Source organism: Prionailurus viverrinus, chromosome D1 (assembly GCF_022837055.1).
Source record: "Prionailurus viverrinus isolate Anna chromosome D1, UM_Priviv_1.0, whole genome shotgun sequence".
In the NCBI taxonomy this organism is placed as follows: domain Eukaryota; kingdom Metazoa; phylum Chordata; class Mammalia; order Carnivora; family Felidae; genus Prionailurus; species Prionailurus viverrinus.
Window position 1 is genome coordinate 109431198 of NC_062570.1, and position 142582 is coordinate 109573779.

The 142582-nt window shown below is 45.8% G+C and overlaps 3 protein-coding genes and 2 non-coding genes across 8 annotated transcripts; 1 reads left to right on the forward strand and 4 right to left on the reverse strand.

Annotated features, from left to right (window-relative positions):
* Positions 1-406: 406 nt before the first annotated feature.
* Positions 407-12268, reverse strand: LGALS12 (galectin 12). 4 transcript variants are annotated; one of them, XM_047876703.1, is made up of 9 exons: positions 12139-12268; positions 9936-10024; positions 9639-9852; positions 8643-8762; positions 8075-8113; positions 7468-7494; positions 6778-6866; positions 1928-2078; positions 407-1060 (listed from the first exon to the last, which is right to left on the reverse strand). In XM_047876703.1, the coding sequence occupies exons 2-9, from the start codon at positions 9974-9976 to the stop codon at positions 914-916; spliced, it is 828 nt and encodes a 275-aa protein (XP_047732659.1). In that variant the 5' UTR covers positions 9977-10024; positions 12139-12268; the 3' UTR covers positions 407-913. The 4 variants fall into 4 exon arrangements, with proteins under 4 accessions (XP_047732659.1, XP_047732657.1, XP_047732656.1 ...); XM_047876701.1 differs by having other exon boundaries at positions 11942-12265; XM_047876700.1 differs by lacking the exon at positions 12139-12268 and adding an exon at positions 10574-11371 and having other exon boundaries at positions 9936-9981.
* A 3795-nt stretch (positions 12269-16063) lies between these two features.
* On the reverse strand, positions 16064-16173 carry LOC125147241 (U6 spliceosomal RNA). The gene has a single exon (XR_007145079.1). It is a non-coding gene; the product is annotated as a U6 spliceosomal RNA (small nuclear RNA).
* A 6215-nt stretch (positions 16174-22388) lies between these two features.
* PLAAT5 (phospholipase A and acyltransferase 5) lies at positions 22389-47494 on the forward strand. The gene is made up of 6 exons (XM_047823472.1): positions 22389-22561; positions 23209-23293; positions 25179-25287; positions 36977-37085; positions 39129-39391; positions 47208-47494. Exons 1-6 carry the CDS (start codon positions 22471-22473, stop codon positions 47298-47300), a joined length of 750 nt encoding a protein of 249 aa, XP_047679428.1. The 5' UTR covers positions 22389-22470; the 3' UTR covers positions 47301-47494.
* Positions 47495-66169: 18675 nt separating this feature from the next.
* Positions 66170-66254, reverse strand: TRNAQ-UUG (transfer RNA glutamine (anticodon UUG)). Its single transcript has one exon. It is a non-coding gene; the product is annotated as a tRNA-Gln (tRNA).
* A 17792-nt stretch (positions 66255-84046) lies between these two features.
* LOC125146645 (solute carrier family 22 member 9-like) lies at positions 84047-119938 on the reverse strand. Its single transcript, XM_047823349.1, has 10 exons — positions 119537-119938; positions 118522-118625; positions 104517-104671; positions 104239-104407; positions 103363-103486; positions 89307-89422; positions 88196-88410; positions 86016-86124; positions 85124-85327; positions 84047-84107 (listed from the first exon to the last, which is right to left on the reverse strand). The coding sequence occupies exons 1-10, from the start codon at positions 119936-119938 to the stop codon at positions 84047-84049; spliced, it is 1659 nt and encodes a 552-aa protein (XP_047679305.1).
* Positions 119939-142582: the final 22644 nt, after the last annotated feature.

Sequence of the window (142582 nt, forward strand, 5' to 3'; positions counted from 1 at the left end):
AGGAGTGGAAAACAGATCCTCGGGTTGCTGGGGTCAGGGGAGGGATGAAGGAGGTATGATTACAAAGCAGTGACACGAGAGAGGGTTTTGGAGTGATGGGGTCTTCGCATGTCCTGATTGTGGCGGTCGTGGTTACACAAACCTCCGTACGGGTGAAAACTCAGAATTTTACCCATTCCCCAAGTCGATCTTACTACTACTAAAATAATAAAAAATGGGGCACCTGCGTGGCTCAGTCGGCTGAGCGTCTGGCTCTTGATTTCAGGCGAGGTCATGATCTCACGGTTTGTGAGTTCGAGCTCCGTGTCGGGCTCTGTCCTGATACAGTGTGGAGGCCTGCCTGGGATTCTCTCTCTCCCTCTCTCGCTGCCCCTCCCCCACTTGCTTTCTCTCTCTCTCTCTCTCTCTCAAAATAAATAAACGGTAAAGCAAAAGAAAAAGTAAGGAAAACCACTAGAAGTGTAAATGCAGTTATAACTTCCAACCCAGTAGAAGACAAGAAAGGTAGGGAGGCTGATAAAGATTTCACCAACCCGACAGCAAGCAGGCAAGCTGAAAATACAAGGAAAAATAGCACCGGAAGTGGAGGCCACAGAATCAGACGGTATAAACAGACATACCAGGGACGCCCCAGATATACCAGGAATCACAGCGGTAGCACCGTGGCCGGGCACACGGCCATCCCGCTGGAGAGTCATTTTTAGCCTTCCTTGCACACAGCGTGGCCCCGGGACCGAGTGCTTGTGGATGAGCTGCGAGTGCGCGCAGGGGGTGCCAATCCCAGGCTGGGGCCTCGGAAAGCAGGGGGGTGACAGGCGCACAGTGTATCGAAGGGAGGAGAGCGGAGCCGCATGGAGGGGTGCGGGGCGTGGGCGGGTCCTTCTCCTCCCTGGCGGGGCCCCTGGCTCACTCCTCAGCAGTGGACACAGTAGAGCTGGACGCTGCCACTGATCCGGAGCTCCCGCAGCTGCTCCAGGACCTGCCGGTGCACGCCGGTGGCCCCCAGGCCCTGCCCGTTGAGCGCCAGCTTCAGCCCTCCCTCCTGGCACAGGAGCAGCACCTGGAAAAGGACAGGCGGGCCCTGCAGCCTCCCAGACGGACAGACAGACAGGCGGTGCACTGCCTGCCCGATGCCCCGCCCAGCAAGCCCTCCGCCCAGAGGTCACAAAGACGGGAACCGCAGGGCGCCCGGTGGTGGGAAAGGGCAGGACTGGGTGCCCCGCTTGTCACCAGATCACTGTGACCTTTCCACAAGGATCGTCTCAGCCCTGGGCCTCGGTTTCACCCTCTGTGCCGGCTGCGTGCCCTCGAGCAGTGGGCTCAACCCTGGCTGCACTTTGGAGTCATTAGGGGGGGCTTTTTCTTTTTTTTAAATAACAGCAATGAGGGGTGCCTGGGTGGCTTGGTCGGTTAAGCATCCGACTTCGGCTCAGGTCATGATCTCGCAGTTGGTGAGTTCGAGCCCCGCGTCGGGCTCTGTGCTGACCGCTCAGAGCCTGGAGCCTGTTTCGGATTCTGTGTCTCCCTCTCTCTATGCCCCTCCCCTGTTCATTCTCTGTCTCTCTCTGTCTCAAAAATAAATAAACGTTAAAAAAAAAAATTAAAAAAAAAATAACACCAATGAGGGTGATGGGCATGGAGGAGGGTGCCTGTCGCGATGAGCACTGGGGGTCGCATGGAAACCAGTTTGACAATAAATTTCATCTAAAAAAAAAAAAATAACACTAATGCCAGGGGCAGCCCCGATTAATTAAATCCGCGTCTGGGGAGTAGGGGGTTGAGAGCCGTGGCACAGATGTTTTCTCTGGCAGGCTCTGGCCCCAGCCCCGCATCCTCCACCCCTCCCCAGGACGCACCCCTGGCTCCCCACGGGAATGCAGCTTTCGGCTCCCGCCAGACGGGATGAGGCCGCTCGGCTCGGACTGACCTCAAAAAATCGCCGGGGGTAGAACAGGAAGGGGGCCGAGATCAGCTTCTTGCACCCCCAGGGCGCGATCCAGGCCAGAGTTCTGTCTGCGAAGGAAGCCCTGAGCGTCACAGGAACGTGAGCCGCCTCGTCCCGCAGGCTCAGCGTGAGGCTGCAAGAGGGGGGTCGGAGAAGGGGCCGCCCCTGAGCTGTGGCTGCCGGATCCTGAGGGGAGGGGCGGGTGTGGGAGAGCAGCTGGAAGGTTCGGAGGCTCGGAGGGGTGGGGACACCTGAGCACAGCTGCAGCCACGGGCCGGGGACCACGGGGGAGCACGTGACCTTGTCGGAGCCTCATTCCCCCTTCGGCAAGATGGGGATCGTTGTATCAGCAGTCGCCAGTATTTACCAGTATTTACCATACGGCAGGTGTTGCCTTAAGTGTTTTGAAAATAGCTATAGGGGTTAGAGCCAGGCTACCCGGCGTCAGCTCTGCTCTGGTACTTTCTAGTCCTGCGAGCTTGGGCAAGGCACTGTCTCTGTGCCTCAGTCTCCTCATCTGTCAAGTGGGGAGAAGAGTACCGTACCTGCCTCATGAGTTGTGAGAACTGAGTTAACATAGGTAAAGTGTGAGAACAGGACCTGGCCCGTAATAAGCACGCGAATCACATCTATTGTTTAGAAAATACTACTATGGGGGCGCCGGGGGGGCTCAGTCGGTTGAGTGTCTGACTTCAGCTCAGCTCATGACCTCACAGTCCGTGGGTTCGAGCCCCGCGTCGGGCACCGTGCTGACAGAGCCTGGAGCCTGCTTCGGATTCCGGGTCTCCCTCTCTCTCTCTGCCCCTTCCCTGCTCCCGTTCTGTCTCTCTCTCTCAAAAATAAATAAGCATTACAAAAATAAGAATAAAAATAAAATGAAAAATACTGCTATGTAATACAATACCTATCTCATAGGGCCACTGATAGGAACAAAGGAGATAACGGAGGGGAGATCTAGCAAGTACCTGGCACACAGGAGGTGTCTTACCGCCTACTGTTAGCTTCTCCGGAGTCCTCTCAGAAATCCTGTGCCTGGAGGCTCATCGGCCCATCTAACCGACGGGGACAAGAAGTTCCGAGCCTGACTCTGGTACTAGTAAGAACTGTGGGGCTTTGCGCTGCGATGCGAACAATGTAGGACGCCACATCTGGGGGGCTTCCTGCTGCCTGGCGTCTGCCCCTCACAGGGGAGCCAGATTCTGTCTCATGTCTTGGGAGCTTCCAAAGTCACCTTTGAAACAAAACCCCTGAAGCTGCTGGTGACTGACCCCTTAGCAGGAGGCGGTTGACAGTTGGGAGGCCAGGATGCCCGTGGGAGGGCAACGTGTGGAAAAGGGATCCTGCTGGACCTGGGCCAGGAGGACGCCCCGTACATTTCCAGCCTTGGGTGGGGGCCGGCAAGGGCTCACCACTGGGAAGAAGCTTGGAAGGCAGGGACCCTGCCTCCAGCCCCAAACCCTTGCCCCCGTGCTTCCCCAGAAAAGTCTTTGTCTTCCCATTGGCCTAAGAATTCAGCATTCCCACCCCAGCTTGGCCCTATCCAGCACAGCCCCAGGCCGGGTAACAGGCTCCCCCCCAGAGACACCTAGAGAAGTTCTGTGGAACCTCTTAGCAGCTGTAGCCACACCCCCACAGCCTCAGGGATTGGGGGGAGGGCTGGAGAGGAAAGGACAGATGTTTAATGCAGGCGAGTTCCATGCCCTCTAACTCCTACTCTCTCTGTCCAATTCAAGCCACGGTCGCTTCCAGAAAACAACAGTGACAGCCAACATTTGTTGCAGGCTTGCTAAATGCCAGGCACCGTGCTATGTCTTGATGTGGGCGGCCCATGGCTGAAGTGGCCTGGAGAAATGTCCAGGCTGTTCCATCGTGTTCTTCGACTTCTACTGTGGTCAAAAGTCGAGAAGGTTTGTACAAAAGTGGCTTCCAGCTTCTCTTTTAAAATAATCAGAAGAGTTGGGGCGCCTGGGTGGCGCAGTCGGTTAAGCGTCCGACTTCAGCCAGGTCACGATCTCGCGGTCCGTGAGTTCGAGCCCCGCGTCAGGCTCTGGGCTGATGGCTCGGAGCCTGGAGCCTGTTTCCGATTCTGTGTCTCCCTCTCTCTCTGCCCCTCCCCTGTTCATGCTCTGTCTCTCTCTGTCCCCAAAATAAATAAAACGTTGAAAAAAAAATTTTAAATAATCAGAAGATCTGGCATGAGCGGGTCTATGGAAATGTTCTTTCCACTTTGCCTTCCCAGCCCGGCGCTTCGCTATTTCTGTGACCTGTCGGGCCTCTGAAGGCATGTGAATTCGATGTCCTTGAGAAAGAGCAGTTAAATGACTTGCCGTGTCACTAATAATAACCATTTGACTTTTCATTGGTTGCATTTCTCTACACCAATAATGAAGCGGCAGAAAGAGAAATCAAGGAATCGATCCCATTCACAATTATAGTAAAAACCAGAAAACACCCAGGAATAAACCCAACCAAAGCGGTGGAAAATCTGTAAAACTGAAAACTATAGGACTATAGAAAGCTTGTGAAAGAAATTGAAGACGATACAAAGAAATGGAAAAACATTCCATGCTTATGGATTGAAAGAACAAATATTGTTCAAATACTGATACTACCCAAAGCAATCTACATATTCAATGCAATTCCTATCAAAATAACACCATCATTCTTCACAGAGCTAGAACAAACAATCCTAAAATTGGGATGGAACCAGAAAAACCCCGAATAGCCAAAGCAATCCTGAAAAAGAAAACCAAAGCTGGAGACATCACAACCCCGGACTTCAAACTGTATTACAAAGCTGTAATCATCAAGACAGTATGGTACTGACACAAGAACAGACACTCAGATCCATGGAACAGAATAGAGAACCCAGAAATGGACCCACAAACGTATGGCCAACTAATCTTTGACAAAGCAGGAAAGAATATCCAGTGGAAAAAAGACAGTCTCTTCAGCAAATGGTGTTGGGAGAGCTGGACAGCGACAAGCAGAGAAATGAACCTGGACCCCTTTCTTACACCAGACACAAAAATAAACTCAAAATGGATGAAAGACCTAAACATAAGACAGGAAGCCATCAAAATCCTAGACAAGAAAACAGGCAACAACTTCTTTGACCTCGGCTGCAGAAACTTCTTGACATGTCTCCAGAGGCAGGGGAAACAAAAGCAAAAATGAACTATTGGGACCACATCAAGATAAAAAGCTGCTGCACAGCAAAGGAAATAGTCAACAAAACTAAAAGGCGATGGAATATTACTCGACAATGAAAAAGAATGAAATCTTGCCATTCGCGACGACGTGGATGGAACTAAAGTGCATTATGCGAAGTGAAATAAGTCAGTCAGAGAAAGGCAAATATCATATGATTTCATTCATGTGTGGAATCTAAGATACAAAACAGATGAACGTAAGAGAAGTGAAGCAAAAATAATATAAAACCAGAGAGGGAGACAAACCACAAGAGACTCCTAAATACGGAACAAACTGAGGGTTGCTGGTGGGGCGTTGGGTGGGGGGATGGGCTAAGGGGGTGAGGGGGTGAGGGGCATTAGGGAGGGCCCTGGTTGGGATGATCACTGGGTGTTATACGTAAGGGAGATGTAAGTGACGAATCACTAAATTCTACTCCTGAAAAAAATACATATTTGGATTCAAAAAAGATAAAAAATTACAATAGATCATTAAATCTCAAAAAAAAAAAATATAAATGACCATTCGACTTTGAGCTAGGATGTAAAGCTGGTGTCATGTCTCCAAGTTTTGTTGGGGAGGGTGTTCCTCCTATCGCTGGGAACTCTTTCATTTTCCCTTTATGACGGAGACGATCTTCCTTTTACTTCTGATGGGGAAACTCGGGACTCCAGCCTCAGAGAGGTGTAGTGACTTCCCCAAGAGCACATAGTTTATAGGAGGCAAAACCAGGATTCCAACCCAGTTGTGCCAGGCTGTGGAGGTCGGTGCCCTCCAGGGCTGTGTCGCCAGCCTGTCCCAGAGCTCGCAGGCCTGATCAAGAGCGCGCAGGGCAACAGTCTAGTGAGGTCAGTGCTTTAAAAACCAAAACCAAAACAGAAAGGGAGAATACGGGGCACGCTCCCTCCTCTCCTGCCCCTCCGCGGAGACAACTGTGCCCCCACCACATTTGTGGAGCCCTTACTATGTGCTTGGCACAATTCTAAGCCTGCACCCACCCCTGAAGCTGGCAGTATTATGACCACTTTTTACAGACAAGGAAATTGAAGCCCAGAAGGGAAAAGAAACTGCCTTGAGGGTGCACAGGGAGGAAGCGTCCTCAGCAGAAGTCACACCCGGGGGATCTGGCCCGGAAAAGTCATGAAATCCAGCGTGATTCCAGCAAGAAGGAAAGGAGACAGGAAAGGAGGAAGGAGGGGAGAAAGGAAAAAAAGACTAGTCTCGTTCGGAAGACCTGGGGTTTAGGGAATGGAGCAGGAGCGCCCCCTGTGGGAGAGGTCAGGCAGCGCCCGTGTAGTTCGTGTGTCGCTCCAAGCTCCCAATGCCTCCTCTCTGGGGCGCCCTGGGAGGTGGAGTTTGCCCTCTGGGTCTCAGCCTGAGCCTTTAAAGGACCTTTCCCGAAGTCCCAGCTGGGACCTGCGACGACGACGACGAGAGGCTGGTTGGCCCGCCCAGATGTACCGGCGGCGGGGAAGATACTCCCAGCACTGGGGCTGTCGGGGCCATGGAGGCAGCCTGAGCCCCTGTCCCAACCACAGACTCGCGATTGAGCGGTAGTGTTGGAGACGAAAGAGGAAATTCTTGCAAAGCTCGTGCGTGGCTCAGAGCTGCTTCTCTCTCCCTCCCATCTGCATACTTACTCCTTTGGCTCTGGCAAGACCAGCCCCCGCAGTACGATCACCTGTCCCGGCCAGAGACCCTTGGGAAGGGCCCGAGAGCAGGGCACCTCCTGTAGGGGGACGGAGATAAATGAGAAGGGACACATAGAGGGGCTTGGGGATGGCTGGCGCCCCCCAGGGGCCGTGGAGCCCTGGAGCGGGGGAAGTCTGACCTTGGGCCTGCAGCCAGGAGAAGACTCAGCTTTGCTCATTTATTAAACACCTATTGCATGCGTGGTCTCCTGCCCTCGACTCTCCCTGGCCCTTCAGGGTAGAGCTCTGTGGCCACCCCCTCTCCTGGGGTCTGAGCACCAGGTATGTCCCCCAGCGCTGCACCCTGAATTGTGATGGCCTGTTCACTGCTCTGTCTCCCCCACCAGCCTGCGATCCATTGGAGGGCTGAGACTGGCTAGTCCCTCTATCCTAGAGCCTGGCACCGGGCCTGGCACAGAAGAGTATCAAATAATTGTGTGCAGAATCAATGGAGAAATGACAAGAAGCGGGAGCTTCAGCGGGAAACAGCCTGGCCCACCCGCAGCCCACAGGTTTCTTCTATAAAGGAAGGGGAGACTTTGGTGCTGAGGCCATTTCCCACCAGGGCAGGGGTGGGGGGGGTGGGGGGTGCCCTCCCAGGACGACACCTCCGCCAGACCCAGGCGGGAGGTCACTCACCAGGCTGGGGCTCTTCAGCAGGAAGGGCTGTCAAGGGAAGAGAGGGGGCATGGAGATCATGTGGTGTTTGCTCGGTGGGAGAGAGCCTCTTAATATTGTTATTAAGAATTGAGGGCATTTGGGGTTTATCTCTCTAAAGACAATGCAGGTGAATGATCGGGGCCCCAGGGGGGGCCCTCTTGGATTCACACATCAGCTCTGGGAAAATAGGGAGGAACCGGAGAGAGGGTCTGTCATTCACTTATTGTGTGGCCTTGGGCCTCATCTCCCCTTCTGTCCTGCAGGCCAACCCCAGCTTCCTCCCCGGGTTGGGAACAGAAAGCAGCACCCCCCCGCCCCGCCCCCCAGAAGGATCTTCTGATGGCCCTACTGGGCAGCCAGCCTACCCCACCCATCTTCCCAAGCCACCCCAGCTTGGGCTGGGAGAGGAAAGGCCAGGCCGCCTTGGGATTGGAGTGGGGCCAGCGGTATCCATGGCAACCGTGCAGGGCCGGAAGGGGCAGCTGGCTCTTATCAACCAGGTCAGGCCAGGGGGGAGGAGGGAGCTCAGTGGCTCAGCGAGGGTGGCTGGAACCGCAAGGGCCGACCTCGCTCCCCAGAGACTCACATATCCGACCGGATACTCAATGCCGCCCTCTGCAAATGGCTGTCAGGAAAGAGAAAAAGCAACACGCGGGATTTTAATTTATTTTTTTAATGTTTACTTATGTTTTTAGAGAGAAGGACAGAGCGCGGGCAGGGGAGGGGGCAGCGAGAGAGGGAGACACAGAACGGGAAGCGGGCTCCGGGCTCCGAGCTGTGAGCACAGAGCCCGACCCGGGGCTCGAACTCACAAACTGCGAGATCGTGACCTGAGCCGGCGTCGGACGTTTAACCGACTGAACCGCCCAGGTGCCCCTCGGAATCTGCATTTTTAACAAGCTCCTCGGGTGCGAATGGCATAGCTAGCTGCTGTTGGGGCCCCATGGTGCCAAGTGTCCAAGTGATTCATTTCCTGGCCATTGCTCTTGGGTCCCCTTCTGTGGTCCCCTTCTCATCCCGCTCGCATCCCACACCTTGATGGCCCCCTTCCACCTTGGTTCTAACTGGTGTGACAGGGCCTGTCTGGGGCGGCAGAGGGACCTGGGCCTGTCTAGGCATCCACTCGGACGTACGTTGGCCCCAAGGGAACTCACGTTGATGTTCAGGAACCCGACGGCCTCCACCAAGATGTCACCAAATATGCCCAGGGTGTCCACACGGGACAGCGGGAGCCGGTAGCGGTAGTGGAGAAAGTGCTGTCCGTTCACGCTCACCTGGAGGGACGGACAGACAGCACAGCAGCCCTGGATGCACGCTGAATTGATACGTGCCAGGCCACGGTGGGCATCCTCACCTGGAATGTCCCTCATTTAACTTGACATCAGCTCTAAGAGGCACGATTTACAGACGAGGTGCCCAAGGGTTTGGGGAACTTATGCGACCTTCCCGAGGCTGCACGGCTGGCGGGCGGCAGACCTGGCCTTGGAACCAATGCGCCTCTCACTGTCCCTCTGTGTCCCTCTGCCTGGGACACAGCACTTTCCCCACGCTGTTCCTCGTTTGCCCTAGCGGCCCCAGCAGCCCCATCCACAGGCGAGGAAGTAGAGGTCCAGGAGGCCGCGTGACCCCTACACCCCAGGGCCCTCCGTCCACTGCTGGCTCCCCCCAGCTCCCCTTTCCCCCGGGGAGGTCAAGGTCCTGGCATCTTTCTGGCAGGAGTTCACATCAGCGGTGAAAGCCTCGAGGTGAAGCTCTCTCTCCCTGCCCCCTGCCCGCTCTGCCCCTGCTCCGCTCCCCTCCCTGGTGGGGACCCATCTCATCAGAGACGTGGTGAGGATTCAGTGAGCTGATATTGAAGGGCTGGAGCAGAGTCCTGCACAGCGCAGGCTCTCTCCAGGTACTTGCTATGACCATGGAGGTAGCGCCCCCTGAGGGCCAGGCACGACAGGGCCTTCTTGCTGCCCCGTGTCCCAGGCCGTGTGGGCCCAGGGGCAGCTTGGAACTGGGCTTGGCGGCTGCTTGGGCCTCTTGGTTCTCAAGCCCTCCCTGCAATGCCCCTCAAAGCAGTGACCCGGGGCATCCAGCTGAAGGAAGGAGGAGCGGAAGGGCATCGCCGTGTCTAGCAGGTTCTAGGCCCCCTCCCCCCTCACCTTCATTTCTTCATTTCCGAAGAGAAAGAGGATGAGGAAGCTGGCTCCTCTCTGCAGGCCCAGGCGGGGCCACCGGGCCTCGGCCTGCCAGCGCTCGAGGTACAGGGTGTTGCAGATGACGTGGGGCTTGGTGGTGTGGAAGCGAGGGTTGAAGTGGATGGCGATGTCCGGCCGGGGATGCACGCTGCAGCCGCACTGGAAGTCTACCTGGAACCTGGTGGGCACCCCTGGTCAGAGACCCCCGGGGACCCCGAAGGCAGAGAGGGGCCGCCAGCTCCCCACGGAGCACGCCCTTACCTGCGTGCGTCGAGAGGGACCACTCCCTGGAGCGTGACCATCTTGCCTGCACGCAGGCCACCGAAAATTGTCGTCACGTAAGGAACCACCTGAACAAGGGGGAGAGACCTATCCGTACGGGGTTGGAGAGAGGGCTTTACTAGGACCAGGTGAGTGGGGGAGAAGAGGAACGAGACGACTCGACTCTCCAGCCCCAAACGGAAACCGCCCTCATGGGGAAAAATCAGTTTTCTCTGAAAGGTCTGTTCTCTTCCACCTTCTCCCCTTTCCTGGACCTTCACATGTCAAAGCCACGTTGCCCTGGGGAGGCCGAGTTCAGTTCCATCGCCCCCTTGGAGCACCAGCCCTGCCCCTCTCCCCAGCTCCTTGGGCACAACCAAGCGAGGCTTGCTGTCCATTGGATGCCATCTTGGCCTCTAGAAGCCTGGTACTGAGGTTTCTCGAGGACCATTTACTGGCCAGAGCCCAGAAAATGGGGGTGGTTGGGCGGGCAGAGGGATGGACAAGTTGGGACCTTGATATAGACGCCTGGAGAGATACCCAATGGTGGCCCAGCCTTCCTTCCCAGGCTCACCTTTCCCCACACAGAAGCTGTGCGGAATTCCTAAAACATACCACACACGTTTACCGGTCCCTACCTTTTCGGGGCTGCTTCCTGTGCTCTCCCTCCACGCTGTGAAATCCAACTTGACTTTCAAGGTTCTCCGACACCTTCTCCAAGCATTGTCCACTATGGCGCCCGAGTTTTCCCTTCCCTTCCCTGCTGTTCCCAGCACACTTCACTCGCATGGCTGGGCTTGGTGGTTGGCTGGCTTAAAGGGAGACCAGGGGCCCGGGAGGCCCAGGCCGCTCAAAACTGAAGCCCTGTCTTCCCCTTCTGTGCTCAGCACCTGGCGGGGCACAGCATGGGCTCTGAATAGGTGTCTGCAGAACGAATGTGAACATGTAGCAGCTACGCGTGGGCACACGTGCGTTCTCCAGCTCGCAGGAGCCTTTAGAAGCCCGAACCATCTAGAAGGAGCTGAGCCCCAACAGTGCTGCCCTCCAGGCAGGAGCTGGCAGGGTGCAAAGAGAGGAGTGGTCGTGACCTGGGCAGCGGCTGCACCCCGTTACTCAGGCAACTGGGGAGATGCTGGAGCCCCACAGGCTCCAGAGGGCCCACAGCTGACCGGGCTCAGCACCTCAGTCCCTCCCACTTCCCGGGCTCTGGGCCTGGCCTATAACTAGGGACCTGATGCTGCTCTCCTGGGGGGAGAGGGCCAAGTAAAGAGAAAGTGATAATTAGTGCTCAGTGAGGGGAGGGCGGAGTGTGCTGGGCGGTCAGCCTTCCGTAAAGCAGGGCCAGACTTCAGAAAATCTGCATGGGGGCGCCTGGGTGGCTCAGCTGGTTAAGCGCCCCACTCTTGGTTTCCACTTGCGTCACGATCTCACGGTTCGTGAGATCGAGCCCTGTGTTGGGTTCCGTGCTAACAGCATGGAGCCTGCTTGGGATTCTCTCTCTCCCTCGGTCTCTGCCCCTCCCCACCTCAAGATAAGCAAACATTTAAAAGGAAAACAAAAAACAGAAAATCTGTGAGGGCACTGAGCAAGAGGACGAAGTGAGGGGACCCCCACGGCCATCCCTGAGTTGGATAACCTGACTCTCTTCCGGGCTGGAGAGGAGAGTACCCTAGGTACTCAGTGGCTCCCCCCAGGGGTACTACCCCGGAGCCCAGAGCCTCCCAGCCCCCTGTCTTGCAGCAGGAACACAGCACTGACTCCGGTAGGCTCTACTGCTTTTAAAATGTGAGGACCCTGTGAGCTCAACGATCGTTCCCACCCAAATGGGAATTAGCTGGTCAGCTACTTTGCTAAGCTCAGGAGGGCCTTCCAGAGTCCGTGGGCAGGTGCAGGGGGAGAAGGGCCCAAGATTAAAGGCCACTCCACCCACCGCCGGGGAGTCTGGGCCCCGCTGGGGTGGGGGGAGCCCCGAAACCTGGAGATTCCAGACCACAGTGGCTGCTCACCGGGTGGAAAACTGGTGGCTGCAGGATGAAGGTGTCAGGAAGTGGGTCCGGTTTTTCTCCGGGTGACATGGGGGTGGAGGGCCTCCAGCTCGACCTGCTGATCCGGATTCCAGGAGCCCTGCCCCCACTGACTCGCCTGCCCCGCCCCCCGGCAGGATCCTTGGTGCCAGGACAGCTCTTCCAGCTGTTAGCCTCACCTGGCCCAGCCGGGCCCCAGGGCCTCCTGGAGCTGGCCTGGGAGGGCAGGTCCGGGCAGCGGTCTACCCCTGGTCCACACCCCAGCTCCAGTCCCACCGGCTGGCTGGCTTGGGGCTGGCAGCAGAAATCCGAGTCCAGGAGCAGGAAGCTTGAACTAACTAAGCAGCTGGCCAACCAGCTCCCCGCCCCCACCGTGTACACCCGGGTCTGGAGCACAGAGCTGTCGCAGAGGGAGGGCAGAGGCAGGCTCTTCTAAGGCCTCGGAGGGTTTGTGGTTTCTGGGGCTCCCATGGGAGCTCTCCCCAGTCAAAGGCAGGGGTGGTGGTGCCCGTGGCCAGGTCCCCGGAGAAGCCCCGCCCCCGCTTCTTGGCCACCATCCGTGGCTTCCCATTCCCTGCTCCCTGCCTGCCGGGAGGTTTTCATCTCTTCCCCTCCTTTCCCTGCCCCTTCCTCCACTTTTCTCCCTTTTGCAAGATTACAGTCCCTTGAGGCTCCATTTCGGCTTCGGCTAAAAATGCCAGGGCCCAGCTGCGGTCACCAGAAAGGAGGCAGGGGATGGGGAGAAAGGGGCAGAAAGAGAGGGGCACCCCCTGAAGCTCAGAAAAAGCAGCGAGGTGCAGAGGGCGGGACCCACCCGGTGCTGAAGGGAGCCTGGGTTCTCACCCAGCCGCTGCTGTAATGTGCTGTGTGCCCTAGGACAAGTCACTTGCCCTCTCTGTGACTCCCTTTGCTCATCTGTATATTGAGCGACTCCAGAAGAGTGTTTCCACGGGAGGTCTGTGTCTGGGGGGCGCGTGGGGGGGGGGGGTGTCGGATCTTTATCAAGATCCCCCAGGATTCTTTGGACTAGAGTCGCTCCAGTTCTGGTTCAGATTCCAATAAAGCCTTCCCTCTACAAGGCAGCGCAATCTCTCAACTTAATCTTGAGTTGGGAGGTCCCAGGATCCGACCACGCCGGCAGCAGGGAATTCTCTGCAGGACCAGGCTGGGCCGAGGCTCCGGGGCGCCGTGCGGAGGGAGGAGTCAGCCGCTGCTCTAATCGAGGGGCAAGTGCAGGGGCGCCTCTGGGGAAAGGCATCTCGGTCAGAGCCTCTCAAGGGCGGCAGCAGTGTGGCTTGTTAGCAGGCTTGGTAGAAATGCAAACTTTCAGGCCCCACCCCAGACCTACTGGAGAAGACTCTGGGGGCAGGGCTAGGGCGCAGGAATCTGCATTTGCACAGACTCTCCAGGTGACGTTGATGCGTGAGAGGCACTCACCGTCTTAGGGCTTAACTGGCGGGGCTTGGGGTGCAGAGCCAGGAGCCTTGTTCAGACCTTGCCGGGTAGGAGGTAGGAGGAGCTTGGCTGCTAAAGGCGCTTTGCCTTGGGAAACTCGATCAGAGGGTCACCCTCCCCCCTCCCCCCTGTGGAGGAGAAGCCGCGGTGGAGAATCCTGTGGGGCAGGGGCAGGGGGCCCATCCCAGCCTCCCAGCCTGCACAGATCTTGGGGCCAGGGGCGAATGTGTCCTCCCCTACTCCCCAACCCAGCCTCGGTCCCCCGTCCTCGTCTGAACGCAGAAGGAGGGTGTCTGAGTGCGCAAGTCGGCCTGTTGTGCCTGCTTGCACAACAGATGTTTATTTTCTCGCAGTTCTGGAGGCTAGAGGCCCAAGATCAAGGTGTCGGAAAGGATTTTTTTTTTTTCCTGAGACCCCTCTCCTTGGCTTGCAGAGGGGTCGCTCCTTGGCTTGCAGAGGGGTCGCTCCTTGGCTTGCAGAGGGGTCGCTCCTTGGTCTGTGTGTTTGTGACCTAACCTCTTCTTGTAAGTGGTCCAGTCATCTTGGATGCTACTCATAGGAACCCATTTTACCCTAATGACCCTTTTAAAGGCCTTTTGTCCAAATATAGTCTCATTCTACAGTTACCGGGGTTGGGACTTCAACATAATGATTTTTGGGAGCGGAGCACAATTCAGCCTGGAATTCCTACAACCGGTGTCACCCTGGACCCCCAAGACTGAATATGAGACCCCGTTGGTCTGTCCTGGGGTGGGAGAGGGAAAATCCCTCTTCCTGAGCCAGAGTGAGGGGAACTTGTGGGGGAGGGGGAAAGGGCTGCTGCTGACCCTGACATTGAACCCAGAGGGGCTTCCCCTGCCCCAGGCTGGTGGCCCCCCACCCCCACCCCAGCTCCCTACCCCTGGACTTTTCCCTCAGAGCACTTACCAGACGCATCATTCTATATTGGAGAATCGTTTAATGTTTGTCTCTCCCCCGCCCCCCCCCCCCCCCCCGCCTCCTTCCTGACTATACGTTCCATGAGGGCAAATTTATTCTTACACCCTCTGTACCAAGCAATGCCCGGCACCGAGCAAGTGCTCAAAATGTATTTAAAGAATGAATAACTGTAACAAGCTGTGGTTTATGGCTCCTGTCCAGCTGCCACCTCCTTCTCTGTCGCTTCCCCAGCAGTCCTGGCCCAAGCAGACACTAGGCACATTTTCTTCTAACTGGCTGCGGATTGTAACCGAGGCAAGTTTACCTAATTATCTATGAATAACCAATTCGTAGCCTGGGAAACTTAATCCACGGTCAGGGACCTCAGGGTTCCTCACTCTCCCCTGTTCTCTGATCCAGCAGCTTCTTTCCCAATCCCTGCCGCTGAATGGGTGTAACTCTGGGCCTAGGGAGGGACCAATGCCCAGGTGAACCTATTTTGCTCCACATCTTAGCCCTTTCTTCTATCTGATTCCCTTTCTAGGTCACTGGGAACTCTCATGGATCCGGTTTCTCTCGGGACCAGCGTGGACCCATCCTGGAACGGAATGGGGGGATAATGAGCAGAAATCTGGGAGGAAGAATCCACAGAATGAGACAGGTGGCTGGATAAGGAAGATGAGGAAAAGGAGCTGGAAAACAAACGCACAAACAGACAGAAGACTCCAGCCTCTTGAACCAATGGATTGGGAAGAGTCTGGTGCATTAATGGAAAAACAGGGAAGCTGTGGGTAATCTGGAGTGGGGGGGTGTGTGTGAGCTGGCTGGTTCCAGTGGAGACCAGTATGGAGGACGTGGGGGTGCAAGAGTTGGCCTGGATAGAGCCTGGGCAGGGCCTCTATCAATGTTCGATCAGCATTTATTGAAGGAATAAAGATGCTGTTGTCTGGAAGCAGGTTAATACACTCTGGAGAAAACAGTTGCCATTGATTCTGATTCTCTTTTGCCCCGTGCGTTTTCATGGTCGCGGCCATTTTGCATGACCAGGTGTGGTGGCTGTTAAAGGGAGCAGCAATCACTCTGGCTCTCAGGGAGCTTCCAGTCTAATTGGAGAGACAACACACCCTTGGAGGGGAGAGCCAATAGGACAGAGCCTACTTCTTTTTCTCCCAAAGAGATCAAACCATCTGGACAGAAATACTGTAAAACGGAGGGAAAGAGCAAGCATCACCGGTAACCTCCGTAGGCTAACACGACACTTCTCATTACTTTGACGTATAGCCTACGACCCTTCTTCCCTCCCCCATGGAACGTAAGTTTATTGCAGAATCTCAACCTAAAAACTTGATGTAGCTTGATTTTTATTCCCAACCATGGCTCTGGACCAGGTATGTTGACTCCCTCTTTCCCGCGGGGTTGCAGACCTCATCATATCCCAGACAGTTCCTGTCACTCACCAGTCACTTTTGGCTACTGGAACTCAAAATAGTTTAGCACTGCTCGTCAACGGTCGGTGACATCACAGAAAGATACAGAAGGAGACATATTTACTTCCTGATGGAAGAACACATGGACGCTAGTGGAATCCTCTGGAAGAAAAAGTCACCGAAGCTGAATTTGATTGAGTCTCTATACTTAGTTACCAGTGTCTAGGAATACAGGGCATGAATGATTGTATTGTACAAGACAAATAACTCTGGTTCTCTGGGGTTTGTTTGTTTGTTTTTCCCTCTAAATATGGAACGCTTCACAAATGTGTGTGTCATCCTGGCACAGAGGCCATGGTCATCATCTCAGTATTGTTCCAATTTGAGCATGTAGGGTGCCCACACCAGCATCCCGTTACTTCAATGAGAAAGTTTCAAGGGAGAAAAGAGGTGGAGGAGAAGCCGGTAAGATTGGAGGTTGGCAAACGTTTTCTGTAAAGGGCCAGCGAGTAAATATTTACACTTTGAAGGCCATGAAGTCTCAGATGCCACAGCAACTACACATCCCTGCCCTTGTCGTGCGAGAGTTGCCAAACACGGTCTGAAAATAAAGGGTTTTTAAAGGTGAAATAAAGGGGACTTAAAGGTGATGTTTAAATCAAACATGGATGGGGCGCCTGGGTGGCGCAGTCGGTTAAGCGTCCGACTTCAGCCAGGTCACGATCTCGCGGTCCGTGAGTTCGAGCCCCGCGTCGGGCTCTGGGCTGATGGCTCGGAGCCTGGAGCCTGTTTCCGATTCTGTGTCTCCCTCTCTCTCTGCCCCTCCCCCATTCATGCTCTGTCTCTCTCTGTCCCAAAAATAAATAAATGTTGAAAAAAAAATTAAAAAAAAAAATAAAAAAATAAATCAAACATGGATGCTGAAAGTTGGATTTCATATAATTCTCGCATGACACAAATGCTCTTATTTTCTAAGTGGTTTAACAATAAGGGCGCCTGGGTGGCTCAGTCGGTTAAGTATCTGACTCTTGATTTCAGCTCAGGTCATGATCTCTTGGTTCATGGGATCGAGCCCCACGTCAGGCTCTGTGCTGACAGTGCAGAGCCTGCTGGGGATTCTCTCTCTCCCTGTCTCTCTCTCTCAAAATAAATAAATAAACTTTACAAAAATCTCTAAATGGTATTTTTGTGTTTAAAAAAAATTTTTTTTTAATGTTTACTTATTTTTGAGAGACAGAGAGAGACAGAGCACAAGTGGGGCAGGGACAGAGAGAGAGACACACACAGAATCCAAAGCAGGCTCCAGACTCTGAGCTGTCAGCACAGAGCCCCATGTGGGGCTCGAACCCATGATCTATGAGATCATGACCTGAGCCAACCAGACATCCCTATAAACGATTCAACAGTATATAAAGCCAGTTTTAGCTCTGAGGCCATACAAAAACAGGCAATGGCTGGATGACAGTTAGAGGGTAGTTGCTGACTCCCACTTTCACAAAAGGAAATTAAGAGGCACATCCCCTGGTTGTAATTTATGGATCCACGTGGCTTTGGGCTCAAACAAAAACCACGTAAAAAAACATATAAGCAAAATCAGGGAGAGGGAGACTTTGGCTATTTGATGACATTACGGAACTGCTAACATGTCTTTAAATGTGCTAACAGTGCCGTGGTCATCTTCATTTTTAAAAGATTTCCTTATCTTTTAGACACATGTACTGAAATACTTACAGATGAAATGATACGGCATCTGGCATGAGCTCCAAAAAAATCTGGTTGTTGAGAGGAAGTTGGCAGGGGGGTGGGGGGTGGGGTGGGATATAGATGAAGCAAGACTGGCCATGCACTGTAAGCTGGAGAGGCTGGGTGAAAGGTTAGTGGAGATCCATTATTCGGTTTCCTCTGACTTTTATTTTTATGTGCACGTTTCCATAATAAAAAGTAACAAAAGCGAGCAAAGCCCTAAAATAAATAAAGAAAACACCCGACCAAGAAAATCAACCAAACCAAAAACCACAGCTCAGTGTACAGATTTGATCGCGTGTCCTAATTCACCTGGGGTGAGGTGCATGGCCTGAGGGCCTGGAAGCAGAGGAGAGTGTAGACATCACTGCATGTGGGGGCAAGGAGGAAGGTCAGAGTTGACAGGCCCCGGGAAGCCGGGGGTGGTCCGTGGACTGTCCCCAGCTCTGTGCCATTTCAGTCCTAGTGCTGAGGCCTCTGCTTATGTGGTCTCGGTAGACAGAGTGCAGGCAAAGTTCCTTTACTCCAATACTCTGTCATCTCTGAGGACCTCTTCAGAGAGGCACCCGGGTCTCCCTTGGGACCCTTCTAAATTTTTTTTTTAATGTTTTTATTTTATTTTTGAGAGAGAGACAGAGTGCAAGCAGGGGAGGGGCAGAGAGAGAGGGAGACGGAATCTGAAGCAGGCTCCAGGGTCTGAGCCATCAGCACAGAGCCCGATGCAGGGTTTGAACTCATGGACTGCAAGATCATGACCTGAGCCGAACAAAGTCAGACGCCCAACCGACTGAGCCACCCAGGCGCCCCTGGACCCTTCTAGAAGTAGGAGTCCTTCCTCTCCCAGCCGTCCAGTCCAGTTCTTGCTGCTCCACCCTTGCATTGTTTCAGAGGGGTGCTTAAGATACTACTTTTAGACTTTGAGCATGCATGTTAAAATTTCAAGGGCAATAAATAAAAGAGTAGAGTGTAAACTTCCAAATGAGTAGAGGGAAACATGTAATATACCTAAGATCAAATCTTTACGAAGAGTAATATAAAGTTTGTTTCTTTATTTTGAGAGAGAGAGAGATGGAGACTCCCAAGTAGGTGCCATGCTGACAGCGCAAATGAAACTCATGAACCATGAGATCATGACCTGAGCAGAAATCAAGAGTCGAATGCTTTCCCGACGGAGCCACTCAGGCGCCCCCTGCAAAGAACAATATGAAACTTCATCGAAAGAGGTTAAAGGAGACCTAACAGATAGAGATCATATGTAATCGTCTGGAAAACTCAATTTTGTAAAGATGTCAAAATCGCCAAGCTGATTTATTGACTCAATGTGATTTCTTTCTTTTTTCTTTTTTTTTTTTTTTTTAATGTTTATTTTTGAGAGAGACAGAGTGTGAGCAGGGGCGGGCAGAGAGAAAGGGAGACAGAATCCGGAACAGGCTCTAGGCTCTGAGATGTCAGCACAGAGCCCGACATGGGGCTCGAACTCACAAACTGTGAGATCATGACCTGAGCCGAACTCGGACGCCTAACTGAGTGAGCCACCCAGTCAATGTAATTTCAGTCAAGATGTCGACAGAGTATTTTGAGCAATTTAACAAGCTAATATTTATGGAAGAGCGAAAGCCCAAGAAGAGTCAAGAAGCTTCTATGGAAGGATAAGGGGGGGAGGGAAGGATCTCAAGATAACCACGTATCTAGATTTATCATAGGGGCGCCTGGGTGGCTCAGTCCGTTCAGCATCCGACTTCAGCTCAGGTCACGATCTCATGGCTTGTGGGCTCGAGCCCCGCGTCAGGCTCTGTGCTGATGGCTCGGACCCTGGAGCCTGCTTCAGATTCTGTCTCCCTCTCTCTCTGCCCCTCCCCCATGCACGCTGTCTCTCAAAAAATAGACATTAAATAAAATTCTTTTTTAATTTAAGATTTATCATAAAGATATAATGGTTAAAATCCCTTGATAGTAGCACAAAGAGAGACACATTGACCAGTGGAATAGAATACAGTCAACAATATTCTTGCTCATTCACCAAAGCCTGAGGTGTGACAGAGGTGGTCTTGCTCGTTACTGGGGGAAGAAGAAACTATCAGTAAGTCAGGCTGAGGTAAATCATATGGGGATTATTCACATGGGGAAAATCAGTTCCAGACAGATTAAGTGAAAAGGACAAAATTTTGCAACTTTCACAAGAAAATAGAGAATAGTTTTCAGACCTCAGGGCGAGGAAGGACTTCCTGGAAAGACCCAGAGTGCTAACCACAAAAGAAAGGACTGATACAGTCTACTTCATTAAAGTTAATAATATCTCCTTATCAGGAGACTTCAGAAAGAAAGTGGAAAGATAGGCCATTAACTGGAAGAAAATATGAAAAAAAACCCAAACAAATACAACTCACAAAGATGAGCATCAAAGACACAAAAACGGCTTCTACATATTAATAAGAAGACAACTCCAAAGAAAATGGGAGAAAGACACAAACAGGCACTTTTTAAGAGCGGAAATCTAAGTGGTTATACCTATATATAAAGGTTTCAATCTTAGTGATCAGTGAAATGTAAATTAAAACTTCTAGTTTAAAAAAAAGGTACTTTTTATAGGAATAGAATCAAGCCTCTCCTTTTTTTATTTCAAAAAAAAATTTTTTTATCATTTATTTATTTTTGAGAGACAGAGACAGAGCATGAGCGGGGAAGGGGCAGAGAGGGAGAGGGAGACACAGAATCGGAAGCAGGCTCCAGGCTCTGAGCTGTCAGCACAGAGCGCGACAAGAGGCTCGAACTCATGGACCATGAGATCATGACCTGAGCCGAAGCTGGATGCTTAACCGACTAAACCCACCCAGGTGCCCCAAACCTCTCTTTTTTTAAAATTAATTTTTAAATATTTACTTTTTTTTTTTTTTTTTTTGAGAGAGAGAGCGTGCGAGCAGGGGAGGGGCACAGAGAGGGAGACAGAGGATCTGAAGCAGGCTCTGTGCTGACAGCGGAGAGCCTGATGCGGGGCTCGAACTCATGAGCCATGAGATCATGACCTGAGCCGAAGTCAGATACTTAACTGTCTGAGCCACTCAGGCACCCCCACCCCCCCCAAAACACAACTTCTAGTAAAACTCCTTCGTAAAATACCATTTTACAGCCACTCACCTGGAAAAAGTAAGTATGACAGCACTAAGTGTTGGTGAAGATGTAAACCCACAAGAACTCTTACACACACTGGTAGAAGTGACATTGGTACACTCAGTGGGGAACACGTTTTAGTATTCTGTTGTAAAGTTGAATATGTGCATACCTTCCCAGGCGCTACGTTCTGTAGAATCTCTTGCGTGTGCACACCAGGGCACAGTTTGGGCGCTTTTCCATAGTTTCGAATTCCAAATGAGAAAAAAGGACCAAGTGGCGTTATCACTGGGTCAGTAAACTGTGGTGTCTTCACAGAATGGAATGTTTTTCTGCAGGGAAAATGAATTACAGATCTGCACGGTAATAGGTATGTACTGTAGAAACAGCTTTGAAAGAAGCAAGTTGCAGAAGAAGAAGCTTGTTAACACAGCTGACCATTTTTATAAGGCTTCAAGTATGCCAAACCAAACAATGTATTAAGGATGCAAAGAAAGGATTTTAAAAAGCTGTTTTTTAGAGGCTTATTTTACTTATTTATTTTTAAAAGTTTATTAAGGTGTGCCTGGGTGGCTCAGTCGGGTAAGCGTCCGACTTTGGCTCAGGTCATGATCTCACGGTTTGTGAGTTCGAGCCCGGCGTTGGGCTCTGTGCTGACAGCTTTGAGCCTGGAGTCTGCTTCGGATTCTGTGTCTCCCTCTCTCTCTGGCCCTTCCCCTCTCGAGCTCTGCCTCTCTCTCTCTCAAGAATAAAATAAAAACGTTAAAAAAATAAAAAAAAAAAGTTTATTAAGAGGGGGGAGGGGGAGGGCCAGAGAGAGAGGGAGAGAGAGAATCCCAAGCAGGTTAGGCAGAGTCAGCCCCCAAGCAGGGCTCAATCTCACCAACGGGGAGATCATGACCTGAGCCAAAGTCAAGAGTCCAAGGCTTAACCGACTCAGCCACCCAGGTGCCCCTTTAAAAAGCAAGGGTATAGGGGCACCCGGGTGGCTCAGTCGGTGAAGTGTGCGACTTCGGCTCAGGTCATGATCTCACGGCTTGTGGGTTCAAGCCGGGAGTCCGGCTCTGTGCTGACAGCTCAGAGCCTGGAGCCTGCTTCCGATTCTGTGTCTCCCTCTTTCTCTGCCCCTCCCTCGGTCGCGCTCTCTCTCTCTCGGAAATAAATAAACATTAAAAGATTAAAAAAAAAAAAAAGAAAGAAAAAAAAAAAGAAAAAAAGCAAGGGCATGATAGACACAAGAGTGAGCAGAGGATACCTCTGGCGGAGGGCGGCAGGGAGATGGGATAAGGGAGGAACACACAGGACCTAGCCTCGGTGTGCTAGGCGTGTTCCCCTTCTTGAGTAGGCAGGTGTATTCACGGGGAGTGATTTTATTATCACGTTTTCACAATTACGTGCATTCCATACGTTTTGTGTATATTACATATTATATGTAATTAATCACAAAATATATAATTTAAGTCATGCAAATAATTTAAAAACCTTGGATCCCTCAAGATCTTAACTCCTGAGCGTGCCTCTCCCAGGCCCTCCTAATCTGGCCTCAATGCATTTGTAGCTCCTTAACGTCTGGCTTCTGCAGCGAGGTCGGATGGCACACCCCCGCCTCCGTGCCTACTGGCCCGCGTGGCCTTCCGCCCCACGGATGACCTCCGCCGCCGCCCTCCCCCGCCTTTCCCGGGCCTCCAAGCGCCCCCGTTCGCGCCCTCTCTGTTCCCTCGGCGGTGCGCGCGGCGCCCCGCGCGCCCCCGCCGTTGGCCGCGCGCCCCGCGTTCCGGGATTCGCGCCCCTCCGTCCGCGGCTCCGCCGACCTGGGGCAGAGCCGCCTGGGCCGCGCCGGCGCCGAGCCGCAGCCGCGGGATGGGCCTGAGCCCGGCCGCCCCCGGGAAGAGCAGGCTCCGCCTCTCCCGCTCCCCCGGGCCCCGCCCCAAACCCGCGTCCGGAGCCGCAAGTACGCGGCCCAGCCGTGACCCCGTCGGCCCGGGCGCCGCCGCTGCAACCGGGCCCCTCCCCACCGAGCCGCCGCGCCCCGGCCTGGAGGCCCTACTGGGAGGTTCTCGGACCCCCGCCCCGAGAAGTCACCGGAGTTGTCTTCCAGGCCCCTTCTCGTAGCTACGTGTTGATGGCGCGAAATGCCGGTTAACCGGAACGAGTGCACGCTCGGGAGGGAGCGTTTGATGTTCATTTCATCAGAGCGAGCCCTGCGACTCTGTTTGGGGGCGGAAGGGCTAGCGGGGTGGCAGTCCCGGGCAGGCGGAGTTGAGAACGGCTCTAGGGTTCTAGCTCCTCAGAAGCTTCTGCTGCCGGGTTTAGTCCCGGGATTTCTGGGCTCTCCCTCCACCTTTTTCCCCATTCTATCCCGGAGAGTTCCAAAGTCTTTCCTAACCGGAGGAGCCGAGACCTCTCCAGCACCTAGTCCCACAGCCCCCTTCGTGTACCCCCCAAATTGACTGAGGGCTGACCAGGCCAGGCTGGAGCTCGGAGCCACCTTCACAGAGATGTCCGAGGCGCTCCCTCCAATTCTCCCTTCACAGATTTCACGGTCTGTAGGAGGCAGTTGTGGTTTAAATAGCATCTTCCCTCCCCTCTCCCCCTTAGAAATATCCTCTCAAGCGTTGGTCCAGCTCTCTCCCAAGCACCTGCAGCAGGGAACCTCAGAACTGGACAGAAGCGTCCAGGAGGGGTAAGAGTCACCCTATGGAGGGACTGGCTTTTAGGGTGGGGGGAGTCTTTTGAAGAACCGACTTTGATGGCAGCTCTTATAATTCCGGAGGTGGTTTTCAGAGGCACCAGCCTACCATTAACCAGTAAACGGAAGGCTCGAAGGCTCGCGTGCTCCTAATAATAACCAGATTGTGACCAGGGCTTGGGGCCACTGACAGGACCTGCCTTGTGGCAGTTCTAGTCACAATGTCTTGCCCAGAGCCCTGAGGACGGAATCGCTTTAGAAGAACGCTTACAATGTGGCCAGTTGGTCTCACTAATGAATGATGAGATCTTCTTGCAAATTTCCTTAATTCACTTTAACTGAAACCGCGGTTTGCTTCTTTTGAAGATTTTAAAGGTCTAAAAGTTCCCCAAAGAGCTATGTTGAAAAGGAGGGGTTCTGTCCACTCCCATACACTATACTTTGGAGAAGAGGTGAAGCATAGGGAAAGGTCAAGAAAATGCCATTTTTTTGGTTGGTAATGTACCAGACGTGTACATATGGTCTCTCATTTAACTGTCTTGGGAATTCTGAGAAAAATACTTTCATCTCTGTTTTATAGATAATCAAACTGATGTTCAGACAGATTTATTTACTAGCTCAAGGTTGGACAGCAAATATCAGAGTCAGGATTCAAACCCACGTCTTTTTTTTTTTTTTTTTTTTTTAATTTTATTTTGGGGGGGGGCACCTGGGTGGTTCAGTTGGTTGAGTGTCCCAACTTTGGCTCAGGTCATGATCTCACTGTTCGTGAGTTCGAGCTCCCTATCAGGCTTTGTGCTGACAGCTCAGAGCCTGCTTCAGATTCTGTCTCCTTCTCTCTCTGCCCCTCCCCGACTCACACTCTGTCTCCAAAATAAATACTAAAAATTTTTTGTAAAGATTTTATTTTATTTTTATTTAAAAAATTTTTAAAGTTTATTTATTTATTTATTTATTTATTTATTTATTTGACAGAGACAGAGACAGCGTGAGTGGGGGAGGAGCGGGGGTGGGGGGTGGGGGGCGGAAAGAGAGAATCCTAAACAGGCTCCATACTGTCAGCACATAATCGGATGCGGGGCTCGAACTCACGAGATGGTGAGATCATGACCTGAGCTGAAAACGAGAGTTGGATGCTCAACTGACTGAGCCATCCAGGCTTCTCATAGATTTTTTTTTTTTTGAAGTGATCTCCAAACCCAATGTAGGGATTGAACTCACAACCCTGAGATTAGGAGTCACGTGCTCCTAAGGCTCTACCGACTGAGCCAGCCATGTGTCTTTTTGACCCCAATATATTTCACCACACTATCCCAAAGCCTATTCCTGCCTTTGGTTTCAGCCCTCTCCTGCAACATTTTGTTTAAGGGACAAAATCTACTGATTTCTTTCATGACACTTGCAGTTACACTGTTGTGGCCTAATGAGATTTCTCAGAAATGTGGAGCAAGTTGTTGGAAGAAACAGCTCAAGAGTTCAAGGGGCTTGCCTCTCACAGCTGGACCAGAAGAGAGAAGGGAGGGAGCAGAGTTCTACTGCATTTCATTAGAAGCCATTATGTACTATTACCAGTTTTTTAAAGCTACGTGCAAGTGTCCCTTTGATAAGTAAGATTATCAGCAATTTAAAAAAAAATCCTGAGAGCTACTCATTGCTATCATTAGCATTTTAAACAATCGTCTGAAAAGCAGTAAATGGCAGTGATTTTGTACGACAGCTAAATGCGTGATCGATCGCAGAAACAAGCCTTGGGGAAAATGTTTCCTAGAATCTGAAAATTGAAAGGTATCTTAAAATCCCACATCTGAAGTGATGTAGAATTTCCAGTATTTGTGAAATAGTGTGATTTGTTAACTACGTGATCCCAACATTCATTTAGGGAGGAGCCCGGAGTTAACTTGGAGACCACACCCAACCAGAAAAGAGCAGAGTCACATTCAACCCCGAAGCCTGAGAGCGCAAGCAAGTTAGCAAAGCAAGCCGCCAAGGTGGGCATCACAAGAATTCTTAAAAAAAAAAAAAATTTTTTTTAACGTTTATTTGTGAGACAGAGAGAGACAGAGCATGAACGGGGGAGGGTCAGAGAGAGAGGGAGACACAGAATCTGAAACAGGCTCCAAGCAGTCAGCACAGAGCCCGACGCAGGGCTTGAACTCATGGACTGAGAGATCATGACCTGAGCTGAAGTCGGACGCGTAACCAACTAAGCCACCCAGGCGCCCCAAGAGTTCTTAGCGCGTATCTTTAACGTGCCTGTGGCTTCTCTGCAGACTGTGTTTTACTTTGTTTAGACTGTGTGGCAGGTTGAACTGCCTAGCGACTTGGGATGTTGGATATGCCTTCAAAAATTCTTTAAACACAAGAACTCTTCATTGTTGAAGTCTTCATTGAACTTTATTGAGGTATAAATGACATTCAATAAATTGCACATATTTAGAATATATAGAGTTGGATGTGTTGTGACATATGGGTGCACCCACGAGACCATCACCGTAATCAAGATAATGAACATCTCCATAACTTACGAAACTTTGTTTCCCTTTGTAAATCCCCCCCCCTTCTCACCTGCATCCCCAGGAATCACCTGATCTGTTTTATGTCACTGTATATTAATTTGCATTTTCTAGACATTTATGTAAAAGAAATCATATCGTACATGCCCTTTTTGTCCATCTCCTTTCACATGATTTCATGTAATTATTTAAAGTTGTATCCAGGGGCGCCTGGGTGGCTCAGTCAGTTAAGTGTCTGACTTTGGCTCACGTCATGATCTCGCGGCTCGTGAGTTCGAGCCCCGCGTCGGGCTTTGTGCCGACAACTCTTCAGATTCTGTCTCCGTCTCTCTCTGCCCCTTCCCCCGCTCACTCACTGTCTCTCTCTCAAATATAAATAGACATTAAAAACAAGTAAGTTGTATCCATATTGTTGGGTGTTATTAATAGTGGATTCCTTTTTACTACTGAGTAGTATTCCATTTTTTTTTCATTCACCTCTTGATGGGCATTTGAGCTGTTCCCAGTCTCTGGCTCTTACAAATAAAGCTTCTGCGGACATTTGTGCACGAGTCATTGTACAGACATATGCTGTCTTTTCTCTTGGGTGAATATGTAGGAATGAAATGGCTAGATCGTACGGTAGATGTATGTTTAACCCACTGTTTTCCAAACTGTGCCATTTTACATTCCCACCAGAAGTGTGTGAACGTTCAAGTTCCTCCGTGTCCTCGTCAGCATTTGGTATAGTTAGTGTCTAATGTTAGCTATCCTAATAAGTATGTAGGGATCTCATTGTGGTTTTTTTTTAAATTTTTTTTTCAATGTTTATTTATTTTGGGGACAGAGAGAGACAGAGCATGAACGGGGGAGGGGCAGAGAGAGAGGGAGACACAGAATCGGAAACAGGCTCCAGGCTCTGAGCCATCAGCCCAGAGCCTGACGCGGGGCTCGAACTCACGGACCACGAGATCGTGACCGGGCTGAAGTCGGACGCTTAACCGACTGCGCCACCCAGGCGCCCCCTCATTGTGGTTTTAATTTGTATTTCCCTAGTGACTAATGATATTGCACATCTTTTCATGTGTTTATTTGCCATTCACATATATCCTACTTGGTGAAGTGTCCAAATCTTTTGCCCATTGTTTGCCTTGGGTTTGTGTGTTTGGGAGTTCTTCAGACATTCTGTGTGCAAGCCCTTCATCAGATACGTGCTTTGCAGTATTCTCTCTCGAGCAGGGGAGTGGGGCAGAGGGAGAAAGAGAGAATATCAGGGCCTGATCCCACCACTCCAGGATCACAACCTGAGCTGAAATCAAGAGTTGGACACTCAGCCGACTGAGCTACTCAGCTACCCCTAGATATTTTAAAGTTTTAGTTTTTTTTTTTTACATTTACATTTACATCTTCGATACATATTGAGCTATATGGTGTGAGGTACAGATTGAAGTTTTGTTTTGTTTTGTTTTCCTTATGAATATCCCGTTGTGTTGGCACCATTTGTTGAAAAGACCATTCTTTCTCCATTGAGTTGTCTTTGTACCTGCGTAAAACCCAGTTATCTGTGTACTGTAAGTCTCTTCCGGAGCTCTCTGTTTTGTTCTGTTGATCCTACTTGTCTTTTGTGGGGCTAGTACCATACTATTTTGATTACTATAGCTTTATAATAACTCCTAAAATCAAGTAATGTTAGTCCTCCAACTACAGAGGACTCTACAGAAAGCCTTCCGGGATTTTGATGGGAATCACATCAAACCTTTAAGAGAATTGATGTCTTAACAATATTGAGTCTCCTGTCCCATGAGCAAGATGTGCTGTTTATTTCTGTCATTTCCCTCAGCAATGGTTTATAAATTTCAGCATACAGATCTAGCACCTCTTTTGAAAGATTTTCAGATCTTTGGTCAGTATTTAATATTTTTTGATACCCCTGAAATAGCTTAAATTTTTTTTTCAGATTTCAATTTTGAAAATTTAAACTGAAAAAAATGTTAATTTCTGACCGTTTGTTGCTAGTAATCGGAAATACTTTTTAAGTTTATTTATTCATTTTGAGACTGCACGCGTGTGAGACAGGGCATGAGCAGGGGAGGGGCAGAGAGAGAGGGAGAGAAAGAATCCCAAGCAGGCTCCGTGCTGTCAGCATGGAGCCCAGGATGGGGCTCGATCCTATGAACCATGAGATCATGGCCTGAGCGGAAATCAAGAGTCAGACGCTTACCCAGCCGAGCCCCCCACAATTGACTTTTGTAGATTTACCTTGAACCTTACTTACTTACTTCAGTATTCTTTGGGGGGTAGATTCCAATAGACCTTTTACATAGGTGATCACATCATCTGCAAATAAAGACGGTTTGGCATTTTCTTTTCTAATCTGGATGCCTTTATTTATTTTTTATCTTCAATTGCACTAGCTGGGAATTTCAGTACAATGCTTAATAGCAGGGTGCCAGCAGATGTTTGTCTCATTCTTCAACTTAAAGGGCAAACATCCAGTCTTTACCATTTAACATGATGTAAGCTGTAGGTTTTTCATAGAGCCATTTTATCAGATCTTTTTATCCCTTTTAAAATTTGTTGAGAGCTTTTTTTTTTTTTTTTTAAATCAGGAATAGACATTGAACTTTAACAAGTGCTTTTTCTGTACCTATTGAGATCACAGTTTTCCTTTTTTAGTTTGAATTACACTGAGTGGTGCTCAAATGTTCTAACAACCCTGAAATACTGGGTTGGGGGGGGGAACCCACGCATGGCCATGATGTATCCTTTTTATACATTGTTTGATTCGATTTATAGGATTTGGCTTAGAATTTTTGTATTTATATTCATAAAGGATATTGATCTGTAATTTTATTTTCTTATAATTGGCTGGTTCTGTATTAGGGTAATGCTCGCCTTATGGATTGAGTTTGGAAGTATTCTCACTTCACAATATTCTGTGTAGGATTCATATCATTTCTTCCTTTCATGGTTGGTAGAATTTACCAGTGAAGTCATTTGGGCTTAGAGTTTTCTTTGTGGGAAGAATTTTTTTAAAAAAAAAATTTTTTTTTCAACGTTTATTTATTTTTGGGACAGAGAGAGACAGAGCATGAACGGGGGAGGGGCAGAGAGAGAGGGAGACACAGAATCAGAAACAGGCTCCAGGCTCTGAGCCATCAGCCCAGAGCCTGACGCGGGGCTCGAACTCACGGACCGCGAGATCGTGACCTGGCTGAAGTCGGACGCTTAACCGACTGTGCCACCCAGGTGCCCCTGTGGGAAGAATTTTAATTACAAGGCTACAAGAATTTTAACTACAAACCCTTGGTAGATATGGGGTGGTCACATGATCTGTTTCTTCGTGAGTGAGCTTTAATGGCTTGTGTCTTCAAAGAATCTCCGCCATTCTTACAATTTGTCAAATTTATGGGCATGAAGTTGTTTGTAATATTCCTTACTGCCCATTTACTATCTGCAGAATGTGTAATAATGTCATCTCTCTCATCCCTGATATTGGTAACTTTTGTCTTTTTATTTTTCTAATCAGTTTGGTTAGAGTTTTATCAATTTTATTGGTTTTCTCGAAGACCTCGCTTATGATTTCATTGATTTTCTTTTATTGTTTTCTATTTTCTGTATCTCTGCTGCTGTTCCATTTGTTATCATTTCCTTTCTTCTCCTTACTTTGGTGTTATTTCACAATTCTTATTTATTTATTTATTTTTTTGAGACAGACAGAGAGAGAGAGAGAGAGAGAGAGAGAGTGTGTGTGTGTGTGTGTGTGTGTGTGTGTGTGTGTGTGAGTAGGGGAGCGGTAGAGGGAGAGAGAGAGAATCTTAAGCAGGTTCCGTGCCCAGTGCAGACCCTGACATGGGGTTCAAACTCTCGACCATGAGGTCATGACCTGGGTTGAAATCAGGAGTCAGTGGCTTAACTGAGCCACCCAGGCACCCCTCACATTTCTTTGTTAATGTCTTAAGGTGGAAGTGGAGGTCATCGATTTCAGACCTTTCTTCCTTTCTATTATAGGCATTTATGACTATAAACTTCCCCGTTTAACACACTTCATATGGTTTGAATCCATTTGAAATTTATTGAGACTTGCTTTATGGCCCGAAATATGGTCCATCTTGGTAAATGTTCTGTTAGCTCTTGAGAAGACTGTGTATTTTGCTATTATTGGTTGGGGTATGCTATAAATATCAGTTAGGTCAAGTTGGTTCATAGTGTTATTCAGGTCTTATGTTGATATTTTTCTATTAATTATATAGAGGAGTATGAAATTTCTGAATATGATTATGGATCTGTTTCTTTCTTTGCAGTTTTATCAGTTCATTCTTGATGAATCATGGGGCCTGTTATTAGACATGTAGACAGTTAGGGTTATTATTTATTCTTGATAAACTGATTCCCTTATTATGAAATTACTTTCTTTATCACTAGTAATATTCTTTGCTTTGAAATCTACTTTGATAGTATAGCCACTCTAGCTTCCTTTTTTTATTTATGTTTATTTTTTATTTATTTTTTATGTTTTTATTTATTTCTGAGAGAGAGAGAGAGAGAGAGAGACTGAGCACGAGTGGGGGAGGAGCAGAGAGAGAGGGAGACACAGAATTCGAAGCAGGCTCCAGGCTCTGAGCTGACAGCAGAGAGCCCGATGCGGGGCTCGAACCCATGAACCATGAGATCATGACCTGAGCCAAAGTCGGACTCTCAACCAACTGAGCCACCCAGGCGCCCCAGTATAACTTCCTTTCAATTAGTGCTAGCATGGCATAACATTTTCTTGCTTTTGCTTGTAACCTATTTATGCATTTATATTTCAAATATGTTTCTTGTACACAGCATAGAGTTGGGTTTTGCTTTTTAATCCAATCTAACAGTCTCTACCTTGTTTTTTTTTTTTTTGATGTTTATTTATTTTTGAGAAAGAGAACACGAGCAGGGGAGGGGCAGAGAGAGAGGGGGACAGAGGATCTGAAGCGGGCTCTGCACTGACAGCAAAGAGCCCGATGTGGGGCTAGAACTCACAAACCCTGAGATTATGACCTGAGCCAAAGTCGGACACTTAACTGACTGAGCCACCCAGGTGCCCCAAACTTTACCCCTTTAAAGTGTATAATTATAATGCACGGGTTTTTAGTACATTCAGAGTTGTGCAGCCATTGTCGCTAAAAAATCTTAGAACGTTCTCAATATTCTCAAAAACTTCTCTACCCGTTATCAGTCACTTCCCGGTTTCCCTCTGTCCTAGTACCTGGGAACCCTACTTTTTGTCTCTATGGATTGACCTATTCTGGACATTTCATGTTAATGAAATTCAGTATGTGTTTTTTTGTGTCTGGCTTCTTTGACTTAACATAATGTTTATGAGGCTTGTCCATGTTGTAACACGTAGCAGCCCTTCATTCATGTTTATTGGTGAATAATATTCCATTGTTTGTATAGACCACGTTTTGTTTAGCCATCCATCAGTTGATGGACGTTTAGGTTGTTTCCATCTTTTGGCCATTGTGAATATCGCTGCTACGAACATTCATGTGCAAGTGTGGACATAGGTTTTCAATTCTCTTGGATGTAAGTTACCTTTTATTTTAAATTACAGGCTTTTTTAACGTTTATTTATTTTTGAAGGAGAGAGAGAGAGAGAGAGAGAGAGAGAGAGAGAGTGTGCAAGGGGGGGCAGGGGCATAGAGAGAGGGTGACACAGACCCAGAAACAGGCTCCAGGCTCTGAGCTGTCAGCACAGAGTCCGATGGGGGGCTCGAACCCACAAACTGCGAGATCATGACCTGAGTCAAAGTCGGATGCTCAACCAACTGAGCCACCCGGGCGCCCCCAGTCAGTTGGCTTTGAAAAGAACTGAAGTTATAAGAAAAAAATGAAGAGATTGGACCCAGTGTTTTTGAAGGTATCTTCTAGAGGTGGTTTTAGTGTGATATGATTCTAGGTGCTGAGAGTCGGCTGCAGAAGTTGACTATCCCAGTTACTGTGGGTTCATTAAGACCCTCTGCATTGTACTCGCTTAAAGGAGGTGAGGCTTTTGACCTCTTTAGTCAAATAATGATCCTGACAGTCAAAGGTTTTTATTTCTCATTATGTGATTGAAAGAAGAGGAAAGTGCCAATCGAGTTGGTCTTAGTTATATTGTTCAGGAATGTAGCATTGTCGATGATTAGAACATTATTACCAGGCCAATGGATGATCAAGTCCAGCCACCAATAAGAATTTCCATCTCTGGGGCGCCTGGGTGGCTCAGTCAGTTAAGCGGCCGACTTCGGCTCAGGTCACGATCTCGTGGTCTGTGAGTTCGAGCCCCGCGTTGGGCTCTGTGCTGACAGCTCGGAGCCCGGAGCCTGTTTCGGATTCTGTGTCTCCCTCTCTCTGACCCTCGCCCGTTCATGCTCTGTCTCTCTCTGTCTCAAAAATAAATAAACGTTAAAAAAAAAAAATTTTATTAAAAAAAAAAAAAAGAATTTCCGTTTTCTCCTTGAAGGGTATTTTGACGAGACGCTATGCCAACTTCCAGAATGTGTCAAGACCATTTTGTTCAAATGGTACTCTAAGGACTGACTTAGCTTAACAGAGAGCAGAGCAAGTGGGTAGCAGTCATAAATGTTCACGAAGCCCCCATATTGCACAATATATAACAAGGTTGATACTTTTGTAAGTGTTTTCAGTTTAGTACTTTACCAAGTCGGACTCTTTAGCTTTTATGATGCGGGAAGTTGCTGTTGGCCCTTCTAGCTGCGGGGAGGACATCACCTTCGACATTGTAGAAGATTGTTTTTATTTTTATTATTTACTTATGTATTTATTTAATTTTTTATTTTTTAAAAATTTTTTAATTTATTTTTGAGACAGAGAGAGACAGAGCATGAGCAGGGGAGGGGCAGAGAGAGAGAGAGAGAGAGAGAGAGAGGGAGACACAGAATCGGAAGCAGGCTCCAGGCTCTGAGCTGTCAGCACGGAGCCCGACGCAGGGCTCGAACTCATGAACTGTGAGATCATGACCTGAGCCGAAGCCGGACGCCCAACCGACTGAGCCACCCAGGCGCCCCTAGAAGATTGCTTTTAAACAATCTTGCATTTTTTGGGGCGCCTGGGTGGCGCAGTCGGTTGAGCGTCCGACTTCAGCCAGGTCACGATCTCGCGGTCCGGGAGTTCTAGCTCCGCGTCGGGCTCTGGGCTGATGGCTCAGAGCCTGGAGCCTGTTTCCGATTCTGTGTCTCCCTCTCTCTCTGCCCCTCCCCCGTTCATGCTCTGTCTCTCTCTGTCCCAAAAATAAAATAAATGTTGGGAAAAAAAAAATTTTTAAACAATCTTGCATTTTTAAGGGTAGGCTCTGGAATCTCATTTGATAACACTATAAGCAAAAAGCAGGTCTGTAGGACTCAATGTTACTGGCAAAAATGTAGTAAGAGATGAATAGGATTTTACTTAATAGCAGTGAAATAAGGACTATCGAAGTTTCCTTGGCTACATTTAAAAAAAAATTTTTTTTAACGTTTATTTATTTTTGAGACAGAGAGACAGAGCATGAACGGGGGAGGGTCAGAGAGAGAGGGAGACACAGAATCTGAAACAGGCTCCAGGCTCTGAGCCATCAGCACAGAGCCCGACGCGGGGCTCGAACTCACGGACTGTGAGATCATGACCTGAGCCAAAGTCAGACGCTTAACTGACTAAGCCACCCAGGCCCCCCCCCCCTTTTTTTTTATTTAGCAAAGATCTGGAAGGATCCTTGCCCTCAAGGCCCTCACAGACTGTGTGGGGAAACAGGAAGTAGATAAGACTTACCTTACAATGTGATAAGCAACATTATCAGGGGTCCTTGTAGGAGACTTTGTATATCATTGATACATGGTTTCATTCACTTCCCCCGTTTTAGAGAGTCCGGCTCTGGGTTTTATTTCTGAGATGTTGTCAGGGTCAGGGTCAGAGCCTAAAGTGGAATTCCTAATATTTGTGTCTTGAGGATTTTCTTACACCGCTGGCTTTCCTCATCCGCTCTAATACCTGGTCAGGGGTTGACCTGAGAGTCCATGCATTCTAGAAAAGGTCCCAGGGCTTCACCTTTTTACTCCTAGGAGTTCAAATTCTTGCTCTTACCTTGTGATTTTGCTCTTGCAGGCAGGAACAAACCCACGACCCACTTCCCTACCACATCTGTCAGATTGATAAAACTTTCAGAAACATTATCCCGGGGCCTTACAAAATACCGGTTTTTCTCAGCAGGTGACTAATTCTGGGAGGAGGGTCAGAGCTGGGTTGCCCGTCTCTGCAAAGGGAATAAAAGGCAGGTGGATGGAACGTTTTGAAGTAACATCTGACTCCAAAGAGAGAGAGAGGGCACAGAGACCCTAATCTGGAATTGGAGATTGGAACATCACTTGGGACTGGAGGTTTGTCCCGGAGGCTATAGACGGTTCTATGAGGTCCATGAAATGCTGGGGAGGATAAAGTACAGGGAGAAGGAAGGACAAGACTTTGGAAAAGCCTCCAATGTAGCTATAACACTGGCTGCGATTAGAGTCACCTGGGGAGCGCTTAAAACTCTAGTCCCCAGGCCATACTCCAGATCAGTCTTACTTTTTATTTTTTTAATGTTTATTTATTTTTGAGAGAGAGAGAGAGAGAGTGTGTGTACATGGGGAAGGAGCAGACAGAGAGGGAGACACAGAATCCGAAGCAGGCTCCAGGCTCTGAGCTGTCAGCAGAGAGCCCGATGCGGGGCTTGAACCCACGAACCACGAGATCATGACCTGAGCCGAAGCTGGACGCTTAACCGCCTGAGCCACCCGGGCGCCCCAGAGTCTTAATTTTTAAAAGTTCCCCAGGTCATTTTCATGTGCAACCAAGGTGGAGACCCAGAGCTCAATAAAATCAATTTAGTGATTTCTTAGAGAAAATCTAGCAAGGGGGTGGTAATTCTTGTTGACTATTGAGTCTGCTGTGAATCACATTCAAGTTTTTACCTTACTACCCCTATCCAGTGGTAATACTGCAGGTGAAGAGTATTAAGGAACAAAAGAAAACTCCTGAAAATTCTAAAATCCCCTCCTCCTCCCCAAAGAAAAGAACCGCCGACTAATACCTCTTGTGAATATAGATGTCAAAATCCTCAACAGAATCCCAGCAGACTGAATTCGTCAACACAGAAAGAGGATACACACCGTAACTGAGATTTCTCCCAGGTGTGCAAGTTGGGTATAACACCCTCAAATAAATTAATGTCATACACCATATTAATGAAGGACAGAAATAATGTGATCGTATCCTTGTACCCAGAAAAGGCAGTTAGCAAAATCAAGGTGAATGGCGGGCTGGTGGACCCAGGGTTGCCTGGGGCTGGGGTTAGGAGATGGGAAGGTCGACACAGGCACGAGAAGTCTCTTCGGATGTTTAGGACAATCCACGTTCTCACTTGGATGGTGGCGATGGTTAAGCAAACTTTGTGAGTTTGCAACTTGGAAAAGAAACAGGTGAACCCCCTCCCACCCCCCTTTTATTTCCAGGAGGTTTGGCCCAGGCGAATGGCTGTCCTTTGCCAGGGAAATAGAGCTGGGAACGGGGAGGTGAGCTATAGCCTTGAGGAAGTTAGGCTATGTGGGCAAATCGTTGCAAAGTTGGCGTAAGTGACAAGCCACTGTAAAGTTGACGGCTCGGTGGGGTGGTTTGATCGTCTAAACTGGCTCTGACCTTCCTTTCTCGGGGAGGAATCAGGGAACAGATCTTCTTCCCAGGACGAACAGGGATAGTTTAGGAGGGACGCACATTACAGAAGGAGGGATATGGGATAGGAAGGATATGAGAGTTTCTTTCTTTTTCTTTCTTTCTCTTTCTTTCTTTCTTCCTTCCTTCCTTCCTTCCTTCCTTCCTTCCTTCCTTCCTTCCTCTTTTTCTCTCTTTCTTTCTTTCTTTCTCTTTCTTTTTTAGTTCGGGTTTGCAATGGCAAAAAAGCATTTATTTTCTTTTTCTTTTTTTCCCTTGATTTTATTGTGGTCAGAGCACTTAGCATGAGATCTACCCTCTTAGTAAATCTACCAACTGAGCCACACACAGGCGCACACACATACACCGTCTCCTCCTAGGCCTCTTTGAAGAGACAGAATATCAACATTCTGGGTCCAATCAAGAGATGGAAACACACAGTAGGTTAAACAGGGGGAGGTTTACTATAAAGAATTATTAAACTACGTAAGAGTAACTACAGGATATGAAGAAACTTGGGGCGCCTGGGTGGCTCAGTCGGTTAAGCATCTGACTTCGGCTCAGGTCACGATCTCATGGTTGGTGAGTCAGAGCCCTCCATCAGGCTCTCTGCCATCAGCATGGAGCCTGCTTTGGATCCCCCCCCCCGCCCCTCCCCCACTCGTTCTCTCTCTTTCTTTCTCTCTCAAAAATAAATAGACATTAAAAAAAAAAGATATGAAGAAACTCAGTATGGTCTCCCAGGGCTGAGGGAGAAAACTCAAGGAAGGACAGACTTGGAAGGGATTGAGACTCGGTTAGAGAGGTGAGCAGAGAAGTTTGGTTTGGCCAGGCTGGGACGGCACCGTGACTGCTGGGCAAATGCAACCCTTTGGAGTGTGTGTGGGGAGCTGGCATGCAGGGGAGGGGAGGACCCTTTGGACCACAGGTGGTCCACGTGGTGACCTGTAGAGGAAATCGGGACATCAGCAGGTGCAGGAAGTGTCTGGGCACTGATGTCTCCATCACAAGGGCCCCAGAAGGGTTATTGCCAGGCCAAGGCTGCAAGGTGATGGGGTCGGAGGGATCCGGCTCAGGCAGAGCTCCACTAGAAGTCCTCACACCCACACTACTGACCATCACCCTCCTCACCACCCCCCCACCCCCGGCCCTGCAGGAGAACCCCTTCCACAGTGCTCATTTTCAGGGAGAAAAGCTGAAAAGAGTTCCAGCACATATCGCAGAACTCATCTGGAGGGCGCATTTGGAACCAAGGGGCAATACGTTGATAGCTGGCACAGTTAGCCTCTGTGGCTTTCATAACGCGGGTGACAGCAGGAGGGGGGGTGGGTCCTTTGGTCCCGTGTGTGTGGAGAGAGCTTCTTGCCGCCGGGATTTCTGTAAAGCGATGGAATCCGGTGGCTTTAGGCTGAGCGGTAGCTGCTCTCCAAACCGGGTCCTTGGGCACGTGCAGTTTCTTTCTTCGATCTTATTTCTTCCGTCACAGAGCAAACCGAGACCCAGACCTGGCGACCTGATTGAGATTTTTCGCATCGGCTATGAGCACTGGGCCATCTACGTGGAAGACGACTGTGTGGTCCATCTGGCTCCCCCGAGTAAGACTGGATACTCTACTGAAATGTTGATGTTGACATTGAAGTTAGCGGAGTGAAGAGAAATACAGTTCGTTATCATGTTCCTCAGCTGCTGCCTTTCGTTAGCCGTAGAGTTCTCGAAGCATTACCGGGCCTTAATTGAACTGGGTGATGGAGCCTGATCTCTTGTCTACCAAAACCCACTGAGTGTCCAGCCCTAAGGGAGATGGAAAGTCAGAAAGTGTCCCCCTGTTCCCTGAACCTCAGTCCCCCTTCCTCATATTTCTGAGGGTTCCCCGGGAGGAGTGCAGATGCTTACAGGTTCCGATCGTCCCCAAATGCTGCTTCCGGCTCCCTGATCGCTTGGGCCCCTCCGCCCGCCCTTGTCTCCCTGCGCTTTCCACCTGTCCGGGGCTTCTGGGCCTCATTGTGGACCCGGCTGTTCTTTCATTTGTCGACATTGCCTCCCACAAAGGCTGAGATGAAACTGGCAGCTGATTAAAACTTGAGTGGAGACCTGATGGGAGGAAGCCGGGAAACTGACAGAATAGAACAGAACAGGAAACGGACTCAGTTAACTGGTCGCCTGGGGCGAAGGGCCCTGGAGGAGCTGGAGAATATGCATATTCTTTGATGCCTTTGGAATTTTGCATCCTGTGCCAGGACTGCCCGTTCAGGATGGAATTACAGAAGGGCACTGGGACGGCTCACGGCTCTCACTGCCTGGGGCTCCGTCCTCCTCCTGGGGCCCAGACTCTCACCTGCTGGGACCTTCCAGCAGGGCAGAGCCCCTCTCCCATGCCCCGCCTACACCCGGACAAGGTAAAAAAAATGCTCCCCGTTATAGTTTCCTCCACCTCTCCTTCCCAGACTGAGTCCGGGAGCCTCTGTCTTGTATAACCAGAGAGGTCGCTAACAGTCACGTCCCCACCCTCCCCGTCAGATCTTCCTCTGAAAATGAATTCTGCTCCTCAGAGCTGAATTCCCTGCTGCCAGCTCTTGTAAAATCAACAGAGAGTCTTCTAATACGGAAGGACAGAACAAGGGACACTTCTTGTTCTCAGACAACTTTCAGAGGAGGAGGGTACCCACCTTGGCGTATCCATATGGGCTCGGCAGAAACACAGTCTTGGTTTTAGATTGCGACCCTCCTGGTTCTGGGCAGGTGCTTGACCCTCTCTGAGCATCTGTGTCCTCTAAGGACTGAATATGATAACATAACCCCTTTCAAATGTTTCTCTTTTCGAATCCGTGGAATGCTGTCTCCAAATCCCAGTGTTTGAGTGGAGAGAAAGGCATCGTGGTTCTGGCTGGAAGCTGAGTGGGGTAGCAGCGAGAGGCCTGTCTGCTTGGGCTCCCCTGTGCCCAGCGGTGGCTGCAGAGGGAGGCAGGTCACGGAGCCCCACACCCGGGAGCTGACACTTAACCTGTAAGGGTGCTTAGCGCACGTTTGCAAAGATGCTGAAGTCTAGTTAGGAAAGCCAGACTCAAAACTCTTAGGACTCTGTCAGGTCAGTGCAACACAGGATGGAGTCCGGGGCTGTGACATAAGGTTCTTCTGGAGTTTTACAAGAGAGAGAGATTGCTGCGGGGGTTGACCGTGGGGAGTGCGGTGCAGGGTAAAAGTCTTCATGGGCAAGTTGGTCCCGGGCAACTCCTTTCGTCTGACTCCCATCCTCTTCCGTGCCTTTTGATTTTTGTTTAAGCGTATTTCTTTATTTTGAGAGACAGAACATGAGCGAGGGAGGGGCAGAGAGAGAGAGAGAGAGAGAGAGAGAGAATCCCAAGCAGGCTCTGCACGGATCAGTACAGAGCCCCAGGCGGGGCTCGAACTCACGAACTGTAAGATCCAAGAGTCGGATGCTTAACCGACGGAGCCACCAGGCGCCCCCTGCCATGCTTTTTATAGATGGTGAAGCTGAGGCCTCGGAGGGAAGCAGGTTGACCAACATCTTGGCCGGAGCCAGTGCTCTGCACACCCCCGCCCCCGCGCCCCCTCCCCCCCCCCCCCCCCAGCTGTCCCTTGCAGGTTTCCAGCTTGTGTTCATCTGGGTCTCTCTCTAGGTGAGGAATTTGAGGCCGGCAGTATCAGTTCCATCTTCAGCAACCGGGCCGTGGTGAAATACAGTCGCCTGGAGGACGTGCTGCACGGCTGCTCTTGGAAGATCAACAACAAGCTGGATGGGACGTACCTGCCCCTGCCCGTGGACAAGATCGTCCGGCGCACGAAGAAGATGATCAACAAGATGGTGCAGTACAGCCTGATTGATGGGAACTGTGAGCACTTCGTCAACAACCTCAGATACGGTGTGCCCAGGAGCCAGCAGGTAGGGTGCCTTTGGCTCCGCCGGTGGCTGCTTGCCCGGCTCTCCTGGGACTTTGTCGTCCCGGTCACTGGTCGGAACGGTGCGCGGTGGTTTCGTATTCTTTGTTGCACTACTGGGCTTCTGCTTCTATGGGGCTTTACGGTTCAGGAGGTATTTTCACCGCTAGGAACCCACGGAGGACTATAGAGCAAGGGCCCTGGGCCGAGTCCCAGCTTGGCCGTGTGTCTCCTTGGTCAAACCAGTTTTCTTTCTTTCTTTCTTTTTTTTTTTTAATTTAAGGAAATCAGTTTATTTATTTATTTATTTTTTATGAAATTTATTGACAAATTGGTTTCCATACAACACCCAGTGCTCAGCCCAAAAGGTGCCCTCCTCAATACCCATCACCCACCCTCTCCTCCCTCCCACCCCCCATCAACCCTCAGTTTGTTCTCAGTTCTTAACAGTCTCTTACGCTTTGGCTCTCTCCCACTCTAACCTCTTTTTTTTTTTTTCCTTCCCCTCCCCCATGGGTTCCTGTTAAGTTTCTCAGGATCCACATAAGAGTGAAACCATATGGTATCTGTCTTTCTCTGTATGGCTTATTTCACTTAGCATCACACTCTCCAGTTCCACCCACGTTGCTACAAAAGGCCATATTTCATTTTTTCTCATTGCCACGTAATATTCCATTGTGTATATAAACCACAATTTCTTTATCCATTCATCAGTTGATGGACATTTAGGCTCTTTCCATAATTTGGCTATTGTTGAGAGTGCTGCTATGAACATTGGGGTACAAGTGCCCCTATGCATCAGTACTCCTGTATCCCTTGGGTAAATTCCTAGCAGTGCTATTGCTGGGTCATAGGGTAGGTCTATTTTTAATTTTCTGAGGAACCTCCACACTGCTTTCCAGAGCGGCTGCACCAATTTGCATTCCCACCAACAGTGCAAGAGGGTTCCCGTTTCTCCACATCCTCTCCAGCATCTATAGTCTCCTGATTTGTTCATTTTGGCCACTCTGACTGGCATGAGGTGATACCTGAGTGTGGTTTTGATTTGTATTTCCCTGATGAGGAGCGACGCTGAACATCTTTTCATGTGCCTGTTGGCCATCCGGATGTCTTCTTTAGAGAAGTGTCTATTCATGTTTTCTGCCCATTTCTTCACTGGGTTATTTGTTTTTCGGGTGTGGAGTTTGGTGAGCTCTTTATAGATTTTGGATACTAGCCATTTGTCCGATATGTCATTTGCGAATATCTTTTCCCATTCCGTTGGTTGCCTTTTAGTTTTGTTGGTTGTTTCCTTGGCTGTGCAGAAGCTTTTTATCTTCATAAGGTCCCAGTAACTCACTTTTGCTTTTAATTCCCTTGCCTTTGGGGATGTGTCGAGTAAGAGATTGCTACGGCTGAGGTCAGAGAGGTCTTTTCCTGCTTTCTCCTCTAAGGTTTTGATGGTTTCCTGTCTCACATTTAGGTCCTTTATCCATTTTGAGTTTATTTTTGTGAATGGTGTGAGAAAGTGGTCTAGTTTCAACCTTCTGCATGTTGCTGTCCAGTTCTCCCAGCACCATTTGTTAAAGAGGCTGTCTTTTTTCCATTGGATGTTCTTTCCTGCTTTGTCAAAGATGAGTTGGCCATACGTTTGTGGGTCTAGTTCTGGGGTTTCTATTCTATTCCATTGGTCTATGTGTCTGTTTTTGTGCCAATAGCATGCTGTCTTGATGATGACAGCTTTGTAGTAGAGGCTAAAGTCTGGGATTGTGATGCCTCCTGCTTTGGTCTTCTTCTTCAAAATTCCTTTGGCTATTCGGGGCCTTTTGTGGTTCCATATGAATTTTAGGATTGCTTGTTCTAGTTTCGAGAAGAATGCTGGTGCAATTTTGATTGGGATTGCATTGAATGTGTAGATAGCTTTGGGTAGTATTGACATTTTGACAATATTTATTTTTCCAATCCATGAGCAGGGAATGTCTTTCCATTTCTTTAAATCTTCTTCAATTTCCTTCATAAGCTTTCTATAGTTTTCAGCATACAGATCCTTTACATCTTTGGTTAGATTTATTCCTAGGTATTTTATGCTTCTTGGTGCAATTGTGAATGGGATCAGTTTCTTTATTTGTCTTTCTGTTGCTTCATTGTTAGTGTATAAGAATGCAACTGATTTCTGTACATTGATTTTGTATCCTGCAACTTTGCTGAATTCATGTATCAGTTCTAGCAGACTTTTGGTGGAGTCTATCGGATTTTCCGTGTATAATATCATGTCATCTGCAAAAAGCGAAAGCTTGACTTCATCTTTGCCAATTTTGATGCCTTTGATTTCCTTTTGTTGTCTGATTGCTGATGCTAGAACTTCCAGCACTATGTTAAACAGCAGCGGTGAGAGTGGGCATCCTTGTCGTGTTCCTGATCTCAGGGAAAAAGCTCTCAGTTTTTCCCCGTTGAGGATGATGTTAGCTGTGGGCTTTTCGTAAATGGCTTTTATGATCTTTAAGTATGTTCCTTCTATCCCGACTTTCTCAAGGGTTTTTATTAAGAAAGGGTGCTGGATTTTGTCAAAGGCCTTTTCTGCATCGATTGACAGGATCATATGGTTCTTCTCTTTTTTTTTGTTAATGTGATGTATCACGTTGATTGATTTGCAAATGTTAAACCAGCCCTGCATCCCAGGAATGAATCCCACTTGATCATGGTGAATAATTCTTTTTATATGTCGTTGAATTCGATTTGCTAGTATCTTATTGAGAATTTTTGCATCCATATTCATCAGGGATATTGGCCTGTAGTTCTCTTTTTTTACTGGGTCTCTGTCTGGTTTAGGAATCAAAGTAATACTGGCTTCATAGAATGAGTCTGAAAGTTTTCCTTCCCTTTCTATTTCTTGGAATAGCTTGAGAAGGATAGGTATTATCTCTGCTTTAAACGTCTGGTAGAACTCCCCTGGGAAGCCATCTGGTCCTGGACTCTTATTTGTTGGGAGATTTTTGATAACCGATTCAATTTCTTCGCTGGTTATGGGTCTGTTCAAGCTTTCTATCTCCTCCTGATTGAGTTTTGGAAGCGTGTCGTGTTCAGGAATTTGTCCATTTCTTCCAGGTTGTCCAGTTTGTTGGCATATAATTTTTCATAGTATTCCCTGCTAATTGTTTGTATCTCTGAGGGATTGGTTGTAATCATTCCATTTTCATTCATGATTTTATCTATTTGGGTCATCTCCCTTTTCTTTTTGAGAAGCCTGGCTAGAGGTTTGTCAATTTTGTTTATTTTTTCAAAAAACCAACTCTTGGTTTCGCTGATCTGCTCTACAGTTTTTTTAGATTCTATATTGTTTATTTCTGCTCTGATCTTTATTATTTCTCTTCTTCTGCTGGGTTTAGGCTGCCTTTGCTGTTCTGCTTCTAGTTCCTTTAGGTGTGCTGTTAGATTTTGTATTTGGGATTTTTCTTGTTTCTTGAGATAGGCCTGGATTGCAATGTATTTTCCTCTCAGGACTGCCTTTGCTGCATCCCAAAGTGTTTGGATTGTTGTATTTTCATTTTCGTTTGTTTCCATATATTTTTAAATTTCTTCTCTAATTGCCTGGTTGACCCACTCATTCGTTAGTAGGGTGTTCTTTAACCTCCATGCTTTTGGAGGTTTTCCAGACTTTTTTCTGTGGTTGATTTCAAGCTTCATAGCATTGTGGTCTGAAAGTAAGCATGGTATAATTTCAATTCTTGTAAACTTATGAAGGGCTGTTTTGTGACCCAGTATATGATCTATCTTGGAGAATGTTCCATGTGCACTCGAGAAGAAAGTATATTCTGTTGCTTTGGGATGCAGAGTTCTAAATATATCTGTCAAGTCCATCTGATCCAATGTCTCATTCAGGGCCCTTGTTTCTTTATTGACCGTGTGTCTAGATGATCTATCCATTTCTGTAGTGGGGTGTTAAAGTCCCCTGCAATTACCACATTCTTCTCAATACGGTTGCTTATGTTTATGAGTAATTGTTTTATATATTTGGGGGCTCCGGTATTCGGCACATAGACATTTATAATTGTTAGCTCTTCCTGATGGATAGACCCTGTAACTATTATATAATGTCCTTCTTCATCTCTTGTTACAGCCTTTAATTTAAAGTCTAGTTTGTCTGATATAAGTATGGCTACTCCAGCTTTCTTTTGGCTTCCAGTCGCATGATAAATAGTTCTCCATCCCCTCACTCTCAATCTAAAGGTGTCCTCAGGTCTAAAATGAGTCTCTTGTAGACAGCAAATAGATGGGTCTTGTTTTTTTATCCATTCTGATACCCTATGTCTTTTGGTTGGCGCATTTAATCCATTTACATTCAGTGTTATTATAGAAAGATACGGGTTTAGAGTCATTGTGATGTCTGTATGTTTTATGCTTGTAGTGATGTCTCTGGGACTTTGTCTCACAGGGTCCCCCTTAGGATCTCTTGTAGGGCTGGTTTAGTGGTGACAAATTCCTTCAGTTTTTGTTTGTTTGGGAAGACCTTTATCTCTCCTTCTATTCTAAATGACAGACTTGCTGGATAAAGGATTCTCGGCTGCATATTTTTTCTGTCTAGCACCCTGAAAATCTCGTGCCAATTCTTTCTGGCCTGCCAAGTTTCAAAAGAGAGATCAGTCACGAGTCTTATAGGTCTCCCTTTATATGTGAGGGCACGTTTACCCCTTGCTGCTTTCAGAATTTTCTCTTTATCCTTGTATTTTGCCAGTTTCACTATGATATGTCGTGCAGAAGATCGATTCAAGTTACGTCTGAAGGGAGTTCTCTGTGCCTCTTGGATTTCAATGCCTTTTTCCTTCCCCAGCTCAGGGAAGTTCTCAGCTATGATTTCTTCAAGTACCCCTTCAGCACCTTTCCCTCTCTCTTCCTCCTCTGGGATACCAATTATGCGTATATTATTTCTTTTTAGTGTATCACTTAGTTCTCTAATTTTCCCCTCATACTCCTGGATTTTTTTATCTCTCTTTTTCTCAGCTTCCTCTTTTTCCATAACTTTATCTTCTAGTTCACCTATTCTCTCCTCTGCCTCTTCAAGCCGAGCTGTGGTGGTTTCCATTTTGTTATGCATTTCGTTTAAAGCGTTTTTCAGCTCCTCGTGACTGTTCCTTAGTCCCTTGATCTCTGTAGCAAGAGATTCTCTGCTGTCCTGTATACTGTTTTCAAGCCCCGCGATTAATTTTATGACTATTATTCTAAATTCACTTTCTGTTATATTATTTAAATCCTTTTTGATCAGCTCATTAGCTGTTGTTATTTCCTGGAGATTCTTCTGAGGGGAGTTCTTCCGCTTGGTCATTTTGGATAGTCCCTGGCGTGGTGAGGACCTGCAGGGCACCTCCCCTGTGCTGTGGTGTATAACTGGAGTTGGTGGGCGGGGCCGCAGTCCGACCCGATGTCTGCCCCCAGCCCACCGCTGGGGCCACCGTCAGACTGGTGTGTGCCTTCTCTTCCCCTCTCCTAGGGGCGGGATTCACTGTGGGGTGGTGTGGCTCGTCTGGGCTACTTGCACCCTGCCAGGCTTGTGATGCTGGGGATCTGGCGTATTAGCTGGGGTGGGTAGGCAAGGTGCTCGGGGGCAGGAGGGGCAGGCTTAGCTCGCTTCTTCTTAGGTGATCCACTTCAGGAGGGGCCCTGTGGCAGCGGGAGGGAGTCAGATCCGCTGCCGGAGGTTTGGCTCCGCCGAAGCGCAGAGTTGGGTGTTTGCGCGGAGCGAGCAAGTTCCCTGGCAGGAACCGGTTCCCTTTGGGATTTCGGCTGGGGGATGGGCGGGGGAGATGGCACTGGCGAGCGCCTTTGTTCCCCACCAAACTGAGCTCTGTCATCAGGGGGCTCAGCAGCTCTCCCTCCCTTTGTCCTCCAGCCTTCCCGCTTTCCGAGCAGAGCTGTTCACTTATGACCTCCCAGACGCTAAGTCGCGCTTGTTGTGGGAACACAGTCCGCCCGGCCCCTCCGCTTTTGCCAGCCAGACTCGGGGGCTCTGCTTGGCCGGCGAGCCGCCCCTCCGCCCCGGCTCCCTCCCGCCAGTCCGTGGAGCGCGCACCGCCTCGCCGCCCTTCCTACCCTCTTCCATGGGCCCCTCGTCTGCGTTTGGCTCCGGCGACTCCGTTCTGCTGATCCTCTGGCGGTTTTCTGGGTTATTTAGGCAGGTGTAGATGGAATCTAAGTGATCAGCAGGACGTGCGGTGAGCCCAGCGTCCTCCTAAGCCGCCATCCTGCAAAAAGGACCATTTTTATTTCTGAGACTGTTTGTTCTTTTACAGGATGAGGATGAACCGAGGTCCATACTTTATTGTTAAAGCTGCAAACTAGCGGCGACATGTGGCCCGCAGACGTGTTTTGCCTGGATGAGTAGTAGTTTCTTTTTTTTAATTTGAATGACTTGCCAGCATTTTTTTTAATGTTTATTTATTTTTGAGAGAGAGAGAGAGAGAGAGAGAGAGAGAGTGTGTTTGTGAGCAGGGGAGGGGCAGAGAGAGAGAAGCAGCCTCCAGGCTCCGTGCTGTCAGCACAGAACCTGACGCGGGGTTCGAACTCACAAAACTGTGAGATCATGACCTGAGTCGAAGTCGGACGCGTAACTGACTGAGCCCCTCAGGTGCCCCAAACAGCATTTAACCACGTAGAGATTTTATATAAAAGGATCTGGATTCACAGCCTCCCTAGAACAACTAATTGATCAGGCCGTCAGGCGCATATCCCTGCTTGCCGACACGCTGTGGGGCCAAGCGTGCCTGCCTCTTTAGACGGGGTGTGTGTGGCGGGGGTCAGGTATGCCACCTTCCAGTTTCACCCGCTTAACCTGCCTGGCCAGCCGGTGCTGTGTCCGAGTTTATGACTTCCCACCACACAGAGCGGAAGTAAATCCAACCAGGCACAGCCCACGTGTTCAAGAGCTTTGAAAACCTAAAGATCTGTGACAACTTGAGCGGCCCTTGTTTATATCCGGTCCTTACTAAAACCCCCTGAGATGAGTGGAGGACGTATTTGTCATCCCCTTTTTCATAGATGAAGAAGTCAGGACTTAAAAACTAAATGAGTAAAAATAAAGATTAATTGTGAGAAGAAAAAAAAATACCAAGAATTAAAGGCAGGACGTAATTTTCCTGCTTTTTTTCCTACGTCTTTTTATGTTCTCTCTGGCTGCGGGGCTCAAATCCCAGTCTGTCTACTATTGCTGAGCGTGCGCGGGTCACCCAGCCCCCGCCCCTGCCCCCTCTACTTTGTGCACCTTTGGACTCTGTCCACTCGTGGCCCGTACACCGTTCTTGGGAGGCCTCACTCCAGGGCCGAGGGCTTGGGGGTTCCGGTGTGAAGGATCGCCTGTCCCCTGAGCGTTTGTACGTGACAAGAAGACCCCCAAGGATCAGATGGATTATAGGGGGCCTTCTCTGGAGTGTGGGCCAAGCTTAGACACTAATTCACTTCGTGACTTTGTCCCAGTGAGTTTCGTCCAAGTGAGTCCCCCTCCGTGGCTCTCAGATTCCCTGTATGTTGGAATGAGGGCCCCTGTGGCTGTGCCGCTCTGAGATCTTTTGCCTCTGAGCCCTACGCTGGAGGCAGACCCTGAGCCGAATGGACTCCGAGGGAAGAAGGGGGCCAGGAGCCGTGGATGCCCGTGGGGGAAAGGGAGAGCATCTGCCTCGGCTGTCCATCCCGGGCCATCCTGACCTCTCTCGAATCTTTGGAAATATAGGCCAGCCAGGTCGCTTCCGCCTCTAGAAAAAGACTCCAGGCAGGCCGGTTCCTGAAGGGGAGGGGTGAGCTGGAGGGGTAGGGCGGGGCACAAGCCTCTGAGTGTGAACCCCTCTGCTCTGCAGGTGGAACACGCCCTGATGGAAGGCGCGAAAGCTGCCCGTGTGGTTATTTCAGCTGTGGTGGACAGCATACGGCCCAAGCCTGGCCCCGCCTGAAGGTGCTGGAAATTCCAGGCAGAGGAAGAACGGCTGCCACCAGCAAGGACAATCACAGCCCCTTTCCTCCCCTTGCCTTCTCTCGCCAGAGCTCCTCCCGAGAAAATCGGGAGCTTCTGGAGGAATCTCGAGTGTATCCAATTACCCCTCCAGAAATACATCCAATATATGTGATCATAGATCCATGGACTCTCCGGGTGAGAAGAACCGAATATTTATCATGCCTCCCCTAGGCGCCAGGCACCGTGCTAGGCATCATTTCATATACTTGTTTCATTTTATTCTCTGTGGGAAGGGTCTTGCTTGTTTCCGAGGCCGACTCTGGTCTGTGATGCCCGAATACCATCTGACACATCCCGGAAACCTCGGCTCGAACATTCCCAGAAACGAAGAGCTCTTCAGAAGTTCTTTTTCTTGAGCTAAACGCCTCCGGATTTTGCATTCATGCGAATGCTGCTCTTTCTGACCCACAGAGCTGTGCAGGGGGAGGAGGATTTTAAGGGAGCTCATGACTTGCGATTCAGGGTCCTCGGTGCCTTAATCCGAGAAAATCTTTCTGGGATTTAAAAAAAATCATACATCAGCCTTGTTCTTCATTGTTTAACCACCCTCCCCCCCACTTAATTTTCTTCTTTTTAAAGTTTTTATTTTTGAGAGAGATTGCACGTGAAAGCGGGGTAGGAGCAGAGAGAGGGGGAGAGAGGCAGAGAACCTGATGCGGGGCTTGAACTTAGAAACCGCGAGATCATGACCTGGGCTGAAGGCAGACGCTTAACCGACAGAAACACCCAGGCACCTCCCACCCCCCACACTTTCAAGTATAATCAACATCACCATTTACTTTGCTTTTTTTCCTACCTTACAATTACCAGGAAATATAAATTGTTATTTTCACCGATTTCAGATGAATATTTCAAATGATTTACACAGTGGACTTCTGTGTGAACGAGGGAGAGGGGAAGCAGTGATTTTTGTGTGTTGACTCTTGTTGGTGTGATAGATCTAAAATTATGACCAGGGGGACGCCTGGGTGGCTCAGTCGGTTGGGCATCTGACTTCGGCTCAGGTCATGATCTCGCGGTTTGTGAGTTCGAGCCCCACGTCGGGCTCTGTGCTGACAGCTCGGAGCCTGGAGGCTGCTTCAAGTTCTGTGTCTTCCTCTCTCTCTCTCTCTGCCCCTCACCCACTTGTGCTCTGTCTCTGTCTCAAAAATAAATAAATGTAAAAAATAAATAAGTAAGCAAATAAAATAAAATAAAATAAAATAAAATAAAATAAAATAAAATAAAATTATGACCAGGGATGGTTGGTGCCCTTTGAGAGCTGAAGCCATCCAGGACAGCTAGAAAAGGGCTCCTGGAAAGGCTGGGAGAGCAGGACGGAACCCCCAAAGCATTTCACATAAGATCTGTCAGGATCTCCCGTGAGCCTTTCTCCTCTTTGGAGAAAGTAGACCCTCAGTGAAACTCTTCCATTTTTTCCCCCTTCCATTCTTTTCTTGGCGATCCAAACTTGACCGTATCCTCCTGTTTCTTCGATGCTCGAGTCTGGGTGTGCGTCTCTGTCTTCCACCCGCCCTGCCCGATGGCCTCCCTCTTTGCTTTGCGTGGCACTTCCAGGTGTCGGTAGAGAGAGCCTGTGCCCTCATTTCTGTGAATCGGGGATGAGCATAAAGCCATTACCTCTTATCGCTCCCATCATCTCCCCCGTACCCCCCCAAAATCCGCCGAGCCCCCCGATACCTCTCCCTTCAGTCTCCTTACTCATTATGGTCTGGGTTGACACGTTGAAGCAGAACGCAGCCGCCAGGAATTTATATTTTCTGGAGTATATTCCTTTTAGTCTTAAATGAATTCAGTCGTGTATTAGTGACCCTTTTGATTCTGAGGATGAGACTTTGAACTCCCCGCCCCTTTTAATCCTTACTCGAATAAAGGGGATGTTGTTTGATCATCAAACAACTCCCCCACACCGGGGAGTGTTTTGGTGACTCCTAAACTAAGGGCTTATCCATCGCTTACGCTGGGGACAGAAAGATGCTTCCCTGGTTTCTTTTCGGGTTTGCACCCGGTGGGGCAGAGGGCCTCTGGCTGAACCCGTGAGCAGCGGTGGGGGGAACGGCAGGGAGAAGTTGAGTCGGTTGGAAGAGACCACCTGCCGGCTGGCCAGCCTCTGCTTCCCAGCTGCCTGTAAAGCCGTGGGGTCTGGAATGCCCACCCCACACCTTGCAGACGTGGGGGCAGAGTTTCTTGAAGCGCCGTTTAAAACCCCGGGGCGGTGTCTGCGGGGTTCTCGGGTAAAAACTGAAATCTCTGCTTTGAACCCTGGGTGAGGGTTTTTACTCTCGCAGGTATAAGGCTCATCCCCCCCTGTTCTGGGAAATCCGAAGGGAAGGCAATGGAAATGGAAGTGTTTCTGAGATGTCAGACCCGAATCTCTCGTTTGGGTGCTTATTTTTTTAGTGTGTATTCCTTTTCACTTTTGGGGGCTGGGCCGGGGGCGGGGGGATGCGGTCAGTGGTGGTCTTGGTTCACTGGGCGTGTCACAGGGAAAGTCGGAGAACTTGAACGCGCTGTGTTCCCTCATGGCGGGGAGGGGGGCCCAGTGGCAGTGACACCTGAGCCGACAGGTGCTTCACGCGGTCCAGGTGCGTGGCTTACTGCTTGAGAGGCTGAATTCAGGGAAAAAAAAATTCAGAAATAAGTTCTGCCGAGGTTAAGTGGAGAGGGATTGGTAAAGGGATCTGGTTTCGCTGACTGGGAGCGGGACGTAGGGAGCAGAAAACAACAGTCAGTCGGGGATGCCAGCTGCATAAAAGAGAATGCAGCCCTCCACTGGGGCAGCAGGCCGGAGGCTAAGGGGGGAAATGGACAGAGGGGAGTCCTGGGACGCCAGGGGTAGCGATAAGCTGCTCCCCAGGTCCTAGTTTGAAGTTTTTTTGTCTACTGTGTATAATCACCTTTTGTTATTCTCAAGCCTTGTCTTGGGAAGGGGAGTGGAGAGCCAGTGCACAAGCCGCGGTCCCCAGGAGAGGGGCGAGGGAAGAGGCTCGGGGAGCACTGGAAGGAGTCCGTCAGAAGCGAGCAGCCCAGGGAGTCTCCCTGTCCATGTCCTCTGGAAAACCCTGGGAGAGAACTGGATGTCCTGTAGTCATGCAGGGGCGGGGCTTGGTCAAAAAAGTGGCATTTTGGGGGTGCCTGGGTGGCTCAGTCCATTGAGCATCTGACTCTTGATTTTAGCTCAGGTCACGATCCTAGGATCGTGAGATCGAGCCCCGCATTGGGCTCCGTGCCGGGTATAGAGTCTGCTTGATTCTTTCTCTCTCTCTCTCTCTGTCAAAAAAAGTAACGTATCTTTTTAAAATTTATTTATTTTTTTAATTTTTAATGTTTATTTTTGAGACAGAGACAGAGAGACAGAATGCAAACAGGGAGGGGCAGAGGGAGAGAGGGAGACACAGACTCCGAAGCAGGCTCCAGGCTCCGAGCTGTCAGCACAGAGCCCAACACGGCGCTTGAACCCACCAACCGTGAGATCGTGACCTGAGCCGAAGTCGGATGCTCAACTGACTGAGCCACCCAGGCGCCCCTAAAAAAAAGTAAGATTTTAAAGGGAAGGATGGCGTCTGAATCTGTAGGACTTGGATGCTTATAATCACACAGGGTCCAGCACAACATAAGGGCAGTGGGAATTGAACACTGCATTCTGATGATGGTAAAGCATTTTGACCCCCACACTGTTCCTACCGAAGCTTCTTTTGTCACGTTAGCAGACCAATACATGGTTATACAAACTCTGAGAAGGCTATTTGGGCCGCCTAAGGCTCTGTTCTCTCAAAGTTTCCGTTCCCAGGGCTATTGAAGCCAATTGTTGGCCAAGCAGACTCTCTGAAGAGAAGGCAACTATTTATGAACCCTGTGCTGCTTCCTGGCACAGAAGGAGTGGTTTGGGCTTTTTTTTTTTTTGGCTTGATTAGTGTTTTTGTTGTTTTTAAGAAATATTTTCGGGGCGCCTGGGTGGCGCAGTCGGTTGAGCGTCCGACTTCAGCCAGGTCACGATCTCGCGGTCCGTGAGTTCGAGCCCCGCGTCGGGCTCTGGGCTGATGGCTCGGAGCCTGGAGCCTGTTTCCGATTCTGTGTCTCCCTCTCTCTCTGCCCCTCCCCCGTTCATGCTCTGTCTCTGTCCCAAAATAAATATAAATAAAACGTTGAAAAAAAAATTAAAAAAAAAAATTTTGGTAACCCAAATTGTTCAGTTTGCCAGGTTAAAACCAAAAGATCAGTTTTGATATTTGTTTTCAGACAGATTGCTTAAAGTTCAGCCCCAGAGGTAAAGCATAATGGAGTTTATAGCAGTGTGGGTGATGCTTTGTCAAGGAATCATTTGGGGTACTTCTGCCCCAGAAGAAGGGCTTTTGAAAACCTCAGCTGAGCCCACAGCTCCCGCCGTGTCTTGACGAAAGGTGGCTTCTTTCACCTTTGCCTGAACCCACGAGCAGTGACCAGGGTGGCAGCGAGAAGTTCTGAGTCAGAAAGACGAGGCCACTGTGGCCTCAGCTGATTTTCCAGAACAGTGGCTTTCAGGTGACGTTAGCAGCAGAGCCCGCTCCTCAGGCGTGATGTCATCGAGCTGCCTGATGGCGTAAAAGGGATAAAAATGGGGCAGTTCTGGGGCTCCTGGGTGGCCCAGTCGGTTAAGCGTCCGACTTTGGTTCAGGTCACGAACTCACGGTTCGTGAGTTCAAGCCCCGCGCCGGGCTCTGTGCTGACGGTTCAGAGCCTGGAGCCCGCTTCCGATTCTGTGTCTCCCTCTCTCTCTGCCCCTCCCCTGCTTCCGCTCTCTCTCTCTCTCTCTCTAAAATAAACGTTAAAAAAAAAAAAAGACATTTCTGGGGGAGATTGAAACTGCAATTGAAAAAAAAAAAAGTCTGACATCATCTACAGCTGGACTCATCTACTCCAGGATGTGACAGTCACTTAAACAAGTAAATTCCTCACTCTGCTTATTGTTGAGTTTTCCAGCCCTTGCAACGGAGAGAGTCCTAAGACAGGTCTATTTGCGGCTCTGGAAATATCTAGAGAAAGAGACTTCGAGAAGCTTCTAAAGGGTTATTTCCCCATCTTTGGAGGATGACAGATCAGTCACGATATACATGCATCTTTCCACACTTCTCTTTATATATCTGCCAGGGTCCTCGGGCTTGGAGTGTCATGGGTATGTGTTCTTGATGGACACGGCTGGTGAGTCTCCCCCACCCCCCCTTCCCGAGCCCAGCCTTGCAGAGCAGTAGTCCTGAGTGTGAGCCCCCTTGCATCAACGCCCTATAAGCAGTTTTCCTATTGCCCTGTGAAGTCTCACGGCTCCGGGGGAGGTGCCTCGGGGCTGCCCTGGGAGACGAGGAAGACCTCCGCTTCCGCAGGGGAGCTCGACATCCTGACACTTCTCTGTCCCCCTTGAGCCGAGAGGGTGGCGAAAGCGCCCCCGGCTGGGCTCCCGCAGCTGCCCTCTCCTCCCGGGGCGTCAGTGTCTGGGCCAGCTCGGGGGCACCCACGACTTGCTGGTCTCTGCCATGTCGATCCCGCAAGGCTGATTCGTGCCAAAGAAACTCTGATGCTCTGTGGCTCCCCGGACTGCGTTTTCCCCCACCTCCTGGGAAGAGAACGCAACTTGTTGCTTCCGCTCTGTGAGTAGATACCGCGTGCGGGCGAATACACCTCTCAGCATCTGGAGGCTGCAGAGCACCTTGCATCCCAAACGTGGCACAGATCGGCTGCAAAAGCTTATCCTACCCACTAGCATCTACTGCTACTCACCTCCTACATGCCCGCCCCCCCCCCCCTTAGGGTCACAGGCAGACTCTGCCTCTGCCTGTGAGCCCTGTGGCTGACTTTGGTCCCTGCCCACATTGTCATGGTTATGCCTCTTTGGCCCTGAAGTACTCTCTTCCCCTACTTATCTCTGGGTTCATCATAAAGCAGCTCTTGGTCTCAATTTCCTTATTTCACCAAGTGGGGACATTGCTGCTATAAACATTTACCCACGTAAGGCACTGGGTAAAGCAGGTTGAGTGGGGCAGCTGCCTAAGGGGCCACAGAGCCTGCAACGAAGGTGATAAACGTATGGAACATGGTGGGGGGGGGGCGGGATGAAGGTCCTAACCCGTTTGAAACAGTGCCTAGAACAGCGTGAGCACTCCGTGAATGTCACTATTATTTTTCATTTTTTATAATGTGTATTTATTTTTGAGAGAGAGAGACAGCAGGGGAGGGGCAGAGAGAGAGAGGGAGACGCAGAATCCGAAGCGGGCTCCAGGCTCTGAGCTGTCAGCACAGAGCCTGATGTGGGGCTTGAACTCATGGACTGTGAGATCATGACCTGAGTCAAAGTCAGGTGCTTAACTGACTGAGCCACCCAGGTGCCCCCAAATCTAAATACATTTAAGTTATTTTAAATGTTTATTTATTTTTGAGAGAGAGAGACAGCGTGAGCTGTGGAGGGGCAGAGAGAGAGAGGGAGACGCAGAATCCGAAGCGGGCTCCAGGCTCTGAGCTGTCAGCACAGAGCCTGACCTGGGACTGGAACTCATGAACGCAAGATCAGGACCTGAGCCGAAGTCAGACCCCTAACCGACTGAGCCACCCAGGCGCCCCGACGACGGCTTTAAAATAACATGACAGGTCGGTTCTCCAGAACCGTATGATTATTGTGGATCAGGAGGTGAAGGAGTCGGGCAGACAAAAGAGCACATGACTGCAGAAGACCTCACCATCTTGGATCCTTGCTCGTTTTCCAGTAGGTCCCAGAACATGCTCTACTGTTGCAGATCAGGCTCCCTGGGCTGCAGACTCTGAGACGGAGGTTTTCGGGCAGGAAGTTCCCTGGGGGAGGATGAGGAAGCAGAACTTGGCAGAGAGAATTGAGCCGCGATGCTGTCACGGCAAAGGCCTGAGCCAGCCTCCGGGGAGCTGGGGAGCTGCAATAGCCCTTATGGGGTTGTCCCGCAGTGAGGACGGAAGGCCAGTCCTTTACTAGAGGGCCTCTGTGTTTATTGGCTGGTGGCTGCAGGCTGCCAAGGACAAGGGGTGACCCTCCCAGAGAGGGTCTCAGTTGGGAGCTGTCAGCCGTCAACACTCCTAGCAGGTGGAAAATGCATCCTTCAGTCCTGAAGACAGTGGGGAGTGGGCAGCACATCGCGCGTGTTGGCAATCCACAGCAGTGCACACGGTGATCACGTTTCCAGGCGCCACGATAGTTTCTGGAGAGTCAACAATAGAAAGAGTCCTTGAGAAGTTCAGCCTCCGGAGGGGATGCCCACAGCACAGAAAACCAAAGCGTCATCTGCCCTCCACAGACGCTGTCCATGCGATTCTGTTGGCAGATAGCAAAATGATTCCTGTTTTGGGGTGCGGGTGGGGTAGGGATGGTGTTTGGATTTAAAAAAAAAATTTTTTTTTAACGTTTATTCATCTTTGAGAGACAGAGAGCATGAGCAGGGGAGGGGCAGAGAGAGAGAGAGCGAGACACAGAATCGGAAGCAGGCTCCAGGCCCCGAGCTGTCAGCACAGAGCCTGACCTGGGGCTCGAACTCATGAACGCGAGATCACGACCTGAGCCAAAGTCAGACACAACCGACTGAGCCACCCAGGCGCCCCTGGATTTTACTCAACACCAACGCAAGAGTTGCAGACGAGATTTCTCTCAAAGCCAAGTAACTAGGCTCTGCGAAAATACAACTTCGAAAAAATACAACTTCCCGTCTGTTTAGAGTCCCAGGTCTGCCTGACAGCATCGGTACTCAGTTATTTCAGGTTTAAGGTGAGTCATTCCCGAGTATTTTCTTCTCTTTCTTTTGCTCCTGGATGATAGATACCTTGAATGACACGGAAGAGGGTGGAGTCGTACCTATTTCCTCTCCTCTGTTGCTTACAGGTGAAGTCCCTGTCGCTTGCACCTTGTGGAGGAAAAAGGTGCAGTTCACACCACTGTCCACCGGGGGCACCCTCCTCAAGACTCTGAAACTCCTTCCAGCCATCCGTTCTTAGCTCTAGCTGTTCTCTTGGCCTATTCGCCGCCTGGGGAGGGGAGGCTTGGGTCTGCATTCACGCCCTTCCCGTCCTTTAGCCATCCGTACTTTGCTGCTTCCCTACCTTTGTGGCAGGGGAACATCGAGAGTGTTGTCCAGTGACAAAAGTTCCTGTTGGGAGTCTTGCACAAATTCGTTCCATCCTCAGTTCCCCAATTTTGGGGGGGGGGGGGGGGGCTGGCAGAACCTAGCATATATGTTGTCACCCGGAATAGGACATATTTTAAGCTCTTCATCCTCTATATGGCAAAATTATTGTCAGTAATAATCATGAAATAAGCAAATAATAATCATAGCTAGCATTCATAGGGACAAAATATTTTTAATTGAATTTTGAATACATAAAACAACTAATACATGGGGTGTGGGCGCCTGGATGGCTCAGTCGGTTAAATGTCCCACTCTTTTTTTTTTTTTTTCAACGTTTATTTATTTTTGGGACAGAGAGAGACAGAGCATGAACGGGGGAGGGGCAGAGAGAGAGGGAGACACAGAATCGGAAACAGGCTCCAGGCTCTGAGCCATCAGCCCAGAGCCCGACGCGGGGCTCGAACTCCCGGGCCGCGAGATCGTGACCTGGCTGAAGTCGGACGCTTAACCGACTGCGCCACCCAGGCGCCCCTAAATGTCCCACTCTTGATTTCAGCTCAGGTCATGATCTCACAGTCGTGGGATCGAGCCCCATGTGCGGCTCTGTGCGAGGTGTGGAGTCTGCTTGGAATTCTCCCTCTCCCTGTCTCTGTCCCTCTCCGATTTGTGCCCTCTCTTTCTCTCAAAAATAAATAAACTTAAAAAAAATTTTAAAACAGAAAAAACAACTAATACAAAGTGCCACTATTTGCTCAATAGATTTTATCCTGCCTTGCCGTTTGAACTTTGATCCTTTGCTTACAGCCTGAAGTGGTATTTTATGTAAATAATTGTCCAGTGAGTAAAAAAAAAAAAAAAAAAAAAAAGCAAAAACAAAAACCCAAAAAAACCCGGACACAACAGAATGGAAACATCAGCAAAAGGTTCAACAGAAGCAACCCCTCTTCTACTGCTGACATAACATTTTGGGTTTCTTAATTTATTCATTGGTTTTTTTTTTTTTTTAATTTTTTTTTTTTTTCAACGTTCATTTATTTTTGGGACGGAGAGAGACAGAGCATGAACGGGGGAGGGGCAGAGAGAGAGGGAGACACAGAATCGGAAACAGGCTCCAGGCTCCGAGCCATCAGCCCAGAGCCCGACGCGGGGCTCGAACTCCCAGACCGCGAGATCGTGACCTGGCTGAAGTCGGACGCTTAACCGACTGCGCCACCCAGGCGCCCCTAAAACAATTTTTTAAATAAAAAATAAAATGTTTTTAAACATGTTTATATGCCTCAGGCACTGTGCCTGCCATGTTTAATGATTAAGTTGGCTTTGCCACAGATACTAAAGGGCTCTCAAAAGATTTTAAAAAGAGGAGTGCCATAGTTTCCTGTGTTTTATAAAAAAAAAAATTACCAACAGGTGAGTGGAAAAGGAAAGAAGAAGTCAAGGAGAGTCAAGGACAAGGAGACCTAGTTGGAAAGATACTGCAACAGTCTGTGTGAGATATGAAGAAGGTCTTAAAGTTGTGTCATTGTGGGTGGATGTAAAGAAATGATTTTGAGACATATCTTATGGCGGTATTATATGGTGATATATTTTTATCGCCAGATTTTTGTGTATCATTGAATACTGAATTTAGGAATAGGAAATCAGATTGAGTCCTAATTGTCTTTCTTGTGCATCTGAGTGGGCATTCTCTAAAATCAGAATATAAGAGGAGAAAATTTATGCTTTCTTTCCATTATTTTCTGGGGATATCTAAGGAGGGTTTTCCAGTTGGCATTTGAAATATATGTCTACATTAAAGAGAGGGTCTGGGCTGGAGACATCGCAGGTATAGGTGCACATTAAGTCCCTATTAATGTCAAGAACATCAAAGATGGTTATGTCAAAGGAGAAGAGAAGAGGGCTAAGGGTGAACTCTTTTGACTGATTTTATTTTATTATATTTTTTAAAGCTTATTTATTTATTTATTTATTTTGAAAGAGAGAATGAATACAGAAGTTGGAGAGAGGCAGACAGAGAGGGAGGGAGAGAGAGAATCCCAAGCAGGCTCTGTGCTGTTAGCATGGAGCCCGACATGGGGCTTGATCTCCTGAACCGTTTGACTCTGATTTTATTTTATTTAAAAAAAAAATTTTTTTTTCAACATTTTTATTTATTTTTGGGACAGAGAGAGACAGAGCATGAACGGGGGAGGGGCAGAGAGAGAGGGAGACACAGAATCGGAAACAGGCTCCAGGCTCCAAGCCATCCCCCCAGAGCCTGAGGCGGGGCTCGAACTCCCGGACCGCGAGATCGTGACCTGGCTGAAGTCGGACGCTTAACCGACTGCGCCACCCAGGCGCCCCTTGACTCTGATTTTAAAGAGGGCTTTGAGAAGTTGTATCCAGCAAAGCAGACATTAGGAATGGCTAGCAAAACCACAAGAGAAGAGAAATGTATCACTGCTGCTATCTCCTTCAAACACTGGTCCTCTTACTGTCACTTCCTCCTCTTGTCTGTCTCTGTAAATGATACTCTCACCCACCCAGTTACCCGAGTGAAAGCCTTTACAACACCCATTCCCTCTCCCTTTACCCCCACTCAAAGCTCAGTCAGTTCCAAATCCAGCCATTTATACCTATTAAATCTCTTTCCATCATCATGATGAGTCCAGAGGGAAAACTGCAGCTTTCTCTGACTTATTATGGTTCCAGCCAAAACCAAAGAAACAAAATTCATGCTAACCTTGCACTGCTTTCCTGCAGACCCATGAACACTTTAGTATTTGTCTTGTGTCGGTGTCTTGGGAAAGAAGATTTTATTTCTTTATTTTGCAAAGAGTCTCATCACAGCTTCCCCTTGGGACTTTATTTATTTTTTAAGATTATTTACTCTGAGAGAGAGCGAGAGCACACACAAGCCGGGGAAGGGCAGAGAGAGAGAGAGAGAGAGAGAGAATCCCAATCACAGAGCCTGACATGGGGCTTGAACCCATGAACTGTGAGGCCATGACCTGAGCTGAAGTCAAGAGGCAGACACTTAACCAACAGAGTTACCCAGGCGTTCCTTCCTTTTGGGACTTGAGATGGTCTGTTGTATTTCTTCACCTGTAATTTCTGCCTTCTGTACATCTATAGTCCCTCCAGCTTTTATAGCCGTTGTCCACCACTTTCGGTCTCTTTACTCAGCCCGAGATGAATTATGCTCCTTTTCCTGCCTTGAGCTCCTGGTTAGTTGAAACAGAGACCACTACTCCAGGCAGCCTCCAGACAGATGAGAACATTCCAAATAAGGTTTTCTCTTCTCCATCCAGTTCTACAGAAGGCTTTGAAAGCTGGGCTTTCCTCCAGGTCATTACTGTGCAGATTATGGAAAGGGTGGGCGTAAGGTAAGGAAAAATTTCTTACCTTTTTGAATGTGCTGTTATCCTCGATTGGTTTTCGTTTGCTCGCTGTGGTCCTTTGATTGTTTTCCAGAGCTCCTATGAAGTTATTTTCTGAAGTCTGTAGTGTTTAAAAATTTATTAATGTTGCCGTGGGGGGAATGAGTGCCTTATATTTCCTAGCTGGCAGTCTTTCTTACTTCATACCTTTGGAGGGTCTGTCTTTAGGTGTGTAAATGTTTATGATTGTTAGATATTTTTGTTGTATTGAAACTTTTATTAATATACAATGTTCTCTTTAGCCTCTTGTAAACGTTTGGATTTCAAGTCTTTTGTCTGATACTCATGTAGCCAACCCAGATTCCTTTTGATTACTATTTACATGGAATGTCTTTTTCCATCTTTTCACTTTTAACTATCGTGAGTACACAGCATATAGTTAGAACTTTGAATTACTGTCTAGCGTACTTTTATTTCAACCTGAAAACTACCTTTAGTATTTTTTTTGCAGGGCAGATCTAGTGATAATGAACTCCCTAGGCTTTAAGTTTATGTCGGCGTATTTGAATTTAACCTTCATTTTTGAAGGACAGTTTTGTTGGCTATAAAATTCTCAGTTGATAATTTTTTTCTTTTTTCTTTTTATTTCTTTTTAAAATTATTTTAGAGAGAGAGAAAGACAGAGCATGAGTGGGGGAGAGAGGCAGAGAGAGAGAGAGAGAGAAAGAGAGAGAGAGAGAGAGAGAGAGAGAGAGTCTTAAGCAGGCTCCAGGTTCAGCACAGAGCCTGACCTAGGGCTCGATCCCATGACCCTGGGATCATGACCTGAGTCGAAATCAAGAGTCCGATGATGCTCACCTGACTGTCTGAAGGACAAAGTCCTTTTTTGCCCACGCTGGCCCCCATAGCTTGTTCCAAGGAATGTGGACATAGCTACCTACCCCAAGGATGGATGTTTATGGATAGTAGCCAATACTGTGCTAGTGGCTGAAACTGACTAAAATGAAAAACACTTTATAAGCCAAGACTTCATCTGGAAGCTCCAAGCTTTGAATAGGCTCTATATTTTTTAAATCGTTAACCAGATAGCTTCTACCAGTGTTTTTGTCATCCAGATGAAAAGATGGATTCCTGGTGTTTCTACTTGCCCATCTTCCATGATGTCACTCCCTACCTAATTCTTTTTAAATCTTTGCGCCACCGATCGTCTCATGAAGTCCAACTTCTGGTTTGCAACATAAAATGCCCATGAAGAACCGTGGGGCATTCTCTCCAGAAACCTCAGAATCTGGAGTGGCCACAATTCGTCAAAGAGAACAATAGGTTCTCCATATTTCTTCTCATGATAGGGCCTCAAACATTTCTTAGGAAGAGGGATATGGCTGGCCAATACTATTATGGATGCTTTCTTTGAAATTTCCCTTGTGTCTTTCCCACATTCCTAAGGTTTATCATATCTGTAGGGGTGTTTTGTTTTGTGTTGTTTGTCTCTTCAAAGGCGTTTTGCTGATGAAAAACAGAAGGAGCTTGTAATACTGCTTGACTTTTCAAAACCTAAGGTCCATAGGGAACACTAGAAGTTCTCTGGAAGAGATAATGAGAGAAGAGGAAAGAAGTTGAGTGCGTGGGAGGGGTAAAAAATGGGGGAGGGTCTGTGCGTTGCAGGCCACAAGGATTCAGTCCTGACATCTGGTAGAACCCCAGGGAACAGCAGGCCCATAGCAGAGTGGCTGCTTAGGGAGCTAATCAGTGAGAATGGAAGCCCCCAGTGCCAGTGCCTCATGTGGTGGTAAATGGCAAGGTTGTAGCAGCCAAGGGCCCAGGGTCAGCATTCATTTGGTAGTCTTTTGAACATATAACTGATCATCTGTAGGTTTTTCTCATCCCATCACTATAGTATTGCACATGTCTGTGAGATATAGATAGTTCTGGTAGGGAAGGATTATAAAAATAATCCACAAAACTAACCAATTTGTGATTTACTGCCCACTTGGAGGAAATTGGGACTTAATTTTTTAAAAAATATTTATTTAGTTTTGAGAGAGAGAGAAAGAGAGCATGAGCAGGGGAGGGGCAGAGAGACAGAGAGAGAGAGAGAGAGAGAGAGAGAGAGAATCTGAAGCAGGCTCCAGGCTCTAAGCTATCAGCACAGAGCCTGACATGGGCTTGAACCCACAAACTGAGATATCATGACCTGAGCTGAAGTCGGACACTTAACAAACTGAGTTACCCAGGCGCCCCAGAAATTGGGACTTAAATTAAAATTATGTTGACTTGTAGAAAATAAAAATATGAGCCTACACCTGCACTGTGCACTAAGATATATACCATTACCTCTGTTTATGCCTATGTTTTCATTTCATCTCTGCATGTGGCGTGTTTTTGTATGCTTGGTAGTTACTACATGCCCAACACGACATGCTCAATAAATGGCATCTGAATTAGTGAAGACTTATTTCAAATCTCTTTTTTTTTTTTTTTTTTTAATTTTTTTTTTCTTCAACGTTTATTTATTTTTGGGACAGAGAGAGACAGAGCATGAACAGGGGAGGGGCAGAGAGAGAGGGAGACACAGAATTGGAAACAGGCTCCAGGCTCCGAGCCATCAGCCCAGAGCCTGATGCGGGGCTCGAACTCCCGGACCGTGAGATCGTGACCTGGCTGAAGTCGGACGCTTAACCGACTGCGCCACCCAGGCGCCCCTCAAATCTCTTGATAATGATGCCAAATTGTGTTTTTAGCAGCCTTCTAGCATGAACTATTTTATAATTCTGCTCTTGAATAATGAATTTCTATTTAACTACACTCTCACCGACTTTGACAATGAGCCCACTTTAATTTTTGATCTTTTGAAAATAAAAGTTGACATTCCATTTTAGTTTGTATGTCTTTAATTTCTAGTGGGTTTTATATGGTTGTCCATAAATTTATTAGCCATGTGGCTTTTTTCTTTTGAAAACTTAATGTTCTGCCTTTTACCCATTTTCTATTGAATTATTTGTTATCTTTTTTAGTAGATATTAAAAGTGTATTTTTTTGAAAATTGTTCATTTTGTCATTTACTCTTTTTTAATTAAAATTTTAAAACATTTATTTATTTATTTTTGAGAGCGAGAGAGAGAGAGCAGGGGAGGGCAGAGAGAGAGGGAGACAGAACCCCAAGCAGGCTCCAGGCCATCAGCACAGAGCCTGATGCGGGGCTCAAACTCACCAACTGTGAGATCATGACCTGAGCCAAAACCAAGAATCAGACATTTAACTGACTGAGCCACTAAGGTGCCCCTGCTCTTTTATTTTTGACACGATATTTTGAAATTTTATGTACTTTTTGTTGAAACTTTGAATACTTTGAAAATCACACACTGGAAAGTGACAATCAAAAGTCCACCAATAAAAGTTAATCGTTTTTTATCATTTTGCTGAATATTTTTCTGGTTTTTTTTTCTCTGATAAGTTGTTAAAGTTTGGCCCAACAGTGGTTTAAAATTTTTTTTTTTCAACATTTATTTATTTTTGGGACAGAGAGAGACAGAGCATGAACGGGGGAGGGGCAGAGAGAGAGGGAGACACAGAATCGGAAACAGGCTCCAGGCTCCGAGCCATCAGCCCAGAGCCTGACGCGGGGCTCGAACTCACGGACTGAGAGATCGTGACCTGGCTGAAGTCGGACGCTTAACCGACTGCGCCACCCTGGCGCCCCTGGGAATGACATTTTAACGCCAGACTCAATTGGGCTTCAGGGCCTCAGAAGAGGTGTGTAGGTGAGAGATTTAGATCAGGATGGGGACTAAATGAGAAGTTACTAGGATTATGGTCCAAAGCTTCATTTATCCCAGAGGGGCATGAGAGTTCTGGCAACTGAACTTGGTTCTCAGTTGGCCACTCTTAGTAAAAAAAACACAGTTTATTTCAGGAAAGAGGATAATTTCTGAGAACCTAGATTTTGGTTCTTGGGTTTACCTCTTTCAGAGAAATCCTGGCATGCTGTGCTCCATGAGTGAGATGCCTAGAAATCAATATGAGAATGAGATCAGGGAGGATCTTCGTGTAGTATAATTTACACCCAGATTTTATAACCTGGCATTATATGATGGCTCTGCAACATGCTATGTATATGCCTTGAGGAAAGTAACATGAAATCTCTAAGCCTCAATTTCCTTGTCATAAAAAACATGAATAAGAAGGGATGCAAATCAATCAGTGTGATGCATCACAATAACTAAGTGAAGGATAAAAACCATATGATCATCTCAGTAGATGCAGAAAAGGCATTTGACAAAATTCAACGCTCATTCATGATAAAAACTCTCAGCAAACAAATCCACAGCTAACATCTGTTGCATTTCAGCACACTAATAATGAAGTACCGGGAAGAGATATTTAAAAAACAATCCATTTACAATTGCACCAAAAAGAATAAAATACCTTGGAATAAGGGTAACAAAGGGAGTGGAAAACCTATACTCTGACATCTATAGGACATTGATGAAAGAAATTAAAGAAAACACAAGTGGAAAGATGTATTATCCTCATGGACTGGAAGGACTAATATTATTAAAATGTTCACAGTACCCAAAGCAATTTACAGATTTCAATGCAATCCCTATCAAAATACAGTATTTCTCACAGAACTAGAACAAATAATCTTAAAATTTGTATGGAACCACAAAAGACCCAAAATAGCCAAAGCAATCTTGAGAAAGAAGCACAAAGCTGGGGATGTCACAATCTCAGATTTCAAGCTATATTACAAAGATATAGTAGTCCAAACTGTATGGCCCCAAAATAGACACATAGATCAACAGGAAAGAATAGAGAGCTGGAAATAAACCCATGCTTGTATGGTGAACTAATCTATGACAGATAAGGCGAAAACATACAGTGGAGAAAAGGCAGTCTTTTCAATAAATGGTGTTGGGAAAATATATAAAGAACTTATACAACTCAACATCAACCCAAATAATCCAGTTAAAAATGGGCAGAAGACATGAACAGACATTTCTTTAAAGAAGACGTCCAGATGGCCAGCAGAGACACGAAAAGATGCTCAACATCGCTCATCAACAGGGAAATGCAAATGAAAACCACAATGAGATACCACCTCACACCTGTCAGAATGGCTAAAATAAAAAATACAAAAATAAAAAAATAAACCAAGAAACAGTAAGTGTTGGTGAGGATGTGGAGAAAAAAGACCCCTGGTGCCCTGTTGGTGGGAATGCAAACTGGTGGTGCAGCTACAGTGGAAAACAGTAAGGGCGTTCCTCAAAAAATTAAAAATAGAATTACCGTATTATCCAATAGTTCCACTACTGGGGATTTACCCAAAGAAAATGAAAGCACTAATTTGAAAAGATGTATGTGCTCCTATGCTCATTGATGCATTATTTACAACAGGTAAGACATGGAAGCAACCTCAGTGCCCTTCAACAGATGAATGGATAAAGAAGATGTGGTATATACGTATAATAGAATGTTACAAATTTCCAGAGATAGAACAAAGCCTGCCACAGGCAGAAACTCACTACATATACCATAAACCGAAGCGTGTGGGTGACTTAACAAACAGGAAACCCTCCTTTCGCTCTGTTCTGCGTGGTCACGAACGCTTCCTTCCACCGGCCTCACTGACCTGAAAAATGGCTGCCATCACATTAGCTGGAAAGGCACAGATGAGTCTGTATTACTTTTTCTTACAGAGAGTAGGACCAGTACAATTTTTAGAATTGCGAATACTCCGTGCCTTCTGCCTCATCGAGCAGAAAGTGTTCAATACTTTCAGCAACCGTATATTGCTTTCTGATGCTAACCCAAACAATGCCGACACCCATGGAGAGCCAAGGCAGTGAGGTCAGAAGAGCCACAACCACACCTGTGATCTTACCTTCCATTCCTCTTACGGATACTAATAGAGGTGTCAGGTTATGGCTTCCCCATATCCCAAATCCAGCTCCCTTCCTACTCATGCCCCTGGCTAGGGTGTCTCCAGCGTTCTTTCTTCCATTCCTAAGAGCGGCTATTCTAAGTGCCGTTAAGCCCTCCTCGGGTTTGTTGGTGATAACCAGCCACCGAGCAGACTCTGTCACCTACCTGATCGAAGAAGACAGAGTTGCAGTCAATTCTCACGTGCCCGTTTTCCGCATGTTCTTTGTCCTGAGATGGGGAAGGACTCAGAACATACTTCCCCAAATCTGCTGCTTTGGCCTTTTGATTCTTTAGAGCTGAAAGCACTTGGGAAACAGCTGACACAGGAAGAGCTCTTACCTCCCTCTTTCTACCGAAACATAAGTCATAACATTTCCCGTGACAAAAATGTTCCTCCTGTGCCAGAAAAAGGACAATATTCTTATCGATAGAGACTGGGAGTCGATACCGAAACGGACCTGTACAAACTTAATGAAGTAACTACAAACTTAATAAAATAACTTGTAGCCCAGAGAATTTTTTCCCTTAGTTTCCCCATATATGTCTTACTCCCTGTCTCACAAATTACTGCCCTCAGTCCCAGCCCCTTCGTTGTGTCTCATTCCCACAATTTACTGTGTATGTGTGTGTGCGGTAAAAAGCTATATACACTTTTAGGGCTAATGGCTTCTTTGAATCCTCATTTTCTTTCTGAAGACTCTCATGTGCCTGTAAAAATATTAAATAAATTTGTGTGTATTTCTCCTGCTAATCTGTCTTATGTCAGTTTGATTCTTTTTTAAAAAATTGTTTTCAATTTATTTTTGAGAGCGAGAGAGCAAGCGAGAGCTAGCACAAGCGGCGGGGGGGGGGGGGGGGGGGGCAGAGAGACAGCGGGGACACAGAATCCAAAGCAGGCTCCAGGCTCTGAGCTGTCAGCACAGAGCCCAATGCGGGGCTCGAATCCATAAACTGTGAGATCATGACCTGAGCCGAAATCCCACGCTTAACCGACTGAGCCACCCAAGTGCCCCATGTCAGTTCAATTCTCAGGCCATCCACAGAACCCAACAGGGCAGAGGGAAGTTTTCTTCCCCTGAAGATACGTGCCTTTCCCCTCCCATCTAGTACCCACTCCTGTTCAGTTATACCAGAAAATATTTAATCTACTTCCTCTTGTTCCATAACTAGGAAAATTCCATGCAATGTACCTTCACTGCTTGGAATACAGACTTGGAATCATATTGGCTCCCCTTTTTTTCGGGGGAAGTACCAAATTTAGCAAATGTAAGTACAGCGTATTTGTATTTGTATTCAAAAAAAATTTTTTTAAACGTTTATTCATTTTTGAGAGACAAAGACAGAGCGAGAGGGGGTGGGGCAAAGAGAGAGAGGGAGACACAGAATCTGAAGCAGGCTCCAGGCTCTCGGCACAGAGCCCGACATGGGGCTTGAACCCACGAACCGTGAGATCATGACCTGAGCCAAAGTCAGATGCTCAACCGACTGAGCCACCCAGGCACCCTGTATTTGTATTCAAATAAACGGGGAATAACTTTAGTATAACTATGGTCTATGCCATATTTTGGACATACTTATCCTAAAATATTATTTGTTATGTATCAGAAATTTGAATTTAATGGGACATCCTGTATTTTTTTCCAGGTTGCACATAAAAATACAAACCCTTGGGGCGCCTGGGTGGCTCAGTCGGTTGAGCGTCCGACTTCAGCTCAGGTCATAATCTCACTGTCTGTGAGTTCGAGCCCCGCGTCGGGCTCTGTGCTGACAGCTCAGAGCCTGGAGCCTGTTTCGGATTCTGTGTCTCCCTCTCTCTCTGACCCTCCCCCATTCATGCTCTGTCTCTGTCTCAAAAATAAATAAACATTAAAAAAATTTAAAAAAAAACAAAACATGAAAAAAAAATACAAACCCTCAAGTAAGTAGAAATGTCACACAAACAAATAATTTTCAAACTAACTATGTGCCATGCCACATTTGGGATATTATTATACAAAAATACTAGCTGTTTATCTGAAATTCAACGTTAATTTAGCGTCCAAGATATTATCTGGCAACCCTGTTTGTTTAGCTTCTGGAATCACCCAGAGTAGGGGAGCACGTGCCCAAGGGTTGACCAAGGACCACACAGAATTCATGTATCCCGGTTCCATGCCTCTTGCACCCCAGGATCCTCTAAGACTAAGCGAGAGCTTATATCTTAAAGACAGAAAGATGATCAAACAATGCACAGAAACCACCAGCTGGAGATGACGCCACCCTTGAATGGCCAAAAACAGACCTCCTAAGATGAAATGTCTGGAACTCCTGACATGGGTGGCCAGAGTCGTTCCCATGGCGCTGTCCACTCTGAAAAAATACACAGACGGGATTTGGAGTTCAAACAAAGGTGGGATGTCAATGTCAGAGTCAAGGCTTGGAAAAGGTACAAGGCCAGAAGTGGTGACTTACTGAGCATACAACTATTTGCAAAGGTGGTCAGGATAGAAAGTCCAGCCAAGAACCCAGAGAGCAGGAAATGAGAGCCGCACAGGTGTCAGTCACGGCGAGCTGGCAGAAACCCCATCTGAGAAATAACCTCCTCCCAAACCTGAAGAATAAGTATATAGGTTCGATGACGGGAATGACAGCAGTTTATGGTAAAAAGTGAAAAGAAAGGCATGGCCATTTGGGTTATGTGTTATCAAATGAAACTTGAGGCTTGAAACAAAGAATCAACAGAGGGGCGCCTGGGTGGCTCAGTCGGTTAAGCATCTGACTTCGGCTCAGGTCATGATCTCACGGTTTGTGAGTTTGCGCCCCCCATCGGCCTCTGTGCTGACAGTTTGGAGCTGGGAGCCTGCTTCGGATTCCGCGGCTCCCTCTCTCTCTTCCCTTCCACTGTTCACACTGTGTCTCCCTCTCTCTCTCTCTCAAAAATGAATAAACGTTACAAAACATTTTAATAAAGAAAATAATCAACAGAGATCATCGGCAACAGATCTTTCCAGAAGCAACCCGCCTGTTTGCAAAGAGGTACCGAGTGTCACAGTTTCTTCCCCCATCTGTTACCGGTAGATCTTTGACACCAGTTGAAACTCAAACAAGGCACGTTGCAATATTGGGACTGTTAGCACATCATAAATATTCATTGTATGAAGCGATGCCTTTGGCGCAGGAGAGAGTCTGTGTGGTGGCCAGAACTCAGTGGATCCATATCTGTTCTGGGGTCTCAGGGGCCCTGAAAGCTCAGGCTAAGCTGATACAAAGGTTTCCTTCTGTTACTGATCTCCAGTTTCACGCCATAGTGGCCAGAAAAGATACTTGATAGGATTTCGATCTTCTAAAATTTTCTAATACTTGTTTTGTACCCTAACATGAAGTCCAATATTTCCTTATTGATTTTCTATCTGGATGACCTATCCATTGTTGAAAACGAGGTATTTAAGCTTTTTAATTAATTAACTTAATTTTATTTTTTATTTTTTTATTTTTTTTAGAGAGAGAGAGTGCACAGACGAGACAAAAGGGGTAGAAGGAAAGAGAGAGAGAATTTGAAGCAGGCTCCACGCTCAGCACAGAGCCCAACATGGGGCTCGATCCCACGACCTCGAGATCATGACCTGAGCTGAAATCGGGAGTTGGTCGCTCAACCGACTAAGCCACCCATGCGCCCGAAAGCGGGTGTTTAAATCCCCTATTATTGTTGTTGTCTTCTTCTCCCTTTATATCTGTTAGTATGTGCTTAATATTTTGTATCAGTTTAAGGCATAGAGCATAAAGACTTGAGTTACATATATTATGAAATGATTACCACGATAAAGTCAGTTAACAGTAATCGTTTCATAAGGACACAAAAAGAAAAAAAAATTTCTTGTGATGAGAACTTCTAGAATCTACTTTGTTAGCAACTTTCACATATATCATACAGCAGTGTTAACTGTAGTCAGCATGTTATACTTTTTTTTATCCCCAGTACTTATTTATCTATCTAATAACTGGAAATTGTTCCTTTTGACCACCTTCATCCAATCCCTCCCACTGCCTCACATCTGGTAATCACAAATCTGATCTCTTTTTCTACGATTTTTTTCGCAGTCCACATTAAGTGAGATGTTATATAGTATCTGTCTTACCCTGTCTGATGTATTTCACTTAAAAAATGCCCTCAGGGTCCATTTATGATGTTGCGAATGTCGGATTTCCTTCCTTTTTATGGTTGAGTGATATTCCATTCAACTTCTTTATGCATTCACCCATCAATAGACACTTAGGTTGTTTCCATGTCTCGGCTATTGTAAATAATGCTGCAATGAACATAGGAGTTTAGATACCTCTTCAACACAGTGTTTTTGCTTCCTTCAGATATGTACCCAGAAGTAGAATGTTTGGATCATACGGTGGTTTTATTTTTAATTTTTGGAGGAACCGCCATACTGTTTTCCACAGTGGTTGTACCAACTTACATTCCCACTAATAGTGTATGAAGGTTCCCTTTCTTCTATATCATCACCAGCATTTGTTATTTCTTGGGTTTTTGGGGGTTTTTTTGTGTGTTTTTTTTTATGATGGCCACTCTAAATAGGCATGAGGTAATCTTGATTTACGTTTCTCTAATGATTAGTGAGGTTGAGCACCTTTTCATGTACCTGTTGGCCATGCTTAGTTCTGTAGGAAACCATGCAGTTTTCTAAGTCTTTCATGGTGGCTAAACCATTTTGCATCTCCTCCAACAATGAAACAGAATTTTTGTTGTTCTATGTCCTCACCAGGGTTTGGTGTTGATAATGTCCTGGATTTTGGCTTTTCTAACACATAGGTCGTGATATCTCATTGTTGTTTTAGTTTGCATTTCCATGATGATCCACGACGTGGAACATCTTTTCATTTGCTGATTAGCCATCTGTATATCTTTGGTGATGTGTCTGTTAAGGTCTTTGGCCTATTTTGAAATCAGGTTATTTGGGTTTTTTTCATTGCTGAGTTTTAAGATTTCTTTGTCTATTTTTAGCTAATAATTTTTTAGCAGATGTGGGGTTTTTTTCATCCAAATGTTTTCTCCCAGTTCTGTCTGTCCTTTCATTCTCCTGCCAGTGTATTTCGCAGAGCAGAAATTGTGAATTTTAATAAAATTCACTCTTCGTTTCTTTCTTTCATGGAGCACACCTTTTGTGCCGTATTTAAAAACTTATAATCAAACCCAAGTTTGTTTAGATTTTCTCCTATGTTATCTTCCTGTAGTTTGATAAGGTTGTGTTTTGCATTTCAGCCTGTGATCCTGGGTTTTTTTTTTATGTTTTAAGAAAAATTTTCATGTTTATTCATTTTTGAGACAGAGAGACAGAGTGTGAGTGGGAGAGGGTCAGAGACAGAGGGAGACACAAAATCTGAAGCAGGCTCCAGGCTCCGAGCTGCCAGCACAGAGCCCGATGTAGGGCTTAGACTCATGAACCGTGAGATCATGACCTGAGCCGAAGTCAGACACTCATATCTTTGTTTCAGCTTGCTCCTTTGTCAGAAGTCAATTGCTTGTATTTATACAGGTCTATTTTTGGGCTCTCTATACTATTCCATTTATCAATTTGTCTATTTTTTCACCAGTACTATGCTGTCTTGATTACTGCAACTTTATTGTAAGCCTTGAAGTCAGGTACAGTCCCCCAACTTTATTCTCTTGAAATCTGAAATTGTGATAGCTCCTGCTTTGTTCTTTGTCAAAATTCCTTTGGCTCTTTGAGGTCTTCTGTGGTTCTATACAAATTTTAGGATTATTTTTTCTAGTTCCATCCATCAATGGATGAATGGTTAAAGACGTGGTATTTATACACAATGGAATATTACTCAGCCATAAAAAAAAGAGCAAAATATTTCCATTTGTGACAATAGGGAGGACCTCGGGGGTATTATGCTATGTGAAATAAGTCGGATGGAGAAAGACAAATATCATGTTGACTTCACTTATTTTTTTTAAATTTTGTAAATGTTTATTTTTGAGAGAGAGACAGACAGACAGACAGACAGGGCATGAGCAGGGGAGGGGCAGAGAGAGAAGGAGACACAGATCCGAAACTGGCTCCAGGCTCTGAGCTGTCAGCACAGAGCCCGATGTGGGGCTCGCGCCCACGAGCTGTGAGATTGTGACCTGAGCGAAGTCCAACCCACTCAACCAACTGAGCCAGCCACGCGCCCATCGTGGGATTTCGCTTCTATGTGAAATTAAAACAAGACAAAACAAACGAACAAACAGCCCCAACAAGCAGACTCTTAAACACAGAGAACAAATTGGTGGTTGCCACAGGGGAGACCAGTGGGCGAAAGAGAAAAAGGGGATAAAAGGGTACAAAGTTCCAGTTGTAAAATAAATGAGTCAGGGAGATGGAAAGTACAACATAGGAAATAATAGTCAATGGCATTATTTTAATGTTGCACGGTGGCAGACGGTGACGACCCTTACTGGGTTGAGCACTGAGTAACGTATGGAGTTGTCGAATCCCTATGTCTATGCCTGAAAGTGACATTTTATATCAAGTATGCTTCAATTAAAACAAGGCAAAGGGTGGCAGTAGAGTGGTGGGGGGAGGTGTGGAGGTGGCACTTGGGTCTTCCGGCGTGCCCACCGCCAGACAAGGGCTCCTCCAACTGGGGGGAGTCCCAGGGGTCCATGGGTGGTCCTCTTACCTCCTGGGGCAGACAGCAGGAGATGCTTTCCTGTAGTTCTCCTGGCCTACTTCCCCTTTATTTCCCTCCTCACCCTCGTCACTGCTGTCCTTCTCCAGAGCAAACAACGGTTCTTCTAGCTACTGCCAGACCCCCACGGCTGCAGTCACCGTCCTCCTGCAGTTGCCAGGAGAGTCACGCTGGATTGATGCCAGACCAGTCACCACCTTCTCTGCTGTCACCGGGTCTGCTGCTGCCAGCTCCATTACCACTTCTCTCTTTCCGTTGTCTCCTGGGCAGTCCAGTCCACCCACCTTGAGGTGCTCAGACGGATGGGTCTCATGGGTGTCCTGGTATGCTGTGCAGAGGCACTCTTTATGTATTTTATTTAAAAAAAAAAAATTTACTTATTTTTGAGAGAGAGATAGAGGAGAGAGAGAGGGAGAGAGCGCACAAGCAAGGGACGGACAGAGAGAGGGAGACACAGAATCTGAAGCAGGCTCCAGGCTCCGAGCTGTCAGCACAGAGCCCGATGCCGGGCTTGAACTCACGAACTGTGAGATCATGACCGAGCCAAAGTCCAACACTTAACTGAGCCACCCAGGCGCCCCCCCCCCCCCCCCTCCAAAGCACTCTTTAGAAAGGGTATGGTTGTCTGATTCGTTGCAAATCAAAAGGGAGAGGAAAAAGGAATGATGCTGATGGCCCACTACTCAATATTTGTCACAGCAAGGATACAGTTCAAAATCTCCTGATTGGTGAAGGACCATAGAAAATGGAGCCCTTTACCAAGGATGTGGAAATCTTTCAAGTCTTCTCAGATGAGACAAACTTTGGAGTTAACCAGTAAGCGTTTTAAAGTGGCAGCATAAGTATATCCTCAAAGATGGAAAACAAAAAGTGCTTTAATGCCGTATGAAAATCGCAGCTGAGGGGCGCCTGGGTGGCGCAGTCGGTTAAGCGGCCGACTTCGGCTCAGGTCACGATCTCGCGGTCCGTGAGTTCGAGCCCCGCGTCGGGCTCTGCGCTGACGGCCCAGAGCCTGGAGCCTGTTTCGGATTCTGTGTCTCCCTCTCTCTCTGACCCTCCCCCATTCATGCTCTGTCTCTCTCTGTCTCCAAAATAAATAAACGTTAAAAAAAAAAAAAATTAAAAAAAAAAAAGAAAAAGAAAATCGCAGCTGAGAAACCGGCACTCGTGGGGGAGAAACTGACACACACAGACCCAAATAATTGAAATTCTAGAACTGAAAAAGTATAGTTACTTTTCATAGGAAAAAAACTACCGTATAGACTTAGCCATGGGGATACAAGGGAGAAGACAGAGCAATAGAAGTTATAGAAAATGATGAACAGAAACATGCTTTTAAGAAAAATCAACACAGAGCCCCAGAGTGCTGTACCCCAAGAGCCAGCAAATATTTCCTGCAAAGGACCAGATAATTCTTATTTGATGTTTTGTCAGCCACATACCATATTTATCAATGTTCTTACTTGTTCTCTCTTTTTTCTTTTAATATCAATTTTTGTGTCTCTTTTTTACTACAGGAAAATATCCGTAAAATAAACTTTGCTACTTTAATCACGTTTAAATGTGCAAACCAGTGGTGTTAATTACATTCGCAGTGCTGTGCAACCACCACGATTATCTACTTCTAAAACTTCTGTCACTCCCAACAAAAATTCTGTGCTCACGAGATAGTAACTCCCCATTTCTCCTTTCTCCCTGGTTGTTGGTCGCCTCTAATCTATTCTTTTTCTCTATGAATTTGCCTCTTTTGTATATTTCCTATAAGTGGCATTATATTTGTCCTCTCGTGTTCGTCTTATTTCACTTGAGATTTGTTTGTAATCGAAATGTGAATATTCACATGGCATATCTTTTCCCCTCCTTTCTCTTTCTATTTATTTGGGTCTTTACAACCCAAATGTATCTATCTCTCAGGGCGCCTGGATGGCTCGGTCAGTTAAGCGTCCAACTCTTGATCTTGGCTCAGGTCACGATCTCACGGTTCATGAGATCAAGTGCTGCATGGGGTTCCACGGAGCGTGGAACCTGCTTGGGATTCTCTCTCTCCTTCTCTCTCTGCCCCTCCCCCGCTCACATCTTTCTCTCTCTCTCAAAATAAATAAACATTAAAAACACACAAAAAGACCAAAATATGTCTCTTGCAGACAGTATATGTAGTTTTCAGCATTCAAGTCTTACACGCCTTTTTTAAATATTAAACATATATTCTTTCTGATGTGATCGCAAATGTTACAATTTATTCTATTTCACTTTGGGTCCATCTATTGCTAGTATATAGAAACATCATGATTTTTTGTATTTGGCACCCTGCAACATTGAAGAATTCATTTATTTGTTCTTATAAATTTTAGTGGATTCTTATTGTGTGGGTCTCAGCCAGTTAATGGTAATGGTATTATCTTTTTTTTTTAATTTTTTTTAATATATTTTTTTCAACGTTTTTTATTTATTTTGGGACAGAGAGAAACAGAGCATGAACGGGGGAGGGGCAGAGAGAGAGGGAGACACAGCATCGGAAACAGGCTCCAGGCTCCGAGCCATCAGCCCAGAGCCTGATGCGGGGCTCGAACTCACGGACCGCGAGATCATGACCTGGCTGAAGTCAGACACCCAACCGATGCGCCACCCAGGCGCCCCGGTAATGGTATTATCTTGGAACGCCAGGGCACTTGCCTGGTCCCATATTACTTGTGGCAAGCCCCCCTCCCCGGACATTTCCTTGACAAGGGCCAATGTTCTGGACAGACTGGACCTTATGACTGTTACTATGATTGCAAGGTGCACATAGGGCTTCTCTAAGAACCAATACCATTCTTATCAGAAGAAAAATTTTAAAAAGGAAAAGTTATTTGAAGACTAGTCTTATGAAAAAGCATTACAATCTCCCCCACAGGGGCGCCTGGGTGGCTCAGTTGAGCATCCAACTTCGGCTCAGGTCATGATCTCACAGTTTGTGGGTTCAAGCCCCGCACCGGGCTCTGTGCTGACCGCTTTCTCAGAGCCTGCAGCCTGCTTCGGATTCTGCGTCTCCTTCTCTCTCTCTGCCCCTCCCCCGCTCATGCTCTGTCTCTGTCTCTCAAAAATAAATAAATGTTAAAAAAAATTAAAAAAAATCTTTCCCACAAATATTAGTGAAAAGTTTAAGCCATCCGAGCAGGTGACCTTAACTTATTCCATCAGCCAGAAACATGATTTGGACCCAATGTGTCTTTTATAAACTAGTGGGTTTTGCATTATCATACCTGGACCATGGCTCAAACTTTAAAATGAAAGCCGTAAGATCTCTCTGCATCTGGGGGTGTGTGTATGGATGTCTATGTATGTGTGTTATAAATGTGGGATTTTTTTTTCCTATTTCCAGATCTATTGGCAAAATTAATTTTTGGTTGAAGGACAGACAAGCACTTACATGAATCAAGTATATTCTTTTTTTTTTTTTCTTTTCCATATTTGGTTTGTTTTTTGGTTTTTATTTATTTTTTTTATTTTTTAATTTTTTTCAATATATGAAATTTATTGTCAAATTGGTTTCCATTCAAGTATATTCTTAGATATGCAGAAACTAACCTAAGTGTTTTTCAAATTCACATGATCTAGAATAATCTTCAGTAAATAGAAGGTAGTTTACATGTGTAGGTTTAATTAAAACAGGTCTTTCTTTAGCATTATTAGCATTAAGCACGATGCAGATGAACAATTCTTATTCCACCTACGTTTTACTAAAGGTTACATAAGCTCCTGTTATCTGTTACAGGATTTGTTAACAAGAAAATAACTTAACAGGAACCCATGGGGGAGGGGAAGGAAAAAAAAAAAAAAAGAGGTTAGAGTGGGAGAGAGCCAAAGCATAAGAGACTGTTAAGAACTGAGAACAAACTGAGGGTTGATGGGGGGTGGGAGGGAGGAGAGGGTGGGTGATGGGTATTGAGGAGGGCACCTTTTGGGATGAGCACTGGGTGTTGTATGGAAACCAATTTGACAATAAATTTCATATATAAAAATAAAAAAATAAAAAATAAAAAATAAATAAATAAATAAATAAAAATTAAAAAGAAAAAAGAAAAAAAATAAAAAAAAAAAAAGAAAATAACTTAAGACCACAGCGGTTTAATGTCTCGTGAAATCTTCATGAGTGATCTAAACATAATTGTGGAAACAAATAGCGAATTCAATAGGTGTGAGATAAAAGCTTATAAATGACCTTTGCAACAATAATTATGCATTATGGTATGTCTACTTAAGAACAGTTTCCAAATTTCCTTTTTTGTAACTTGAAGTCTTGAAGATATATGGAGACAAGTTAAATGATGGTGATTCACTGAATATCTAAATCATTTCCAAATAATATAAAATACAGAAACATTACCGGAAATTGGTTTATCCTTTTTTTTTTTTGGCTTCCTTTTACAGAAGAGCTAAAGATATTGGGGTCTATTGTTAAACGTGCTTTGTGCCACATTGGAAATTTTCCTGCGAGGAAAAGTAAACTGCTAGAAATTAGGAAATGTATTTATAAATCTGCCAACCCACAGAATACCAGTGTAATAGGCATTCCACAACTGCCTACTTATTTTCACTAGGAATTAAAGATTCTAGGTGTGCTCGCCCAAAAAGCCAGAGATTGGGCCACAGTGGCCTTGGCGCCCCTGTGTCTGAGGGCGGGGCGGGGGCGGGGGTTGCTGCTTTTTACTCAGGCGCTCCCCCTGGTGTTTATTTTTGGTATTGTGGCCTAGCTGGTGCTGTAGTAAATCACCACCCTTGGTCTCCATCTAGTGTCTATCTGTGGTACTGCATATTCTGGTGACTTCTCAGAAACCCCCTAAAATTGGGCATACAATTTTCTGATTTTCCTCCCCAGAAAAAATACGGGAGTTAGTGGTTTCCTAGCCCATGCACCCCAGTGTTAAGTGTGGGGAGGGACCCTGACCAGCCAGAGTGGAGACCGTGAGGAATGCCCTACTGGTTGATGCAGTTGGCCTCATGGTCATGTGGGGTGCAGGAATCTTCTAGCTGGCTTTTGAATTCTCACGGGAGGAATTTTGTCATTTGGTCGCTGTTAACTCTGTGAGGAAGGCAGGTCTAGGGCTCCTTATTCTGTCATCTAGTTGATGTCACTCCCAGAATTCATAGAATTTTCACTTTGACTTGGTTGCTAGCGAGTTCCTAAAGAAAAGCGAGAAAAATCTTATTGGAAACTGGAAGAATGAGGCTTCTTATTATCTAGGGCAGAAAGCTTAGCAACACTGTCCCTACTGATACGTGGAAAGCAGACAATGGGCTTCATGAGCTGGGTGACATAGCTAAGATCATTTTCAAGCAAAACATGGAAGAAGCCATTTGATTTCTTCTTGCTGATTTTAGGAAAGAGTGAAGGGAGAGAAACAAATTGAATCAAGAAATACTAAAGTAAGAAGATCCAGGACATGACAGTTTTCTAGGCAGCAAGTGAGCTAAAATTTAGGATTGGGTTCTAAAGAAATACCAAATCCAGGATACTACCAGTAAAACATCTTTATACACCAAGTGGGGATGTAAGTATGAAACCATCTGAAAAGACCTCGGAAGGATCCAGGTGTGGCCACAGAGTAGGATTCAGCCACACAAAGTCCCTTTAAAGAGACTGAATTGTGCCTGACAGATCCTCTTGATAAAAATAAAATGATTTTATGAAGCTTCTTCATGTTGAACTCGGCTGATGATGCGAACATGGAGAAAGAACACGTACACAGCAACTGAGGATTGTTTCGGTGGTCTTTAAATCTATAATAAAACGCTTCCCTTCCTGGGATGAATTTATGTCACCTGCTAAGCAGCCAGGGATAGAAATATGGGGAGCTATCACTTCTATTAAGGGCCTTGTACCTTGAGCCTGGATTTATCATCGAAATAAGATAATGAGACACTCACCCAGGTTCAGATGGACCAGTTTGTGCAATCTGCAGAACCAGGCTACTGGGGACGATTATATTTTTCTCCTGCTCCCCAGACAGTTACATATGCTCTTGTGTTTCTGGAAAGTGATTCCATTCCTGGGCAACAAAACTCACAGAAGCATAGACACAAGCTAAGGTAAAGGCTCTTTAGGTTATGGGACAGTTAAACAGGCCAATTAAAGATCCACGCCGTAGGACCATACGTATCTGATCATTCCATCAGGGGTTACCCACAGGAGCGATTGAGAGTTTACTCATCAGGGGAGATTCTCTCTGGGTTTCAGTCCAGGGGATGGCAGTGCAGTTTTAAGAGCCAGACTGAAGATCATCAGTGACCTGTCACATTTACAGCACACAGTCTAGCTCCCCTCGGTAAGGTCAATGCCGTGTGGCCTAGTATTGATCCAAAGGCTTTGATGTGGCATCTCTGGTCAAACTTTATTCCCTGCAGCAACAAACAGAACTGGGGCAAAGTCCAAAATCCAGCAGCTTCTGAGGAGCACCGGAGACATTACACACTGATCAAGGTGTATTGGGAGAATTTACGGCAACCAAGGAATTTTGTTCCTATTTTGGGGATATCGAGGAACCATCCGCTGTGCTACCAGGGGGTATTGCATCGGAAACTGACTTTGATGGGATTTGGAAATAACTTGCAGGTTGCACAATGGACCGATGTAATTTTGTAGGTGGGACTTTGGGGACCAGTACACATTCAAGCAGTGGTGATTAATACTGCTGAGTGTATTGTGAGAATAGATGTGTTCTCTATGGGTGGTACTTCTCGCGATTGCCGGGGACGTGCCCAGTGGGAAAATGTCATAATTCGAAGTGTGTTCGTAAGATGAGTGTACTCCAGGAACCACCTGTCTTCCCCAGGATTGTCCTGTAGTCCCTTCGTATTAGTAGAGGATACCATGGTAGAGGGAAGCAGCTGACTGCAGTGATCGTGGAGATAGTGGAGAAAGAGAAGCTTCGTAAAAATATCCCATTATCACAAAAGCTTGGTGTGGTAAATCAAAAAGTCCGTTGAGGGGCACGTGGGTGGCTCAAGCGGTTGAGCGTCCCACTTTGGCTCAGATCGTGATCTCATGGTTCATGAGTTCAAGCCCCACATGGGGCTCGCTGCTGTCAGCACGGAGCCTGCTTTGGATCCCCTGTCCCCCTCTCTCTCTGCCCCTCCCCCACTTGTGCTCTCTCTCTCTCTCTCTCTCTCTCTCTCAAAAATAAATAAAACATTAAAAAGATTTATTTTGGGGTGCCTGGGTGGCTCAGTCAGTTAAGCAGCCGACTTCAGCTCGGGTCATGATCTCGAGGTCCGTGAGTTCTAGCCCCGCATCGGGCTCTGTGCTGACAGCTCGGAGCCTGGAGCCTGTTTCGGATTCTGTGTCTCCCTCTCTCTGACCCTCCCCTGTTCATGCTCTGTCTCTCCCTGTCTCAAAAATAAATAAACATTAAAAAAAAAATTTACTTTAAAAAAATTTTTTAAATGTTTTTATTTTATTTTTGAGAGAGAGAGAGACAGAGTGTGAGTGGGTGAGGGGTAGAGAGAGAAGGAGACAGAATCCGAAGTAGGCTCCAGGCTCTGAGCTGTCAGTGCAGAGCCTGGCGTGGGGCCTGAACTCAGAGACTGCGAGATCATGACCTGAGCGGAAGGGACGCCCAACCAACTGAGCCACCAAGGCACCCCCCCCCAAAATTTTTTTCAGTCCAATGATACTTGGTGCCCCACTGTGGACTGCTAAAATTTCCAACTGTGGTTGTGGATATTAGAAAGTCATGGAGTCCATTGTGCAGACTGAAGACACGTGGTAAGTGAGGATGACATTGCAGGGGTGCCTGGGTGGCTCAGTAGGCTGAGGGTCCGACTTCGGCTCCGGTCATGATCTCGAGGAGGTTCATGGGTTTGAGTCCCCCCGTGGGGCTCTGTGCTGACAGCTCAGAGCCTGGAGCCTGCTTGGGATCCTCTGTCCCCCTTGCTCTCTCTGCCCCTCCCCTGCTTGCGCTCTCTCTCTTTCTCTCTCTCTGTCTCCCTCTCTCAAAAATGAAAAGAAACATTAAAAATTTTTTTTAAAAAGTGGTGATGACATTGCTAATGCCTGTTATAAGACAGTTTCTCATTGCCTTTGGGGTTCTGGTGAGGTCTGAGCCTTCCTGGCCCACCTCCCTGGGAATAGAGCTGCGGACTCTAGACCACATATTGCTGGTTGTCCTTCCTGTGCCTCTTGATCTCCTGGAAGGCATTTGGCAGGAGAAAGGCAAAAAAATCCAAGCCTGATTGACTTTGTTTCAAGTTCTGAGGCCCACGGGATACCCAGAGGCCTTGCAGGACAGCTAGTAAGAGAAGAGCTTGTGGAGTTGAGGGTCTAGGAAGCCTAAAGACGGAGGCTAGATAGCTCCGATGTGGAGGATTTGTGAAAATAACGAACGGATTTGCGATTTTCCACCAGCCCCGAGGGACTGAGCGCGGTACCATTTCGTTGCGGGTAGAAGATAAAAGCGTGATGTCGCAGGTGCACACGTGGACGGAGAACCGCTACATCGGCTTTTACGTTTTTCTTTTTCTCATTTCCTCTTTGTATCCCGGGTTCCCAGCATATTGCTGGGGAGCTGTTATATGCTGCATAAATGATTACTGAATCAATTAAAGACTTTTAAAGCTCTTCATAACGACACCATCCTGTGTGTTGAACGTTCAATAGCATGTGTTATTTTATAACTCTGCCATCGGTTGACAGATCTCTATTTACAAATCTTTGGTCTTTTGGAAAGACCAAAGGATGCTACTTTAGTTTGACTGTCTTTAAATTCCAGTGGCTTTGTAGACTTTTTCATAGCTTTATGATTAGGAGACTTTTTTTTCTTTTGAAAAGTATATGCTCCTGGCTGTTAACTACCTAATACTAAATTATGTATTTTTAATGCATATTTTTAAGATATACATATTAATATATAGGCATTTTGAAAAATTTTCATTTCTCTTGCAATTTACTTTTGATGATACGTTAGAATATTTTTAAATGTTGCATTATCCTTTTTAAACTTAGAATACAAAAAATTTAAATCTCATAAAAGTACAGCACAAAGTGAATAGCTTTTATCACTTTTATGAATATTATTTTAGATTTTGCCTATTTCTCTAGGACTTGTCAATGGAGGTTTTAAATGAGTTTTCAGTCCAATTTACCTCTGCTTACATTCCTGGCGTTTGCCTGACTATTCAGAACATTTTTTTCAATCCCAAGAGCTCGTAGGCAGGTTTTGTACTGAATAACATGGCTTAATTGTTCCACTTATCTTTTTATTTATTTACTTATTTTTAATAAAAATCATTATTTTTATTTTTAATTTTTATTTAAAATCTTTATTTTTAATTTTTTTAATGTTCATTTATTTTTGAGAGAGAGAGAGACAGAGCATGAGCAGGGGAGGAGCAGCGAGAGAGGGAAACACAGAATCCGAGGTAGGGTCCAGGCTCCGAGCTGTCAGCACAGAGCCCAGTGCGGGGCTCGAACTCACAAACTGTGAGATCATGACCTGAACCGAAGTCAGAGGCTTAACTGACTGAGCCACCCAGGCTCCCCCTCCACTTATCTTTTTAATTGCATGGAATATATTTTTTTGGCTTAGAGAATAAAATGAAATTATTAAGCATTTATTTATAGAGTTAATGGCACTTATGTAATCATTGATTTCTACTAGTGATTTACGATGCCCAAATCATCAAGTTTTAAGTATTACACATGCTACCATATCGTTCTGGACTTCTTTTCATTTTTCTTTTTAAAGTTTATTTTTTGAGAGAGAGAGCGAGTGCAGGAGGGACAGAGAGAGAGCGGGACAGAGGATCTGAAGCAGGCTCTGTGCTGACACCACAAGAGCCCAATGCGGGGCCTCGAACTCAAGAACTGTGAGGTCATGGCCTGAACTGAGTAAGGGGCTGAGCCACCCAGGCACCCCGTGGTCTTCTTTTGATTTGCAAATGCATCTGCTGTTGGTGTTTAGACACTTGCATCTCATTCTGGCAAACGCTGCCCCCCAAACCTGCCCCACCCTCCCTCTATGAGCCTCATTTTCCTGAATCAGCTTGTCTAGTATTAATTTGCAGTTACCCTTGGAACTCTTTCCTGAGCTGTTCCAAAAGAATGGAGTTTTCCATGGCAATTACTCCATCAACTACTCTACCATTAATTGAAGCAGAAGCAATGTCTTTTTTTTTTTTTTTTTTTAATTTACCTCCAAGTTAGTTAGCATGTTGTGCGATAATGATTTCAGGAGTAGAATCCCGTGATTCATCCCCTACATATAACACCCAGTGCTTGTCCCAAGTGTCTTCCTCAGTGACTCTTGCCCATTTAGCCCACCACCCCAGCCACAGCCCCTCCATAATGCTCATTTGTTCTCTATATTTAAGAGTCTTAGGGTCTGTCCCCCTCCCTGTTTTTATATTATATTTGCTTCCCTTCCCTTATGTCCATCTGTTTTGTACCTTAAGTTCCACATATGAGTGAAGTCATATGATATTTGCCTTTCTCTGACTGACTTATTTGGTTTAGCATAATAGCCTCTAGTTCCATCCACGTTGTTGCCAACGGTGAGATTTCATTCTTTTTGGTCGCCCAGTAATACTCCATTCTATGTGTATGCCACATCTTCTTTATCCATTCTTCCGTCGATGGACATTTGGGCTCTTTCCATACTTTGGCTATTGTCGATTGTGCTGCTATAAACATGGGGGTGCGTGTGCCTCTTTGAAACAGCACACCTGCATCCCTTGGATAAATACCTAGCAGTACAATTGCTGGGTCGTAGGGTAGTTCTATTTTTCATTTTCTGAGGAAGCTCCATACTGTTTTCCAGAATGGCCGCACCAGTTTGCATTCCCATCAGCAGTGCAAAAGGGTTTCTCTTTCGCCTCATCTTTGCCAACATCTGTTGTTGCCTGAGTTGTTCCTGTTAGCCATTCTGACAGGTGTGAGGTGGTATCTCATTGTGCTTTTGATTTGTATTTCCCTGATGTTGAGTGACGTTGGGTATTTTTTCACGTGTCTGTTAACCATCTGGATGTCTTCTTTGAAGAAGTGTCGATTCATGTCTTTTGCCCATTTCTTCACTGGATTATTTGTTTTTTGGGTGTTGAGTTTGAGAAGTTCTTTATAGACTTTGGGTACGAACCCTTTAACTGATATGTCATTTGCAAATATCTTCTCCCATTCTGATGGTTACCTTTTAGTTTTGCTGAATGTTTCCTTCACTGTGCAGAAGCTTTTTATTTTGATGGGGTTCCCAATAGTTCATTTTTGCTTTTGTTTCCCTTGCCTCCAGAGACGCGTTGAGTAAGAAGTTGCTGCGGCCAGGGTCAAAGAGGTTTTTGCCTGCTTTCTCCTCGAGGATTTTGATGGTTTCCTGTCTTATGTTTAGGTTTTTCAACCATTTTGAGTTTATTTTTGTGTCTGGTGTAGGAAAGGGGTCCAGATTCATTCTTCTGCGTGCCGCTGTCCAGTTTTCCCGACACCACTGGCTGAAGAGACTGTCTTTTTTCCATGGGATATTCTTTCCTGCTTTGTCAAAGACTGAGTCCTTGATTTCTCTTTCTGTTGCTTCATTATTGGTGTCTAGGAATGCAACCAATTTCTGTGTATTCATTTTATTTCCTACGACTTTGCTGAATTCATGGATCAGTTCTAGCAGTCTTTGGTGGATTTTTTTGGGTTTTTCATAGAGTGTCACGTCATCCGCGAGGAACGAAAGTTTGACTTCCTCCCGGCCGATTTGGATGCCTTTTACTTCTTTGTGTTGTCTGATTGCTGAGGCTAGGACTTCCAACACTATGTTGAATAACAGTGCCAAGAGAGGGCATCCCTGTCATGTTCCTGACTTTAGGGAGAAAGCTCTCAGTTTTTCCCCATTGAGGATAATACTAGCAGTGGGTCTCTCGTAGATGGTTTTTATGATCTTGAGGTATGATCCTTCTACCCCTACTTTCTTGAGGGTTTTCGTCAAGACAGGATGCTGTATTTTGTCAAATGCTTTCCCTGCATCTATCGAGAGGACCACGTGGTTCTTGTCCTTTCTTTTATTGATGTGATGTATCACATTGATTCATTTGTGGATATTGAACCAGCCCTGCATCCCAGGTATAAATCCCACTTAATCGTGGTGAATAATTCTTTTAATGTATTATTGGATCCGGCTGGCTAGTATCTTGTTGAGAATTTTTGCATCCATGTTCATCAGGGATCTTGGTCTGTCGTTCTCCTTTTTAGTGGGGTCTTTGTCTGGTTTTGGATCAAGAATCAGTGTCTTTAGTACTATCCCATCTTTCTATCCAGAAACATGCTGGAGGTCTACAATTTTACATATATTTTACTATGATTCCCTTAAAAATATTATTACTTTTAATATACAGAACGGTATCACTATGTGGTGTACCTGAAATTAATATAACGTATGTCAACTAGACTTGGATAATAAAATCTTTTTTCAAAAGTATTACGACTTTTCTCAAACTTCTTATTTTGATTGATTGTAGATATTTTATCCATAGTTACTTAGTCCTGCAATTGTAAATGGGATCTGTTATTCCATTCTATCTTTTTATTTTATTTCACAAACTTTTCCAATTTCTGGGAACGGTCCTGATTTTCCTTCTCCTATCTTACTCTTTGAGTAGCAGTTATTTCCTGGAATTCCTTAAAACTGTGTCACTTTCATGAAGGGATCTTCCTGCTTTACTTTTCTTGAGGCTTTTCTCCTGGTAAAAACACAATGAGACCGACAAACAAGCACAAAAGTGAGAAGACCTCAAGTCAGCGTACATGTCCTGCATTCTCCAGAGCAAGCTGATTCTTGACCCACCAGTTTTGATAAAATCCGTGATCCCTGCCCCAAGGGTTTGAGTAAATCTTTTGAAGACCAAGTTTCCGGGGCAGGATCTGGGAGGGCAGCTTTGGTAGTTTTGATTCTCACTTTTGGACGACAGGGGATCCGGACGCCAAAGGGATTTGGAAAAGGCAAGGGCAGTATGCAAAGTTTTAAAATCCTCTCCAATTATTGATCACTTAAAAATACCTAGGTTTACTACTTTCCTTCTTTTCTTAACAGGCTCATTCCTAGTGGACCCAGATGGTCTGAATGTCACAGACCACATAACAGGACTTCTCTGAGATGTCTTGTCGTCTGTGGGAGGGGCTCAGGTCCTCTCCCTGATCTCGCTCAGGTTTCTTCAGTGGCCAGGACAGTCCTCAGGCCTACAGGAACCGGCAGCCCCGGGGAGCTGACTGCACTCCCCGGGCTGGGGGCTGCCAGGGTCTGAGGGATGAGAGTCTGGTGTTTGGATGTGTGCATGCCTGTGAAATGCCTTCAGGCGTGTGTATGTCACACAAGGTCACCTAATGTTGGCCCCTGCAACCACTAAGCCTACTGATGCAGGCTGTCTAAACCTACTGATCTAGGGAGCCATGGGGGAGTCTGAGGTTGGTGGCAGCAATGATGAGGCTATAGCTAAACCAGAGGCACTGGCCACATGGAACAGTCCAGGTCTAAATCTTTCCCTGGGAGGGGCAGCTGGCTGGCTCAGTCAGTATGAGCAGGCAACTCTCGATCTTGGGGTCATGAGTTCAAGTCCCACATTGGGCATTTGGCTTACTTAAAAAAGAAATGTTCGTAAATCTTTCCCTGGGGACAGTGACCCTGAATGATGGCTTGCCTTCCTCACTACAGACCTAGAGCACACAGCTCCCCTCAGGGACAGCCAGGGGGTTTACTCACTGCTTTTCCACATCCTGGATGGAGTCAGGCAGAGGTTGATTCCTGGTTTCAGGAAGGAGTGAGACAATAAGACCAGCGAGGATGGAGAAGATTCCATACGTGATCCAGGGCAGGTGGGGAGAATACACAGTTAGGATCATCAAGAGGGGAGACAGCGCTGCCCCAATATAAGCAGCAATCCCCAGGATTCCTGTGACAGTTGCCCTTGGGGTGCAAACAATACAAAAATAATTTGGTATAAATCCACACATGTAATTTGCGATTTATTATTTTGCTTTGATTATGGGAGATACCACAACAGTGCTTAGATACATGAAGGTTGACAATATACTCTTACATTTCAAATATGCTCTGTCATTTGCTGGCAACTTTTTTCAAGTGCCATTAGGACAGATTTTCATTATTTAGAAACTACTCTTAGCCGTAGTTCAGTGGATTTCGTGGTTCAATAGATTAGGTGAGGGATATGTTAAAAAAACTTAACACGGTGCCTTGCCAAAGCAGATTTTAATAATTTCCGGCTGCAATTTTTGTTACTGCCAATGCTATTATAACTGATGCTTTAGGGGCGCCTGGGTGGCGCAGTCGGTTAAGTGTCCGACTTCAGCCAGGTCACGATCTTGCGGTCCGTGGGTTCGAGCCCCGCGTCAGGCTCTGGGCTGATGGCTCGGAGCCTGGAGCCTGTTTCCGATTCTGTGTCTCCCTCTCTCTCTGCCCCTCCCCTGTTCATGCTCTGTCTCTCTCTGTCCCAAAAATAAATAAACGTTGAAAAAAACTTAAAAAAAAAATAACTGATGCTTTGGATAATGACTCAGTTTTCTTCCTGCTATAAATGTTCACTAGCTGGGAATGGTCTGTGTTGCCCCTACGGGACCTTCCATGAGATTTGTACCTGATTATGGTAGGCATTAGTTCGTTTCCATGGATAGAAGAACTCACAACAGCTGCTGCAGAAACTCCGACTCCCAGGGATGACAGAGAAAGACGCAGGGTCTGCATTTCTGGAGAGGAAGACCAGTGAGACTCGGGAAGAAAATTAGAGCCAAAGGAACCACCATCCACCAAGTGATAAATGAAAAAGACACAATTAGAATATTCGCATGTGTTAGACGCATCGCAGGGAAAGCGCACAGGGCAGAGAACGTCTAGTGACCAGTAGCTGAGAAATGTGACCGATCTGTATGTTACAACTTCAACAGAGATGAAAAGACCTGAGTTATTTTCATTACCTCTCTCTTACATGGCAGAGATTTGCCAAAGATGGAGAGGGGAACGTGAGTTTGCTTTCATTAATTCTGCCCAGTGTCTCCCTCTGCCTTGCATGTACAAAGTAGGACTGTGATATGAATAATTACTGAAGGATGTGAAACTTATCCACATCCTTGAGAAGTTTAAGCCCTGGGTACGCAATATTGACGTAGGGCTAGTACTGCAGTAGAATAATAAAGGAACAGGAGTTTCAGGGCACCTGGGTGGCTCGGTCGGTTAAGCGTCTGACTTCGGCTCAGGTCATGATCTCATGGTTCGTGGGTTCGCGCCCCGTGTCAAGCTCTGTACAGACAGCTCAAGAGCCTGGAACCTCCTTTGGATTCTGTGTCTCCCTCTCCCACTGCCCTCCCCCTCTCACTCACTCTCTTTCTGTCTCTCTCTCAAAAACAAATAAACATTAAAAAAAAAAAAGAAGAACAGGAGTTTTATGGTATGGATAAGCTGGAGTGGAACTCGATCTAGAGTGCTATGTGTTAAAATCTTTTTTTTTTTAATTTTTTTTTCAACGTTTATTTATTTTTGGGACAGAGAGAGACAGAGCATGAACGGGGGAGGGGCAGAGAGAGAGGGAGACACAGAATCGGAAACAGGCTCCAGGCTCTGAGCCACCAGCCCAGAGCCTGACGCGGGGCTCGAACTCACGGACCGGGAGATCGTGACCTGGCTGAAGTCGGACGCTTAACCGACTGCGCCACCCAGGCGCCCCTTAAAATCTTTTTTAATGTGTATTTATTTGTGAGAGTGAGAGACACAGCATAAGCAGGGGAGGGGAAGAGAGAGAGGGTGACACAGAATCCGAAGCAGGCACCAGGCTCTGAGCTGTCAGCACAGAGCCTGACGCGGGGCTCGAACTCACCAACCGTGAGATCATGACCTGAGCCGAAGTCGGACAGTTAACCGACTGAGCCACCCAGGCATCCTGATCTAGAGTAATATTTGAAGATTTAAGAATAAAGATCCGTATTAGGGAAAAAATAGTTGGACTTTGGAGACCTCTGGAAGAAAATTTCAGGGTTCAGTTTTGTATTTGATAATTTTAAAAAATTTCATGAAACCGTTATATAACATTGGAGTAAGCTGTGTAGTCCAGCAGCAAACATGTATCATTGCCGACATCCAGGATCAGGGCACAGCTGTCCATTTGGGATCCTGTAAAGTGCACAACTTTGCTGGGAGTTGAAGCGTGGAGACCACCTGGGTTCCCCTATTCATTACATATGATCATTTCATTTAGCGAAATTGATTCTAAGAGAGGCTTTAACTCCTTAACTGCTTATTCCTATGGTATACTTCTCCACCTGAAGGCAAGATACTTTGATTTCCTTGAAGTCAAAAAGTTCCCAACACCAGGACGGCAGTGATGGTGACCTAATACAAGACTAGACATCAGGGAGTAAATTGTCACTGAAGCTGTAGTAACCAGAAAGCAACCAGGCAGAGGAAGTGATGGTAAATTGTGTCCTCATATGGGACACAATTATATATAATGGACACAATACCATCATTTAGAATTACAAGCGTGATTGGTCATAGCCAAAGGGCAAGTGGTCCACTGCTCTCCTAGAGAAACTTGTAGGAAGAAATGGTACCAATTACCAGATACTTCTCACATGTGATGAGGATAGCCATATGTCCGAGCCAACGTGTACTGACCTTTGACTCTTTCCCAGCCACCACGTTAATGGTAGAATCTGTCCTAAATCCTCAGATTGGTTTTAGGGGATCATTAGAAACATATCCTCCCTTTCCTCGTGTGAGCACGGTCCCTGAGTCCCTGAGCTCTTTCCTTTCTTCTTTTCTCACCTTTGGGCAGAAATGTGGTGATCAGAATGGAGATTCCAAGGAAGGAAAAGAAAATCATCTGGCATATTCGACGGCCTATATAATTCAGTGCCAAAACCGCGATATAACTGGATGGGATGTTGACTAGGCCAAAGAGAACCTGGGACAGGAAAACATTGCTTCCAATCTGCTGGATGTGGAGAATCAGGCCATAAAAAGACATGTAGACTGCAAACCTGTGGAACCGAAGAAAAAGATAGACGTCATGAGGTTTCGACCTTATTCTACAAATGACAATCGTAAATATTGTCAGACAGGCAGCCAGTGGTTGGTGGTAAAAAGGCACGGTCTGTTTTATAGAATATTCTACATGGTAATGATTTAAAGACTGTCATAAAATACTGCATGATGATGGAGGTCATAATTGTTACCCTTTTTTGGTGGGTGAGGGTACAGTTATTAAGAATACGTAATGAGGCTTTCTAGGGTTTTAGATTTCTTTTTCTATATCCTCATTTGGGCGATTGTTGCATGTACGCATATGTAAATATTCATCGAACAGTATACGTTTGTGCACTTCACTGTTTATAGTTTTATCTCAATTAAAATGGGAAAGAACAAGTGAAGAAACATCAAGCCAAAGTCTTTACTGTGATTGAAGTTCACAGCCTCAGTTCCCAGCTGATGAGCCTTGCAGGTGATGTAATAAATAAAACTCATTGTACAATTAGCTCTGGGTCAGTCTTTCCTTAACGAAAAGATGCAATTATCTTTTTTTTTAATGTTTATTTATTTGAGAGAGAGAGAGAGAGAGAGAGAGAGAGAGAGAGTGGGGGGGGGTGGGGAAGGGCAGAGAGAGAGGGAGGGAGAATCCCAAGCAGGCTCCACGTCATCATTGCAGAGCCCGACATGGGGCTCGATCCCACTACTGTGAGATCATGACCCCGGCCGAAACCAAGAATCAGATGCTTAACCAACTGGGCCACACAGGTGCCCCTAAAAATGCAGCTATCTTTATAGCATCCTCATGTTTTATCTCAAAATCTGTCCCCGCAACGGGTTGTACCCTTTGACAGGAATAGATTCACGTCTCCACCACTTGAATATTCTTCATGCACAACGTGAAACCCACCTCACAAAGGACATCAAACAGATCCTTCTGCGCAGTGTAGGCGTGCAGAATATATCACGCAGAGAAATTTTTTTCTGTGCTGCCTCTAGCTCCTCTTGCATGCTGGATCTCAAGACCTTTAAGAACGATGGCAACAAGAAACTGTTCAGTTGTCACAAAATGTAGGCACCAGGAGGCCCCTCACGGAGGATAAGCTAGGCCATTTGCTATTATATTTAGTAGGAGATAGAGACACCAACGATGTCCTTGCATGTGAAAGGTGAATTCAGGAGTGAAAGGAGCTTTAGGATAATTATGTAGCAACAAGGACTTTTTTAAAAAAAAAAATTTGTTTCAAACGTTTATTTATTTTTGAGACACAAGAGAGACAGAGCACGAGGAGGGGGAGGGGCAGAGAGAGAGGGAGACACAGAATCTGAAGAAGGCTCCAGGCGCTGAGCCATCGGCACACAGCCCGACGTGGTGCTTGAACCCACGAACCGTGAGATCATGACCTGAGCCGAAGTCAGTTGCTTAACCGAGGGAGCCACCCAGGCGCCCCACAACAAGGACTTTTTAAGCACTAGATCTGAGTGGGCTGCAGGGCATGAAAATGGATGAGTCTGTTAGATATTCAGACCAGAAAGGGAATCAAATGCAAGTCACTTGGATTAAGGTCCAAAGCTCCATTTATGCTAAATGGGCACGAAAGCCTTGGGAGGTAAGCTGGATTCCCGGCTGTCCTTGCAGAGAAACTGTTTACCTCGGGAACAATGGCATTTCCTGAGAATCTTTATTCTGGTTCTTCAAGTCTTTTTGAGTGGCCCCTGGGTGGCTCAGTCTGTTGAGTTCCAACCTCAGCTCAGGTCACGATCTCATGGTTCGTGTGTTCGAGCCCCACGTCAGGCTCTGTGCTGACAGCTCAGAGCCTGGAGCCTGCTTCGGATGCTGTGTCTCCTCTCTTTGACCCTCCCCCACTCACCCTCTGTCTCTGTCTCTCAAAAATCAATAAACATTGAAAAAAAAATTTTTTTTAAGTCTTTTTGAGGGAAATCCTGGACTATTGTGTCTCCGCGAATGAGATGCCTAGAATTAAACTTGAGGATGAAACCAGGGTGGGGTCTTGGTGTAGAATAATTTATACCTGAGCTGGTGATAATTTGGAGTTATTTAATGGTCCTGCAACATGCTGGGTATATACCGTGCCCAAGGTGATTGAATATTTCTAAACCCCAATGTCCCTGTCATCAGGAAAATGGAGGAGGAGGAGGAGGAGAACGAGAAGAAATAGGTGAAGAAAGATAATAGCACCCTTTTCATGAGGATTTTCTTTTCTTTAGAAAAAATTTTTTTAATGTTTATGTATTTTTGAGACAGAGACAGAGTGTGAGCAGGGGAGGGGCACAGAGGGAGAGGGAGACACAGAATCCGGAACAGGCTCCAGGCTCTGCGCTGTCGGCACAGAGCCCAGCACGGGGCTCAAACCCACCAACCGTGAGATCATGACCTGAGCTGAAGTCGGACGCTCAGCTGACGGAGCCACCCAGGCGCCCCTCATGAGGATTTTCTAGCCATATGTGAGGTTGCAAACATGCATATGGAATTCTACCCCACACACCTCGGATACTTAATTATTTCTTAAATAGTCAGAAACTATCAACTTAATTCTCATCTCACTTTTACACATGAAACAATACTGGGGCACCTGGGCGGCTCCGTCGGTTGAGTGACCGAACCTTGATTTTGGCTCAGGTCACGATCTCATGGGTTCGTGAGTTCAAGCCTGGCATCGGGCTTTGCACGGACAGCTCAGAACCTGCTTGGGATTCTCTCTCTCTGCCCCTTCCCCGTTTGCTCATTCTCTCTCTCTCTCCCTCTCAAAATAAACTTTAAAAAAATAAAGCAATACCATGAAGTCCACTGGAAGAATTCCATGAGGAAGGGACTTGGGAGAAATACCCACCCCCCTCCCCATCAAATGAAGACCAACCAGATCAAGAATGTCTTCGAGTTGCAGAGCTCGCTCAAGCAGCAAAATGCTGGACTTACCCTCTTGGAAGAGAAGAGTCATGATAGCATCTCCTTCCTGCATCTAACACTCAGAAACCCAGGACCACCGGCCACTGTCACAGGGGCATTCTAGGAATGGGCTCCAAGGACACCTTAAACTTGGGCCAGGTGAGGCCTGTTGTACCTGTAAGGCTGGCCTCAAATCACAGCCGATATCAGAGTAAAAGTTTGGGAGACACTGACGTTACTTCACCAAGGCCATTCATTTTCAGTGAGAAAGCAGAGATGTTTCCAGAAGAATTGAGGGAGGCAATGCGAGGTCATTTGTGGGCACTAAAGGAGCTACTCCTACCTGGTAAAAAATTCTTATTCAAGGCAGAGGAAGCCTCTATTCAAACGGAGAGCCCGCTGGGTCTTTGTTTTTTAAACGCATCTGTTTCTCTGATTTTCCTTTGCTAGTAAATAAAAAAAAACCTGTGCCAATCGTAACACCACGCTGGGGTGGAAAGCATGCAGTAGCCTCCTGTGTGAAGTCTTGCCCATTGGTGTCCTGGAATCAGTGGGTACAAATTCACAAAAGCCCCTTGTTAAATTTTTAGATAGTTTGTGAAGCAGTTGCCATGATGCTCGTGGCTTTGACTGACAATGGTGGTGGTGTTCCTACTATAGAAGTTGACAATCACCACAAATTTGAGATCTATGGATTTTTTATTCCTCCTATAATGTTAGGTGCTAAACATTTACCAGCACACCTCTGGCTCGGCCCCTCTGCAGTCATCTGGACTCCTCTAAATTGCAAACTTTTTAATAATATTTATTTATTTTTGAGAGAGAGGGAGGGAGGGGCAGAGAGTGAGGGAGACACAGAATCCGAAGCAGGCTCCAGGCTCCGAGCAGTCAGCACAGAACCTGATGCAGGGCTTTGAACTCACAGACTGCGAGAGATCATGACCTGAGCCGAAGTCGGCTGCCTAACCGACTGAGCCACCCAGGTGCCCCTATCCCTGCCTGGTTTAAACCTGGCTAGTTCTACCTTAACCTGTAAGACCCATTTCAAATGTAACTACCTTCGAGTAGCATTGAGTTCCTACACATCTGTGATCCAGGTTATGTCTCCCTCTTCGGTATTCACATACCACCTTTGCTTTATTTCAAAGAGACTTTATCAAGCCCATAACCTTACCTATCTATTCATGAACCTAGCAGTGAACCCACCTGCAGATTCTGGCAAATGGTCCACACACCCATGGACCCAGACAGCAGGCTCGCTGATGAACCCTGCTCACTAGTCTCCCCAGAATCCCACCCATGGTGACTGGTGGAGGGTCTATGTTTCCTGCCAAAGCCAGACTGTAAAGACTGGAGGAGGTGACTCCTTCTTCAAATGCACAAACACGAATTAGGGGGGGGAAAAAAACAAAATAAAAATATCGATAAGAGAGTTGATTCTTTTAAAAAAAGATGAGGGGCGCCTGGGTGGCGCAGTCGGTTGAGCGTCCGACTTCAGCCAGGTCACGATCTCGCGGTCCGTGAGTTCGAGCCCCGCATCGGGCTCTGGGCTGATGGCTCAGAGCCTGGAGCCTGTTTCCGATTCTGTGTCTCCCTCTCTCTCTGCCCCTCGCCCGTTCATGCTCTGTCTCTCTCTGTCCCAAAAATAAATAAACGTTGAAAAAAAAATTTTTAAAAAGATGAACAAAATTGACAAACTTTTAACTAGACTGACCATAAAAAAAGAGAGAAGACTCAAACAAATAAAATCAGAAATGAAAGAGGAGACATCACAACTGATGCCACAGAAATTAAAAAAAGATCATAAGGGACTATAATAAAAAATCACATGCCAAAAAGTGGATGACCTAGAAGAAATGGATAAATTCCTGGAAGTATACAAGCTACCAAAATGGAATCAAGAAGAATAGAAAACCTGAAGAAACCGATAACAAATAAGGAGATTGAAACAGTAATAAAAAGTATCCTAGAAATAAAAGCCTAACACCAGATAGCTTCACAGGTGAATTCTAACAAACATGTAAATTATCAACACCGATCCCTCTCAAACTTTTCCAAAAATAGAATAAGAGGAAACACTAACAAATTTGTTTCATGAGGGCAGTATGACTCTGATACCAAAGTCAGACAAAGACACCAGAAGAAAAGAAAACTACAGGCCAATATCCCTGATGAACAAAGGTAAAAAAAATTATCAGCAACATATTAGTAAACCAACTTCAACAGCACACTGCATACCATGATGCCGTGGAATTTATTCCTGGGATGCAAGGATAATTCAACATAAGCAAATTTTAAAAATGTGATACACCACATTAGCAGAATGAAGGTTAAAAATCACATGATCATTTCGGGACGCCATGGTGGCTCAGTCAGTTAAGCATCTGACTTCAGCTCAGGTCATGATATTATAAATCGTGGGTTTGGGCTCTGCATCGGGCTCTCTGCTGTCAGCACAGAGACTGCTTCAGATCCTCTGTCTCTCTCTCAAAAATAAATAAACATTAAAAAAAAATCATACGGTCACCCCAATAGATGTAAAAAAGCATTTGACAAAATTCAACACACATCCACGATAAAAAAAAAAACAAAACAACAACAACTCTCAAGAAACAAGGTTTTGAAGGAACTTACCTTAAAGGCCATCTATGAGAAGCCCACAGCTCATATTATACTCAATGGTGAAAAACTGAAAGCTTTTCCTAGACAAGAATGCCGCTTTAAATCAACATAAGGTTGGGAGGTCCTAGCCAGAGCAATTAGGTAAGAAAAAGAAACATGCACCCAAATCAGAAAGGAAGAAGTAATTATCTCCACTGGTGGATGACATCGTCTTATATGTAGAAAACCCTAAAGACACCTCCAAAATACTGTTAGAACTAATAAATGAATTCAGTAAAGTTTCAGGATACAAAGTCAAAATATAAAAACCAGTTGCATTTCTATACACCAGCAACAAACTATCTGAAAATGAAATTAAGAAAACATCTGTTTATAATAGCTTCAAAAATAATAAAGTCCTGGGGTGCCTGGGTGGCTCACTAGGTTAAGTGTTTGATTTCGGCTCAGGTCATGATCTCATGACTCGTGAGTTCAAGCCTCGCGTCCGGTTCTGTGCTGACAGCTCAGAGCCTGGAGTTTGCTTTGGATTCTGTGTCTCCCTCTCTCTCTGTCCCTCCCCCACTCATGCACTCTCTCTCTCTCTCTCTCTCAAAAATAAATAAAACATTAAAAAAAAAACAAAGTCCTTAGGAATAAACTTAGCCAGGGAACAAAAGACTTGTATACTGAAAATTATAGGCACTGAAGAAAGAAATTAAAGCAGACATAGGAAAAAAGGGAATACATCCCATGTTCATGGATTGAAAAAGTTCATATTATTTTTTTTTTAACGTTTATTTATTTTTGAGACAGAGACAGAGCATGAACGGGGGAGGGTCAGAGAGAGAGGGAGACACAGAATCTGAAACAGGTTCCAGGCTCTGAGCAGTCAGCACAGAGCCCGACGCGGGGCTCGAACTCACATACCGCGAGATCGTGACCTGAGCCGAAGTCGGACGCTTAACCGACTGAGCCACCCAGGCGCCCCGAAAAAGTTCATATTATTAAAACACCCAGGGGTGCTTGGCTGGGTCAGTCAGGTAAGCATCTGACTCTTGGTTGTGGTTCAGGTCATGATCTCTCAGGTCATGATCTCGCAGTTTCATGAGTTCAAGCCCTGTGTTGGGCTCTGCACTGGCAGTATGGCACCTGCCTCTGATTCTCTGTCTCCCTGTCTCTCTGTCCATCTCCCATTCACACTGTTTCTCTCTCAAAATAAATAAGTAAACTGAAAAAAAAAACACCCATCGTACCCAAAGTAACCTACAGATTTAATACAATCCCTATCAAAATCTTAATGGCATCCCTTACAGAAATAGAGAAAACAATCCTGAATTGATGGAAAGGCTTCCAAATAGGTAGGATTTGGGAATCTACAAAGTGCTAGGGAGCAGGAAGTCCAGGAAGAGTCTTGTAGTAAGAATGGCCAGGTCTGGGTGCTTGCCCTTTGGATGTCAACTTTCACCAACGTTCACATTCTTGGACCATCAATTGGCCTTGCCCTTAAGACATGCTTGCAAAAAAAAAAAAAAAAATTCTTGCCCCATGCCTAGAAAAAAACATGGCACCTGACTGACGGTTCCACCAGACGGTGTCCAACGGGAAAGAGATGATTCCCTAAAAGAAAACCGGGTTGCAATTTGGAAGTACAAATGGATATTGGGCAGCTCAAAATCAACAACGGCCACTGGAGGTTGTCAGCACCAGACCACAAAAAGCTTAGTGAGCCATATTTAAGGACATGACTTTAATTCTAAATGCAAGAGGGAGTCTGTAGAGGCCGTTAAGCAGGAGCGAGGTGGTTAACAGGATCAGGCTTACATTTCTGAAGGATCCTCTGGCTTCTTTCTAAATAATGGATGAGAATGGGGCAACAATGGAGGTGGGAGAGAAGCTAGCCAGAGGGAAGAAGGATTTGGAGTGCAGTAGTAAAAATGGAGTTGAGAAATGGTTGGACAGATTCAGAATATATTAGAGAATATACATATTTTTTTGTCTATGTGTTAGTGTTATTCTTTCTACAATCTCAATGTTTTTTTAAATTTTGATTTCTATTTCCCTCACAAATGATTCACATATGTGAATGTTGTAAATTGCATCAAATCCTTTGCATGATGAAGTGTCAAATTTTTAAAAAATTTTTAATGTTTGTGTATGTATGCATGTATGTATTTGTTTGTTTGTTTATCTTTGAGAGAGAGAATGGGAGGCAGAGAGAGAGAGAGGGACAGAGGATCCGAAGCAGGCTCTGCACTGACAGCAGAGAGTCTGATGTGGGGCGTGAACCCACCAGCGGCAAGATCATGACCCCAGCTGAAGTCGGTTGCTTAACCGACCGAGCCACCCAGGTAGCCCTCAAATAAATGTTTTTAAAAGAAGAAGGAGGAGGGGAGGGGGAGAAGGAAGAAAACAATCCTGAGTTCCAGTCCAAGGTGGCAACATAGGAAGACCCTGAACTCACTTTCCTCCACAGGGCACACTAATCTATACCTATTTTTAGAGAAATTGATCCTGAAGAAGAACTGAGGGTTGACTGAACAGCTTCTGCACAACAAATGATGGAAATACCACACGGAGAATGGCAAGACAGATGGAGACACGGTAGCTAAGGGAGCCCCCATCTCGGTCACACTGCACACTGGAGCGAGGAGGGATAGTGCTGAAGGACTATGAACAGACTCATCTGCCCTAGGGCTCAGGGGGAAAAAAAGGCCAAAGTTGAAAAGAGCACCTAAAATAAAGTATAAAAGATTAAGATTATGTTTATTGGGGCGCCTGGGTGGCGCAGTCGGTTAAGCGTCCGACTTCAGCCAGGTCACGATCTCGCGGTCCGGGAGTTCGAGCCCCGCGTCAGGCTCTGGGCTGATGGCTCAGAGCCTGGAGCCTGTTTCCGATTCTGTGTCTCCCTCTCTCTCTGCCCCTCCCCCGTTCATGCTCTGTCTCTTTCTGTCCCAAAAATAAATAAACGTTGAAAAAAAAATAAAAAAAAAAAAAGATTATGTTTATTAAAAATAAAAGATTAAGCCCTACATCTCTGCCAAATGGCAGGGTTGCTGTTAGAACACTCTCCAGGTCAGAGGTGCTGGTGAATGCCAGGGTTTACATTTCCCCTCCACCTTGATAGCATAGATGGGAGCAGGGTCCAGGCGCCTAGGCCAGCTTACTGCCTCAGTGAGCCCTGGGCCCCTAGCCCATACCAGCTCCAGTGATCCTACCAAGGTGGCCCCAGTGTGCTGCACACCAGGACACCCCTGGCCAATGCTCACTACAGCTCGGGCTGTCTCTCCTACATGACACAGGTGTAAAGCACCTTGGAACACTCCAGGCCTGCACCACTTTGGCTCCAGATGACTTTCAAGGGTGCTTCCTGCGTGGAGTACCCTTGGACCCTCCCTGGACTGCACCCACCTCAGCTCCAGCCACCTGGTGCGGTGTCCCCTGTACAGAGTGCCCCAGCATACCCTAGCTTGCACTCACTTCAATTTCAGCTGTCCTTCCAAGGACCAAAGTGGGACCACCCTGGCCCATGCCCACTTCAGCTCCAGGCATCCCACCAGGACAGCCCTAGCACGGAGTGCCCCAGGATCCCCAGCCACAGCTCCAGCCAGCCATCCAGCAAAAGGCACCAGGTACACAGAGTCTACACAGGGGCTAACCATACACAAGATGATTCTTTCAAGTTTCAGAGAAATGGCTGTTCCAGCTAATTCATAAAAACAAACACAAAAAGTCAAGCAAAGTTAGAAGACAGGGAAACATGCTCCAAATGAAAGGCCAAGACAAAACCTCAGACAAAGAACTAAAGGAAAGGACATAAGCAATCTATCTGATGAGTTCAAAGTAATGGTCATAAGAATGCTCATCAGACTGAAAAGAAGAGTGGATGAACTCACTAAGAACTTCAATGAGGAGACAGAAAATATAAGAAAGAACCAAACAGAGAAAAAAAAATACGATAACTGAAATGGAAAAAGACACTAGAGGGAATCAACAGCAGTATAGAGGATGCAGAAGAACATATCAGTGATCTGGAAGACAGGGTAATGGAAAACACTCAAGCTGAAGAGCAAAAATAAAAAAGCATTTTATTTTATTTTTTTTTTTAATATATTTTTTTCAACGTTTATTTATTTTTAGGACAGAGAGAGACAGAGCATGAACGGGGGAGGGGCAGAGAGAGAGGGAGACACAGAATCGGAAACAGGCTCCAGGCTCTGAGCCATCAGCCCAGAGCCCCACGCGGGGCTCGAACTCACGGACCGCGAGATCGTGACCTGGCTGAAGTCGGACGCTTAACCGACTGTGCCACCCAGGTGCCCCTAAAAAAGCATTTTAAAAAATGAGGATAGGTTATGGGAGCTCTTAGATAACATCAAGGGAACAAACATTCACATTATAGAGATCCTAGAAGAAGAGAGAAAGAGAAAGGGGTAGAAAACTTATTTGGAGAAACAATAGATGAAAAATTGCCTATCCCGGGCAGAGAAAAACACACCTAAATTTAGGAAGCACAGAGAGCCCCCCAAAAAGATGAACCCAAGGAGTTCCACTTCACAACACATGACAATTAAAATGCCAAAGATTAAAGATAAAGAGAGAATTTTAAAAAGCAGCAAGAAAAAAAAAAAAAAAAAAAAAAAAAAAAAAAGCAGCAAGAGAGAAGCCACTAGTTAGAGGCCAGGGAAACTCCATAAGACTATCAGCTGATTTTTCAGCAGCAACTTTGCATGCCAGAAGGGAGTGACATATTCAAAGTGCTGAGAGGGGGAAAAAAAAAAACCTACAACCAAGAATACTCTACCCCGCAAGAGTATCATTCACAATTGAAGGAGAGATCAAGAGTTTCCCAGACAAACAAAAGTTTAAAAAGTTCATCACCGCTAAACTGGCCCTATGAGAAATGCTAAAGAGACTCCTTTAAGTGGCAAAGAAAAGACCATAATTAGAAGTGAGAAAATTCTAAGAGGAAAACATTTTCATAAACAAAAGCAAATTTATAGGAGAGGTAGTAGAGCAATCACTTAGAAAGCTGGTATGAAGGTTAAAAGACAAAACTAGTAAAATCGATTACATGTAAAGAATTAGTTTCGGGAAGTCACAAAATAATGATGTAAAATATGACAATATATACATAAAATGTGGAGAAGGGGATAAAGAGGAAGTTCTTTTAGAATGTGTTCAAACTTAAGTAGTCATCAACTTAATATAGACTACTGTATACTTGAGATGCTATATATGAACCTCATGAAAACAAAGATAAGAAAACCTATAATAGACAAAAAATAAAGGGAAAGAAAGCCAAGAACAACATTAAAGAGAGTCATCAATTACAAGGAAAGAGGACAAAAGAAGAAGAAAGGAACAAAGAAGGGCTACAAAACAACCAGAAAACAATTAACAAAATGGCAATAAGTACATATATATCAATAATTACTTTAAATGTAAATGGTCTAAATGCTCCAATCAAAAGACATAGGGTGGCAGAATGGATTAAAAACAAAAAAAAAAAAAACCCAAAAAATCAGACCCATCCATATGCTGCTGACAAGAGACTCACTTCAGACCTAAAGACGCGGACACACTGAAAGCGAAGGGATGGGGAAAAACATATTCCATGCAAATGGAAGCAAAAACAAAATTTGGGGTAACAATACTTACGTCAGATAAACTAGACTTTAAACAAAGACGGTAACAAGAGACAAAGAGGGGCATTGCCTAATGATAAAGGGAACCATCCAATAAGAGGATACAACACCATTGGTGGGAATGTAAATTGGTGTGGCCACTGCCAAAATCAGCATGGAGGTTCCTCAAAAATTAAAAATAGAAATGCCATATGATCCAGTAATTCTACTACTGGGTATTTACTCAAAGAAAACAAAAACACTAACTCAAAACGGCGTATGCACCCCTATATTTCTCACAACATTATTTACGATAGCCAAGATATGGAAACAACACAAATGCCCATTGGTAGATGAATGGATAAAGAAGATGTGGTATGTGTATAATATATATGTATGTATACATATTTATGTATATGTATATATATACATATACATAAATATGTATACATACACATATATGCACATACAGCCATAAAAAAGAATGAGATCTTACCATTTGTGGCAACATCAATGGACCCAGAGGATATTATGCTAAGTGAAATAAATCAGACAAAGACAAATACCACAAGTTTTCACTTATCTGTGGGATCAACAAAGCAAAACAAACTAAAAAAAACAGAAACAGATTAGTAAATATAGAGAACAGACTGATGGCTGCCAGAGGGGTGGGAGGTGAGCAAATTGGATGACGAGGAGTGGGAGGTATAGGTTTCCAGTTGTGGAATGAATAAGTCATGTGGTAGAAAAGTACAGCATGGGGAGTATAGTTAATGGTGTAATAGTGTTGTATGGTGACAGATAGTAGCTACATTTGTGTTGAGCATAGCATAATATATAAGGTTGTTGATTCACTGTGTTGTACCCCTGAGACTAACGTAACATTGTGTGTCACCTGTTCTTCCATAAAGAAAGAAATCCAGAAATTCATATGGAAACACAGAAGGCCCTTAATAATCAAAAGAAGTTTTAAACGGAAACCAAAGCTGGAGGTGTCACATGTTCCGATTTCAAAATATATTACAAAACCACCGTATCCAAGACTACGGTACTGGTATAAAAACAGACGTACAGGGGCACCTGGGTGGCTCAGTCGGTTAAGCGGCCGACTTTGGCCCAGGTCATGATCTCGCGGTATGTGAGTTCACGCCCCACATCGGGCTCTGTGCTGACAGCTCGGAGCCTGGAGCCTGTTTCGGATTCTGTGTCTCCCTCTCTCTGACCCTCCCCCATTCATACTTTGTCTCTCTCTGTCTCAAACATAATTAAACGCTAAAAAAAAAAAAAAAAATTAAAAAACAGACGTACAGCCCAATGGAGCGGAATAGCAATAAACTCAGCATATGCGGTCACGTGATCTTGGACAGCGGTGTCGAGAATTCACAGTGGGGACAGGATAGTGTCATCAATAAATGGTGTTGTGGAAAACTGGATGTTCCCATATAAAAGGATGAAACTGGAAACTTATCTTACCCTGTACACAAAAATCAATTCACGAAAGGTTAGAGACTAAGATGTAAGACTGGAAATAAAGAAGCAGAGAACAGAATGGTGTTTGCCAGCTGCTGGGGGATTTGGGAAATGGGGACATATTTGTCAAAGAGTACAAAGTTCCAGTTACGCAAGGTGAATCAGTCCTAATGATCCACAGTACGGCTGTCTATAGTTATAATACTATACTACATATTGAAAATTTGCTATTAGTAGGTGTATTATTGAGTGTTATCACAAAAAGTAATGAATAAAAAGGGCAGGAGAAAGTTTTAGGAGGTGATGGATATGTTGATTGCATAGGTGGTGGTAATGATGTTTGGATGTGTGCTTCTCAGATTCACCAAGTTGGATAAATTAAATACGTACAGCTTTTTGTATGTTAATCATACCTCGATAAAGTTGTTTTAAGAAAAATCCTTCGGGGCACCTAGGTGGCTCAGTCGATTAAGTGTCTGACTCTCGATTTCAGCTCCAGTCATGATCTCACAGCCATGAGATCAAGCCCCATTTTGGGCCCCGCACTGAGCATATAAGCCTGCTTGGGATTCGTTCTCTCCTCTGTCTGCCTCTCCTCCCCCTCTCAAAATAAATAAATAAACATTAAAAAAAGAAAAAGAGGGGTGCCTGGGTGGCGCAGTCGGTTGAGCGTCCGACTTCAGCTCAGGTCACGATCTCGCGGTCCGTGAGTTCAAGCCCCGCGTCGGGCTCTGGGCTGATGGCTCAGAGCCTGGAGCCTGCTTCCGATTCTGTGTCTCCCTCTCTCTCTGCCCCTCCCCCGTTCATGCTCTGTCTCTCTCTGTCTCAAAAATAAATAAAACGTTAAAAAAATTTTTTTAAATAATAAAAAAAGAAAAAGAAAAATCTTTCAGATGTGCATTGAACATGTTTCCAGCAATGTTTTATTGCTCCTCTTTGACTGTCTAAACCCTAAGCCTTCCCTTTTTCAATTAAACAAGGGTAGATGATTTTTTCCTTGTCTCTATTAGCTTTCTCTCCATTCTCTTATCATTGCCAACAGGAAATTTAACAATATAAATACCATCTGATCTGGCAACACCACTTCCGGTTATGTATCCCAAAGAATTATAAACAGAGAAGAGATATTTGCATCCACATGTTCATTGCAACAGCAGCCAAACCATGGAAGCAAGCTAAATGACCATCAGTGGATGAATGGACAAAGAAAATGTGGTGTATACACACAACAGAATATTATTCATCCATAAAAAAAGGAAATCCTGCTATATGCCACTACCATAGATGAGTCTTGAGGACTTTTTGTTAAATAAGGCAGTCACAGAAGGACAAACACTGCATGATTCCACCGATATGAAGTATATAAAATACTAAAATACTAAGACAATAAATGGAATGGTTGACCAGGGACTAGGGACAAAGGATATGGGAAACTGCATTTCAATGGGTAGAGAGTTTCAGTCACGCAAGATGAAAAAGTTTTAGAGATCATTGTACTTAGAGTTAACAATACTGTATTGTACAGTTAAAAATTTAAGAAGAGATAATCCATGTTAATTTAAAAATGAATATTAATTTTTCTCTTATTAATACTGAAGTTCCTTAAAACATGGAATTCTGAACCACACTGCTGGTCAAGATCCAGCACCGCGCCTAGCACATTATGATTTTTTGATAAATAATTTATACGTCCGTGACATGATGAACGGTTTACTTTATGACCCACATCAATATCTGCCTTCCAAGCCCAGGGTGAAAAAAAAAAAAAGGCTTCTCTGAGGCATTTCCACTGAGTCATGCTCTTGGAACTTGTAATAAGTAGAATGTAACCTCCAAAACGCAGAGATTTGGATTGTTGTGGCCAATGCCATATTTCCTGGAGAGAACAGAAGTGGCCCAGGGAGGCACTCAGTAATACACCATTAATGAAAGAGTGTATGACCTAATTAACAAATAAGTGATCCTCCTTATGCTCTATTCTGCATGGTCCCTAAGCCTCCCTTCTACTGATCTTAACTATCTTGAACAAAGGCCGTCAGAATATTAGTGGAAAGAAATGGATTAGTCTTTGTTACTTTTTCCTCTAACATAGAGACAAACACACAATCTTTACAACCAGAAACACTAAGAGCTATCTGGTCCTGGTGAGTAAAATATACATGTCTCGTTCTCCGCAACAGGATCCTCTCTCTTTATATTAACTCAAACAATGCTGACAGCCATTGAGAACCAGGACAACGAGGAGAGAAGACCCCAAGCCAGACTTGTGTTCCCGCCCTTTTTTCACCTCACGGACGCCACCTAGTGCCTATGTCAGGTTGTGTCTCCCCTACATCCCATAACCAACTCTCTTTCCTATTCACCTCCATGGTTAGGGTGTCTCCAGCATTCTTCCTTCCGTTCCAGAGTGCAGCTTTTCTAAGTGCCTTTAAGGCCTCCTCGGGCTTGTTGGTCATAATCAGCCACCGAGCAGACTCCATCAGCCATCTGATCAAAGAAGACAGACAGGTGCAGTCAATTCGCATGTGCCCATTTTTCACATATTCTTTGGCCTGAAATCTCTCTACCCTCCCATCTGATACCTACCTCTTGTTTTGTTGTGCCAGCCAACAGAAAAGCAGCTGATTCTGTAACTAGGAAACTGTAAGGATAACCTCTCCACGCAGTACACTTTCACTAATGGCAACATTGAGTAGGAGTCATATTGCCCCCCCCATCTTATTCAGGGGGATGTTACCAGGTTTGGCAAATCAAAATAACGTGCCTTGTTAAATCCGAATTTAGATAAACAGCGAATATGAGTAACTCTTGAGTATCACTATGTCCCATGCAATATTTTGGACACACTTACACTGAAAAGTATTTGTTGACTTGAAATTTTACTTTAACGAGATGCCCTGTATTTTATCAGGTTAGTAAATAAAGGCACAGAAATCACAAATAAACAGGAATTTCATATAAACAATGGATAATTTTTAGCGTAGCTATGCTTCCTGCAGTATTTGGAAGGTGACACACACACACAAATGTATTATCTATCTGAATTTCAAATTTAACGGAGTGTCCTTGATATTATCTGACAACCCTACGTGTTCAGCTTCTTGACCTGTACACTGGAGACTTATTAGGAGAGCATGTGCTCAAGTGTTAACTAAGGATCAAACAGAATTCTTATGTCCTCATTCCATGTATCTTGCATCCAGTATCCTCTAAGACAAAGGGAAGAAGAAAGCTTATACCTTGAGGAAAGAAAAAGGACAAATAATGGTACAGAAGTCACCAGCTGAAGGGTATGCCAGTCTCGAATGACAAAAGCCAGTCCACCCAGGATCATCTGTCCTACGCAAGCACCGCAGGTGATCATTGCTATTCCCATGGCTTGGAATTGAGGCACTGTCCATTCTACAACTGAACAACAACAAAAAAAACCAAACAAGCAGGATTTTGACTTCAAAGTTGGGATCTCAAAGTCAAAGTTAAGTCTTGGAGAATGTCAATATCCGAAGGTTTTACTTACTGAGCATCACAGAGTTTGTCAGGATGGTCATAGTAGAAAAGCCCGCCAAGAAGCGTAGGGTGCAATAAATGAAGAAGGTGGGCGCGAAGGCTGCACAGGTGTCAGCAACGGCGAGCTGGAGGAAACACCACCTGAGAATTAACTTCCTCCCAAACCTGAGGAGTGGGAACAGGTTAGCTACAGGAAGTATAACAACCTGATGGAAAAATTAACAAAAAGAAGGCACGCTTTGAAGTTTAGGGGGTGTTTTAATACGTGAAACTTTGTCCTTGAGACTTGAAAGAATCAACAGATCATCAGCCTTCTTGTTTACAAATAGATCCTTCTTCCCGGAAGCAACCTTCCTGTTTGTAAACAGATCCTGAGTATAACCAAGCTTCTTCCCCAGTCTTAAGCGTCCAACTCTTGGTTTTGGCTCGGGTCACGATCACGTGGTTTGTGAGACCGAGCCCCACATCGGGCTTTGTGCTGACAGCAGGGGGCCTGCCTGGGATTCTCTTTCTCTCTCTCTCTCTCTCTCTCTCTCTCTGCCCCTCCCCTGTTCATGCGCTCTTTCCCTCTCTCTCAAAATAAATAAATTTAAAAAAATGGACCGAGTTGTGTCCCCCTCTCCAAAATCATATATTGAAGCTCTAATCCCCAGTGAAATGGTATTTGGAGATGGGCTTTGGGGGAGGTAATCAGGTTTAGATGAGATCATGAGATTAGGGTCCTTAGGATGGGAGTAGTGCCCGTATAAGAAGAGGTATCAGAAAGATTGCTCTCCTCTTTCTGCCATTTGAGGCTGTGGCAAGAAGACAGCTGTCTTTAAGCCAGGAAGGGAGCTCTCACCAGGAACCAAATCTCTCTGCACCTAAATCTTGGGTTCTCAGTCTCTGAAACTTGAGAAAATAAATTTCTGACGTTTAGGCCTCCTAGTCTATGGTATTTTGTTGTGGTAGCCTAAGCTGACTAAGACAGGATCTAAATCTGTACTTGGGACTCCGGGACCATGCAGGTCATGGCTAAATTGTGTAAAAGGAACATCCATAGAACAATACATCAAAATTGCTGATGGGTTGCCTAAGAGCCTCTCTCTGCCAAGTCTGGGTCTTGAGCATTTTTTCCCTAAAATAAGATGGATGGGAGCCACAACCCAGACACAGAACTTAGAGCAAGTTCTCGAAGGAAAGGATTGGGTAAGATGAACATCAAGAAAGGTATTTTTAAAAAGGAAAGAGAATTCTGTGCTTCACAGTTTTCTGGGAGAAAGGGCCTTTTTCTAGACAACTTGGATAAGCTGCCTGTGCTGGTTCTGTATGACCAGTAATACTTATAAACAGACAAACAAGGGGATCGGACAAGGGCTCTGAAAGCCTTCTACCCTTGCAGAATATTTAAATTATGATGCGTTGTTAAATCTTTTATATTCTGAGTACTTATATCACATGCATTTGTCTCTCCATTTAAAATGGAATAAAATCTATGTAAATAAATGCTATAATTAATGAAATGATGTCATGACAATCATTGGAAAGTCTGGCCCATCAAAACAAAAAGCAGCCGTAGTAAAGAGAATGACAAATACATGATTTCACTCCTACGTGGAATTTAAGAAACACAACAGATGAACGAACATAGGAGAAGGGAAGGAAAAATGAGATAAAAACAGAGATGGAGACTAACCATAAGAGACTCTTAAATACAGAGAACAAATTGGGGGTTGCTGGAGGGGAGGACGGTGGGGGGATGGGCTAAATGGGTGATGGGCATTAATATAAGAGGGCACTTGTTGGGATGCGCACTGGGTGTTATATGTAAGCGATGAATCACTGGGTTCTACTGAAACCAATATGACACTGTATTTTAACTAACTTGAATTTATTTATTTATTTATTTTTTAACTAACTTGAATTTAAATAAATTAATTAAAAATAATAAAATAAAATAAAGATTATATCATGCAGGAGCACCTGAATGGCTCAGTCAGTTGGGCGTCCAACTGTTGATTTTGGCTCCTGTCATGATCCCAGGATCGTGGGATCGAGCCCCATGATGGGTTCCTCACTGAGCATGCAGCCTGCTTAAGATTCTCTCTCTTCTTCTGCCCCTCTCCCCTGCTTGGGCTTTCTCTGTCTCTTTAAAATAAAAAAATAATTAGGGGCGCCTGGGTGGCGCAGTCGGTTGAGCGTCCGACTTCAGCCAGGTCACGATCTCGCGGTCCCTGAGTTCGAGCCCCGCGTCGGGCTCTGGGCTGATGGCTCAGAGCCTGGAGCCTGTTTCCGATTCTGTGTCTCCCTCTCTCTGCCCCTCCCCCGTTCATGCTCTGTCTCTCTCTGTCCCAAAAATAAATAAACGTTGAAAAAAGAATTTTAATTAAAAAAATAAATAAAATAAAAAAATAATTAAAAAAAATTTTTTAAAAAGATAGATCATGTGCATTCTCACAGGGAAAAGTCACATATAAAACTTATCCAATGTAGCGCATTTAAAGTGGCAGGCATTTGGCAATAATCTGGTTGTCCATCACCAAAAAATGGATTAGAGCATCATAATGGATCTCCACTGTAGAGCACCATGCAGCAACCAGAAGAATGAACTAGAAGTATCTGTAGAAATGCGTATGTCCCTCAAAACCATAGCGGTGTTTGCACAAAAGAAAGAGAAAGAGATAATCACGCATTTACATAAATATGTGAATTAAAATATATGTAAACCAAACAATGTCATGTGTTTTGTAAAAGCCCATATGAATGTAAAGACATAGAGTTAATGCATTATCATGAACCCTATATTGGGAAGAAGGAAACGGGACTGGGGCATAAGGAAAAAACGAAACAGATACATACGCCCATGAAAGGAATTCATGGCTAGACTAATGAGGACACTGTCTCACGAAATGAGCGATGGTTGATATTCAAAAGAAGAGAAATTTGTGCTGTGTAAAATATAAAGCTATTGTCTCATTAATTATTTTTTTGCTTATTTTTTTGAATGAAATTTATTTTTTTTTTAATTTTTTTTGTTTTTTGTTTTTTAACGTTTATTTATTTTTGGGACAGAGAGACAGAGCATGAACGGGGGAGGGGCAGAGAGCGAGGGAGACACAGAATCGGAAGCAGGCTCCAGGCTCTGAGCCACCAGCCCAGAGCCTGACGCGGGGCTTGAACTCACGGACCGTGAGATTGTGACCTGAGCTGACGTCGGACGCTCAACCGACTGAGCCACCCAGGCGCCCTTGAATGAAATTTATTGTGAAATTGGTTTCCATACAACACCTAGTGCTCATCCCAACAGGTGCCCTCCTCAACGCCCATCACCCACTTTCCCCTCCCTCCCACCCCCCATCAACCCTCAGTCTATTCTCAGTTTTTAAGAGCCTCTTATGGTTTGCCTCCTTCCCTCTCTGTAACTTTTTCCCCCCACCTCTTCCCCCTGGTCTTCTGTTAAGTTTCTCAGGATCCACATAAGAGTGAAAACATATGGTATCTGTCTTTCTCTGTGTGACTTATTTCACTTAACATAACTTTCTCCAGTTCCATCCATGTTGCTACAAAAGGCCATATTTCATTCTTTCTCATTGCCAAGTAGTATTCCATTGTGTATATAAACCACAACTTCCTTGTCCATTCACCAGTTGGTGGACATTTAGGCTCTTTCCATAATTTGGCTATTGTTGAAAGTGCTGCTATAAACATCGGGGTACCAGTGCCCCTATGCATCAGTACTCCTGTATCCCTTGGGTAAATTCCTAGCAGTGCTATTGCTGGGTCATAGGGTAGTTCTATTTTTAATTTTTTGAGGAACCTCCACACTGTTTTCCAGAGTGGCTGCACCAGTTTGCATTCCCACCAACAGGGCAAGAGGGTTCCCATTTCTCCACATCCTCTCCAGCATCTTTGGTCTCCTGATTTGTTCATTTTAACCACTCTGACCGGCGTGAGGTGATATCTCAGTGTGGTTTTGATTTATATTTCCCTCATGAGGAGTGATGTTGAGCATCTTTTCACGTGCCTGTTGGCCATCTGGATGTCTTCTTTAGAGAAGTGTCTATTCATGTTTTCTGCCCATTTCTTCACTGGATTATTTGTTTTTCAGGTGAGGAGTTTGGTGAGTTCTTTATAGATTTTGGATACTAGCTCTTTGTCTGATACATCATTTGCAAATATCTTTTCCCATTCCATCGGTTGCCTTTTAGTTTTGTGTTTAATTGTGTAATTTGTGTTTAATTTTGTGTTTAATTGTGTAATTTGGCTATATGTTCACCATGACTCTGCCCACCAGCATGCAGAGGAAGATTACTCTTTCCAGTCTTATGTTTTTTTATTTTAAATTGTTATTAATTTTTTTAGAGGGAGAGATAGAGTGCAAGCAGGGGAGAGGGGCAGCAGTAGGAGAGAGAGAGAGAGAGAGAGAGAGAGAGAGAGAGAGAATCTGACGCAGGCTCAACACTCAGCACAGAGCCTCGTGTGGGGCTCTATCCCCTGGGATCACGACCTGAGCCAACATCAAGTCAGAAGCTCAACCAACTGAGACACCCAGGCGCCACCCCCCTAGTCTTATATTTGTTACAGTCTTACATCTGCATTCTGGCCAAGGACTGTGGACAAAAGGGACCTAAGCCATTCCCAGGCCTGTCCATATAATGTCTGCTCGGGTCCTGCTCATTCCTTCTGACAACATGGCTGGAAACAAAAAATGTGCTGATGAAAAAGTCACACAGTGGAAGGTGCTGGTTCCTTGAGCCACTGCCTAGAAGATGGGGGCCACATGACTCACACCAAACTATGATAACAGCGAGAATCACGATTTTATTAAAATAACCAATTATAATTCTTGGGTTCTTACTGTAACTAGCTATCTTGGCTAACACAGTAATGTTTTAATAATTGTGTTTGACGAGGGGCACCTGGGTGGCTCAGTCGGTTGAGCGTCCGACTTCGGCCCAGGTTATGATCTCACAGTTCGCAGGTTCGAGCCCCACGTTGGTCTCTGTGCTGACAGCTTAGAGCCTGGAGCCTGCTTCGTATTCTGTGTCTCCCTCTCTCTCTGCTCTTCCCCAGCTCATGCTCGCACTCTGTCTCTGTCAAAAATAAATAAACTTAAAAAAAAATTTTTAAAAAATAATAATTGTGTTTGATGCAGGTAATTAGAGAAGCTTTGTGTGTGTTTCTTTTTTTTTGGCTATATGTTCATTCCCTAATTATTTGAAAAAATATTTTATTTGAAAAGAAAATGTGATGTAGATCTGTAAACATAAGTGTAAAAAGAAGTTACAGGGGTGCCTGGGTGGCTCAGTCAGTTAAGCATCCAACTTTCGGCTCAGGTCATGATCTCGCAGTTCACAAGTTCGAACCCTGCGTTGGATTCAGTGCTGACAGCTCAGAGCCAGAAGCCTGCTTCAGATTCTGTGTCTCACTCTCTCTCTGCCTCTCTCCTGCTCGTGCTCTGTCTCTCTCTCTCCCCCTCTCAAAAATAAATAAAAATATTAAAAAGAGGTTACAAAATTACATACTCACTTTTACCAAATTTACTTAAAACATATATTTGTGATGTCTGTAAATATGATAAATTGAATGTTGGCTCCCACTTGAGCGGATTTGTTCTTAGCTTCTTATTTCGAAAATTTTTAAATATGGAAGTTTAAATGAATACTATAATTAACACTGGTATCATTCCCAAACAGATTCACCACTAGATAGCATTTTGCTATATTTGCTTTATTTCTTTGCATGTGTGAACACACACACACACCCCACTCACAGACTCTTTTTGTTGAACCATTTCAATGGCAGTTACAGACTCCTAATTTTTTTTAGCATGCGTGTATTAAGAATATAAGCGGTTTCGAGAGGCGCCTGGGTGACTCAGTCAGTTAAGCATCCGACTTCAGCTTAGGTCATGATCTCATGGTTCGTGAGTTCAAGCCCTGCGTTGGGCTCTGTGTTGACAGCTCAGAGCCTGGAGCCTGCTACAGATTCTGTATCTCCCTTGCTCTCTGCCCCTCCCCTGCTCGCACTCTGTCTCTCTCTCTCTCTCAACAATAAATAAACAATAAAAAAAAAAAAAGAATACAAGCAGTTTCTTATATCATTACAACTCTGACATCACACCTAAAGAAAACTAACAATAATTCCACCGCCAGCTATCAGACAATATTCAAGTTGCCCAAAAGCTCCTCCAAATGATTTTTTCGTTGTTATTTTTCTTTTTTTCCGTCTATGCTCCAGTATTTACACATTGTATATGATTGTTATGTTTTTGTGAATCTTTTAAAATCTAGAATGATCACTCCACTCACTTTTCTCGGGACATTACCTTTTTGAAGAGTTTAGGTCGGTTGTCTTGTAGAATGGGAATTATGAACGATTTAAGGTTTTTTAATTAAAAAAAAATTTTAAATGTCTATTCTTGAGAAAGAGGGAGACAGAGCACAAGCAGGGGTGGTCAGAGACAGGGAGACACAGAATCTGAAGCAGGCTCCAGGCTCTGAGCTTCAGCACAGAACCCCAGGCAGGGCTCGAACTCTCGAAGTCTCCAACTGTAAGACCATGACCTGAGCGGAAGTCGGATGCTTAACTGATTGAGCCACCCAGGCGCCCCTTTTTCTAAATTGTTTTAATGTTTATTCATTTTTGAGAGACAGAGAGAGAGCATGAGGGGAGAAGGGGCAGAGAGAGAGGGAGACACAGAACTTGAAGCAGGCTCCAGGCTCCAGGCTCTGAGCTGTCAGCACAGCGCCAGAGTCAGGGCTCAAACCCACGAACCGTGAGATCATAATCTGAGCCAAAGTCAGACACCTAACCAACTGAGCCACTCAGGTGCCCCTAAAAAAAAAAATACATATATATATATATATATATATTTATTTATATGTTTATATATATATTTATATATATTTATATGTTTTTATATATATTTATGTTTTATATATATTTATATATATTTATATGTTTATATATATTTATATATATTTATATATATACTTATATATATTTATATATATAAATATATATATTTTTTATCTACGTTCTAATTTTTTACCATGAGCACGTGTTTTTTGGTCTGAAAATAACAAAAGGTTAAAAAAAAGTAAAGTACATGTTTGCATCTTATTTGCTGGCAGCTCGGAGAGTCCTTTCAATGTGAGGTGAGAATAGGGAAGGGATATTGTTGCTGATGGTCAGTAAAGAACAAGTAGACAGTTTCAACTCTATCAATTTCTCCTCTTCAGCCCAACTTCTTAATGTTCCTGTGACCCAGAAAGAAGGTAGGCAGAAAATAACCTCATGACATTCTGTATATTCTCAAAGTCGGTATGATGGATCAAGGGGTTACAATAAAGTCTTTCTTCACCATCAAAGTGCTTGAATGTGCCAGCAATGATCACTTTTCTCCAAACCCTGAGAGGCAGGGGTCCCGCTCCCATCTCTTGCAGTCTGGAATAAGTAAGTAGGGTGAACATAAAATGTTCAGCTTCAGTGGGGGTACTTTTGAAACCAAGAAGGAGTGTTATTACTCATTAAGCTGAGAATGTACCAGCAAATGGGATGATGGGTCTCTAAAAAATAAATAAATAATAGAAAATGGGCGATGACATTGGATATTTCAAGGGAAGGGGTTCTAGGAACCAATGCTGAGTAAATCTATCTAAGCTCAGACAAGTGTTCCTTGAGCACAAGGAGGCTATGATCACGTTGCTAAGGTAGTTATCTGGATTTCAATAGCCCATGTCTATAGCCTTGGCTACCCTCACCAGGGGTTTAGACCGTTGGCTTCTCCTGGGGTACACCAACAATGTACTTCTGAATTGGAACTAAGGAGAGAAGTTCAAGTTGTGTGAGAAGTTCAAACCAGTAAGTTTTCACTTGCTTTCCATCTGAATATGTAAAATATCTATTCAACACAGGAAAGGAGGAAGATCCCCAGACAAAAATATGAAACTGATCATTTTAAGTTGTAGATGAATGTAGTATTCTAACGGGTAGGAGGGATATTCACATCATAATGGATGCTGGCCTTGACACTGAAGCAGCCATTTAGAATCTCCTTGCTTGGCCGTATATTGTTCCCTCTGTCCCCCTTTAATGGGAGGGTCATGGGAAGATGGCTACTTGGGTACTTATTGAGTACAGCCTTGGCTAAGGGTTATATTTGGGACAGATTGCTTTCAAGCAGGTGCATATTCTTAGTATCGTTTTGCTCTACCTGGTATCTCCTGCTGAGTGACTAATAGGCACTGCCAATACGTTATACCCAAAACAGAAATCTTGACTTTCTCCTCCCCATGTGCTGCTTTCTCTGTTTTCCTTCATATCACTAAACAGTGTCAGCATTTATCCATTTTCTCAGGCTGAAGACATAGATACCAGCTTTGACCTTCTATTTGCCACACCAAAGCCTCCTTCTTAAGAATCCAAAACCGGGGCGCCTGGGTGGCGCAGTCGGTTAAGCGTCCGACTTCAGCCAGGTCACGATCTCGCTGTCCGTGAGTTTGAGTCCCGCATCAGGCTCTGGGCTGATGGCTCGGAGCCTGGAGCCTGTTTCCGATTCTGTGTCTCCCTCTCTCTCTGCCCCTCCCCCGTTCATGCTCTGTCTCTCTCTGTCCCAAAAATAAATAAAAAACGTTGGAAAAAAAAATTAAAAAAAAAAATAATAATCCCAAACCATCAGGAAACTCTGTTGCATTTACCTACAAAATACGTTCCAAATACAGCTACTTGTTACCATTCCCAAGACACCTTCTTAATCAATCAATTAATTAATTTTTTAAATTATTGCTACCAAAGAAGGCCTTTCTTCTTCTTCTTCTTTTTTAAACATGTATTTATTTTTTGAGACAGAGTAAGCCAGGGAGGGACATAGAGAGAGTCACAAAATCCAAAGCAGGCTCCAGGCCCTGAGCTGTCAGCACAGATCCCGCCAGGGGGCTCGAACTCACGAACTGCGAGATCATGACCTGAGCCGAAGTCGGACACTTAACCCACCAATATAGCCAGGCGCCCCTACACCTTCCTAATTTAAATGCCCACCATCTTTCCTAAGGATTATTTTGAGAGCCTCTTAAACGGTTTCCCTACCACCACTCTGGCTCTCCCAGTGAATTACCAAAGGAGCATCAAGCATCAAGAATAAGATTTAAAAGGGGTGCCTGGGTGGCTCAGTCGGTTAAGTGTCCAGCTTCGGCTCAGGTCATGATCTCGCGGTTTGTGGTTTCGAGCCCTGCATCGGGCTCTGTGCTGACAGCTTGGAGCCTGGAGCCTGCTTCAGATCCTGTGTCTCCCTCTCTCTCTGCCCCTCCCCTGCTCACGCTCGTCCCTCTCTGTCTCTCAATAATAAATAAGCATCCAAAAAAAAAAAAAAGAGTAAGATTTAAAAGATCCTGTCATAATAATCCTCTTAAAAGCCTCTGATGGCTACATTTCAGTTTCCAGGAATAAAAGCCTTAAATTCTACTGCTTGCCTTCCACTCCCCCAGAAAAGACACATGAACAGAACACAAAAAGGAACTACCTGAGCTTACTAGAGAGTGAACAGAAGCAGGTGGACTGTGGGGAGGAGTGTTTGCTCTCTCCAAGGAGGGCAGATGGAGAACGATACAGGGAGGGTCCTATTTCCATGGCTATTAGACTGGAGTAAGGTGCAATCCACACAGTAAGCAAAGTGAACGCCATGCATCTTGTGGTCTGGGGAACAAGGCCACCGATGATGGGGTACTAGAAACAATGAAGAGAGTGAGAGTTCCAGCAAGGGAAAGTGGCAAAGAGGGAATCCTTAAATCATGTCTACCACGCATCCCCTAAATAGCCACTAAAGCATATATGTAAAGAATAAGCTCAAAGAAGGTCAACTCTAGACAAATTTCTGAACTGAGGTTGGAGCTGTTGTGTAAGAAACAGTCTTGAGTTCAAAATCTGAGGCTTGAAAGTTATTTGCTGAAATAAAGGAATCGGGGGCACCTGGGTGGCTCAGTCGGTTAAGCTTCCGACTTCGGCTCAGGTCACACTCTCGTGGTTCATGAGTTTGAGCCCCACGTCGGGCTCTGTGCCGACCGCTCAGAGCCTAGAGCCTGCTTTGGATTCTGTGTCTCCCTGTCTCTCTGCCTCTCTCCCCACCCCGCTCATACTCTGTCTCTGTCTCAAAAATAAACACTAAAAAAAAATTAAAATTAATAAATGAATAGAATCAGTGTTACTGGTGAGTAACAATGGCAAATAGAATCTTCAAGCTTAATATTATCATATTCAAGATATAATTCATAGTATCCTGGCGTGGGAAGAACCTAGAAAATGGAAATCCATTCCCAATAGAGTGGAAATCTGGCAGACCTTCTGCTAAGAGGAGACAAAGTTTGGAACTAACCCACAAGGATTTTAAAGTGGTGACATAACTATCCTCTAAGACAGAAATAAAATATGATTTTAACATATGAAAATCACAGCTCAGAAATCAGCATTCTCAGAGAGACGGCAACAGATAAGCCAAAAATAATTGAAATTGGAGAGCTGAAAAAGTAGCTTCTGATATAAAAATTCACTAGATGGGCTTAACGATTATATTGACACAAGAGAGACTCTTTGAAGACAGATCAGTAGAGGCTATAGAAGGTCAAGGGCAGAGAGAAATGATTTAAGAACACGAACAAAAAGCCTCAGAGTGCTATTACAGCACGAAGCAGCAAATAGTTCCTGTAGAGAGCCAGATAACTATTATTTTAGGCTTTATGAACCACATGTTCCTATTTTTTCTTTGTTCTATTAAACTACTTTGTGTGTGTGTGTGTGTTTTAAAATAGACTCTATTGGGGCGCCTGGGTGGCGCAGTCGGTTAAGCGTCCGACTTCAGCCAGGTCACGATCTCGCGGTCCGTGGGTTCGAGCCCCGCGTCAGGTTCTGGGCTGATGGCTCAGAGCCTGGAGCCTGTTTCTGATTCTGTGTCTCCCTCTCTCTCTGCCCCTCCCCCGTTCATGCTCTGTCTCTCTCTGTCCCAAAAATAAATAAACGTTGAAAAAAAAAATTAAAATAGACTCTATTTTTTAGAACAGTTTTAAGTTGACTGCAATACTGAGCAGAAAGTACAGAGATTTCCCATACGTCCTGCCCCCACTCATGCACAATGTCCCCACCTATCAATATCCTGCACCAAGTGAAACAGTTGATACAATTGAACCTACAATGATACATCATTATCCCCCAAAGTCCCCCGTTTACATTGGGTCCACTCTTCGTGTTGTACATTCTATGGTTTTTGACACATGTGTATTGACAGGTACCCACCATTACAGCATCCTGAAGAGTAGTTTCACTGCCCTAAAGCCTCTGTGATGTGCTTATTAATTTCTCTCTCTCTCCTTCCAACCCCTCATCTTTTTACTATCTCATGGTTTTTTCGCTTTTAGCACTGAATAATATTCCATCATCCGGATGTACAACAGCGTATATGCATTCACCTACTGAAAGAAACGTTGGTTGCTTCCAAGGTTTGGAAATTACAGAGAAAGCTACTATAACCGTAGGTAAACTTTTGTGTGGACATAAGTTTTCAATTCCTTTGGGTAAATACCAAGGAGCACGACTGCTGAATTGTGTGACAAGAGTATACTTAATTTTTTCCCCTTCCCTTATGAGAGCAAGAGAGAGAGAGAGAGAGAGAGAGAGAGAGAGAGAGAGAGAGAGAATATCTCAAGCAGGCTCCATGCTCAGCCCAGAGCCCAACGTGGGGCTCGATCCCAAGACTGTGAGATCATGACCTGAGCCCAAATCAAGAGTTGGATGCTCGGGGCGCCTGGGTGGCTCAGTCAGTTAAGGATCTGACTTCGAGTCAGGTCATGATCTCACAGTCAGTGAGTTCGAGTCCCACGTTGGGCTTTGTGCTGACAGCTCAGAGCATGGATCCTGCTTCAGATTCTGTGTCTCCCTCTCTATCTCTGCTCCTCCCCCAATCATGCTCTGTCTGTCTCTCTCTGCCTCTCAAAGATGAATAAATGTTTAAAAAATTTGAAAAAATAAAATAAAATGCATTTTAAAAAAAAAGAGTTGGATGCTCAACCGACTAAGCCACCCAGGCTCCCCTGGCTTACATTTTTTAAATATCATGATGTCAAGCATCTTTTCATGTGTTTATGTACCATTTGTACATCTTTCTTAAAGAAATGTATATTCAAGTCCTTTATTCATTGAAAAAAAATTTTTTGGTTTATTTTTTTGTTGTTGAGTTGTGGGAGTTCTTCATGTATTCTGAATGTTAAACCCATTCCATTGGTCTATTTGCCTATTTTTATGGCTTATATATAATTGACAAATATTTTCTCCCATTACATAGGTTATCATTTAACTTTCTTGATAGTGTGCTTTGATGTACATAAGTTTTTAATTTTTAACAAAAATTTTAATGTTTATTTTTGAGAGAAAGAGGAAGAGAGAGAGCAAGGAGGGGAGGGGCAGAGAGAGAGAGAGGGAGACACAGAATATGAAGCAGGCACGAGGTTCCGAGATGTCAGCAGAGAGCCTGATGCAGGGCTCGAACCCACGAACCGGAGATCATGACCTGAGCCGAAGTCATACGCTTAGCCGACTGAGCCACCCAGGTGCCCCCCGGAAGTTTTTAATTCTTGATGAAGTCTGATCTATCTGTCTAGTTTTTGGCCACTCAGGCTTTTGGTGACATGCCAAAGAATCCATTGCCAAACCCAAAGTCATGTAGATTTACCCTAATGTCTTCTTTTAAGAGTGTTATGGTTTTAGCTCTTATCTTTAAGTCATTAATCCATTTTGTGTTAACATTTGTTATGGCTTTAGGTAAGGATCACACTTTATTATTTTGCATGTGGGTGTGCAGTCATCACAGCCCCTTTTGTTGAAGGGGCTATATTTCACCAACTGCATGATCTTGGCACCCTTTTCAAAAACTGAATCAGCCACAGATATGTGGTTTTATTTTTATTCCTGTACGTGGGTGGCTCTGCATTACAGAACTGTTAGACATGGGCCCGCTGACTCTGAACACTTTTATAAGCTACATTTACTGTCATACATTCAGAGTTCCCAGTTTTGAGCTGCCTTAACCGATAACATTATGCTGGTAGGTGGTAAAGGGAAACTTAATCCCCCATAATCCTCAGAGGAGAGGTGCTCAGTGCTGGCAATGGTTGGCTGTGTAATTCAGGAGATGTACCGTCAGGCATAGGATACACCCACGCGAATGGTAATGGCAGTTGTCATTAGATTAATTACATGGTTGATTTTTTTAATGTTGATTTATTTTTGAGAGAGAGAAAGAGAGAGAGAGAGAATGAGTAGGAGGGGCAGAGAGAGAGGGAGACACAGAATCCGGAGCAGGCTCCAGGCTCCGAGCTGTCAACACACAGCCCGATGTGGGGCTCGAACTCACGAACCATGAGATCACAACCTGAGCCAAAGTCAGACATGGTTGAAAACTTACCTTTAAAGTGCTTTATTTTTGGCAACAAAAATATCAATCGAGGTTACTGGAAAAGGTTTTTTCTATACACCATCAAAACACATTGCTGTGGACACCCCAAGTTTAATGGGAATGCCTGCCCATCACACTTGGGAAACGGGGACATGATGACCATAAGCGCTCAGTTCACAGGGTCCAGGAGGGACTGAATATGGCCTCCCAGGCCAAAATCTGCAACACTGTGTTACATATGTGTGCCTTCAGACAGGCTGGATCTTTTGTCATGAAGCATCTTCCTCTGTTCCCACGGCTAACTTTTTCTCACCTTCCTAAACCACATGTGGTGTCACCTCCTTCCTAAACCCTGTCCTAAAATGTCCCCATGTCTGCTGGAGCTGCTGTTTCTGTGTCCTGTACACTGAGCTCACAGCTGACAAAATAGCATTTGCTATACTGACTGTGATTCCCCATGTATTTCTAGACCCCTCAGGACTAAGGAAACCCTAGGACAGTGTAAGTAACAACAAGTGTTGCTTAATGGAAGAATGGTATGTTCGTTCATGAAAATACCCCCGAGAAAATATCCCAGTGATCCAGAGACACTCACCTGTCTGATAAATGGCCAAATATGATGTTTCCCATCAACATGCCAGCCATGAATAAGAATTTGGTCACTGATTTCAGTGACTGAGATTCACACACCAGGTCCCACTGGAAGAGAAGGAAAGCAGCAAACGAGTGCTCGATAGCAGCCTATAACCCCTCATGGAAACCTGATTGAAACAGCTAAGATATAGGGCGCCTGGGTGGCTCAGTCGGTTGAGCGTCTAACTTTGGCTCAGGTCACGATCTCACAGTTTGTGAGTTAGAGCCCCACATCGGGCTCTGTGCTGACAGCTCAGGGCATGGAGCCTGCTTCAGATTCTGTGTCTCCCTCTCTCTGCTCCTCCCCTGCTCACACTCTGTCTCTCTCTCAAAAATAAATAAAGATTAAAAAAAAAATTTTTTTTAAGAAACAACTGAGATGATTTACAAGCTTCTGTATATCAGCCCCCCTTCTTCCAATTTCCATTTGTTTTTTGCATTAGCTGACCGTTATCATTCAGGTATCAGCTTAAATACAACTTCCTGTAGGAAGACTCATCTAAACCTGTTGGCTATATTCATGCCTTGTTTTATTTCATATGAAGCGGTTCTCAGCCTGGGCCACAGAATGCAATCCTTTGAAGAGCTTTAAACATTTACCGATGGCAGAGTTTCACTACCAATCTCCTAAGGCTGGCCGGAGACACAGTCAGTGCTTTGGCAAGTTTTGATCAATATCCCCAAATGTGTCTCATTTGCAAACAACACCTTTAACACATTACACAAACTATGCGTTTAACCTTTGGTCTTCCTAAGAATAAAAGCCATAGAATCTCAAAGTCACGTCTACTTTTTAGCTCGTGAGACTCATAAAATATGCAGATTGGTGGTATCTAAGAAAGACGTAACGACTATTTGCTGAAATAATAAAGAATGAGCACCCAGTGATTCAAGAACTTGGAGCATGTTCGTTATTTGTGCTATTACCTCTAAACACCCGGACCTAGTACTCGCAAGAGGCAAATGGGGCCTCTTACCTCTGTCACGATGGTGGAGGGAAAGGAGCTCTGGTCATACACCCAGCCGTCCACACAGGGTTCCGTGTCCAGCTCATTTGTGTTAGGGAAGGTCCCATTCAGGTGAAGGAGCCCCCATTGCAGGTGGAGGAAGCGATGACACTTGTCTGGCCTCAGGTTTGAGTCCAGTGGAATGGAGATTCTCAGGAGGGCGTCTTGGTTGAGGATCCCAGTGCTGTTAGCAGAGACCGTGTCATTGTCGAGGATGTGGACCCAGCAGCGGTGACCAGGGACGATTGCAGTGAAGCTCTCCAATAAAATGTGAGGGTACGCTATGAGGTTGAGGATGCTGTAGAAAACCATCTGAAGGGTGTGGAATCTCCCCCGGCCTCCAACTTGATCCAGGAGGTCCTGAAAGGCCATCGTGGCCGAACAAGCAATCTCCAACGTGAGCAAAATGACTTTATTACGCAAAGTTCAAAGGGAGAAAGTTCTCCATTCAGTACGTCACAGTAAGCGTGTGTTGATCCTGATCCCACTTTTTCCTCGATGGGCCCCGCCTCACCTCCACAACTGGGCCCCAGAAGCTGTTTCTCCAGACTCTTTGGGGGGAGCAGGTGGGTAACCGCTGTCTTTAAAGTCACCAAGCGGTATTTTGCTGAGATACTTCCAACAGCTGACAGCCAACACTGTTTAAAGGTGTACTTTGCGAAAATTCTTTTCGTCAGCAGTGTCCTGAAGTGGCATTGAACTTCGATCCCCACGTCTGTAAATAAAATAAACCTACTGCCTGGGTTGCAATGCCTGTCAGGACGTGTCGCTTGTGAGACCTCACAGCGAACGGCTTGGGATTGTCCTGTGAAAAGTACTGAAGGTCAGCGCGCGGCTTGTGTAGTCCTGAATTTTGATTAAAGGAGTTAATGAAAGTCACTGTGAGTTAAACTCAAGCAAGTGCAATGTGATGCAATCCTTCCATTTTGGAAAGTAACATTCTGCTTCACTTCAGATGCAACCATGGATTCACAGGGAAAAGAAATTACTCGAAATGTGGGCAGGGTGGGTAGCAATGGAGGGCGGGGGCTAAGTCAGTGGTAAGCTCAGAAAGGCATTTACTTTTACAGGCTTATTGATTCCTTCGGGTAATGTTTGTGAAGACCTGTTCTGTGCCAGGAAGACAGCAGGGGGTAAGACAAGGTCTTTAAGGGTCTCCTGCTGTGGTGGGTGAGGGAGGGGCACATAAATACACTCTGCTATTATGTTATATTATATATTTTTTAAGTGTTTATTCATTTTTGAGAGAGAGAGACAGACGGAGACAGAGCACAAGTGGGGGAGGGGCAGAGAGAGGAAGACACAGAAGCCGAAGCAGGCTCCAGGCTCTGAGCTGTCAGCACAGAGCCCAACGTGGGGCTCGAACTCACGAACCATGAGATCATGACCTGAGCCGAAGTCGGACACTTAACCGATTGAGCCACCCAGGTGCCCCCACCTGCTATTATAAAACACATACATAGCAAATGCACAATATGCCAGAGAGGAATTGAAGAGAAAACATGGGGACCCTCATGCTTCTTGGTATTTACCCAAATGAGTTGAAAACTTACGTGCACACAGATGTTCATAGCAGTTTCTTCATCATTGCCCAAATATCCGTCAGTGGGTGCATGGATAAATAAAGAGTCCATTGTCTGGATGGACCATTACCTTAAAAAAGAAGAAAATAAAAAAAAACCAAAAACGAGCTATCAAGAGAGGACAGACATGGTTGAGCCATAAACGTAAATTATTACATAAAAGAAGCCAGTCTGAAAAGGCTACATTCTGCACATCAAAGGTGTTATGCTGTCTTGGAGAATTCAGTAGTGTTTTTTCTTCCTGCCCTTTGGGCGTCATAATCTATGGCCCTATCTTCACGTTCGAGAATTCTTTTTTGCTGCCATTTCAAATCAACTGTGGAGACACTTGGGTGGATTTAGCGCATCAGCAACTGTACTTTCCAAGTCACAAATTCTCTTTGTTGATATCTTCTATTTGACAAGCTGTCGTTCTCATGCCTTTCGTTCTCAAATAAGAACGTAACATCTTTTTAATACGTAAAAACGTAACGCTTTAAAATATGTAGGGTGTAAAAATGTAAATATGTTTTTGAACGTATTTAATAGCTGCTTTGAAGTATTTTTCTGCTAAGTCTAGTATCTGGGAAAACTTTGAAACTGTAATGATCACCTAGTTTTAGAACATTTTCATCACTCCCAAAAAGAAACCATTCCATTAACTATTAACGTGCAATCCCGATGACCTCCATCCAAACTCTGGCAACCAACGATACAATTTCTGCCTGGGTGCATTTGCCTCGTCTTGAAAGAAATCAGTCCCCTTATGGCCTTTCCACTGATTTTTGATCTGTCCTTAATTTGGGAAGATGCTCAGGCATTGTTATTCTCAATTTTCCTTTTGCCCTCTGGCATTCCCAATTGCAGGGATATCACACTGCTTGCTGCTGTCTCACGGTTAAAATTCTGTTTTTTGTTTTGCATTTAAGTTTGGAAGGTTTCTGTTAACCAGCCTTCAAGCTTATGGATTCTTCACTTGGCCGTGTCCAGGCTGCTGTCGAGCCCATCAAAGGCATTCATCATTTCCATTACAGAGTTTCTGCTTTCCAGCATTTCCATGCATTCCTTCCTAGAGTTTCCAACTGTCTGCCTTATATTATCTGTCTGTTCTAGCGTATAGCCCGCTTTTTCCATTAGAGCCCTTAGGATATTAATCTCATTTCTTTATTTCTTTTTCTTTGTGGTGGGTAAGAGTCCCTGCGCTGTGATCTTCAGATGAGTTTCATTTTTTTGTTTTTGTTTTTGTTTTTGTTTTTCTCTCCCGATATATGAGATAGAAAGGCTAGAGGGTTTGAAGTTGACTGCCTTTCTCCAGGCCAGATAAGGCTTTGGTGACATCATTTCTCTTAAGGACCCTCCTTCCTTACAGAAAGTAGAGCCAAGAACAGCTCCCGGGGCTCTGAGTATATTTCAAAATGTTTACTTTGTTTCTCATCCTCTTGGAAGGAAAAGGCATTTTATTCTTTTTTTTTTTTTTTTTTCTCTGCATAGGGAGAACTTGGTGGGGCTCCATGAATGTGTGGGAGCCCCACAGCCTCAGAGCTTTTAAATCCCAAACTGGTCTACTGCTGAGACTTTGACAAAATTCTTTAATTAAGGTGTAAGTCTTCCTGCCAGCTCCAGCAGGGCGCCTCTTCTCCCTGGAAGCTGTGATTCTATGTAGCTTTCTGTCTCTTCAGTTTGGCAAGTGGTGGGTGCCCTGGGACCTAAGTTCTCTGATGGATCTAAGAATAGTTTTCAGTTTATGTAGTTTCTTTTCTTCTTTTTGTGAGGACAGGAATGACACCTTTCATGCCCTTTACAAGTCAGAGCAGAAACCTGAAGTCTTTTCCTCTAACTTTCCTAGACTGAGTTCCAGAAGCCTGGTAAAACCAGCCCATGTGAAATTCAGAGTTGACAACTGTAATGTATTTTGCTTGGCAATACGAATAGTAGATTTGGTAATTTTTCTGTTTATTTAAAGTAAATGCAATTGTTTGCTCAGCAGCATTGGAATAAATCTGACCCTGGGGCGCCTGGGCTGCTCAGTCGGTTGTGTCCGACTTTGGCTCAGGTCATGATCCCGAGGTACCTGAGTTCAAGCCTCGTGTTGGACTCTGTGCTGACAGCTCAGAGTCTGGAGCCTGCTTCAGATTCTGTGTCTCCCTCTCTCTGTGTCTCCCTTGCTTGTGCTCTGCCTGTCTTTCTCTCAAAAATAAATAAACATTAAAACAAATTTTTTTAGGGGCGCCTGGGTGGCTCAGTCGGTTAGGCGTCCAACTTCGGCTCAGGACATGATCTCGCGGTTTATGGGTTCGAGCCCTGCATCGGCTCTGTGCTGACAGCTCAGAGCCTGGGGCCTGCTTCGGATTCTGTGTCTCCCTCTCTCTCTCTGCCCCTCCCATGCTCATGCTCTGTCTCTCAGTAATAAATAAACGTTAAAAAAAAATTTTTTTTAAAGAAAGAAATTTGACCCTAACGGCCCTACTTAGACCAGATATTTCTACTAAAATATATATATGTATAATAGATACACACACACACACACACACACACACACATACACACATCTATGTATATGTAGAAATCAGCTTTTTAGAAATGATTAACATCAGGGATATATGAATTTAAGAAGTCAGATAAATAGTTCATAATATTAGATTATTTATTATTACCTCCAACAATACTTCCTACAGCATAAACTCCCAAACGCCCGTAATGGCATTCATGTGAAAGTGGTCTTCTCAACAGAAACAATCCAGTTCTCTACCATTTAAGTACATAAAGTTTGTAAACAAAGTCATCTTAATGATGGGAAAAAATCTTAGTGCATTAGAAATGGCTATACAACATCAGTCTGTAAGAATTAAATGCTTGCTTTTAAAAATTAGCAGGAATACATAAAACTTTGTGCAAAGAAAACTAGAAAAATTTTGGATGGTCATAATATAAACCACACCACTAGCTGAGAATGAAACTGTGTTATTTATTCAAAGTTATTTTCCACTTTATTCATTCCTTTGACAACGCAAATTTGTGAACCAAAGATTAGATTCTGTTCGGCCGCATTTATGAAGTGAACAAGATTTCACTTTCGAAACAATGTTATGAATTTTCCTTCATGGTAACAGCCGTCAAGTTTTAGCAACAGTTATACTTTTGAAAGGGTAATAATTTGTCCAGAAAATATTTCAGTTGTAGTTATTGCTTCCTTACTCGCCATACACCAGTTATATTTACAAAATAGTTATATTACAGCTGGAGGTTTAGTTTATTTATTTGTTGCTTATTTATTTATTTTACAGCTAGAAGTTTTCGCTTTTTAACGCAAGCTTGATTCTTCACAAATGTCTGTAATTGAGGCACAGAACAACACATGGCACCCCCCATTGACCTGTTAGTGGATACAGGCAGTGCCCCTGGGATACAACATTGCAGGGTATACCTTCCTTTCACCAAGGGTAATTCCAAGAGATAGATACTGTTATGAGCCACTGTCTGTTAAAACTCCTAACAGTCTGGGGTATCTAGGTGGTGTCCCACAACCCACATAGCCCATCTCTTGTGCTGGATCAATGCATATGATGTGTGTAATAAGTTCGATCACCACCATGGAAATGCTCCTTCAGGGAGAACTTACCAAAGGAAATAAGTCTGATGAACTATAGATCCCATCGTTGCTCCTAATCTCAGTTCTGTGAGTGTGATTCCTTCTCTCTCTGCTATAACACCTCCTAGGTACCACTGACAGTCCTGGTGTAAGAGCCATAACCGGGAGGCATAACCAGGATTGGCCTAATCTTTGAGAGGTCAGACTTCCTACATTCCATACTTTGCCATGTCCCTTTACCATCAAAGTGGGGCAAGGAGGTACCAAGAGATACCCCAGTGGAACAACTCTGGAGAAAAAGAATGTGTAGGCATACTGGAAAGATCGGCTTTGCGTCTTGCTGATGCTGAGGCTTTATTAATCCAGTCAGGTCGGTGACTCTTTTCCTTGACTTCTGGCCTCTTAGCCTAGGAAACTGATATGATGGTGGAGTCAGCAGAATCTGACATATGATGCTCTTCCCGTGTTTCCTGGTGGAAATGTTCCCATTCTGGATACCAAGACCCCCATGTTATATACATAGTCTGATTTGTAGGGATGAAGGGAACAAAATCCCCAGGTAGGGTACTAGGAGTTCGGTACATGGGGCTATTTCAATTTGTACCATTTTGTTCCCGGAACTATTTACTCTACCTATGGGGAATAAAGAACCGTAGTGGGGTCATTGATTTAGAGTATGTAATTCAATTTGGAAACAGTTGTCTGTCTTTGCAGAGTATCATCTCCTAACTGGCTCTCGGTGCACTGTAAATTTAACAAAGCCATCCCATTGCTCTATGATAGTGGCAGCTTCTGTGTGGTAGAGTGCGAATTTGAACCAGGGGGGTTGGTGGTCATGATCCCCCTGCCATGCCTTTTTTCACGCTCCATGCATGTCTTCTTTGGCTCAATGAACTGTTATGAATAAGTTTGTGTGGGTGAATCATGTGCTTCTCTGTGCCTTGGAACGGTTATTCTAGCGGAGTCATGAAGGCGAGAAATACTTAGCCAGAATATGGATTGATCCGGGTCAAGATGAATCACTGCCCTTTGGTCTTGAAAGGGATCTAATGTGACCAATTCGGCATCCATATTCTAGTTGGTCTCTTTGAGAAATGGCCTCACATTGTTGATCCAACATTGGCATATTATTGACCCAGCACATTGACATTCAGCCGTGATGGTAGCTAATTCAGACTTACTCAGTGGGAGAAATGTTGTTGGGTTTATGCATAGCTTCTATCCCTACTGTTCTTTGTACCAGATAGTGGTGCAGATTTTGGCACTGGGATATGGAGTTCTACTTCCTGGTAACAAATACCTAAAAATATAGAAGCAAGTGGCCTTAGAAGTTGGTAATGGGTAGAGGCTGGAAAGGTTTTGAAGTGCATGCTAGAAAATGCTTCAATTGCCCAGAAGAGACTGTTAGTAGATAAATGTATGTCAAAGGCAATTCTTTTGAGGGCTCAGGAAGAAAAAAGGAGAGGGCTTTAGAGAAAGTTTTTTTTATCATCTTAGATGCTTAGATGATACATACACCATCCTGAATAGAGTATTGGTAGACATGTGACTGTTAAAGATGCTTCTGGTGAGGTTTCAGATGGACAGAACATGTCATTGGAAATTGGAAGAGAAAAAAGATCCTTCTTATAACGTACCAATGAATTTGGTTGAATTGTGTTCTAGTGTTTTGGGAAAAGTAGAACTAATAAGTTATGAACTTGAATATTTAACTAAGGAGGTTGCTAAGCAAAGCGTTGAAGGTACCACCTGGTTTCTCTTTGCCCCTGACATGAAGTTGGAAGAGGGGAGAGAGACATCAAAGAGGGAAGTCGTAAGCAAACAGTAACCATAACTTGAATATTTGGAACATTCTTAGCTTACACATGTTGCAAAAACAATGAGAAAGAATGTCCTGGAGATAACATCAGAGGTGCGGCTGGGCCACCACTTGCTAAAGTGTTTTCGGAGGTGGCTCATAAAATCGAGCAGCGTCACTGCAGAAGTCAGGGTTGCGATGTCATTAACAAGGAAAGATCTGGGTAGGACCTGCTTGTCTAATGGCTTAGGCGCCTCCGGGTTGCATGGGAGGCCAACCCATTTTTAGAGAATTTGTTGTTAGCAGACCCACGGCCAGCCTGGACTGAAGATAAGAGAAAGAGGGAGAAAGGAAGCAAGGCAGACTGTTGGGATTCTACGGGATGGGCCAAGAAAACTCCCTGGCTGTGAACATGCTTTAGCCTTAAAGGTAATGGGAAGAAGACCCCAAATACAGTTCAGAGCTTGGTGGTGGATGTGTCTTCTACCTGCTAACACCCACAGAGGGTGAATTCCCCCAGCAGGGAATCCACTTTGGGTATGTCTCACAACTCTCAGCACAGACCCGCTGCCAACTGGTAGGTAAATGAACTATGATTTTCTCAAGGTCCCGTTGAATGAGTTCATGGCTGGGGCATGTGAGTCGCAACCTCCGTCCAAGTGTGGGCTGCTGGATAAAGGTGCCAGCAGCGCCCTTAGAAGGAGGAGGGGCAGACCCCTCTTCTCTGACTGCTGTCTTGGTGGGCTCCACCAGAACCCTAAGTCCTAACCAGCACAACAGGGACACCCCAGCTGGGGAAGGCGTGGCTCCTTGCAAAGGCACGTGCAGCCCAGATTTGCAGTTCTCTGTTGCTGCATACCAAGCTGCTGTGGTACTTCCGTCCCCCACCCCAGCCCTATGGAATATCATGGGTCCCCCCCACCCCGGGCATGGTGGCACAAGATCGAATGGCCTGAGCACTTGGTGCTAGCACCACCTAAAACACCCAAGGAAGTTCGCATGCTACCCATTAAACGTAAACCACCCTCTCAAAGCCAGTGGAAGACACTAGATGAGGCCCGACTCCTTCTCCCTGAGATTGGTATAGTCCAATGAGTTTCTCATTTATTTTTTTTAAGTTAATTTATTTATTTTGAGGGGGGCGCACTTGGGAGGGGAAGAGAGAGAGGGAAAGAGAGAGAGAGAATCCCGAGCAGGCTCCCCACTGTCAGTGCAGAGCCTGACGTGAGGCTTGAACTCACGAACCGGGAGCTCACGACCTGAACCGACATCATGACCCGAGCCGAATTCAGGAGTTGGACGTTTAACTGACTGAGCCACCCAGACACCCCTCTCATTTTCTTTAAATGTAGCAACCCAAATGATCTGGATTTTATATCTAATTCCAAAGAGGCCCCAAATTGACCCCAAATCCAGAGAATTCTCCTTGTAGGGACCCCCCACCCCAATTACAAGTCTGGACTCCTTTACTTCATGGGGCCTCCTATACGATTCAGGAAGCCCTGGAGGGAACATACATGGGGGTCAGCTATGAAGGAGATATTCACACAGACTCCCAGGTGTGGGCCTAGACAGCCCACAACCCCAATGCCAGCCCTTGGGTGCCGGGCCCTGCAATGCTCCTTGCAGAACACCCTTCCCACCTCCTAGTCCCTGAGCCCCATGCTAAGCCTATTGGGAAGCGACCCTTAAAATGATTCTTAACAGCACAGTGCCCTATACTGGCAGTTCTGCCAATTGGTCTCTGATGACCTTGACCCACAGTAGCCCTGGTGCAAATTCCTCTCCCTAAAACAAGCAATGATCTCACTAACAGAGGCCAACTTCAATGGCCCAAGATGTCAAGGCCCCCTCTGCTCCCAAACAACTTCCCCAACTGCAGCCATCAGTTCCCCAGGGCATTACCCTAGGGACCTGGTGGCTCCCTGGAGCTTGCCCCGCCTCCTAAGGACAGTCACCCATTTATATAATGACTGGTCCTATTAGACATAGGAGCTCAAGTCAGGACAATTCCAGGTAACCCTTCTCAGTTCCCCCAGTGACCCTACAGTCTACAAGGCATGGCAGCTGAAACTCTAAAGGGAGTGAATATTAATCTAGATGTGTCTATTGGCACCGTATTTCTAGAACAGTTGCCAATGGTGGTGGCCCCCTAGCTCTCTTGTTTTTTCCTATCAGAAGTACCAATGCCCTCGCTCAGTGACACGCCTGGGAATAAACCCAAATTCTTGGCCTTTCTCTGGAGAGCTGCCCAACGAGAACCCGTCCAATTGCCTCCTGTAGTGAAAATGTTTAATACACCAACATATTGGCTGAAGCAAAGTACAGAAGGACTTTGGCCCTTTCGTTAGAGACATGCTTGACCCCGGGGTCATTAGCCCTACCATCTCACCCTTTAAGAGTCGTGGACGGTGTTAAAACTGACCACCAATGAATAGAGACTAACAAGTGACGATCAAAATTTAAACGCACCAGCTCCTGCCATTAAGGCTTCCCCTTCCCAATATTGTAGAGATAACAGGTGGTCTGCAAAGGCTCAGGGCCTCTCTCTGCTGTCCTAGCTGTAGCCAACATGTTTTATTGGGTTCCAATGACTGAAGACTGAAGACAACTTCAATTTTCTTTCACTTCCAGGGGCATCCGATATACCTTTCCTTGGCTGTCCATGGAGGAGCTGAATAGCCCCCCATCATATATAGCCTCTAGCCTCTGCAGACAAGATCCAGATCCACTCAAACTAACCCACTGCCGCCTCTGACATCATATAGATGACATTCTACTATGGGGCCCTCTGAGAATGCCACACAGGAAGACTCTTATCTAGTGACACAACGTTCACAGCACAGAGGACTGCGGTTGCCCCGTGTAAGGTCCAAGGACTGGCCACTTCTGTCAAGTTTCTTGGCAGAGTGCAGTCAGCTGAGGGCTGCAGAGCCGATCTCTCTGGAAAATACCAACCGCTCACCGTCAAGCCTCCTGCTACACTTCGGCAGGCACAGCACATGCGAGGCCTTTTCACCTTTGGGGGACAACACATTCCACGCCTCTCCAGTCTCCTGAGGCCCATTTATGCCGCTGCAAGCAAATCAGCCTCTTTCCACTGGGGAGAAGCTTAATCAACTGCCTTACAGCAGGCCCTGCCATTAGTTCCTCCGGGCCCAGAACTTTGAGTTGAATTACTGGCAATACCTGATTATGCCTCGTGGAGTCACTGGACTAAACGTGGCTCGACCTGGTTGCTTGTGGGTTCCCGACCGACCGTCTGCTCCAGATAGCAGCCTTGTACTCACCATACATATATGAGCACGGAATCTCCGCAGCTTACTGGGCCCTTTAAGAGAAAGAGGCATTAATGTTCTCACAGTTCAAACTGCTTTACACACAAGCCCTACCCTGCTTTGGGTCAGAGAGTCGACTCAGCAGAGGCTTGGCCTGGCCACGGAGGCCTCACTGACAAAAAGGAAACGATACCTTCAAGAAAGGGCTAAATTTCGTGTTAAGGGCCTTTCCAAATTGTGAGGGGATGCGGCTTCCTCCACGCTCAGCCCCTTGTCCATTGACACTGAGGTGCAGTCGGGGCGCGTGGGTGGCTCAGCCGGTTAGACATCCGGCTCTTGGTTTCCGCTCAGGTCATGATCTCACGGTTCGTGGGTTCGAGCCCCGCGTCAGGCTCCGCGCGCTGGCAGGGTGGAGCCTGCTTGGGATTCCCTCTTTCTCCCTCTCTCTCTGCCCCTCCCCTACTCATGCCCTGTCTCTAAACAAACAAACACACAAACAAACAAATAAAAAGTGGAAAGGGAATTGGTGTTTTTCACTGACCGCAGCAAAGTCCCCGTACGCAACGCAGCTGCCTGGAAGGCTTCAGTTTATCATCCTGCCAGCGGCACATTCCTAGTAGGGAGGGCCCTCCTGGCCTGGTCCAACTAGCAGAATCGGTAGCGGTGTGCCTGGCTCTACACAGGCCGCAAAAGCGAGACTCCCAAGGACGCTCGTTTTTACTGACTTCTGGACGGTAGCCAATGATCTCGTTGTCTGTCCTAGAAAATGGCAAAGGGGTCATTTCATGATTCAGGGAAGGCCTATCTGGGGTGCCTCCATTCGGAGAGAAACAGCCCACTCTCACATGCTGATTCTGGTCATTCTGTGTCTGCACGAACCCACCCACACACCGGCAGACAACAGAAACAGATTATAACCGCACTGCAGATCCTTCTCCAGAAGGCTTGCCTGTTTCAAGACCCCACATGAACCAGAATACCCAACATTGCCCCAGACACAACTATTCCTCCAGAGATGGCATACCCACTAGTGGAGTGGGCCCATATTACATCAGGCCATCGGGGAGGGACAGTCCTCACTGTCTGGGAATACAAGCATGGCCTGTTTCGGGCCCTCACCCTGGCTCTAGCCAAAGTGGGGGTAGTCAATTACCTCCTTTGCTCCCAAACAAAATCCTGAAAGCCTCCCAGGTGGGGCTTGGGCAGCAGGGGGACAGACCCTGCGGGATGGCAAATATGTTTTCTTGGGCCACCGTTGCCCTCTGCTGGAGCTATTGGGTATGTACCCATCATCGCTGATCCCTTACCTGGTGACTTGTGCTGACAGCTCTCTCCAGGCATGCTGCTTCCTGTCACATGATCTCCTCCTTAACCAGACATATGTTCACTCCCTTTGACCCACCAGACATTATGGATTCAAATCAAGCTGCCCATTTCGCTTCCCAAGTGTTCAATCACGGGTTCTGGAACATAGGATCTCATGGAGTTACCACTTAGCCAGCGGGCCCCCTTGGCCAGACATAAAGACGCACAATGACCTACTCAAAGACATGCTCCTCAAGCTTTTAAACAAGTGGTCCCCCAGGTGGACAGAAATTTTACTCCAGTCTCTAATACTGCCTATTTCCCGGCCCTAAGATCTCCAAATACCTTACACCAACCACCAGTCTCCTCCAAAGATTCCGTGTTAGTACTCACTCCCAGGGAATCCCCACGCTTTTGACCTCAGAAAAGACATTATTCACATGTGCTCACCAAATGGATGTTTCCCTTACCATTTTGATTTTCGCTCATCTTGCCATCTTCCACACTGATAGAGGGCAGATTGTGCAATATGAGTCTTATAATGGAGAGCCCTAGGGGACAAACCCCTGCAAAATTGCTTAGAGATTATGATCATACATATATTATTAGCCTAGATGAGGTTAAGGCTACCAGCTTTGCCTTACTATTCGGTTTATAAAGTCTCGTTAATTAAAACAAACTCACCAAAAAGTTTGCAGGAGATGAAAATTATAGCTCCGGGCCCCACTAGAGGAATTGTGTGGGCCTCAGGGAGAGGAAAATGGCCCCCCCCCCCACTTAGTGGATGGCTAGTCACCCTAGAAAATGAAATCCAGGGGCACCTGGGTGGCTCAGTCGGTTAAGCGTCCAGCTTCGGCTCAGGTCATGATCTCGAGGTTCGTGAGTTCGAGCCCCACATCAGGATCTGTGCTGACAGCTGAGTGCCTGGAGCCTGCTTGGGGTTCTGCATCTCCTCTCTCTCTGCCCCTCCCCTACTCGTGCTCTGTCTCTCTCGCGCATGCACTTCCTCGCTCAAAAATAAACGAACATTAAAAAATTTTAAAAAGAAAATGAAATCCAAAACAGATTTCCGGGATCTAGTGGCCCCTTCAGCAGGGCTCTGTGCTGCCCTGTCACCCATCTTGGTTGCCTGCAGAGGCCTTGAACTGACACTAGCCCCTTGTGCAAGTGCATGCCTCACTGGCAGCCCCAGAGTCCAGACAAATCCAAGTTCCCGCCCTGACTTTCCCAACAGCCCTTGTCATCAACGGTCTTCCCTGACTCCCAGCACCTGCATGCCTCATGCGCCCCTTCAATAAGACCCCCGTGGGGCTTTACCGAAACCCCACCTTTTGGGGTTGATATTCACCAATGGAGCCCTAGAGGGGGACCCCAAAGCACTCTACCCACATTCCCTAATAAAGCATGGGCCCCAAGTTTTGTTGCTCTTTCCGGCTGCCCCCTGCCTTCGCCTCCCCATGGTGCCCTTTGAGGCACGCTGGGTACTGCCTCCAGGGTCTGCGAGTAATAAACTTTTCTATTTCATTTTCTCTTGTGGTCTTTTACTGAATCACAACTCACCACCTGGCACCCCGGGCCCCACTTAACAAGTGTTAACTTAGCAAAATCAGAACAGGGCTAAAGACGACTGAGGGCCATGTTAATGGAAATTGGGTGACGGGGAACCTCGATGTGTAATGTTAGGCAAGAGTTAATGAACTACAGCAGCTGTGCTTAAGGACCTACACCTGATGAGCCACATCTGTACCTGGATCTTACTGAGATGATAAGATCGGGTACCTTGAGATGATGCTATAATAAGAACAGGAATTCAGGGAATCTTGAAAGAATTGAGACTATAGCTCGGAAAGAGATGGTTAACAGAACCTTCCTTAAGGGGTGATCTGTGCCCATGTCCAGGAAGAAGCTCTAATCCCCCAATTAGAAGACAGAATTTGCCATAATTTCTAGCACTTCTCCCCTGTTTTCTGATGTCACCATTGATTCTCCAACTTGTTTTTCTCTCTATAAGAATCCCTTCGAGAATTACTACCAAAGGGGCGCCTGGGTGGCTCAGTCGGCTAAGGGTCCAACTTCAGCTCAGGTTATGATCTCACGGTTCATGAGGTCGAGCCCCGCATCAGGCTCTCTGATGTCACCACAGAGCCCACTTTGGATCCTCTCTCTCCCTCTCTCTCTCTCTCTCTCTGACCCCCTCCCGCTCACTCTCTCTCTTTCTTTCCCTAAAAAGCAATCAATAAAAAAAGAATTACTGCAAAACACAAAGTAAATGAAATATGTTCCCTGGTAACCCTTTGCAAAGGGATGACCATTTGAAAACATGACTGTCTAGAGGGCATCTGCTGCCTTTTGTCACACTGGAAGGAAACTGGCCCAGCCCTCTGAGCACAGCATTTTTAGACGTGTGCTCACTATAATTCCCGACCTAAAATATGCCTCGTCCTGTTTGCCCTGCACCACGGAACATCACAGCCGATGGGACACAGCCGATGGAAGATCTACGGGACTTTCTTTTAAAAAAAAAAAAAAAAAAATTTTTTTTAACGTTTATTTTTAACAGAGAGAGACACAGAGCATGAGAGGGGGAGGGGCAGAGAGAGACGGAGACACAGAATCTGAAACAGGCTCCAGGATCTGAGCTGTCAGCACAGAGCCCGATGCGGGGCTCGAACTCACACCGAGAGATCATGACCTCAACTCACAGACCGGGAGATCTTGACCTGAGCCGAAGTCGGACGCTTAACCGACTGAGCCCTCCAGGCGCCCCATGATCTACGGGACTTTCTTTGACAGGAAATATCAGATTTTATGAATCGGCCACCTACCCTCCTAAGTGATTTACGATGAACCAACCAACACAAAAGGAAAAGGCATGGAATAAACACAGATGTTCTGCATTCAGTAAAACAAGCGATCCTTTCCCCACTGGCTTCGGTATAAACCATGACCCTTTCCTGGAGGGGCTGAGTAAATCTTCCGAAATAAATGACCAGCCTCCCGGGGCAGGATCTGAGAAGGCAGGTGCCAGAGTTTCAACTCTCACCCTTGGCATTGGCTAAAGGGATTTGGAAAAGGCAGGGGAAACACAGCAAGGGTTGGAATCCCTTCTCATGTGTTATCACTTCAGAATCCCAACACTTACCACCCTTTTCCGTAGCGGTTTAATTCCCAGTGAAACCAGACGATCTGAATGTCACAGGCCACACAACAGGGCTCGTCCCCTGAGATGTACTGTCGTCTGTGGGAGGGGCTCAGGTCCTCTCCCTGATCTCGCTCAGGTTTCTTCAGTGGCCAGGACAGTCCTCAGGCCTACAGGAACCGGCAGCCCCCGGGGAGCTGACTGCACTCCCCGGGCTGGGGGCTGCCAGGGTCTGAGGGATGAGAGTCTGGTGTTTGGATGTGGGCATGTTTGTGATATACCTTCCGGGGTGTGTATGTCACACAAGGTCACCTAATGTTGGCCCCTGCACCATTAAACCTACTGATGCAGGCTGGGCAGAGTCGGTCTGTATGATCTAGGGAGCCATGGGGGAGTCTGAGGTTGGGGTCAGGAATGATGAGGCTGTAGCTAAACCAGAGGCACTGGCCACATGGAACAGTCTAGGTCTAAATCTTTCCCTGGGAGGGGCAGCTGGCTGGCTCAGTCAGTATGAGCAGGCAACTCTCGATCTTGGGGTCATGAGTTCAAGTCCCACATTGGGCATTTGGCTTACTTAAAAAAGAAATGTTCATAAATCTTTCCCTGGGGACAGTGACCCTGAATGATGGCTTGCCTTCCTCACTACAGACCTAGAGCACACAGCTCCCCTCAGGGACAGCCAGGGGGTTTACTCACTCTTTTTCCACATCCAAGAAACCCGAATCAGGAAAACCCTGCTACCCAAGTGCTCGAGGTGGAGAGTCCAGGAGGCTTGAAAATCTGTGCCCAACAGAGATAAAAGACACTTATATAAGTTTTGAGTTTACATCTTATAAAGGACAATAATAAATAGAGGCCCAGGCAGCCAATGACTGGTTTTAAGTATAAAGACCTGGTATGTTTTGTGGAATATTTCCTTGCCGGGTGACGATTTTTAAACTAGAAAATAATTGTAGGGGCGCCTGGGTGGCTCAGTTGGTTGAGCATCTGACTTTGGCTCAGGTCACGATCTCACGGTTTGTGGGTTCAAGCCCCGAGTTGGGCTCTGGGCTGACAGCTCAGAGCCTGGAGCCTGCTTCGGATTCTGTGTCTCCTCTCTCTCTGCCCCTCTCCACCCACATTCTCTCTCTCTTTCTCTCTCTGTCTCAAAAATAAATAAACTTTAAAAATTTTTAAATAATTGTATAATTTGAGCTGCTAATTGTTGTTAAGTGGGGGGGGAGGGCTTAGAGTGTTCTTGTGGAGGATACATGATGGAGCCTTCTAGGGTGTTAGAGTTTTTTTCTGTATCTTCACCTGGTTGCGTATTTACACATGGAACTATTCATTGAACTGTACGTGTTTGTTCACTTTACTGTTTGTAGTTTTGCCTCAATTAAAATAACAACAAACAAGTGAAGGAAGTTAAAGCCAAAATCTGAACTGTGACTGAGGTTCCCAGCTTCAGTTTCCGGCTGATGAGTCTGGTAGGGTGACAGGTAGACGAGATTCCTCGCTGTACGATTAGTTCTGGGTCCGTCCAAACACAGCAATTATCTTTATGGCTTCCTCATGTTTTACCTACCCACCTGTCACCACACACGTTGCATTCTTTGGTAAGGAACAGATTCAGGTCTCCACTATTTTAACGTTCCTCAGGCATGGTGGGAAACCTCCCTCACAAAGGCCAGTAAACAGACCTCCTTCCTCAACTTGGGCGTTGGAACAAGTCACACGCAGGTGTTTTCTGTGCTGTCTCCAGCTCTTCCTGCATGCTAGATCTCACAACCTTCAACAACAACGCAACAAGAAATGGCTCAATTGTCACAAAATGGTGGGCATTGTGAGGAGCAATGGGCCCCCAATAGAAAACCGGATAGATGACTTCTCTTTCTGTCTAGTGGAAAACATACCCACTGAAGATGCATCGACAGGTGTAAAAGTTTATGATTTCCATAAATCCTCCACACCAGGACTATCAAGACTCCAGGGGCGTGCGTGCTGCCAACATGATGAGGTGGGAAAAAATAGGGGCCGCCACTGGTCATCGGTTCCTTGTTCAAAGAGATTAGCAGAGGCATTGTAAGTGTATCTGATGAGTGGCCTGGAGCCCTGGTCTGGAAGCTGTCCCGTTCATCTTTTAGCTGCTCCTTTTCCATTTTTCTCTTGGGTTTCTCATCACTGTGGACAGGGCCACCATGCCCAGGAAGAGGGCGGCCTCGCGGCCTCAACACTGTAGCAGCAGCAGCACCAGCACTGGAAACCCAGGGTTTCCACGTGGATCCCTCAGCTCCCCTTACAGCTGCTCTGTGAGGGGTCTGCCCTTCCCTGGGATGCTTCCAGGGCTCATGACTGGGTCCATAGCCCCCTGGTATCCACAGACCCTCCCCTACCTCCACCCCTTCCCAAACACCCCTTCCCAATTGTCTATATGAACACTTTTCTCTCACTGCCTCTTTCAAAGACCTTCTGTGGAATTTAGCTTTGGAAATAAAAGTCAACCAGTCTCACAGGCTTTTTCTGCTTTCATCTGCAAAATGTCTTCCAAGAGACCAGAAGCATAGAATGGATAATCTGAGGGAATGTGGGGAAGAGACAGGAGAAATTTCAGGAAAACCATCTATTATGAGTACCATCGGTTTATCAAAGTCATTCTTCCTCCTAATGAAGTATTTGTTGCTTCGTGAAGAGAAAGACTGATGTCTATTTTGTTCATCTCCCCGGGGGCTGGTGGCCAAGCCACAGAGCCTGATGTGCATTGGGAGAATGTTCCACAAATCCTCATGAGCTTTTCCTGTTGCAGATTGACAACCGTGTCGTGCTTAGTGGTTTGGGAAATTAAAAAAAAAAAAAAAAAAGAGCTACCACTTCACATCCTCTAGGACTGCTGTAACAATAACAGCAACGACAGAACTAGAAAATAAATATCGATGATGATGTGGAGACACTGGAACCCTTGCATGCTGCAGGTGGGAATGTAAAATGGTGCCGCCATTTTGGAAGAGTTTGGAGTTCCTCAAAATGTTAAACATAGAATACCCATCCCAGCAATTTCACACCTAGATATATACTCAAAATAATTGAAAACGTGGACTCAAACAGAATATTGAACATGATAGTACATAACGGCATTCTTCACAATAGCCAAGAGTCTGACCCTTAACCGACTGAGCCACCCAGGTGCCCCAAAAAGGAATGAAATTCTGATAATTCTACAACCCTTAATAACCCTGAAAAAATTATGCTAAGTGAAAAAGACACAAAAGGACAAATACTGCATTATTCCACTTATATCTAGAGTAACTGGAGAAACATGTAGAGTAGGCAAGTTCACAGAGATGAAGAGTAACTACTAGTTACCCAGGGATTGGAGGAAGGGGGAAAGAGGGGTTTTTGTTTAATGGATCCAGAGTTTCTGTTTGGGGAACTGAAAGAGTTTTGGAAATCGATAGTGCTAAATGGTCGCACCACTTTGTGAATGCAATTAGTGCCACTAATTTCTAAAAATGATTAGAATTGCAAATCTATGTTATATGTTTTTTACACCCCCCCCCCCAAAAAAAAAGGAGTGAGGATTTTTGGTAAGAAAGAACAGTGATAAGAAGTATAGAAAGTCTATTTCCCTGAGAATGGTTAATGGTGGCCCTGCTGTCATTCAGTTTTCCAGGAAGCACCAGATGCATTTTTCAAGTACTTGGTTAGTATTTTGTCTGGTTATCATTTTGCAGCCAGATTATCAGTGATTTATTTTTCATTCACTGGTAGTTTACAATATTTTTCAAATAGTTTTTTTTTAAGTTTATTTATTTTGAGAGAGAAAGAGAGTGAAAGTGAGGGAGGGACAGGGAGAAAGAGAGAGAAAGAATCCCAAGCAGGCTCCACACTGTCAGCACGGAGCCCAGCTCAGGGCTCAATCCCATGAACCATGAGATCATGACCTGAGCCAAAACCAAGAGTTGGATGCTTAAACATCTGAGCCACCCAGGTGCCCCCTAATAGATTTTTATAAAAGGAAAAATATAAGCCTGAGGACTGAAGGTGACATTTCAAATGGAAGAGGAAATCTTAGAAATTATGGCAAATTCTTTATCCTAATTGTTGTATTAGAGCTTTTTCCTGCACAGAGCCCCTTGAAAGGAAGTCCTGTCAACAATCTGAGCACAGTGGCTATACATTTTTAAAGTCACAGCATTTAAAGCATGATTCTATTAATTACCTAAAAAGAATCCCTGGGGGGCCCCTAGTGGCTCAGTTGGTCAAGCAATGGACTCTCTATTTTGGCTCAGGTCATGATCTCCCAGTTGTGAGATCGAGCGCTGTGTCTGGCTCCACATTGTGTATGACGTCTGCTTAAGATTCTCTCTCTCTCCCTCCCTCCCTCTGTCTCTCACAAGTGCTCTCTCACTCTCGCTCTCGCTCTCTCTCTTCAAAAAAATATAAAAAGAATTCCCTGGAATCTAGCCACAGGTTCCTAAATCAAAGTGTCACCTAAAAGAAGCACAGCTAATTCATAAGCCAAAAGATGACTTTACAGGATGGCATGGAAATCTCTCCTGAAAGAGGTGCTCAGTACTATGATCTCAGCAAGAGACAGGGAGAGAAACTGTCCAAGACAATAGCCACAGTCTTTGTAAATCCTAACCCAAGAACTGATATCCCATCACTTGTGTCTTTTTTCTGTTTATTAGAAGTTAATAAGTCCAGACAGCACATGCTAAGAGGGGAGGGATTTCATAAGAGTGTAAATATCAGGAGGTGGAGGTCATGGAAATTATTTGGGGGCCCGCCCACTATAACATACAAGTGGAGAATTTGATTAGGTAGTCAGACAAACAAATCTGGAATTCAGTGTGTTAATTCAGCCTGGAGATTTAGGTTTATCATCAATCCCTGAAGACACATATTGAGTGTGGAACTGGATGAGATCCTCGAGGAAGTAAGTATAGACAGAGAAGGAGAGGTCCAGCTACTGAGCTCTGGGGCCCTCTTATTTTTTTTAACTTTACTCATTCATTCTGAGAGGGGGGGGGGCACATGAGCAGGGGAGGGACAGAGAGAGAGTAAGAGAGAATCCCAAGATGACAGCGTGGAGCCCCATACAGGACTCAAGATCATGACCTGAGCTGAAATCAAGAGTCAAACAGTCAACAGACTGAGCCACCCAGGCGCCCCCATTTCCTCCTTTCCTTTTCCCTTGTTGCCTCTTCAACTCTTCCATAACACCTCAAGCCTTTCTCCATGTACGTATCTTATAATATTGCCATGTATCTGTCTTTTTCTCACTGATCACAAGTGATCCCAGCTTTACACACTGCTGTATCCCTAGTGCTAGCACAGTAGAGATGCTCAAAAAATGTTATATAAATGATCAATACTCTGAGGAAATAAACTCCTATGCCAGTTTACCACTCCTTTTGTCTTTGTCATTCACTCCTGTCCCCCAATTCAAGGACTGAAATGTCTGTAAGTTCCCGGTGTGATTTCACCCGACAGAAGGTCAGTTAGCAAAAGTTAATGTTTACACTGAACAATCCACTTTGTTTTCATTTAATCTAGGGTTGTTTTCATCAACTCTCCCCACCCCCTCTCTCTCTCTTGCTGTCTCTCTCCTTTTTTTGAAGATCAAAATCTAACCTCTTTGGGTGCCTGGATGGCTCATTCAGTTAAGCATCCAACTCTTGGTTTCCGCTCAGGTCGTGGTCTCACTGTATGTGAGTTCCAGCCCCACACTGGGCTCTGCACTGACAGTGTGGCACCTGCTTGGGATTCTCTCTCTCCTTCTCTTTTTATGCACCCCCCACTCGTGCTCTCTCTCTCTCTCTCTCAAAAGAAATAAAAATAAACTTTAAAAAAATCTAACCTCCTTAAATCACTTCATCACTTTTTTCAAGATGAATAATTTTAGATTTACAAAAAAAAAGTCCCCAGATAGTACAGTCTCAACAGATCACACATCCAATTTCCCTTTTTGTTAACACCCTACCCGAATCTGGTGTATTTCTTAAGATTAATAAACCAGTACTCCTCTCTCTTTACCCCTCCGCCACTTGTGAGCTCTGTCTGTCTCTCTCAAAATAAATGAAAAACTTGAAAAAAAAAAAAAAAAAAAAGGTCGGGGGAGGCCCCTAGGTGGCTCAGTCAGTTAAGCGTCTGACTCTTGATTTCAGCTCAGGTCATGGTCTCACAGTTCTTGGGGCCCAGACCCACATCAGGTTCTGCCCTGACAGTGCAGAGCCTGCTTGGGATTCTCTCGCTCCCTCTCTCTCTCTCTGCCCCTCCCCTGCGTGGGTGCTCTGTCTCTCTCAAAATAAATGAATAAACTTTCAAAAAAAATTAATAAATTATTATTACTATATTGTGGTTAAAGTCCATATTTTATTCACGGTTCTTTTGCATTCACCTTTTTCTATCGCTAAATCCAATCCATGAGACCACACTCTATTCAGTGGTTATGCCTCTTTAGGATCCTCTCAGCTGTGACACTTTCTCAGGCATTTCTTGTTTTTGATGACCTTACCAGTTTTTAGGAGTACTGATGGAGAATTTTGTAGAATAGTGGAATTCATCTGGCATTCTTCTCATGAGAGTACTGGAGATATGTTTTTTTTTTAAAGAGTAAGAAAACAGATAAAGCATCATTTTGGGGCGCCTGGGTGGCTCAGTTGGCTGAGCGTCAGACTCTTGATCTTGGCTGAGGTTATGATCTCATGGTTTGTGAGTTCCAGCCCTGAGTTGGGCTTTGCACTGACAGTGCAGAGCCTGCTTGGAATTCTCTCTCCCTCTCCCCCACTCATGCTCTCTCTTTCTCAAAATAAATAAACTTAAAAAAAAATTTTTAAGTACCACTTTCATTACATCGTAGCAACGGCACAGACTATCGGTATGACCACTGCATTTGCATGTTCTCTATCAGTCTAACTAAAAGGGTGTCGAGGAAGATGGTGGCATAGGAGGACGCTGGGCTCACCGCGTCCTGTCGGTCACTTAGATTCCACCCACACCTGCCTAAATAACCCAGAAAACCACCAGAAGACTAGCAGAACGGATTCTCTGGAGCCAAGCATAGACGAAAGGCCCACGGAAGAGGGTCGGAAGGGTGGAGAGGTGTTGCACGCTACACGGACTGGCGGGAGGGAGCAGGGGCAGAGGGGCAGCCTGCCAGCCTAGCAGAGCCCCCGAGTCTGGCTGGCAAAAGCAGATGGGCCAGACGGAGTGTGTTCGGACAGCAAGCGGGACTTAACATCTGGAAGGTTATAAGTTAATAGCTCTGCTCGGAGAGCGGGAGGGCTGGAGGACAACGGGAGGGAGAGTTGTTGAGCCCCGGACGACAGAGCTCAGCTTGGCGGGGAACAAAGGCACTGGGAAGCGCCATCTCCCTTGCCCATCCCCTAGCCAAAATCCCAAAAGGAGCCAGTTCCTATCAGGGAACTTGCTTGCACCACGCAAACACCCAACTCTGTGCTTCTGAGGATCCATCCCTCCGGCGGGTCTGACTCCCTCCCGGTGCTGCAGGGCCCCTCCCGAAGTGGATCTCTGAAGGAAAAGCGAGCTGAGCCTGCCCCTCCCTCCCCTGTGCACCTTGCCGATCCACCCCAGCTAATACGCCAGATCCCCAGCACCACAAGCCTGGCAGTGTGCAAGTAGCCCAGATAGGCCACGCCACCCTACAGTGAATCCCGCCCCTAGGAGAGGGGAAGAGAAGGTGCACACCAGTCTGACTGTGGCCCCAGCAGTGGGCTGGGAGCAGACCACGGGTCTGACTGCGGCCCCGCCCACCAACGCAAGTTATTCAAGACAGCACAGGGGAAGTGCCCTGCAGTTCCGCACCACTCCAGGGACTATCCAAAATGATGAAACGGAAGAATTCCCCTCAAAAGAATCTCCAGGAAATAGCGACAGCTAACGAACTGATCAAAGCCAATTTAAACAATATAACAGAAAGTGAATTTAGAATAATAGTCATAAAATTAATCGTTGGGTTGAAAACAGTATAGAGGACAGCAGAGAATCTATTGCTACAGAGATCAAGGGACTAAGGAACAGCCAGGAGGAGCTAAAAAATGCTATTAATGAGCTGCAAAATAAAATGGAGATGACCACAGCTCGGATTGAAGAGGCAGAGGAGAGAATAGGTGAACTGGGAGATAAAATTATGGAAAAAGAAGCTGAGAAAAAGAGAGATAAAAAAAAATCCAGGAGTATGAAGGGAAAATTAGACAACTAAGTGATGCACTAAAGAGAAATAATCTACACATAATTGGTATTCCAGAGAAGGAAGAGAGAGGGAAAGGTGCTGAAGGTATACTTGAAGAAATAATAGCTGAGAACTTCCCTAATCTGGGGAAGGAAAAAGGCATTGAAATCCA

What these genes read in the sequence shown, in the direction of transcription:
- LGALS12 (XM_047876700.1), bottom strand. Translation starts at nt 10,724, where the DNA reads ATGCGAGTGAAGTGTGCTGGGAACAGCAGGGAAGGGAAGGGAAAACTC. An exon ending in GTCCCTCTCGACGCACGCAG is followed by an intron (nt 9,853 to 9,935) that starts GTAAGGGCGTGC and finishes GGTGCCCACCAG; the next exon opens with GTTCCAGGTAGACTTCCAGT. An exon ending in TCGGGTTCCTGAACATCAAC is followed by an intron (nt 8,114 to 8,642) that starts GTGAGTTCCCTT and finishes CTTTCCTGACAG; the next exon opens with CCATTTGCAGAGGGCGGCAT.
- PLAAT5 (XM_047823472.1), top strand. Translation starts at nt 22,471, where the DNA reads ATGGGCCTGAGCCCGGCCGCCCCCGGGAAGAGCAGGCTCCGCCTCTCC. An exon ending in TAGCAAAGCAAGCCGCCAAG is followed by an intron (nt 25,288 to 36,976) that starts GTGGGCATCACA and finishes CTTCCGTCACAG; the next exon opens with AGCAAACCGAGACCCAGACC. An exon ending in GTGTGCCCAGGAGCCAGCAG is followed by an intron (nt 39,392 to 47,207) that starts GTAGGGTGCCTT and finishes TCTGCTCTGCAG; the next exon opens with GTGGAACACGCCCTGATGGA.
- LOC125146645 (XM_047823349.1), bottom strand. Translation starts at nt 119,938, where the DNA reads ATGGCCTTTCAGGACCTCCTGGATCAAGTTGGAGGCCGGGGGAGATTC. An exon ending in TTTGGCCATTTATCAGACAG is followed by an intron (nt 104,672 to 118,521) that starts GTGAGTGTCTCT and finishes CCCACTCCTCAG; the next exon opens with GTTTGGGAGGAAGTTAATTC. An exon ending in GAGACACCCTAACCATGGAG is followed by an intron (nt 89,423 to 103,362) that starts GTGAATAGGAAA and finishes TCGTTCTTAAAG; the next exon opens with GTCTTGAGATCCAGCATGCA.